This window comes from Phragmites australis, chromosome 22 (genome assembly GCF_958298935.1).
Source record: "Phragmites australis chromosome 22, lpPhrAust1.1, whole genome shotgun sequence".
In the NCBI taxonomy this organism is placed as follows: domain Eukaryota; kingdom Viridiplantae; phylum Streptophyta; class Magnoliopsida; order Poales; family Poaceae; genus Phragmites; species Phragmites australis.
In genome coordinates, this window is record NC_084942.1 from 23,379,143 (window position 1) to 23,522,501 (window position 143,359).

At 44.0% G+C, this 143,359-nt stretch overlaps 10 protein-coding genes and 2 pseudogenes across 12 annotated transcripts; 7 read left to right on the forward strand and 5 right to left on the reverse strand.

The window, feature by feature from the left end:
• Positions 1-20,996: 20,996 nt before the first annotated feature.
• LOC133904822 (uncharacterized) lies at positions 20,997-25,805 on the forward strand. Its single transcript, XM_062346398.1, has 4 exons — positions 20,997-21,827; positions 23,247-23,396; positions 23,519-24,190; positions 24,306-25,805. The coding sequence occupies exons 1-4, from the start codon at positions 21,414-21,416 to the stop codon at positions 25,407-25,409; spliced, it is 2,340 nt and encodes a 779-aa protein (XP_062202382.1). The 5' UTR covers positions 20,997-21,413; the 3' UTR covers positions 25,410-25,805.
• Positions 25,806-29,157: 3,352 nt separating this feature from the next.
• On the forward strand, positions 29,158-34,272 carry LOC133905582 (methyl-CpG-binding domain-containing protein 11-like). The gene is made up of 3 exons (XM_062347406.1): positions 29,158-29,346; positions 32,967-33,108; positions 33,220-34,272. Exons 1-3 carry the CDS (start codon positions 29,254-29,256, stop codon positions 33,822-33,824), a joined length of 840 nt encoding a protein of 279 aa, XP_062203390.1. The 5' UTR covers positions 29,158-29,253; the 3' UTR covers positions 33,825-34,272.
• A 146-nt stretch (positions 34,273-34,418) lies between these two features.
• Positions 34,419-34,865, reverse strand: LOC133904634 (RING-H2 finger protein ATL70-like). The gene has a single exon (XM_062346103.1). The coding sequence runs from the start codon at positions 34,863-34,865 to the stop codon at positions 34,419-34,421; it is 447 nt and encodes a 148-aa protein (XP_062202087.1).
• Positions 34,866-51,905: 17,040 nt separating this feature from the next.
• On the forward strand, positions 51,906-55,927 carry LOC133905084 (5-methyltetrahydropteroyltriglutamate--homocysteine methyltransferase 1-like; annotated as a pseudogene).
• A 524-nt stretch (positions 55,928-56,451) lies between these two features.
• LOC133904635 (22.0 kDa heat shock protein-like) lies at positions 56,452-57,498 on the reverse strand. The gene is made up of 2 exons (XM_062346104.1): positions 57,184-57,498; positions 56,452-56,595 (listed from the first exon to the last, which is right to left on the reverse strand). The coding sequence occupies exons 1-2, from the start codon at positions 57,496-57,498 to the stop codon at positions 56,452-56,454; spliced, it is 459 nt and encodes a 152-aa protein (XP_062202088.1).
• A 3,823-nt stretch (positions 57,499-61,321) lies between these two features.
• Positions 61,322-63,592, forward strand: LOC133904302 (cation/calcium exchanger 1-like). The gene has a single exon (XM_062345770.1). The coding sequence runs from the start codon at positions 61,789-61,791 to the stop codon at positions 63,550-63,552; it is 1,764 nt and encodes a 587-aa protein (XP_062201754.1). The 5' UTR covers positions 61,322-61,788; the 3' UTR covers positions 63,553-63,592.
• Positions 63,593-73,748: 10,156 nt separating this feature from the next.
• Positions 73,749-77,073, reverse strand: LOC133904353 (protein SINE1-like). The gene is made up of 3 exons (XM_062345820.1): positions 76,900-77,073; positions 74,783-76,104; positions 73,749-74,375 (listed from the first exon to the last, which is right to left on the reverse strand). Exons 2-3 carry the CDS (start codon positions 76,094-76,096, stop codon positions 73,884-73,886), a joined length of 1,806 nt encoding a protein of 601 aa, XP_062201804.1. The 5' UTR covers positions 76,097-76,104; positions 76,900-77,073; the 3' UTR covers positions 73,749-73,883.
• Positions 77,074-78,742: 1,669 nt separating this feature from the next.
• LOC133905092 (TATA-box-binding protein 2-like) lies at positions 78,743-82,496 on the forward strand. Its single transcript, XM_062346799.1, has 9 exons — positions 78,743-79,101; positions 79,945-80,032; positions 80,776-80,847; positions 81,128-81,178; positions 81,263-81,307; positions 81,389-81,481; positions 81,594-81,695; positions 81,768-81,841; positions 82,019-82,496. Coding segments are annotated over exons 1-9 (603 nt in total). The 5' UTR covers positions 78,743-79,024; the 3' UTR covers positions 82,020-82,496.
• Positions 82,497-83,762: 1,266 nt separating this feature from the next.
• Positions 83,763-86,711, forward strand: LOC133905118 (GATA transcription factor 5-like). Of its 2 annotated transcripts, none has more exons than XM_062346831.1 (2): positions 83,763-84,018; positions 85,616-86,711. In XM_062346831.1, the coding sequence occupies exons 1-2, from the start codon at positions 83,969-83,971 to the stop codon at positions 86,463-86,465; spliced, it is 900 nt and encodes a 299-aa protein (XP_062202815.1). In that variant the 5' UTR covers positions 83,763-83,968; the 3' UTR covers positions 86,466-86,711. The 2 variants fall into 2 exon arrangements, with proteins under 2 accessions (XP_062202815.1, XP_062202814.1); XM_062346830.1 differs by having other exon boundaries at positions 83,767-84,018; positions 85,611-86,711.
• A 2,084-nt stretch (positions 86,712-88,795) lies between these two features.
• On the reverse strand, positions 88,796-92,808 carry LOC133905210 (cysteine synthase-like). 2 transcript variants are annotated; one of them, XM_062346942.1, is made up of 11 exons: positions 92,678-92,808; positions 92,532-92,585; positions 92,332-92,441; positions 91,980-92,037; positions 90,883-91,146; positions 90,642-90,779; positions 90,470-90,521; positions 89,984-90,063; positions 89,708-89,767; positions 89,521-89,601; positions 88,796-89,145 (listed from the first exon to the last, which is right to left on the reverse strand). In XM_062346942.1, the coding sequence occupies exons 2-11, from the start codon at positions 92,571-92,573 to the stop codon at positions 89,053-89,055; spliced, it is 978 nt and encodes a 325-aa protein (XP_062202926.1). In that variant the 5' UTR covers positions 92,574-92,585; positions 92,678-92,808; the 3' UTR covers positions 88,796-89,052. The 2 variants fall into 2 exon arrangements, with proteins under 2 accessions (XP_062202926.1, XP_062202927.1); XM_062346943.1 differs by having other exon boundaries at positions 92,683-92,757.
• Positions 92,809-129,687: 36,879 nt separating this feature from the next.
• LOC133904223 (thaumatin-like pathogenesis-related protein 4) lies at positions 129,688-130,640 on the forward strand. The gene has a single exon (XM_062345682.1). It carries the CDS (start codon positions 129,761-129,763, stop codon positions 130,277-130,279), a length of 519 nt encoding a protein of 172 aa, XP_062201666.1. The 5' UTR covers positions 129,688-129,760; the 3' UTR covers positions 130,280-130,640.
• A 2,849-nt stretch (positions 130,641-133,489) lies between these two features.
• On the reverse strand, positions 133,490-134,065 carry LOC133904636 (E3 ubiquitin-protein ligase At1g63170-like; annotated as a pseudogene).
• Between the last annotated feature and the right edge of the window lie 9,294 nt (positions 134,066-143,359).

Consider the following 143,359-nt stretch of genomic DNA (forward strand, 5'->3'; position numbering starts at 1 on the left):
TGTCTTGCTTCCTAACCATGCCAAGCTTATGTCAAAAAGATAATTAGAAGCTTAAGACAAAAGTTTCGGTCATACATAACTTCTTCTAAGTTCATATCAAAGTGCAATGATAAGTATTCTTATAAAGAAACAGTGTGAGAATGCATACTTCCTTAATCTTTTACCAATCACTATTACTCAGCTCTTTTCTCATTACTTTGACTTCTTCACATTTAGCATTTTCATCAAAAGATCAAAAGTAGTCAAGAGAGTTCAACAATGACAAGATTTAATTAATGTTTTCATTTGATTTAAAAAATAATGATAAAAACTACACAATTACACATGTAGATATGGAAGTGCGAGAACTCCCATGTAGCATAAGCATTGACTTCAAATGTCACATATATATAAGATATAATGCCCATTACTTTTGTTTCCAATTTTTGAACCACAGAAAAAACAAAAACAAAAATAAAAATAAATACATTACAATGATTTCAGGAACTGCCTCTCTAAATAATCTTCCCAAAAATTTCTTTTTCCAAACAGCAATGCGAAGGAAACAATTTACCTCTAAACAAAAGAAAGAAATTTTCAAAAAAAAATTGCTCCCTTCAACAAAATTATCAATGAAATGAAGGGAGAAAAGGAAATGTGTTTGAATTATCATCATATGTTCTTTTAAATACAAGCATGAATCATGATGAGCATATCCTAAATATGAAAAGTCATGATACAAGGCATATCATAAAAGAACATGCCGATGAATTTAAATGAACAAGCATCTCATACCATAAGTAAGCATGAGTGTATAAAGTAACTCACAAAGTCGGTGAACATGCTATAATGTCCATCAAGTCTCTTGAAGGCTATCATGAGGTTATGAAAACCAGCCAAGTCTTGATTACATCAAGCAAATAATCGAGATCTATCAAGCTTTTGTTCTCTATCCCTCATTTAAAAAAACTATACATTTTTATTCGAAAATTTGTGGAGCACTAGATTATAGCATCCTCTACACCACACTTTTTTTTTCAGAATTTTTCATGACTATTTCGATATGTTTGGAAGGTTGAGAGTATTTTAATAGTTTTTTAGAATTTTTTTTCAGTTTTTCCCTAGCCACGGCTCGGCCAGGCAAGGCGAGTGAGCACGTATGTGTGTTTTTCTAGTCCTCATAAGCTAAGGAGTGAAGGAGAGAACTCCTTTTAAGTTGATATCTCTCTATCTCTAATAGCAATGTGAGACTAAAGATCCTCATTTCACATGTTGGGCTTTTAAGATTAATTATTAGAAATTTATTCATATATAATGGGCCAAGCCTATATATTCTAACATACCAAGCTATCCATGGAAGAAGTAACAGGACATAAATCAGCCCAAACAATAAAGAAAAAAAAAGGGATGCTAAGAAGAAAAAAATGGTTATAGAACATGTCCTTCCCCTATCTAAATTACTTTTTGATAATTTTTGAAAACTTCTGAACCTATTTCAGACATTTACAACAGCCAGTACAGATATGTGATTTTTTATTTTTTATTTTCTAAATAAAAATATTATAAATATATGTGTCTATTTTGAAATATTGTAGATATATGCGTATGTTGCCCGTTGTATGGACGATAAGTTTAAAAATAAAAAATAAGCCTAGTCAGATTTAAAAATATAAAAATAAAAATAATCCAGACATTCGTGTCTCTTGGCGGACCTCCACAAAATGGGCCCAGATTAGATCATCAGGCCCAACTGCCCAACTATAACGATTACTAGGCCAGGCCCATAAAACGTTTATCAGGTCTCGCACTAATACTGGCCGAGCTGAGAAACCCAGATATTCTTGCCCTCTATGTCTCTATTCTTTTTTCTAGAAAAAAAAAGTCATTTGCCTCAAATAAAAAAAGAAAAAAAAGCTCTTCTTGCACTTCATCTCGGAAAAAAAAAGGGTAAACAGCTCAAGAACATTGCCGTATTTCAAATGTTGGTTCGCTCACGTAGACTCAAATATATACTAGTAGTAAATTAATTACTCTTCCTACGGTCATATAGTCTGGTAGAAATGTTCAAGCTAAGTCATCAGGGTTGACAGTCCAGCTCTATTTCTCTTTTTATTTTTTGGGAACTACTGCGTAATTTATTAATTCCGATTTGTAATTCAGGGGCATGAGTTTGAGTTTCTTTTTCTTTTCTTTTTTTGCGAACAGGTATGAGTTTGAGGTAGGTTAGGTTGAGAATCATCGGTTAGGCATGCATTTGAGACGGCGTCTTCGCCGACGATGACGTTCAGTTCAGATGTACAATAGACTCTTGCTTGCATGCGTCGTCGATCTGAGCCTAACACTGTAAGTAGTTAGGTTGGTTTCAGTAGAAAGGGTCCTATGCATGCATGGTGACGGCCGAATAGGCTCCCACCATGTACGTACATGCTGTCTCCCTGTGTTTTCCATTTGTAGGGTTTCTCCAAGACTATAACAAATACAGGTGTAATTTTCACAGGAATATATAAAGGTGTAAATTTAACCCTTTTTTGCCATCATGTACATGCATGTAGCTTAACACACAAGGCACCACAATTAATCCGAGGCACATCTCCAATCCGACGGCAGCAATTCCTAGCCACTCTCTTTGGCCACAAAAGAGTATTGTTTTGGTTATGTGTAATCAATACATTTAAACTTTGACTATCATTATCTTTTTAAACATTTTTATTTAACTTTTTGAATATGATATCACTAGATTTGTCTTGAGAAGTAGTTTCAAAATATTACAAAATTTCTATATTTTATACTAATAATTAGTGGTAAAGGTAGTCTATTGGTGACCGTGTTATTATCTAAAATGACTGATACCGGAGGGAGTAGCTACTAGTGGCTGTACGTATCATCAGCAAGTCAATGGTGGCGATGGAAACAAATGGTGCCATCAATATCAGTATCATTGCTTTGCCCACCACCAAGCCAATGAAAACAACGTACTGGTTCATGCTGCATGGCTCCTCCTTCAACTGTCATTCCCTTTATTTATTTTTCCATTTACATGAAGCAGGAATCGCCATACGGTGGTGAATAATTCATTCCCGGACACTCGTTTACTAGATAGTTAGGAACTCCGAGCCCTTGTTCCGAGTCAAGTAGCAAAGCTAAAGGTTGGGTGAATTATAAAAAATGGAGATTTTAGAAATTTCCTTATGAACGGAATTTTCATGAGTTAGGAGCTGCTCTTTTGTTTCGTTTGCCAGAATGGCTTGTTAGCGCGTTTCTTGATGAGCAACATTATCGTCCTTTGTACCTTTCAACATTTCTTTGACTTCTAGTGCTATTCTTCCTTTGAAAATCCGTTTGATTCTTTTCGAGAGTTTCCATTTTTTTCATGTGGAATTTTTACGAATGCACAAGTTTGGAAGAATTATCTCTCCTATTTAAAATGTTTGCTAATTTTCTATCATCATACGTGGTGCGTGCTTGCGTCTCCCACGTGGACCCGCATCCGTGCCTCCACGTACACTCCCGCCCCACAGCGTCCTATGTTTCGCCACGTGTAAAGCACGAGAAAAAAAAAACTAGTAACTATTTAATTTCCCTTGCTCGATCATGCATGCAGTCTTCAAAATGAAAAACTGAGACCGACGGCATACAGCACGTAAGAGATGATGGAATGGTAGGGCCGGGGGTGCATGCACCTGCACGTATGATAATCTTGTTAATTAGTTGATGACCAAAATGGCACGAATAGAAAAAAAGAGAACGTATATATAAGACCAAAGCCAACCCAAACCGCCCATATTGGTCTGAATCGGCAGCAAGCCCTCGTCGTACTGGAAAAAAGAAGTTAATTTAAACACACAACTCTCATTTAATTGTAGTTAAATTTCTCCAAATGGCGTGGTTATTCGACACATGTCTGCATTCGTGACGAAAGAAAGCTAGCCCTAAAACTTGACTAAGCAAACTGAACCCTCCCTATATACACACGCAAGACGCAAGCATCTCATATCTCATTGTCATTTGACTTTAACAATGTATTTTTTGGAAAGGCGGTTTGACTTCCCATCATACATGAGCACCACTATGAACTGTAGCATATCAAAATCGTATCATATTCTTTGGGTTTTTCACTTGTGCACGAAATTGATCAGCTGCTTGTGGCTGTGTGTGGCTATCCCCTCAATGCAATTGATCATCATGGATTGGGAATGCGATATGGGCGGGGACGTCTTGTCTCGTGTTGTCCCTGCACTTTTCTCTTCTTTCTTCGCTCTTGGCAGCTAGCTAGCTAGTGCACATCATCTTCTGGCTCTCCATCTGGACCACCAGTTCAATTGACCCGGACCAATGCAAGTGGCCGATTCTTCTTTGCTATCGCCGTGCCATTGCTCATACTTATTCGATGAGAACTAAATAATTAATGAATATCATGTTGTTAATCTGACACGATAAGTTTCACAATTATTATGGAATAAATAAAGGATATATCGATATTTCAGATAGTTCATCATATTATATAAAAAAATAATATATGCCTAGATTAATAAAAAGTCTTCTGCATAGCTAGAAAAAATATAATATAGAAATATTACACTCGGAATTTCCAAGTGTAATACGACTTCTCTACTCCGACTATATAAAGAGGAGAGGAGGTACGTCAAGGAAGAGGGCCAAGGCCAGAGGAAGATCTTAAGCCAGTGATCTTTGAGCTAAATCAAATTTCTGGCAAAGAGTCAATAAATAATACAGAGTCAGTCTAATCAAATAGGAGCAAGAGTAATTTATTAAGATTCATGATAGAGTGATATCACGATGGGATTCATGAGACAAGGGCTTTAGTATTTAAAATATAAAAAAGTTCGTCAAGATACTCGTGATTAGATATAGATACATCCCTATTATATTTATTTTTTTTAAGATTAATCAAAACGAAAAATGATATAAAGCAATTATTCTAAAAGAGATCTTAACCTGTATAAAATCCTATACCTCTTCTTCAATATATACAGTTAAAAATATATATCCCTATTTTATATAAATATTTATATAATCAATTTTACCGATCACCGACAGGATTTGAAACTCCATCAAACACTACGTACGAGATAATGACTTCCACTCTAAACACCATCAAACTCTACGTGTTCTCGCAATAATTTCGTGAAGAGTCCCATCGCTTCCATCAAACACTACGTACGAGATGATGATTTCCACTCTAAACACCATCAAATTCCACGTGTTCTCGCAATAATTTCGTGAAGAGTCCCATCGCTTAATCCCTCTATGATCTCCACTCATGATATGTCAAATTCCTGGGTTCCAAACAGAGTCCTAAAAGTACTAGTCAGTTGTCGTTGGAGCTGTATGGCTTATACTTTGGCGGGTGTGGTCCCACGTTTTAACTCTCCGACATCATCAAATGGTCAGCTCTTGTTACATGACCGGCTATAAATCAAATATATATGTGTCGATCAGAAGCTAACCACTTTGATCCATGTGGCGGTGTACAAGCTTAAAGTGGTCGGTCTTTGTTTAAGCGAAGCAAATGCAGGCTATATATGGGCGGTGACACAACTACATAATATATTATCAGGTAGAAAATCATTATTAGTGATAGGTATTAAATTATTACTAGCTATTTCATATTGATAGTCACTAATTATTAATGTTGGTTATGAAACCGATACTAAAAATCATTATCACTGTCGATTCGTGACTCCAACCGAACCAACTAGTAGTGGGCCCTTCGCACTCCTGCGCAGCCACCGCGCCGTCTCACATGCGTCGTCGCTAAGCTGCGCGCCACCTCGCCCCGCCGGACCTGCTCCCCACCGACCTGGTCACCACCGTCACACCCTTCGTGCTCCAGCGCAGCCGCCACATCATCCCATGTGCGCTGCTGCTCGGCCGCATGCCACCTCGCCCCGGCCGGACCTCCTCCCCGTCGGCCCAGTCGCCACAGCTGTCGTGCCCTTTGCGCTCCTACCCAGCCGCCGTGTCATCCCGCATGCGCTGCCTCTCGATCGCGCGCCACCTCACCCCAATCGGACCTTCTCTCCATAGGAAAGCTCCATCGGATCCCGCCACCTCTCTCTCTCCATCCCTCCGGCTTCCCTCCTGCGCCTCCCTCTTCCTCCCCTCAGGCCTCCTCTCTCCGGCACCGTGCCGCTCAATTGGCCCAGCAAGCCGGTCTCGTCGGTGCGTCGCGCCTACGTCGTCACCGAGCCGACCTGGCCAGCCTCCTCCCTTTCTCCCTTCAGCCTACTCTCTCTTCGGCCTCATCCCTCTCTCCCTCTGATCTCTCTCTTTTCTGTGAGCTGCACAAATAGAGAATCCAACCTTATCCTTGACCTCCTTTGTCTCACCCCATGTGGAGCCCCACCGGTCACTGACCTGCGAGTCACTAAAACATAAGAACATTACAGACAATAGACATTCAAAAGCAGCAATTTACTCACCTTAAAATTCAGATTGTCAAACAACTATTAACTTTTACAATTCTAATTATAACGATCCAATTTTTCACATTCACAATCTATTTTTTACAATATCCAGTTAAAATAAATAGGATCCAAGAGAGTAGATTCGTACGGGTGCCACAAAGTTAGACTAGCCACTGTTTTTTATAGCCAACGTACGTCAATACGTCATCATCACGTATATATCCGTCCACATGGAACGTGTAAAGTAGAAGGGACAGATGCTCGTTAGGCGCTCTCGCTATCTATCTATCTATCTATCTATCTATCTATCTATATATATATATATATATATATATATATATATATATATATATATATATGCTTTCTTACACGATCTATCTCACTTGGAGAATGAAAGGCACGCTGCTGGTCTCGGTCTAGCTGTCGTCGGCGTCCTGTATGCCAGCGCCTGCGATTAAAAAACAAAAAACAAAGAAAGAAAAAGAGACATAACGATGCGCATGTCTCTCTCCTGTCACAGTGATGCAATCTAGCCAGGTTTTGGTTTTGGCAGTTCCCCGGCCACTGATTTTGTTTTGTCGATTACAAGGAAGACTCACGCGTGTACAATATACATCGTCCACACTTTTTTAGTGCTTTTAAAAAATCCGGGTAGTAAAAATTTTTCCATCTGATTTTTTTATTAAGATACATATCCAACAAGAAAGCAAGCGCCTTTTATTTTCCCAGAACAGATAGGAGGACACATGTAGATGAGGGCCTGGGTTTATATATCTTCCTTGTTGGAAATGCTCTAGCTAGTGATGGATGCAGTTCTGCAAATTTGCAACATGATTAGCGAAACGACGTAGTAATTGACTTGCAAAATGTTTCATCAGTGCCATAGGTGCCAAATGTTTCATTAGCTTTGAGTAGTAGCATCTCCAACTCCAATGACTGACATATATAAGCCATTGACTCGCAAAAGGAAAAAATCTGACATATATAAGCCATTTGGCAACACTTATCACATGTTTTTTTTCTTCTTACCTACACACAATGTCATTCCTTATCGCACCTGACACCTGTCTATGCTTCGAGTTAGCTTGATGAGCCTTTTTTCTAGAAAAATTGAGCATACAGAAGAATAAACTAGCAACAATTTTTTTAAAAAAAAGAAAAACAAGGAACGTCTGCTTGTAAAGAAATCGAAAAACACTAGTGTGTATATATATATGATAAAATAGCACATCATCATATATTTTTTTTTTGAAAGGGGTAAGAAGTAGAATATCCCCTAATCTCACATGTAGGCCAGAGACGAGCAAGGTCTACTAAGATCATCTCCAGCAGTGGCTGCAAATTCACAGAGGCTGACAGCGGGACCGAAGAGAGAAAGAGAGAGTAGAAGGTAGGAAATGAGGTAGCTGCTGGAGATAAAAAAAAATAAGGAATACTGTAATAGTAATAGGAGATGCTGTAATAGTATTTTTGAAAATAAAAATTTAAGATAGCTGCTGAAGATGACCTAACCGATCAGCCTCATTTTTATTTGAGGTCTAGCACATCATCATATCTTATCCCTTCCAAAGTGCACAAGTCCAATCGGCAAAGACAAAGCTCGGTTCGCACATCATCGTATATATCCCTTGCCAAAGTGCACAAGTCCAATAGGCAAAGACAAATCGGATGCATGATTTAGCAAATATTATGATTTGAATGCTATGTTTCAAACAATTAATGCTCTTAGCTCACTTAATCTCATGCTGCCACGTCATGATTGGCATGGGCTTGGCAATCGGGGCAGCTCGGGCCAACAAAACAAGCGCCCACGATCTGCCCGCACAAACGAACTTAAAAAACTTTGGCCGGCTAAAATTTTTCAAGACATAATTAAAATTTCATCTCCAACTAAACGGAGACTAAATTCACAGCCAAGATCAAAATTTGGCTTCACCTGTTGAGGCCAGTAACCAAACACGCTCTTGATATCTAGTGTAGAAGGTAGGCCACGGTGGTGTGTACGCTAGAGGCAGTGCGCGTTGACCTTTTGTTCTGGCAGTTGACGTGGGCGCCTGAGGAAAATGGGTGGGGTACGCACCTTGTGGGCTTTGAGATTTCAACAACACAGAGAGATTTCAGCCACGGAAAGTGGCACGGTTGTTGTGTCGCTCTAAAGGTGATCAAGTGCGTCAGGTTAAATAGGCTGGCTTGAGGTATGATCATTTCGGCTCAACCTAGGTACAATATGGTATGATGGTTATCAGGCTAGGTCAGCACGTCACGACGGTTTGAGTCGTGTTTGGGTCGGAGCCGTGACACGACACGACTTATTTAATTGTTTCTATTTTTATAATATGTTATATAATATATTTAGATCTAATAATATATAGAATATGTGGTGTAATGGTAGTGTGTTTGACTTCTAAGCAGAAGGTAGTGTGTTTGATTTCGGAGAAAGCAAGTTTTTGTGTTTTTTTTCCCATTTTTGCGGGTTGATGGGCTAAAAAAAAGTCATCGAGCCTACCGTGCCGCGAGCGAACACGACATGACCCGGTCTTAAGTGGGTCATGACGGGGTTGGAATCGTGGCATATGGGTCGGCATGATAGCTAAATGGACCTAAACGGGTCGTGCCTAAACGAGTTGTGCCTCAATAGACCCATGCCATATTGGACCGAGCTATCTATTTGACCACATATGTATCACTCTGTGTGGTCTATGCCTCTATAATATATTTTTAACCTAGAAAAATAGAAGTATCTACGAATAAGGAGAATCAGTTGCCCTCAAACGTGTTAGTGTGTGAAACCTGCATAATAAAAAAGAGAAGCGATTTTCTTTTCACACGAAATGAGATTAGCCTACATTTAGCCAGTGTGACATGCATGCGTGTAAATCTATTCTTGATATATATCTCCACGCACAACTATATAACATATTGCTACAGTGGCATCACATAACCGACATACACGTCGTCTATTCTGAAAAGCACTGGGTTGTCAAATGCAAACATTATTTATTAGTGGTCTACGCAGAAATAAACATCAACACGTAGAATTATTCTTCTTTCTTTTGAGAATCGAAGTTTATTATGTAGAGGAATGACACGATACAAAAGATATCACACACAATACTATAGGGGAGAATGTTAATATGAAGGAGCGCGCTTCTCGAATCCTAGGAGATTTTGCATGCTGCGACAACAAGTTATAATGCACAGGACCGAATGCACGATGGACCACCGTTGGAATTGCTTGTGCCCTGTACCTTTGGAATTTCTCTACCTTGGAATTGCTTCTAGTGTTTTACGCAAACATATTCTCTCGATCTCTAGCTGGGTATATACGCAACCCAAGGGATGAGAATTTTTTCTGCACACTGCACATGGCTGCCATCCTAGCGTGTCTCCCTTCTATGGACCATAGGATCAACCCATGCATTGAGAAAATTGACCTTATACTACCTCATCCACTTTCATTTTATTTATTTCTTTCTTTTTTACATTTCGTAGTTTAACGATCATGTGCTTATTATTAGTTCATTGTTCCAAAATTATAGGTAAGTGTAGGACTGAGATAGACGACTAGAGAATATGAATATAAATTTTATAAATTTCTTGTGAAATAGATGACCTACTTCTTATTCACCCAACGCATCTTAAGAAGAAATCAGTACAAAGAGCAACGCAGTAGAAATTCAGGCTTAACCTAGAAGTTCCGATTCAAAACCAAATTTGAGAATCCAATAAAATGTGTGTCTCATGGTTAGAATCGAACGCTAGGTTACACAGCAAACCAATTCATGACTCAACCCTATAAAAAATTTGCATCTTTATAAGAAACACCAACAACTCAAGTAGATAATCATTGCGTGAAGAAAACCTTCAAGTTGATGGATTAGAGGCAAAGGAATTCAATATCCAATTTTATACTTTTGTATATGAATTTTATACCTCTAAAACTAGAAGATTAACTCTAACAAGGTATAAAAATTCAGCTTAAGCGCGACAACGAAAATCGCAACTGAGATCGAAAACTTGCAAAAAAAAAAACATAGGAACCAATAGAGCAAAACTAGAAGAGGGAAATTAAAGCATATGCAAAAATATAAACTTCATTACTCAAAAAGCTCAGCCCTATTTTAAATAAATTATAAGATTTTTCTCTCAAAACTTATATATTTTATATAGGCTAAGCATTCATCATTCCTCTATTCCAAAACCTTAACACTATGCTCTTAAATGAGTGGCACAAGGGATTTAAATGTTTGATTCAAACTCTCTTATAACTCTAACTCTCTATTTATAGGTTTAATAAATTTGACCTCTAAATTTCCTACCTTGTTACCAAAATACTCCTCTTTTGCATTACACTCGTACCTACCATAAAGGTATTTTGATCTATTTCTTGCTTCATCTATCGAACGGTCGTGACGTCTTTACGACTTAGCTTCGTCTCAACGTAAGCTTCGTGATGATGTCTCATACTCCTTCAATCATCTTATAATTTAGTTTTGAGACCAATCATAAAACTATCTGCATAGTGCTCATAGTTTGACGGGCGGTAATCATATGTAGTTAGGAAAATGGAGGGTTAAGGTGAGGCGTCTAATCTATGTTCTCATGGCCCAGAGCGAGCAATCATTCCTGGGTAAATCGATGTGTCCATCCAAAGCTTGTACTGTTATTAGTTTAATGGCTTGGCTAAGATCACCATCAAGAGTAGTAAAACACAAGCACATAGACACGCTTTGCTTTAAATAATGCCTTGGACTTTTGGATCTTGTATGGCCACGTTTGGAGCCTTGACTGAGAAACCGAGCGCCAATAGTACATACCAATATTATTTAATTACGTGACCTCCCATTTTGTCTTGCTCCATATTCTTCTTGTTCCTTAATACAGAAGTTATGTACACCCAAGTAGCTTTAGTTGTTTGAGTAAATACTAATATAGTTTGTGCGAATTGTAATTGCTCCAACAGTGCTACTCCTATTTTATATGCTTCAAAATAATCTTACTATTTAAAATCTGTTAAGGTTACTTTTCCGTGAAAATACAACACCGACTCTTTCGTCATTACGTTGAGCCTTCACATGACCCGATCCTGTGTAATTGTTTTTAAACCTTGAATCAGATTATTATGACTTTTGCAAACTGAGCATATTTCCAGAAGAAGAATTACCTCGTTGTTAGTTCCTTGTAAAGTAAGCCCTCCAATGGAATCCATGATGAAATATGTGGATGTTGCCGGTCTAGCCAGCTAGCTGGGAATGAAGTGCAAGGTAAAGGAAGCAAAGGCATGAACTATTCCAATTCCCAACCGAAACAAGAAAAATATGTTCTTCTATCTCTGATCTAGCTGCCCTCATATGCATTCCAGCTGGGTTTTACTTAACTAGCAAGCCGATTAGAGATTATCTCCGCTGTTTGTTTTTTTAGAATATCTTGTGGTCATTGGACTGAATTAGCAAGTCATTGAAGATGTCTCAGAGTCGGTCAATAGGTGCGGTTTTGTGGTTTTAGCTGGAATCAAATGCGCATGGGGTAACAATTTCAGTTATTTAATTGGGTCAGGTTCCCGCTCCCCAAATTTACGTTGTCAGTATATTGGCAGCGCATTTGACCTGCTCATTTAACTCAACCAAGTGCAATGCCATTCATGTATATTAATTCTGTGTATTTCTTCTTTTTAATCACTACTATAAAACATTACATATGTAGCACCTTATCAATATCAGTTTAATAGTAATCGACACTAAAAACGTATAAGTGCTAGTTCTTAAACTCCTACGCGCGAAAAATAGCTCAGCAGATAAGAACCGGTACTGTAGTGACATCAGTGTTTGTTCTAGCTATGAACCGGTACTGATAATTGTTAATGTCATAGTTTATTTTAAAAAATTCATAATTTTTTCATACGAAGTTGGATGGGGAAAAACTTTATATGAAAATTATATCTCTTGATGAGATCTACAACTTTGTAGTTGAAATTTTTTTAATTTGAGGTTATTTAAATGCCCAAATAATTATAAAAAAGTTGCAGCAGTTGTCGATGATAGCTCACATTAAAAAATTCTTAACTTTTTCATACGAAGTCGTATGGAGAAAAACTTTATATAAAAATTGTAGCTCTCGATGAGATCTACAATTTTGTAGGTAATTACTTTTTTATTTGAGATCATTTAGATATCCAAATAGCTATTCAAATGTTCGGTCAAAAGATATCAACATGATTTATTTTGCTACTATACTCACGAACGGATGATAGCTGAGATGCTTAGAGGGGACATGCATACGCATATGCTGTGAGGTCTTGAGTTCAAGTCTTTGTTGTCGTATGCGAGCGAATATCACGTGACTTTGTGAATATTGGGCGTAGTCGGGTGGGTAGCCTTTGGTCGGGTGCATCTGATCGCGAAAAAAAATTTGAAACTTTTTTTGATCCGAAAAATGTTGAATTGAGACCGACTATCAGTGTCGGTTCCATAACCAGCACTAATAGTCAGTGACTATCAGTGCCGAGTTATCAATATCGATTTAAAATCCCTAATGGCGATTTAGAATCGGAGCTGATGAGGTATTTTAATGTAGTGATTTCTAAGTAACGAATTTACTCCCATTCAAGAAAAGAATGGCACAAGAGCACGAACCGTCACCTCGACCGAGTGTAACCTTAAGACCACGATGGAGGAGGCGCTAAGAGTGGTGGTAGAAGAGGGCGTCCTTTGCTTCCTCGCCATGCAGTTCTTCCCAATATTATTCCAGAAGGAAGACCTTGCTTCCTCACATCCCATGCCGGCCCCTACACAAGCACTAATAAAATCCATGATAAAAATTGCGGATGCCATATTTTATGCTTTGAGTCACCTCTATATCCCTAAGGGGTGTGTGCCATCCTCCTCATACACACCGAAAAAACACTCTAAACCCTAACCTCTCCGACCTTTGTATGCTATCGTCTACATAAATTTATTTTTTAACATTACATATGAGGTAGTATATTCATGTGTCCTATAACGAATAAATTAATTGCAAGTATGACATTATCAAACACGCTTGAGTGGTCATAACCTAACTAACCCCAACAAAAACAATGAGATAACAGCCACTACACAATGCCATTAAACAAAAGATGCCGTGCATGCATATCGGCGTCGAGGCATACTCGATCAATGACCCAATGACTCAAAATTCACTAAGCATAAGAATAAAGGTGATAATGGATCGGGTCAGGTTTTAGATCTGATGGGGGTGAGTTTAGTATAGAAACCGTCCCACATGGCTAATAAGTCGGGACTCGACCTGATTCAGGTTCGGATCAAAGTGTTTTTTTCACCTGCAGGTGCCCTGTGGGACCCGAAATCTCGAGACCCGTTCCGCAGAGCACTGTGGGCATGGCCCAATCTCATACACAAACGGCCTACAGGCTACGACTAAGGGGAGTAAATTAGGATACTTAGAATCTATTCGGCTCCAAAAACTACATAAAATAAACCTATATCAATTTATATCTAAATGTACTCTAGGTTTACCTAGTATATCTACTCTACCTTTCAAAGGAGATTGCAACCTATCTACGAAGATAAATTGCAAGAATGTAAATACGAAAACATAAACAAGGTAGAGAGAGCAAACTCGACATAAGAGATTTTTATCCCATGATATCAATGGTATGAATACCACCCTTAGTACATGTTGAAGCTCCATAAAAGATATACTCCCGGTTGACACCCAGTCATGACCCTTAAGCTACTAAGGCCTCAAGTAGGTTGAGCCACCAAGGAAAGACCTCGCCATAAGCTTCTCTCCTGGTCACTTCCCATCGTGATCATTTTGGAGCTTAAGCCACCAAGGCAAGGGTCTCCGTATCCCCGTACATATATCTTGCCGCCGCTCCACACTAAGTCGAAGGGTCAACAAGCTTGAGCAACTCTGGCTCAAGTTGCTGGTAAGTCACCAAGACTCTAAGACGTCGGTATACTACTTAGTACAGGTTAGGATCACTCATTGATCAACTCTCTATGCAGCAATCACCTACAACACTCTCTCTAGGCTTATAAGCACTAATCATTCACTAAGCTTGTACTTAATTACCTTGGATGAACACTCATAGCATTTGATGACTTGGATGTCTTCTTAAGTGTATAAGGGCTTCTCTGAACTCCAGTACCTTCAAATGACCGAGTGAAGGGGTATTTATAGCCTCAAACTCACTAACTAGCCATTTTCCTAATAGCTCAGAAAAACTGTTAACATCGGATGATCCGATGATAACAATAGTACTAACATTGGATCATCCGATGAGTACAACCTCAGAAACTAGCCGTTAGAACTCCACTCAAAGCCTCTAGAACATCAGACTATCTAGTGTAACCTTCAAGGCATCACCGAACTATCCGGTGAGTTATCTTGAGCCAACCGAGCCACTTCATTCTTCTCTACATAAAATATTCTGGTGTGATCCTTCGGTGTACACATATACCATCGGACCATCCGTTGAGTTGATCTTCAGTCTTCAACATTTGAATCCTTCTCTTCAGGAAATGCTCCGGTGCAAAACTCTAGTGAGTACATCTCCAGTCACCGGACCTTCCGGTGTGTTGATCTTCAACTGTCTTCTTATGGAAATGCTCCGGTGTGTACTGCTTTATTGAACACCAGATCATCCGGTGAGGCTATCCTCACACTCTGCCGAAAATTCTAAAGTGTGTTCACCGATTCATCACAGGACCTTCCGGTAAGTGTAACTTCCTTGAACTCTATTGATAGAAATACTTTGGTGGGCACTCAGGCCTAACATCGGACTATCTGGTGAGGCTAATAACATCTGGATATAATGTTTCGGTGAGTGCAGACTCCTTTGTACTGGACTATCCGGTGAGGTAAATCTTTCTAGCACTTTTCCAATTTAATCAAATTTTATCCCAACATCGGTGGCTTCTTTATGTATTGCATCAATGAGACATACTAACATATATTCTTGACAAACATGTTACTCCCAATGACTATATTATCATTAATCATCAAAATCACAATCATGGCCTAATAGGTTATTTTCGCTACAATCTCCCCCTTTTTGGTGATTGATGACAACACAAATAAAAAAAATAGCAAATAATAAATGATATTAATTGTAAAGAATACAAAACCTCACCACATTGCTTGAATGCATATTCTTACCACTTAGTCCCCTTTTGTTGTGGCTCCCCTTTCTCCATTACCACTATCTCCCTTGATTAATCCATGCAAGAGCTTCTTCATTGTATGCTTTTGATGCCAAATGTAGATGAGTCTCACTTTTTCAACCTTAGTATCTTGTTTATTATCCACTAGACACGCCTCTTATTTTGGTCGTCAAACTTATCCCCATTTATCAACAATCTCAAAAAAGAGCTATAAACACATGTTAAAGTTGAGGAAGAGCGTTATAGCACATAAGAGAGAGCTTCATAAATCATGATTTAATGAAATAATATCAATTGAAGGGATACTAATTATAGGGATAATATTTCAAAAATATGGTACCAATTGAAATGAAAGCACATGGATTACAATTCATAAAACTTACATAATATGATGTAAACTCCTCCTATATGTGTGCATACATATGATAAGAGAGATATATGCACAACTAGATAATATGTCAAGATGAAAGTTTAAGTCATATTATACATGAATGTAGCTTAAATGAATAAGTGAATTAGCAATTATACCAATTAAAGCCTTTAACTATTACATACCTCCCAGGACTTATTGATCACTCTATGAGACTATAAAAGATATTACTTAAAACACATGCTAGTCTTAAAATCACAACTCATAAGATATACTCATACTAAATATATGCATACAAGTGTTGAATACTTATGAGAGATATGCACTTGTTATTGATAATAATGAGGAGGGTACCTTATAGATTGGTTCTTGACACATAAATGATATCAAATGAGAAATATAGCATGTAAGACACCTACCACTAATAAGCCATGTAGGTTGCTTATGGGTTAGAGAGAAACACAAGTAACCTACCATATGAAAATCTACACTAAGCATTACAATAAATTGAAATATGTATATGCAACTCTAGACAAGACAAATGAGTTAGATGCAAAACAAAATATATAAACAAGAATCTAGCTATCATTACCTCTTTTAACTTTGGATGATAATTTGGGTATATGATGATCTTGATCTTCATCGATACGCCCAATCTTATACACTTAGCTTCTTTGCTTGAACTTAAACTCTATTTTATAAGCCTAAGTCTCCAAATCCCCGTAGCCACCTCAAGCTTCAAGTCTTCTTTGGAACCTAAACCTATTGGATCCCCTTGATATTGGTGATGACTTTCTTGGGCACTCAAATGGATTGGTTCTACCTCCGATCCTTTCTTCCAACTATGTGTAAAACCACCCTGCCATTGTCCTTCTTTTTGAGTTTGTAGTGGTTACTCTTGGTCTTAACCTTATAGTTGGGCTTGGTGTAGAGATTAGAGGTCTTGTTGGACAGATTTGTCATCTTCTTCTTCTCCTTGCATTGGAAGAACTTGTGGCCTTCTTGATGGCATTTGAAGCATGTCATAGTTGACCCCTCCACAAGCTTTTTCACCATGGTAGCACGGTTATCTTTAGGAGGTTGGATACGTTTTTTGCCCTCTAATCTTGCCAAGTCCTTCTTAAGCTTCTTCACATCCTGCTTAAGCTCATTATTCTCTTGTGTAATGAGATCGTTAGGTAGTTCACAATAAGATTCTCAACACAAATCTCATTGGAAAGGGATGAGCTAGATAAATCAATTAAATCATCATAAGAAGTGGAAACATCTACCTTATGATTAAAATTAAATAGAGAGGTAGATTGTTTCAAAGGGATCTTAGTTTGAGATTCAATGCATTCAAATTAGGTTTAAGCTCTTCATGCTCTTTATGTAGCAAATTGTATTTGCTCAATAATTATTCATAATTAAAAACAAATATAGCATGAATGTCATTTAGGATATTTAATTTCTTAACTTCTTTACATTATTTTTAAGGCCCTTTGTTATTCATTAATCAACTTCAAAAGTTCTTTATGAGAAGGAGAATCCTCATCGGATTTATCATCACTTATATCACTATTCATACCTTTGGCTATAATGCACTTATGAGAAGACTTGCGTGATGACTTGTGTGATGATGATCTTAAGGAAGAGCTTCTCTTGGAATGGATGATGGTGAGGTTTTCATTACTTGAGCTTGACTCTTAATCGTCGTTCACCCATCTTCCTATGCTTACGAATGTTTTGGCATTTTCCCTTGTCTCCCTCTTATTTTTGGTCTTCTTTTTCTTTTTAAAACGATCAATAATTATGATCAAGTCTTTCAAGGAGATTGGATGATTAATTTTCGTATTGATTCTCTTGAAGTTCTTCTCTACTTGTGATATGAAAGCTTGGTTATCTTGGAATCAATCTTTTCATCACTTGATGTACTTTTATCATTCTATTTGTTGCTCTCTTCATCTTGATCATCACCATCTTCGCTTGAGCATGACTCTTGCTCTTGCCTCCTTATCTTTGCATTCATGTATTGATATTGAGTTTGCTTACTTGTGAGAGCAAAGTTTTTGGTGTCGGATGAGGTAGAAGCTTTAATCCTATGTTCATGGTCATCTCATGAGTGGTGATCTTGCTGAGAACTTTGCTTGAAGTCATCTTGCTCATGTCATGGTTGTCGTAAATGATAGAGACAGTTAGCTTGTACTTCGAAAGAAGAGTTTGAAGTATTCTTCTCACCACTTGATCATCTTCAATTAACATCAAACTTAGCACATTGATCTCATAGATAAGAATATTCAAACATGAGTACATGTCATTTGCATTTTTATGAGATAATTATTTGATGCCATTGAGTTTAGTTACTACCACATGATATTTCTCATTGCGCATATCTTTTGTGACTTCATGTATTTTAATAAGACTAGTCCAAATATTATGTGCATTGGTGAGAGAATAACAACATTAAATGCATCAATGTTTAAAGATAATAAAAAGATACTCTTTGACAATGAATCTAATTGTCTTTCTTTGTTTGCGAGGCGTTGCCTCATCCCTTCCTTGGTGACTCTCCAAATATCTAAACCTTCAGCTTGCAAATAACAAGTAATTAAAAGTTTTCATCGGAGGAAATTAATGTCATCGAAATATAGAGCGCTATGGGTATCCATCCCAACCCCGGATATCATAACTTACTTGAATGTCGTATCTTTGTGAAAGGTGTGAGCCCTGACTCTAATACCAATTATAGAGATCAGTGACATCTTAAGAGAGGGTTGAATTAGAACATTTAGAATCTATTCAGATCTAAAAACTACACAAAATAAACCTATATCAATTTCTATCTAAATATACTCTAGGTTGATCTAATGTGTCTATTCTACTGTTCATAAAGGATATTATAACCTATTTAGGGAGATAAATTGTAAGAATGTAAATGCCAAAATGTAAACAAGGTTGAGAGAGTAAACTTGGCACAAGATATTTTTATCTCGTGGTATCGATGATACGAATTCCACCCATAGTCCACGTTAGAGCTCCACCAAAGATATACTCCCGGTTGGTACCCAGTCATTGCCCTTGAGCCACTAAGGCCTCAAGTAGGTTGAGCCACCAAGCTACCAAGGCAAGATCTCACCGTAAGCCTCTCTTTCGGTCACTTGCCATCGTGATCACTTCGGAACTTGAGCCACCAAGACAAGGGTCTTCGCATCCCCGTACACGTGTCTTGATATCACTCCATACCAAGTCAGAGGGTTAACAAGCTTGAGCAACTCCGGCTCAAGTTGCCGGCGAGTCAGCAGCACTCTAAGGCGTCAGCGTACCACTTGGTACAAGTTAGGATCACTCCTTGATCCACTCTCTAGGTAGCAATCACCTAACAACACTCTCTCTAGATCTATAGGTGCTAATCACTCATTGCCCTTGGATGAACACTTTTAGCACTTTGATGGCTTAGATGTCTTCTCAAGTGTATAAGAGCTTTTCTGTACTCCAGAACCTTCAAATGACTGAGTGAAGGGGTATTTATAGCCTCAAACCCATTAACTAGCCGTTTTCCAAATGGCTCAGAAAAAATGTAACAACAGATGATCTGGTGACAATAGTAGTACTAACATCGGATCATCCGGTGAGCACAATCTCAGAAACTAGTCGTTGGAACTCCACTCAAAGCCTCTAGAACACTGGACTATCCAGTGTAACCTTCAAACTATCATCAGACTATCAGGTGATTTATCTTGAGCCAACCGAGCCACTTCATTCTTCTGTGCACAAAACACTCCAGTGTGATCCTTCGGTGTACACACATATACCACCGGACCATCCGGTGAGTTGATTTTCAGTCTTCAACATTCGAATCATTCTCTGCAGGAAATGCTTTAGTGCAATACTCCAGTTAGTACATCTTCAATCACCATACCCTATGGTGTGTTGATCTTCAACTGCCTTCTTCTGAAAATGCTCTAGTGTGTACTACTTCATTAAGCACCAAATAATTTGGTGAGGCTATCCTCACACTCTGTCAGAAATGCTCCCGTGTGTTCACGGTTCATCACCGGACCTTCCGGTGAATATAACTTTCTTGAACTCCACTGATAGAAATACTCTGGTGTACACTCAAGCCTAACACCAGATTATCCGGTGAGGCTAACAGCTGAGTGTAGACTTCTCTGCACTGGACTATCCGGTGAGGCAAATCTTCCTGAAACTTTTCCAATTCAATCGAACTTTATCCCAACTTCAGTGGCTTCCTTATGTATTGCATCAATAATACCTACTAATATATATTCTTGATAAACATGTTAGTCTCAATAACTATATGGTCACTAATCACTAAAAGCACAATCATAACCAAAGAGAGTCATTTTTTTTACAATGGCCACACATACACACCGGACCAACACACATGAAACACCCACCCCACACGAACCTTGGCTGTGGCGGCTCCAGCATGCGGCGCTACGATGGCTCTTGCGTCCGGGAAGGTCGGGCACTCGTTGGAGCCCTGCGACAGGAGGCTGGACATGGCGTTGCGCTGCACGAGACGACACGACGTGGGCATGAGACGACGCAAAGCGGAGGGGCGCGATGCGACACGACGAAGCCAACAAGGGACAAAGTGGCGTGGCGCGGGACAAGCTACCACTGGGTCTAGATCTAGATCTAGACATCTCCTCTCTGTGTCTGAGGTCCCCTGTCGGGTCTTGGGTCCCGCTAGGGCTAGGAGCAAAGTTAGTTTTGCACCCGTAAATGTTTCGGGGTCAAATCATGTTTGTCATTTCGAATTTCACGTTGGGTGCATTCTCGCTCCATCCAACCTTGACTAGTTGCCACCATTACATAAGAAGCAACGATAAGATGTTATCCAAAAATTAAAATAGCCAAAACACCCACACAATTAACCGACCCTAACAAACTCAGAATTATCCGGCAACTAAAATCCACAAAAATAAATAAAGAAAAGTAAAACCGAAATTAAAACGACAGCACGGCGAGGACGGCCGGTGGGCCCACCTCCGCGATATCTCCCACCCCAGAAAATTACAAAATAGCAAAATTAATAATTAAAAGAAGTCGCAAGCTTTCCTCCCCTATTTATTTCCTCTCTCCTCCTCACTGTCCCTCCTCGTCGCGTGCATCTCTCCTCGTATATTCCGGTCCCAATCTCCAACCCCCTCCTCAAATCCCGACCCAGCCCGACACAAATCCGCGCCCCTAATCCCGATTCCGCTGCCAGAATCCAACCTCGCGCCGTCCTCTTTCAGCGATTCGAGGATTACTGAGCCGATTTGGGCCCGGAGATCGTGTCTTTCTTGGTGTTCTTGGAGCCAAGCCGTGATTTGTGGTCACAATTGGGGGGTGGAGCACGATCTTTTTTGTGGAAGTTTGGATTTTTGGTTGGAGATTGTTGGGAGGTCTGGTCGCGGGGAGGTTTTTGTCCGGAAAGCCGGGTTTTTTCGCCGGAGGAACGGGTTACTTTGACCGCCGGTGATGGTGGCGAGGATGATGCGGTGGCCGCGGCCGCCGCCAGCGCGGAATTTTCATGTACGGCTGGTGGTGCGGCGGGCGGAGGGGCTGCGGCCACCTCCTGCGCCCCTCTCGCCGGAGGGGTCCCCTGAGGCGGACGCGAAGGTGTTTGTGGAGGTGGGCTGGAAGGGCCCGAAGATGTCGCCGCTGAGCTCGCTGCGGCGCGCTCAGAGACCGCCCCGGAACCAGACGCGGAAGGAGGCGCTAGCGACCGCCGTTGCCGCCCAGGCCGACGCGGAGGATAGCGCCGCCGCCGTCGCTACGCCGGTGGCGGTGGCGTGGGAGGAGGAGTTCGAGAAGGACGCAACGCTCACGGCGACGTCGCACCGCGAGGTTGCCGCGTTCCATCCGTGGGACGTCTCCTTCTCCGTCGTCAGTGTGAGCATCTCTTTATTCGTTAGGTTTTAGTCTCGCCTATGCATATGAGCATATATTTCTCGCCTATACATATTAGCTAGATTGATTTGTCTGTGATGTTGCTCGTGTAAAAAAAGAATTTTTTATGGCTTTGTGTGTTCTTGATTTCATAGGTTCAATGTTTGAGTTGATTGTAACATTGGATCGATTTTTGTCATCGGTGTTACAGTAATTCTTGTTTGGATTTTTAAAGCACTTCATCTTGGTCATATTGATGGCGAAAGTTTTGACTTTTGCTTTGAAAGGGTCAGGCCTCATTGGTTATTTGTTGGTACCAAAGAAAGTGATTTCTTAAAATTCATTTGGGTCTTGTCGTTACCGAAAAAATAAAAAACTTCAAAGGCATCAATCTGATGCTTTTAACAGAAGATGACATCTGGATCGATTTAATCCTTTTATATCGATATATTTTATATAAAACATACCATTTTAGAAGCCTTAACAAAATTATGCCTGTTATCTACATATATTGGAAGTTGCTGCTGGTTCTACCTCTGTTGTCTGTTTCGTTTTTTACGTTGTTACCATGAATAGCCTGGCCTCCTTTTATTTCCTTCTGTGTTGAGGTAACTGGATGTAGTTATTTGTTGTTTCCTAATTGCTTTAGTTTTATTCGTGCAACTTAATTAGAAAAGTGAAATATTTTTGTTAGCTAAATTATGTTGGTTTCTAAACCGAGTTATTTGGATATATGATAGGCTAGCTGTCAAACCGACAAATAATTCTGTTGTTGGTTAGTAGCTAGGCTGGCCTGGCATAAACTAGTTCAATGTAATCACTAATCAGAAAGCCATTAGCCATTTAATTCAATGTGAGCAATATTATCAATTTAGAAGGAGAGATGGCGGATCAGGAAGCACGTATAGTTTATACCCTTTTGCCACTCTGTAAACTCTGGAGAAATCGGCTGTCATGAATTCTTCCGGTTTATTGTCCTTGTCTTGCATTGCTGGTTTGTGCGCCTTAAGATACACAAATACATATTTTTATGGTTACATGGTTACAATTTTGTCGTATTTGTTTGACTTGTTTGCGCTTGGTGGACTTGGCATTTTGCAGTGTTATTTCTCTTGGATACTTTGTCATTGGGATTCACCGTTGTGTCAGTTATTTGCTTTGAGTACAGTGTGTGAATCTTAGTGGAGCTTGTTACCCAATGTCATGCAAAAGAATCGGAGAAGCTATAACTGGGGTCGTTATGGCATCTAGTGTACTTCGTGACAGATATTTAAATTATTATTAACCCGCTAACCAGTTTTACTGTCTTTAAACAAGCACCGCTAAGAATGCATATATCTATGGCATCTTTCTTCTGTTGGTTTATTCGGATTAACTCCTGCAGTTTATTTGGGCCTTCTTGACTTTTTTTAATTGCTGCAGGAATCAAATAAAATGTCAAAGAGCAAACTTATTCTAGGAACTGCTTCGCTAAACCTAGCAGATTACGCATCTGCTGCTGAAGAGGATATCGAGATAATCCTACCATTGTTGGTGCCCAATGGTGCAACAGAGCTGGCCCCATCACTCCATGTATGTTGCTTGTCAAATATCTGGCGTTATATATTGGAATACCAATATTTATTTTGGTTTCTGATTCTTATCAGATAGTAAAACATTGTGTTGACTTTGTAGTGTCATTTTTTTCTTTCCAGCTAACTTTGAGCCTGGCAGAACTAAGAATTCCTCGACAATCACCTGATGCTTCACAGCGTTCTGTTGTTATTACGCCATTGTCACCTTCCTCTGGTGACTCTGTTCCTTCTGGAAAAGATGAGGTTTCTGTCATTAAAGCAGGGCTGAGGAATCTGAAAATTCTAAGAAATCTAGTATCAACACGGAGATTCAGAAAGACTAACCAAGACTATGATGGCAGTGAGGAGAAGTACTATGTTCATAGTGATGGTGCAGAGTTTTCTTGTGATACTGACTCTCTTGATGATGATCTGGATGATAGAGAGCAGGATGATGACTTAGGGGGTTCAACTGTAAGGAAGTCCTTCAGCTATGGCTCACTGCATGCTATGAATGTCGGTGCCCTACTTTATGCACCTAGGTTTGATGGAGATGATGAGGGTTGGGTACATTACAGTCACCGAAATTCCGATGCTAGTTATCATGTTGAGCAAGTGCCCTTGTCCACTGATGAGGAGCGTATTTCCATACCTGTCCAGCGAAAGAGGAGCATACTTCCAGTTCGATGGAGAAAGACAAAATTGCCAAAGGCTAAAGGGGAGCCTTTGTTGAAGCCATATGGAGAAGAGGGAGGTGATGATATTGACTATGATCGGCGGCTGTTGACCTCTTCTGATGGATCTGTTTCAGAGGTACATCTTCTCGATATGTTGAGAGAAGATTTTATATTTTTGTTTCTTTTTTTTTTTGTTCTAATCTCTTTGCTATTGGAGGTTTATTGACAGCATATCATCTTCGCATTTGCAGGGATCAAATGGCTCTACTAATAGTATGATGTCGGTATTCGGTGATGATGATTTTGTTGTGGGGAACTGGGAGTCAAAGGAAGTATTTAGTCGTGATGGCCACTTGAAGCTTTCTACACAGGTGTTCTTTGCGTCAATAGACCAGAGAAGCGAACGAGCTGCGGGGGAGAGTGCCTGCACAGCACTTGTGGCTGTTATTGCAGACTGGTTCCAAGCAAACCAGAACGTGATGCCAATCAGGTCACAGTTCGACAACCTCATCCGAGAAGGCTCTCTAGAATGGAGGAAACTCTGTGAGAATGAGACCTATAGAGAGCGCTTTCCGGACAAGCACTTCGATCTTGAAACAGTCCTTCATGCAAAGATCCGCCCACTCACTGTTGCTCCCAGCAAGTCATTCATTGGGTTCTTCCATCCTGAAGGTACTGAGGATGTAAGCGGATTTGACTTCCTTGATGGTGCTATGTCTTTCGATAACATCTGGGATGAGATAAGCCGAGCTGCGGAGTGCTCCACCGAGAAACCTACTCTATACATTGTCAGTTGGAACGACCACTTTTTCGTCCTCAAGGTTGAAACTGGTGCGTATTACATCATCGATACACTTGGTGAGAGGCTGTCTGAAGGTTGCAACCAGGCATACATCTTGAAGTTTGATGACAACACCATGATTCATAGAGTGCCTACTGAAAAGAAGGAAGCAAATCCTGATTCCAGTGAACGGCTGAAGGATTCTTTGGAGAGCTCCTCAACTGAGCAGGACAGTGGAACTGACTCCGAAGAGTGTGAGCTCGTGTTGAAGGGTATGGACACGTGCAAGGAGTACATCAAAAGCTTCTTGGCTGCCATCCCGATCCGGGAGCTGCAGGCTGACATCAAGAAGGGTCTCATGGCATCAACTCCGCTGCACCACCGCCTCCAGATTGAGTTCCATTACACGGAATCATGCCCTAAAGAAATCACCATGCCTGCTCCACTCCCCTCATCTGAAGTCGCTTTCGAGTTTTGTTGGCCTGAGCCACCACCACCACCTGCCATGGAGGTTGCCGTAACCCATCCACCTGCCATGGAGGTTGCCGTAACCCATGCGGTCGCCGTTATCTAGCTAGCCTTGGCTGCTGAAACCTAGTGCACTGGCTGCTTAGTTTAACATATAGAGAGCTGCGTTTTTCAAGGCGAATTGTGAAATGGACCAGATCGAAGATTTGGCTTCGTTTCTAGTTTGCTCCGTTTGCTGTCTAATTATGACGAACTGACTAGTATAGCTTAACTGTCTTTTGGTGTGTGTGTGTTTCCCCACTTCTTCCAGGCTTTTGGGAGCTTTCATTTTGTAAAGAAAGAAATGGTGTTTGCTCCTGCATATCTTCACCTGTGAAGTGAGTTTGCTGGACTTGTAATCCTTGCAACATTATCACTATGTTAATTATCTCCTGTTCTCCTCAAATACACTTGTCTTCTGGTTCAAGCTTCCATATTCTCAAGAGACATTTGCAATTTGACAGTTTTTCGAGTCTTTGTATCGAAGATGTCCATGTGTGTATGAACCAAACGAGATGAGAAATAGACTGTAGTTGACCTAGACAAGATCACTGATTACATCCATATAAATGGACAAATGATCTGTGAACCAAACAAAATCCTTGGATAACAATTAGTTCTCTGTCTCCATCAGTGAAAAGATTTGTATCAAAAGCTCACCTCTCATTGTCAACCCCTACATTTCCGGCGCCGATCCACCACAAGCATGCACACAATTAAGAACGCGAAAAAAATATCAAACGAATGAAATTATTGGTGAGCAAATATTTTTGGTGAATGTGACAGGTGACCTGCAACACTGCAGAAAAAAATAAACTATCGATCGAAAGATTCATGCGCCGTGTTAATGCGTGTGATGGCAGGTCAAGAGTCCAAAGATGTTTCTGATCTGGCCTAATCGCCAATCAGAGGCGTATGGATGCAAGGGTTTGACATGGAATATAATCTTTCATATTTTCACCTTTAAAAATAATCTTTGGTTTTCCTGGTGTATTTTATTGCAAGTGTGAGTTGGCACCACATCTCTTTTCTGGTCAACATGACTTGTATATGTTCATCAGATGGGACAGAGCTGAGCTGATCAAACATGAAGAGATAATAATGTAATAAGAAAAGCAAGTGACAGTATTGGTTAATTGCTTGGATTATAAATTTAAATTTGTAAAGGATGACCGATGAAAAGGTGAAGATTATGGTCTTGAATCACTTGATTTCTAACCTTGAGAGGTTTTTGTGGTCTTTTGGCTCTCATTCTCAGCAGAAGAAAGGTTCAGAGCTTTACCAACCGAGACGTACCAATTAGATTCTCAATTTGAACCTTGGAGGATGACCAATTAAAAAGGTTATTCTTTTTTTTTTCAAAATATGATAGCAGAGCTCACCTTTCATGGTCTTTGACTTTCACATGATTTCTAACCATGTCAGTAGAACCACACCAGATTCTTGTGGTCTTCTGACCCTCGTTGCTTGCATTTTTTTCCTTTTCTTTTTCAGCAAACGTGCAGCGGTGCAGGAGCTTGCAGAAAGATTCGGAGCTTTACCAACCAACACGCGTAGTACCAATGCACGGCATTGAAATATAAAAGCATTGGGGTCGTACTGCCCTTGCAGAACTGCGAAGCTACGAGAGCCCTTTTTGTTGACCAACAGCTTAGCTCGAAATTATGCTGGTTTTTATTTGGTTTCAGTACCTACTGCACTTTATCATTATTTTGAAAATCTGTGGGAGCTCAGATATTTATCATTACAGAAAAGAACAAGTGGGCTTCTGATTCTGTCCACAAAGCCATTGGTCTGGTCGTCTTAAATTTTTCTCTGCAAGAATGAGTTCAGTTCAGTGGAAGAACACTGAAAAAATACTGTGAGAGAGAGAGAGAGATGGTACAACAGGTAAGAACAACAATGAAAAAGTAATCCATTGAGCAGGATCATCAGGACTAGGACAGCATTTGAGACAAGATTTTTCAGAAAAAAACGAAGATTTTTCAGAAAACATGTAGGCCACTTTTGGTCTGCACGTACATGCACGTACAAATACTGAATGCGACGCAGCACCTGGTTCTGTACTGAGAGAGAGAGAGAGAGAGAGAGAGAGAGAGAGAGAGAGAGAGATGGTACAACAGACACAAGAGCTACCAGCCTCAGGAACACTCTGAAACTTTGTGTACCTTCTCCTGAGACAACAGAAAACTGAAGCCCCTTTATCAAGGACACAAAGGAAAACAACCACTGAACCACTAGCCGTTCATTCGTTCATTTCAGCTTTGCTTTCTTTCTAGCAATATTCAGAGCCACTGGCTCTTTCTCGTACCCATGGCATTGCAGCCTATTGATATAGACAACTAGCACTGCATGCTCATCACTGAGGGTTAGCAGTGATATTTTGGTCCAAATTTTCAGGTAAGTTTGAATCTGGACGCATTCCAAATCTGCAGGTTCAACAGTGTCGCTGTGCTCCAAACGAAACAAGAGCACAATGTAGCAGTCCACTGAAGAAGCAGTTCACTGATTCAGTAGCAACAAGTAATCAGAGATGGTTGGTTACAGAGAAAAAGGCAGTACAGGACAAATCTATTCTAAATATTTGTAGTTTACTATTACACCACTCTACAGTTACAACTCAAACAACTATCAGTTACAATCTGCTAAGTAGACTAGTTATAACTATGCATCTAAAAATATATAATTATAACATAAGAAATTAACTAGTTATGTTTTAGATTGTACTTACAATCGTGTTTCTTATATTGTATATCATTAGATAAGAATTCGTTAGGATTATGTTCATAACACAATTACAACTTAATTTTATTATTTATATCTAGTTGCCATAACACAATTACAACTTAATTTTATTATTTATATCTGGTTGTAACTCACTATTTTATGATTATAACTTTATTATTTTTAAAATTATAACTAGGTGACGCAACTAGCATTCTGGAGTTGACGAAGGGAGGTGTGACACTGCATGATGAGAGAGAGAGATCATATTTTTTTTCCCCATCTGGGTCGATCTTTTCCAGTTCTCGGCCCAGATCAAGCTTTCCAGCCCATCTGAAAAGCTCAAAGTCAAAGCCGGTCAACAGCTCGTTTCCTTGTCTTTTTCCTCTGAATAAAATAAAAAAATGAGATAAACATGGAGCGGGGTACACGACTTACGAGGATCGCGTGCGGGGCGCTGCGGCGCGTCCACGTGTCCCTCGCTCCCATCCCCGCCTCCCCGAGCGTTATCCGTGCCGAGGTCGTCACGTGGCGTCCGCGCGCCCCTCGAGCGCTGCGAAAAACCGTCACGCACCGCGCAGAATGTGACAGGTGGGGCCGGAAACATGCGGACCCCACGTTTCATGTCACAGCTTCGTCACGACGTGCCCCCGCCTCCCGTAGCCGCGGACTCCAACGTGCCCAAGTGCAATCCGGTTTGCAGCCGGCCTCAGTCCCGCCGTTCGCTCCTCCCGCCATAATCCTACACCAAGTCCACGCACCCTCTCTCAGCCGGCAGATCCCGCAGCTGCCTACCGGTGGATGGACCACGTCCACGCACTATCCGCTGCCGCCCACGCCGTCGGCCACCGCTCCCGCCCCAACGTCTCTGTCCGGACCACCGCGTCCACCCCCCAAAACCAAACCGCCTACCGCCTCTCCCCATTCGCTCCCCGCCACCCGGGCCCCGCTTTTCTCGGGCCTACACGTCGGTGAGCATCAAGGTCGAACTCAGCGGGTGCGTGGAGCTCGTGGTGGGGTGTCCCCTCACGGCCTCCCAAAAGGATCCGTTAAAAGATCGCGTCGAGATATAAAAATCCGCAGAAAATCCCCACGCGGCCGTCGTCGTTTCCTCCCTCCCCTCCCCCCACCTCCAAACAGCGAGAGCGAGAGCGAGAGCGGGAACCGGAAACTCGAAGCCAACCCCCATGGCAACGGCAGGCGAGCAGCAGACGGCGGCGGCGGCGGCCGAGGAGGTGGTGTCTGTGGAGATGCCCGCGCCCGAGGGGTGGACGAAGAAGGTGGGGACGTGGAACCTCGCTTGCCTTGCTTTGGTTCGGTTCGGTTCGGTTGGTTTGGTTCTGCTTCGGTTGCGTCGAATTGGGGGCGCGCGGGTGGAATTCGGGGGGATTGGTAGGCTGGGGGTGCGGAATTTGGGTGTTGGGGGCGCGAATTCGTGGCGGATTCTAGGTTGAGGGGTTTGGTGGTTAAGAGCTTCCATTTTGGGGTTCTAGGGTTTGTTAGGTTGAGGTAAGCGGACGCGCGATTCAGCTGGGATTGGTGCTTGCCGTGGGCTCCTGGGGGGAAAGGAGCTCGATTGGATCTGGGAGTAGGTGTGTCGCGAGCTCGGTGAGGAGTGTTCGGGCTGTCTGGTATGATGGAACACGCCGAAACTACCTCGGTGGGTCGTCATGGTTGGTAAATGACGCCATGTGTCGGGTGATTAGAATTCTGTGTCTCAGAGCTCGATTGGGCTCTGCTAGGGCTTGTCGGGTCAGGCCGGGGAAGATTCCCAAATTTGACCGGGACGTGCTGCTCTATAGGATATGTTGATTGGGTTAGTCCTAAGATTCCAGTGCCTTGTTTGGGCCTGCCTTGGATAGGAAATGCTTGAGTTTTCAGCTTCAGATTCAGGCGGTTAACTTTGCTTTGTTTGCTCGCTGTATTTGTTGTGAAGCCGGAACGGGGAATGTTCTGCAGCTCGGAGCTGTTGTAGTTGTGGGTAATAGGGTTTTATCTTACCCATTCCTAATTTGATGTTGATTATTTGATGATAGCTTAGAGATTCCAGGGCTTTGTTTGGGTGTAGCTTTGTCTGGGAAATGCTTGAGTTTGTAGCTTGGATTCAGGCTGTTGGCTTTACTTTGCTTGCTCGTACTAGTGTATCTGTTGGGAGGCCGGAATGGGAAATGTCCTGCAGCTCGGAGCTGTTGCAATTAGGGGTAATAGGGTCTTAGCCTACCCATTGCTAATTCAATGTTGATTATTTGATGATGGTTAGAGATTCCGGTGCATTGTTTGGCTTGAAATGCATCGACCTTTGGTTCAGATTCCGGCGGTTGACTTTACTGGTAGTATTGTATTTGTAGTGAAGCTGCAATGGGGAATGTTCTGCATCTTGGCGCTGTGGTAATTACTGGTAGGGTTTTAGCCTACCCATTTCTAATTCGATATTGATTGTTTAATGATTTGCTCTTTAGTGAATCTGGTCATATCTTGGTTCATAGATTTGATTTTGCCATGATTAGTGCCACAATTTTAAAATGAGATGCCTGTTGAGCTGAGTCTTGCAAGAAATGAAAGCATGATTTAACAGAACAGGGTACTGGTATGAGCTATTAACTGTTTGGAGTGCTTAAAAGTAACTAATCTGCTCAGACATTTTTGTTTTTTTGCCTTTGCCATTCGTAGTATCTCACGAAGTCTCAAGAAGATCTAAGCTTGGAGTTTATGCAGCTATTAGTTCTTTATCAGATGTATTTATGTTGGTTTGAGTATATAGGTTTGCAATTGGATAACAGAAACGTGCCTAAAATGAAATTAATAGTTTGGGAATTGTTTGTACCGTGTAGTCTAACATAATTACTTTCTATTTTAGCTGCACAATAATGATGCTTGATAAGATTTACTGTTGGGTGTTTGCGTAATTGGTGGTTGGAGCGCCTACCTTTTCATGTTATTGATGGCTTGAGTATCTTACTTTTCTATCGAAACGAAGCATTAAATAGCTCAGGCTGTGGATATAGCTTGTGATCTTGCGATTTATTTCTACTTTTAGCTGGGTAAAAGCAACATTTGAATGTTTCATTAAGTTCAGTGTTTGAATCATCTAAAAATAGTTTTGGAGATGGAAAATAGTTGATTGTGAATTGAGGATTTAACCTATAATTCCTTATTTTATCTACATGTATTTGGTTGGTTAGGGTGACATGCTACTTGTTTGTATGTTGCCTATTTTTGTGATTTGGTTGGGCTATTAACTATATATACATTTATCTTGCTCTAGGGCGGTTAGGACACAGTCTATTGGCCACATAGCAACCGGACTTGTGGCATGGTTGCTAAACTAGCGGCTAGGTTGGCTCTTGTTGGTTGTTGCGTCAAATTGTTCTTTGTGTTCAAAAGGGGGGAAATGTCTTTTAGCACCAAAATATGTTGTGCTCAAGTGTCAAGCATTATTTTGTGTATGTTTCCATTTTTGTGTGGTTTTGCAGCTTTCTGTTCTGTTTATAAAAGAAAATATTCTTTCTATATAACGTGATCTTACTTCAAAATTAGCAATGCACTATTTGATAACATTGTATCTGAAGTGGGTACAAGTCTATTACCCTCCTTCGAAAGGGTTATCAAATATCTCACAAATCAATCTATTACCCTCATTCGAAGTTTTCTAAGGCATTCATTTTCTCATCTAAAATGGTCATTCGTTTTCTTTTGTTGATAACCTTTTAGGAAACTTATTTTGCTAACTAGATATTCAATGATTCTGAACCACGTTTATTTACTTTGTGAAATAACTGTTATTGGCTGTTCATTTCATTGTTGATACTGTGCAAAAGCTGTTAGTGTGTGGAAGTTAATCCGGTGGCACTATATCTCTGCCAGCCTATGCACAAAATTTTGCCCTATGTAAATCTATCTGGTTGGTTATTTTTGTTAGTTAACATATGATGAGTTCTGGGTGCATGGAGCAAGCATAGTTCTTAATGTTAAGTCGCAGACATATACAAAAAATATTGCTTGAAAGTTTTTTTCCTTGCCGAACTTGAGCAATGTTCCTTAAAATGGGTGTTTGGCTGATTATGAATCTGATCACATAGCTAAATTGTTGGTCAGGTTTAGTTACCTTTGACAATAATGCCACAATAATGGAATTCTCTTTTTGCCTATTTGGATCACTATCTCTCAATACGGCTCTTTTTGTGATCTTTATGTTCTACCTGCTTTTAAGTCCTGTTATTCCTGTGAGGCAGTAATCAGGACTTGCCTGCAGTAATCATGCTTCCATTCTAGTTCATGTGGCTAAGCCAAGCTAGTAATAGAAAGAGTGAAGTGTGAAGCAAACATTCTGATACTACCTCATTTATGTACCAGTGTAATTATTTTTGGTTGATAGTGATTTGATGGCATCGCTGAATTTCTTTGGTAGGATTTTTGTTAACCATTTAATTTTAGCAGTAATTTGGCAGTTTGCTGTCCTCCGTCTCCTAAGCATTCTTTCTTTTGCGGACACCCCTGTGTCCTAGTCGTTATTCTGCTTCACAATATTTACATTACTGCATTTTCCCAGTTACGTTAATGGCTATGCATCAGGTTCTTTTCTAGTGATTGCCCTGGTTGGTGAAGCTAGCAGTTTTCTCAGTTTGTGGTGCCTCTGATTCTCAATATTTACATCTCATGTGGGTGATAGATGAACAACTCAACATTGGATGGTACCAAGGCTTGTACCGTTCCACACATATTTCCCAGACCACATGTGATATTGGCCTTTCTCTTTTCTTTCTGTTGTTACAAAGAAACATTTCTCTCTTTTCCCCTTTTGCAAGGAGTTACAAAGAGCTGTTAATAGGCATGCGTTTCTTTCATTATTACGTGCATGTTCATTGTATGAACTAACATCCATCCTTTCTTAATGTTACAGTTTACTCCCCAGAGAGGGGGAAGATTTGAGATTGTTTTTGTTTCACCGACTGGAGAGGAAATTAAAAACAAGAGGCAACTAAGCCAGTATCTAAAGGCGCACCCTGGAGGCCCTGCAGCTTCTGAGTTTGATTGGGGAACTGGTAGATATCTTTGACTACCACTCCTTATTTCTTTAAATCTCCCTGCTTGTAGTAGAAATGTGGATCGCTTTAGAAGTCTCGTCTGCTCCTTTTAAAATGCTTTATGAACAGGTGATACTCCAAGGCGGTCTGCTCGCATTAGTGAGAAAGTCAAGGTATTTGATAGCCCAGAAGGTGAAAAGATCCCAAAACGCAGCAGGAACTCAAGTGGTAGAAAGGGCAAGCAGGAGAAAAAGGAGGCCTCTGAAACTGAAGAAGGCAAAGACGCTGAAACTGGTAAGGATGCGGAGGAGACTCCTAGTGAAGAAGCTGGAAAGGGTGCTGATGTGGAGATGAAGCCTGCTGAAGAGGTGAAGGAGGCTCCTACTGAAGACGCAGAGAAGGCTGCAGACGAGGCTGATGCTCCTGCTCCAGCACCAGCGGAAGATACGAAGGAAACTGAGAAACCAGCTGAATCTGATGTAGCTCCTCCTGCGCCAGCAGATGAGAAGAAGGAGGTGGAGAAGAAGGACGATGGTAAGCTAGCTGAGTCTGAGGCTGCTCCTCCAGCAAGCAATCCAACTGAAAACTCGGTCCCTGCTCCCACCGAGCCAGCTGCTGCTGCTGCTCCAGCGTCTGAAACCAAATCAGACAAAGGTGCTAGCCAGGACAGCCAGCCAAACGCCGTCAACAACGGGCAGCTGCCCCCTGGCGCCTCTGCGGTGAAGTGCACCTGAAGCTGGAAGAAAGCCCGAACCCTTCCGGGAAGAAAGCCCGAAACCTTCCCGCGCCATGTATCTCTTAGGAACATTTGCGTTCGCATTGTAATCAGCCGAATCGATCGGTAAGCATGTTAATTAGTCAGTCTGACTGCTGGGTGACATCGGTAAGTAGGGGATCGGTAAGCATTTAGTTATCTGTGGTGTTGGTGTCACTGCGCCTCCGCCATTGCTGGCACAGCATACATGTATCCATCATCGTCTTCCATCTTCCTAACTTTGTAAGCACATTAATCTTAGGTCATGTATACAGAGTCTGTCTGTACCTGTGCTGTGTATTGTGAAACCTGCATAACCAGCTGCATGTGTTATTGTTATCTATGAAGAAATAAGGGTGGTTGGCTATGACTCATCCTGATCATCCACCAGTCGAACAGGATGAGTCTCGTCCGAATCTGATGCCATATGTGACGTGATGTTTCTGGCGAATTTTTGAGGTAGCTCGCGGCTGGAGATGGATGGGTTCATCTTTTTGCATTTGCTCTTCCATTACATATACTCCGATGCTTGTACTTTACAGTTTACACCCCGAAGTTCCCTGAGAATTAATAATCAGGACTGCGCGGGCTCGGATAGCGGCGTCGCGACGGGGCTGGACACCGGCGACGATCGGCAGACGGGGCACGTCGACTGGATCCGCAGCCACCGGTCGATGCAGTGCTGGTGGAAGGCGTGCGCGCACTCGGGCAGCACACGGAGCACGTCCCCGCCGGCGTACTCGCCCAGGCACACCGCGCAGCACGCAGCGGCCGTCTTGCCCGCCTCCGCCTCCTCCTCGCCGTACACCACCTTGGGCAGCGCCTTGAGCGCGGCCTCGTCGAGCCCGGCCTCGACGTCCACGTCCCCCTCAGCTGCCCAGGCGCGCTCCTCCCGCGGGCGCACCGGCGGCGCTGTGGCCGCAGCAGGCGCGGCGTTGCGGGCGCACTTGCGAAGCAGGTAGGCCACTGTAGCGACGGCCAGGAGGCTGACGACGGCGAAGACAACCTCCACATCCACCATATATACCGGCCGGGAAGGAAGAAGCTGGCCGGCGTCGTACGTGAGGGTGAGGCTCGCACGGGGCAAGCTTGCGATGAGCTAGCTAAGCTACCTGGCGATGCTGGACTGGTGAAATCTCATTGCGTGCGTCAAACTACTCTACTTGAAGCAAAGATATACATGAGGCTTTCTAATCTGAGTAGGCATCGGCAGCAGTATAATGTAGTGTGTGAGTTGATGAATGTTTTGCTTCCTGAATCCTGCCTGTGTGGCTGGGGTTGCACGGGACATCAAGCCGAGGTGTCCGGCAAGTAACCGGGTGATGTCAACTGACAGGGACCGATAAAATCCTGACTTTTCCATGCGTAGTTGAACGGACAATGTGTTCACGACAGTTTAATACAGAAATGACAGGGGGACGTATTATATTGTTCATATATTATGTTACAATGCTAAAAATTAGTTCTAGTTGCACTTGACCTGATTGTGACAAACTTCAACAGGGGTCTCAATTCACTTGTCCTTTGGCTCTTCAACAGGGACACGAGACCTTGTCCATGGTGGTCATAATGTCTCCCTTTCTAGCATACCAAGACGAGGTGGAAGTTTCGTTTAATCTAGGCTCCATCGCAGCTGAAGTTTTTCAATTCACCGGACGTACATTCATGTGTACATACTAGTTCGAAACAATTATTGCATATTTGCGACGACTCTGACCCCCAATAGCATATTTGCCATTAAAAAAAGTCTAAGTTTAAAGCTTCCACTCAAACGTATCACGCTACTACACAAACGGTGAAAACAGATAAAATATCACATATATTTTTTTATGGTCCAATACTAACAAAGTAACCAGAAATGTTTGTTAAAACATATGTATCTGTAACATAACCGGCCGTTTCGCTGTAACAGAAGTCACAAACGGTTTTTAATAGAAATTGTATATCAAACACAAATGAATATTAAAAAAAAAAAATATATGATATGTCATAAGACACATTGAACATTAAAAAAATTATCTGTGTTATATTTTTTTTAACCTAGTCACCAATTCGCTTATTCGTTCAGTCAGATCTCACGCACGCTCCTCCTTCGTTGTGGCAGCACTCAGTTCCTCTACTGCGCCAGCACTCCATTCCTCCACCGCCACTGCGGTATTGCAATCCTCTTGTTCCCTAGGGCATATAGTGTTCATGCGTTAGACAACGGGGAACCGGAGAGAAGCAAGAACGTGAGGTCGTAGCTTCTAGTGAGAAGTCAATGACTCAACACAAGGATAATAATCCATCTTGCTGCAGTGAAACCTTCTCTGCATTTCTCCTTATATTCTGCGCACGGTTATTTAATAGTATGCTATTTTTTTTTAGGTATTGAAGTATAGTAGTTTGTGAAAAATCTGTTACTGGTTTTGATCATCACTGTAGGGTAATGTACTTCTTAACAAATTTTTTTCTATTTCCATTTTGTGAGTATATGATAATTATAACTCTCCTGTTTTCTTCAATCTCCACAGTGACTCAACAATTGTATTGGAAAAGGAACTATAGGAGATTTTTTGTTCTTATGTGTACTGCCCTTTTCTTGGTAAGCTCATGCTGTCCTATCATACTTTGCTAGATTGTATTGATACAGATGATACAAAATACTTTTACCCTACTACCATTGCGTTAAGCATGTTCCCAGCATCAACAGTTCTGCAGAGAGCATTTGAATTTGGTCTGCATCCTGTTGCACATACGCATTTGAATTTGGTCTGCATCCTGTTGCACATACGCATTTGAATTTGGTCTGCAGAGAGCATTTTATTCCCGGTCCTTTTCATCCTAGTTGACCATTGACAGGTCTGCATGATTTGTGCAATTTGGCCCAGCCGCTCCTTCCTCCTCTCTCTCTCCTCTTCCAATTCCGCCCAGCCGCTCGCCGCCGCGCGGTTCGACGCCAGCACGGCACGGGCGCCGACCGCGAGGCGTAGCGCGTACTGGTGGGGGTGGAGGCCGGACAGTTTGGAACGCAGGTGTGAGCTGGTTCGAGCTGAGAACAGCCGGGCATTTTTGAGCTTGGAGCACTGCGGCACACCAATCGGCAAGCTCCCCGGCGGTGCCAGCCGGAGCGGTCGGCACGCATCTTCCTGACCCCCCGGCGGCCTCGCCTGTGTATTCTTCGCTCTTATAGACAACGAAAACGACGGGGGACTTGTGCCGGCCGGCCGGCCGGCGTGGAGCAACTGGAACTAATGGGGAATCGTCCCGTCCGGCCATCTAACCACGATGGTGTGCTGACAGCTGACAATGTTTTTTTGCAATCGGGAGCCGATGAGCTCAAGACCACCGCGGGAGACCGCCAAAACGGCATGTTTCTGAAAGAGGGGACAGACAAGACTGAAACAAACGAAACACCATCCAGCTACGATTTCCCATTTTTTTCCTCCCTCCCCAGATTTTATTTGAATATGAAATTTCATTCGGTGATTCTCCACTGTATTTTACGTCTCTTTGAACTCTCTCAGATTTTTTTGGGTCACGATTTGATTGCGAAATGAACTGAAATTTGAAATTCAGGTTACGAGTGATCGGCATTTCAGATATCGTCCACCCCAAGCTCAAAACTCTCTTTTTCTGTTCTCCCTCCACGGGTCCTGGTTGAGTCTGAAACTTTGCAGGATGTTTGTTGGCTGTATTATCCATGCCCGTGAATTTTTTCAGAATTTTTGGTTGCGATTTGGTAGCGAACAAAGTGAAATACGAGGATCATGTCACAGACTCAGTGGTAATCGGAGGGAGGAGGAAGAAATGCAGAGAAAGAACTCAGGGATCGGAGGAGATCAGATAGAGAGGAGGAGCAAGAGATATCTGATGAGGTCCAGATGAACCCCTCGCCGCCGGTTCTTTCTCATTCCATACCGTTTCACCGTCTTCGCGCTCGGTTTATAAACACCAAGTTTTGTTACCGTTTTCTGACAGTAAATTGTAAAACTATAAAACAAACTTAACTCACAAACTCTCGTTACAAGACAGAGTTAATCTCTCTCTCTCACTTACGCTTCTGTCCTGACATTCCCTTCCGCTTCAGCACCGGCTTGCCCCTAAGCCGGTGAAGATGGATAGCGGCGCTGAATGTCACTGAAATCTTCCCAGGTGGCCAGGTTTGCAGGCAGACCTGCCCACTTGACTAGCAGACGTTCGACTGAAGTTTTGCCGCGCTTGATCACTTTGCTGTCGATGAAGTACTCTGGCACCTGTTGAGCCTGCAACACTGAGACAATAGGAGGTAAATTGGGAGAGACAGTAGTACCTGAGCTGATGGCCTTTTTGAGCTAGGATACATGAACCACCAGATGAATCATATTGTCAGGTGGTAATTGGAGCTTATATGCAACTGAACCAATCTTTTGCAGGATGGAATAAGGTCCATAATAGCGAAAAGCTAGCTTCTAGTTGGTCCTGGATGCCACTGAAGATTGGATATACGGCTGGAGTTTGAGATATACTTGATCGCCAACATCAAAGTGTCGTTCGGTGTGATGCTTGTCAGCCTGATTTTTCATTCGAGTTTGTGCTCTGCGTAATTGGTGTTGCAATAACTCCTTCATGATGTCTCGCTCTTTTAACCAGGTGGCTAGATTCGGGACAGAAACTTCAGATAACTGAATGACCCCAAAGACCCTATGTGTCCTGCCAAAGATCACCTGAAAAGGTGTAGTGCCAAGGGAGGTGTGGTAGGAAATATTATACCAAAATCAGCTAGTGGGAGCCAATGAGACCAACTCTTAGGCCAAGAGTGAACTGAACAGCGCAAATAAGCCTCTAAGCATTGGTTGGCACGCTTCGTTTGACCATCTGATTGAGAGTGGTAGCTGGAGCTCATTCGAAGCTGAGTATCTGTTAGTCTGAATAGTTCATGCCACAAAGTTCTTATCAAGATCCGGTCCCTGTGAGTAACTATTGCTTGTGGCAAACCATGAAGTTTGAAAACATTGTTGATATAAGCTTTGGCAATAGTGAGAGCAGTAAAAGGATGACTGAGAGGGATAAAGTGAGCAAATTTAGAAAATTTGTCAACTACCACCAAAATGGTGTCATAGTGGTTTAATTTGGGCAAACCTTCAATAAAGTCCAGTGTGACCATAGACCATGCTCGATCAGGTATTTGCAAAGGTTGTAGTAATCTTGCTGGAGGAGTTCTGTCCACCTTGGCTTGCTGACATGTGGCACATTGCTGCACAAAAGACTTGATATGTTTCTTCATGTTAGCCCAAGCAAAAAGCCTCTTATCTCTATGATATGTTGTAAAAAATCCAGAGTGACCTCTAATTGCACTAGCATGCAGTGTATTGATAATGTGCTGCTGGATATCTGTGTCTGCACCCACCCAAATTCTACCTTTAAACCTAAGAACACCTTCAGATAGACTATAATCAGGGTGAGAAGAGTCAGGTAAAGACAAAGTTTGGACCAATTGCTTGGAAAAAGGATTAGTAAAGTAACTCTGAACTATACCCTGTAGCCATGTAGGTTTGCAAATGGATAAATCAACTAACTCTGATGCAGCAGTTAGAGGTTTTTGAGACAAGGCATTGACTACTTTATTAAACTGACCTTGTTTGTATCGAATGTTGTAGTTGAGACCCATTAGTTTTGTGAGTGCTCATTGTTGAATAGGAGTATGCACTCTCTGTTCAGTCAGGTGAATTAGACTTTTATGGTCTGTTCTGATCACAAATGGATATTGTTGGAGGTATGGACGCCAATGATCAATAGCCAAAAGAATAGCTAAGCATTCCTTTCCATAGGCTGCTAAGCCTTGATTTTGCTAATAGAGAGCCTTACTCAAATAGGCAATAGGATGCCCTTCCTGCATAAGAACAACTCCAATTCCTTTGTCACTTGCATCTATCTCAACTACAAAAGTTTTGGAAAAATCAGGCAAAGCCAGGACAGGAGCATGAACCAACTTATGCTTTAACTCCTGGAATGCAGTGTCTGCTAGTGGTGTCCAGACAAATACAGCTTGTTTCTTGAGCAAATCAGTGAGAGGTTTGCTAATGAGACCATAATGATGCACAAATTTTCTGTAATAACCTGCTAACCCCAGGAAGCTTCTGAGTTTTTTCGCTGATTGTGGGGTGGGCCAATTCTACACAGCATTGATCTTGTCTCCAAATGAGACCCCAGCTGATGAGATGATGTGGCCTAAGTATGAGATCTGTGGTTTTGCAAATGTGCGTTTAGATCTCTTGACCTTTAACCCATGCTGATCTAAGAGCTGAAATACTTGTTTGACATGAACAACATGATTATCAAGGGAGGTGCTATAAATGAGAATGTCATCTATGAACACTAGAACAAATTTTCTGAGAAAAGGAGCCAAAATCTCATTCATGGCGCATTGAAAAGTTGCTGGTTACATAATCCATAGGGCATCACTTTAAATTCAAAGTGGCCATGGTGGGTTTGAAAGGTTGTTTTCATGTCATCCCCTTCTTGCATCCTGAACTGATGATAGCCTGCTCTCAAATCCAGGTTAGTGAACTAACAAACACCTGACAACTCATCAAGCAACTCATCTATTATAGTCAAAAAATATTTGTTCTTAATAGTGATAGAATTTAAATACCTATAGTCTACATAGAATCTCCTTGTACCATCCTTTTTATTGACTAATAGAACTAGTGATGAGAAAGGGCTGACACTGGTCTGTGATCTGGTGTTCTTCACCATGTGGTTCGTAGATGGCCTCAAAGATGACATCCATGGCTTTACTTGTTTTTCAATTTATGTCTTTTGGGCAGGTGTATTGTATCATCTAATGGTCACAGGCTTGGTGCCGGCATCAGTGGTATAGGGTGATCCCAGGGTCTATGGCCTGGTAATGCAGATGGAGTATCAAAGATTGTAGGATACTCTTCAAACACTGCTCTTATCTGCACAGGTAAGTCTTCTGAATTTTCTTGAGTAGAAATGCACAAATGAATCAAGTGTTGCTCTGAATTGCTATGAAGTAACTTCTTAAGATGGGGCATTGACAGAGCTGAACAAGTATCAAGCTTAGGCAGTACACCTTGCAATGAAATGAGTTGACCTTGGTGTGTGAATGACATCCTCTTCTTGTCCCATTCATACACAATTGGGCACTGTTTCTCCAACCAGTCCATTCCCAAAACCATATCAAAGCATCTTAAAGCCAAAATTCTGAGATCTATGCAAAAGGTGTGACCCTTAACCCACCACAAACAAGTAGACAACTGACTGTTGCACTGAAGTGTGCCACCATCAGCTATTCGGACAGAAACTGGAGTTATGGTAGTTCTTGATTTAGACAACCTGTTTGCAATGAGATCATTGAGGAAGCTGTGGGAACTTCCTGAGTCTACCAGGATGAGTACCTCCAAATCATCAATCATCCCACACAATCTAACAATTCTTGGTCCCGTTTGCCCCTTTATTGCAGTATTAGATATGGACATTAGAGTCTCTTCATCAGATTCTTCAATTTTCAGCGGAACTGTGTCTTCCTAAAGCATGTGAAGAAGCTCCTCAACTACATGTAACTGGAATGTGGGTGCGTAACGATGTCCTTGCCCCCGTCACTCCCCACATTTGAAGCAAAGGCCCCTAGCCCGCCAATAAGTGCGCAATGTGGACAGTCGATCTTTTGGTGTCCGTTTCTCTAACACTCTTGCGCCTTCGACACCGCGACAATCACCACCCCCTTCTGTCGCTAGACAAGCTGGCAATGTAGGCATCATAGGAGCTCGAATGCAAGGTCCAGATTCATGATCAAACTTGCCAGAACGGGCACACTGAGCACCATGATTGCCTTCTGTGGAGATGCTAGAGAGTATGTCGCATCCAGGTCCTCGGCCGATGTAACAATATCATGCCATGGATGTCATCTTTGAGGCCATCTACGAACCGCATGGTGAAGAACACCAGATCATAAGATGGGTTGTAAGCCAATACCTGATTCATAAGAGGTTCAAATTGGGCCATATACTCTGACACAGAACCAAGCTGCCTGACTTCAAATAATTGCCTCATGGTCTCTTGGTATTGATCACAGCTGAAACGATCCATGACATGGGAGCACAAATCCGTCCACGAAGAGAAACCCTTCTGAGCTTGCAACCAAATGGCCGCGCTCCCAGTGAAGTGGTACGTGGCCACCCGAACCCAGAGCTCCGGCGAGATCGCATGGACTCCAAAGTAATCCTCTCACCTCTTCTTCCAGAATTGAGGATTCTCCCTCTCGAAACAAGGAAAATCAAGTTTCAGTATGTGATTTCCAAAGCCAGATCCCACACTTTGATGAGAGTACTATGTGTACTTGTCCCTATACACATTGAGAAACGATGAATCGAATTGAATCACGCCCTGTGTACCTTTGACCAGGGTGGGCAATTGAGTCATTACCGACCCATATGTCGGCCCCCGGTGTTCACGTTCGACGCGGTGGCCAGTAGGCTCGTGGATCGCCGGAGTAACTCCCAAGATTGTTGCGGATTGCGCCTAATTGGTGAGATCGGGCGCTTGCTCCTCTTCTGGTTCATGCACAGGTTCCCTCAATCCTATGTGTTGCTGAATCCAATCCACTTGATGTCGTAGATCCTCCACCGTCTTGTGCAGGGTATCCACTCATTCCTCAGTGTACTTCAGCGTGTTCACCGTCTGCTGGATTGTCTCCATCCGCTTCCTTTGTTCCTCCTAGTCTTTGTTGTACTTCTTCAGGAACTCCGCAAACTGGTTCTCCATCGTCCTTGTCTGTTGTTGCTAATGCGTCGTGAACAGCGGCTTGAGGTAGGGGTTCTCGTCGGGATATCTGGATGTCGCCATATCCAAGAACTCCAGTTGTGAGGCAATTCATTGTATGGGTGGTGAGTGCAAGGCTCTGATACTAGAATGTCACAGACTCAGTGGTAATTGGAGGGAGGAGAAAGAAATGCAGAGAAAGAACTCAGGGATCAGAGGAGATCAAATAGAGAGGTGGAGCAAGAGATATCCGACGAGGTCTAGAGGAACCCCTCGCCGCCAGTTCTTTCGTATTCCATACTGTTTCACCGCGTTCGCGCTTGGTTTATAAACACACCGAGTTCTGTTACAGTGTCCTGATAGTAAACTGTAAAATAAACTTAACTCACAAACTCCCGTTACAAGACAGTTAATCTCTCTCTCTCATTTACGCCTCTGTCCTGACAGCCACCCCGAGTTAGATTTTTTTTCAAGTTCTTCCTCCGCCTGTTTCGGTTGAGCCTGATAGTTTGCAGGATGTTTGGAAAAATTGAAGGTGTTGCATTCTCCCAGGATCAAACTTCTGCATACATTGATTTCGAGAAGCTCGAAGATTCAATTTCTGCACAAAGATCCTTGAATGGAAAAACTTTAGGCAGCACAGAATTGTGTGTTGAATTCCATAGGTCCAAGAGTAGAGCGGTGTGTATCGATTATCGTTTACTGGATTACTGAGTCGTAATTTCTCTGCTACAAGTTTGCGAAGGGATTTTTCTTATTACAACTTATTTGTACTGATTTGTGTAGGAATGGTCAGAGGCAAGCAACTTCAGTGGTAGAGTGTCAGGGGCTCAGGGCCACCGGGTGAAAAGAGAGGCACTCGTCCTGCAAAGGTATGCTCTGTTGCTCATTGGCAGGATCTCAGTTAACTCTATAATGTTTCGTGTTTTTTTCTCGATAATAAAGCTTTATTAATTTTTATCGTCATATTAAGATGATATAACTGTTAAAAAGCATGCTCCCAAATTTTACATAACTAATATATACATAGTAAAAAAGGAAATAAAACAGAACAAAACAACCTACTCTAGAATAAAACAGGTTTAAGAAAGTAAATGTAACAGTGCTTCCGCTTCACGGTTCACCGTCGCCGCCGCTGTTGACACCAGCATGCCAAAAGCGCTTGCAGTCTAGTCCATCGCCCATCACGGCAAGAGAAACGGTGGCCCAATTCTAGAATGCCGGGGCAAATCCATGAAGCTGGTCCATGTGCCACTGGATCGGAGCAATTGGCCGCTCGCCGGTGCATGCTACCGCCGAGCTGTTGCCCATCTTTGAGTCTGAAACTTTACGTGGTATTTCTCAATCGAATTACCCATCTTTGCGATCTTTTTCTGAATTTTTCGTCACGATCTGACAAGGAAACGGATTGAAATACGAGGTTAGGGGTGGTCAGTATTTGAGATACCGTCCAGCGTCCACCCCAAGTGTAGATTTATCTTTTTCAGTTCTCCCTACACGGATGAGCCTGAAATTTTGTATGTTGTTCCTCCGCTTCATTACCCATCTCTTTGATTTGTTTCAAAAATTTCTATCACGATTTGATTAGTGAACTAAATGAAATAGGAGATCCGAGGTGGACGGTTTTTGAAATACCGACCACTCCGAGCCCAACGAACTTTACCAATTAGCGCATGAGAAACCGCTTCTTCCTCGAACGTAAAAAATTATGTATAATGGTAATCTATCTTTAGAAGATACCACATTTAGTAAATCCTTAATTGTCAATTATTAAGTCCTAAATCCTGATCCGACATAAATGGTTGTGGTTGTTGTTGTTGAGCTAGGAGGAGCAAGTTCAAGATCAAATAATTTACGAGCAACCTTTGGCAGCTTGTGGTCTCGACGCAATGCGCGATCTTGTTACGAACGGGATGGGACAAGGGCACGTGAAGCCCCTGCCTGCCTGGGCACCTCACCGTCGGTGCACTGCAGGACCGCATGGACGGCAATCATATATTCATATCGCACTCAGTCCCTCTTGCTCCTTTTCCATGCAGCACACAAGCGGTGCCATTTCTTTTCTTTTCTTTTCCTTCTCACCGGAAAGGACTAGTTATTTGGTAGAATTCAAGACTCGACTGTACTTGTACCGACATGTTTGGAACACGTGAATTTAAAAACTTCTTAAAATTCAGTTTCTCCGGATCAAATGGGGCTTGGAATCCTTCAACTTGATGCTTTGGGGAGGGCGCTGAGACAACGACGGTTGTAGCAGGAATGGACAGCTCCTTGTGAAAATTCGGATAAATTCCTTTTCGTGGCGTCCACAAAAAATCTGTATTGGAAACGGGGAGTCCGTCTCATTCAGCCATTCGGCCTTGGCACCACCAAAATAGAAGTTCTTCTTATGGTTGTCAAACCAGACATAGACTGTGAACCGCTAATAGCCTAACATGTAGAGATTGGCTCTGCACTGTACTCGTGCCCTTCGCAAATGGGTGGCCGAAAGCTGTTTTCATCTTTTCACGGAATGCAGATACACTAAGGATCTATTTGATTGTCCGAATATTCTCAGTCTAGCTTGTATGTCTCATCTAATCTAAGTTGAGATAGGCTGGAAAGATATAGTATGATCTGTTTGATTAGATGTATATGCTCAGTCTGGCTGAAAAAATATTATGTGATTATCCGTATGAGTATATATTATATAAGATTAAAATAAAAAATAAATGTTAACATACTATTTATTTTACATAAATACACTCTATAATACTTAATTTATCATATTAAGTCTTAATCTAATTTAAAATATACTAATATGAGTTAATATTCGCTAATTACCTATCATTAGCACTAATCCGCTGCATCTCCCCAGCCTAGCCTGAGAGAAATGGCCGATTCCGGCGTTTCCCGTCGGCCAGGCTGGGGCATGCAATTGCATAGGCAGGTGCAGTCTCCAGCGAAGATGCAGGCAACCAAACGGCGTGCGCTTGCACGCACGGAGCCATATCGGCACGTTGCTCCGCACGTGCAGGCATCCAAACACGCCCTAAGCGCGTCTGGCGCCTGTTGGCCATTTGGACTACCCAACCGACCACGGGTAGCTTGACCTCCAACATCCACGACGTATAGCTGGTGGACATCCCCAAACATGCCACGGAAGATGCAGCGGATTACAAGGAACAACCATATAAAGTTTAAAAATCCAATTCCTCCTGCCGAAATAAGAAATTCCTTGGGTTTCAAAATTCAAGCGAGCCTAAAAGTTGGAGAATTGTTAGTTGCTCACCTATTTTGTTTTTCCTACCTCTAAATACAAACCCGTTATTCATCTAAGCCCGATTTAGGACACGGAAATTTTTTCCTTCCTGGTTTCTGCTGGAGTACACTTCTTCTCACAGACTACGTCCGTACGTAAATATGCTACCATTTCTCAACGAGAGGACGCCTATATCTATGTGCTATGAATAAAACTACAAAATATATCTAGGTTTACTAGACGAAAGCATTGTCCAAAATGGTGCATGTAGGCTGACAGAATAATGCGAAATAATTAGGGGGCATTTTTCAAAAGAAAATGATGCACTGAATTAAAATAATGGTCAAGAGCAGTGCAAGTAGCCTGCCACTATCTCACCAACCCCAACCTCCAATTTTTGTGTTTCCCGTCACGACGTTACCTACTCCATTTTTTTATATATGTTTAGGTGGGTCTAAAATTATTTTAGAATCTGATTATTTTTATGTAAGTATATATATAGGGGTTAGAAAGCGTAAGACTGTGTGTACAGAGCATAGTCACTCAGCTAGATGTTTAAGGTTTAATGTTGTGCTTCAATTGATTTTATAATCTTGTATGTTCAATGTTGATCGTAATTTTCAAATTTATAATATCGTGAGTTTCAATTAATTCAATATGAACAGTTGATAATCATTATAAAAGAAAATATGTCTTAATGTCATTGATAAAATTCAAGCAGAGCTTAGCAACAAGGTACTAATTGCTTTATCCTTGTCTAAAAAATCAAGTACTAGCTTTGATCCTTGTCTAGAAAAAGAGAAAATAGGGATAAAAGCGAAGTGGTTGCAGCACTAGCTAGCAGTTGGAGCAGATGTATTGCACGATAGAGTACTAATTGTCATTGTTGTGATTGATGATCTTATTAGTTGTTTCAATATTTGTTTGAAAAATATCGATATTATTGTTTTTCTTTATTATTCAGATTACTCATATGATACTTAATTAGCAAAAAATAATTAGATTGTGTGGTTTGTGTCAAACTTTGAATCATTATACGGCTTAATCACATTTATTGAGTTGGATATTTTCTCCAAAGTAAACGAGAATGATATAATTGAGACTTTCATAGCTATAAGAAAAACGCAAAGTGAAGAATCTAGAATAGTATTACAATATCCTATTTATGTAAAATCTTATTTCATATTTGAATAATTTATATTGTATTTTTTGCAAAAATTTGAACATATTTGTTGAATTTATGATATTATGATATTTTTAATATATTTGTATTGTGCTTTTAGTAATTTTTTACTTAGATATTGATTTCACAGTCGTATAAAAAATTGAGTTCCTATTTAACACAAAAATTCTAGCTCCGCCACCTTCTCATCCTATTTCTCTAATGCATGATCCTATATACTACTACTACAAAATACGAATTACTAGTAATACTAAAATATATACTTTACTACTACTCCCCCTAGTCCATACATTTAACTACTATTTTCTTTTAGAATATATGTATAGAATCCAAAAAATTTATATGATTATGAAAGTATTTTTTAAGATAAATCTACACGTATGATTTCTATATTTTCAAACTAAATATTTATAAATTATTGGTAGACAAAATTTTAAAAGTTTGATCAAATATTGACTAAAACGTCAAGTATTTATAATTGGCGAGAGTACATGTACTTTGATGCATCATGCATAATCGATCATGCCTAACCACTGAAACAAAGCTTTTCTAAAAAGCATCTTTACTTAGTGGAGACACAATTGGCTTGGCCTGGATCATTATCACGTCCTGCAAATAATTTCCTTTAAAAAAAAAAAAAAGAGTGTGATATGCAGATCTTAGCTAACAATAAGAAAACAGTTTGTGGTACAGATATTTTATAGAGCATCAATCAGGTGCTCGTATGTAGTCCTAGGTTAGCTAAGCAAAAGTTACTGGACAAATTAATACACAAGGGGCTAATTTTTTATACAACAAATATACCTGGCTTTTTCCATAAATTCAGAAACTACTGCTGCACAATTATTGTTTTAGGCATTGGGCAGCCACTTGTAATTTGTTGATAGGTGGACACTGTAAAAAATGGTTCAAAGCAGGCCATGATGATGTGATTATTGGAACGAGCCTAATTTATGGTGATCTTCCACTTAATATGGACAAGTACAAACACCACATAAAATGGGGACCGGATGCATGAACTTGTGAGAGTTCACAAGTGTAAAGAGTTCGGGTCCATCCGCAAAAGAGTAAGGGTCAATTTTTTATATGCTATTGGAAAGTTGTCTAATCCACTTTTGACCAGATTTTAACTTACGGGCTTGTGAAAAGACCATTTTACTCTGGTGGCCCACATTGCAGCAACTTCTTTTTCATTCTCTCATCCTTCACTGCTTAGATGGGGACTCTGCATGACGACGGTTCTAGACGCTGCAGACTTGTCGTGGCTATTGTGATCGAGCCGCCCATACTGGAAGTGGGCACATGGTGCGGGTTCGAAGCCGACCTCATCGTGTCGTAGGTTCGAAGCCTGTGGGCGAGTCTGAATAGGGCAGCCGCATGGCCAGCACAGCGCGAGCTTGGTGGCGGTGAGCAGCGCAGCGTGTCAGCTGGGACAAGTGGTAGGAGGACAACCACGCGATGAAGAGCATGTTGGTGTGAGTCACGTCCGACGAGCCCGACCAAAGGTGGCTGGCGTCGAGCGCCCAGGCGTGGCGGTCCTCAGCAGACGCTGCAGTCCACACCGTCGATGGGCCCGAGGGAGAACAACACACGCTCAAGTAAACACAGATCACAGGGGAACTCACCACGGGTGGGATTGAGCAACGGAGGAGCAAGGAGGTGGTGCGACAATGAGGGGTGGAGATGTGGCCGAACATGGGAAAGAAGATGCGCGGGAGGCTCGATTCGGTGGGAAAATGACGGGATCCACGCGGGAAGGCTCTGGGACGACCTTGAAGTCCCTCCTCCTTGCTCCTTGGGGTCGGTGAGGGCGGATCTGCGCTCAGTGGCTCAAGATTTTCCGGCGGCGGCGCTGAGTAGAGGAGGTGGAGCTCAGTTGCATTGCGCTCTAGTCTTGGACGAGAGAGGAAAATGGAGGGGACTAAGGGGATAAGGTGCTTGGCGCCCTTCACTGGACCGACGAGGATAGTGGTGACTCACCGACCGCACCCTCTAGTGGCTCCGAATGGCGGTGGTGCATGTGGAGTCATAGGGAAGGAGAAGGAGGAGAATAGGGGAGGAGGAGAAGAAGAGGGGTAGGATGGGCATTTCGAAGTTTGACTCATGGATAAATCCAACAGATCTGATGACAGTGGCATTTAGGGGTATATAATTTAAGCTCGGTGGCACTTGAGGGAAATGTGTGTTTTCAGTGGCATATCTAAGGTATGGGATGTATCAATGGCAAATAAGGGAATGTTCCAAAGAGTAATGTTTGCGACAGCCATGTGATTTCACTATTGGCAACTCATCTAGCACATGTTGACTGATTTGAAACAAATGCTAAATGTGCTTCGAAATAGAGTCAAGTTGCCAATTAATTATTTTACTCATTTTTCGCATCTAAATCTAATCTATTCACTACATGCCAAAATAAAACACTATAAACCCCATATGTACCCCTACATACTCACCCACAGCCACCCCTTCCCTCCTGCATGTTCCATCACTCGCCACCTCACAAGCAAGCTCAACCACTTGACATAGCTATCGTCGTCATCCCCTCTCCTTCATCTGCTGCAACCACTGCCATCGCCTTTCATCATTTCTAGGAAGCCTAACTCCTTGCCATTTGCAACACCTCAACCTCTACCACCGCACCAAAGACACGTGCAACACACATGACCACATGTCATGTCCTCAGGGATAGCGGAGACATGTCATTTCATGCCTAATGTTCCTCGTGCTACATCGGTCGTGCCGAATGTGTCTCGGTGCCATCGCCTTAGAGGAAGACTAAAACACCCCTAATAGAGCACACAAGTAGCTCAGTGATCTCACGAGATAAGTAAAATTAGTTAAAAGTGTATCTACCTAGTTTTTAGTTGATCGAAGAATAGCAGGTCCAGAATGGTAATAATTTTAGCAAATAGCAAGCCAGTCAGAGCACACAAAGCTAGGAAAAAGAAAGAAAATGTCAATCCTAATCTCAGGGCAAGAAGAAAACATGCTTGTAGTGTGGTGGTGTGTGCTGCCATTGTGCAGCTCACCCACCCGGGTTTGACGTTGAGCGTCGATGGGTGTTGCACTAGCCTTAAAGCTTGTGTGAAGCCACAACATTGTCCTCTGGCAAATGACATATTCTTCATTTATGTATGTAGGTGTAGATTTGGGTGTGCGTGTGTGAAGTGGACATGAGTTTAGCATATGTTTACATACTTAAATCTGTACTCAGATATGCTAATAACATAGTGGTAAATAAGAGATAGTACAAAATTACAATAGCATACAAACAATTATTAAAAAAAACCCGTACGCCACATCACTAAAATGTAAAAAAAAAAACCGTGCGCCACACCAGAACCAGATGCCCCCTCCCTCCCTCTCAGATCTCTCCCACCAACCAACCCCACACCCCCAAAACCACACCAAGGGGAGGAAAAGGACTTATAAATAAGCCCCTCCAAACCCCTTCCCTTTCCCGTGCTTCTCCCTCTTCATCGTCTCTCTCGTTGCCACCCCTCCTCCACTCCCTCTCCCTGGGTAAGCAAGCGCCAACTCCCACGCCTCTTCTTGCCTCCCTCTATGTTTGGCGGGTGGGTGCCGCGGGATCCGTGCTAATTGCGCCGCTCCGATCTGGTCCCGCGGGCCTAGTAGCGGAGGCCGTCTGCTTGATTGCCTCGTCCCGTGGGCTGATCCGCCCGTGCGCCTCGATCCGGTTTTTTGGTCGGTCGGATTGTTGCGCCGCACGAATGGAGGATCGATCTGAGGTCGCGTCAGTTCAGTGGGTGGGTAGGTTCGATCCAAGGAGGAGGTTGGGCTGGGTGTGTGGATCTAAGAGCGTCTCGATCGAGTGGCTCCGAAGAATTGGTTCTTAGTTTTCAGCTTGTTGCTTCGTTGAGTTTGGATTAGATCTGGTGTTTCTCGGTGCACACTTGAATCGGTTCAACACGCGGTCTCGGTGGCCTTCTGGGGTTTCGGATCTGACTCTGGGGTTTAGTCCATGTTGACTTCGGTGACTATTATGTATCATTTTTTACTTGTTCCGTGTAGCCTCGTTGAGATCTAAGGCATCTTATTATTAAATATGATCTGTCGGCGTAATTTATTTATGCTCGTACCCATGCATCAAGTGTCATTTGACTGCCAGTACTTGTGACTAGATCTGTGACTTTAGCCGTGCCGGCACAGCCGGGCGTGCCTCGTGCTATGTCGTGCCATGCTCACGAGGCATGATCGTCCTTCATGTCGTGCCGTGGGTGGCCTGGAAATGGCACGGTCCAAGTCCCAGCTCTAATTGTGTCTAGATCTCTCTTATTGGAAATTTGTAATATACCATATGCTATGTGTATGGATTGTTATGTGCTGTACTGCTGTCCTAGATCCACCTATAGGTGCTATGAGTCAATGATAGGGACAGTGCCCTCCCACACTTTTAGTTAGGTCTTGTGTACCCGGTTGGTCAGCACCCACCACTGGGTGTGAGGCTTATTGGTGAAGGTTGGTGGTATACCTAACCTACCTACCCACCTACCTACCTACCAGCAAGGTTAAACATTTTTGTTTATTGAAAGTTGAAAATATTAGTTTAGTTTTAGTATTCTTTTGAAACCAGTGGATCTGATGGTAGAATGCGATGCATAGGAACCTGGAGTTCTTGATTCATCTTATTGGTCTAAATGGATAGACTGTAATGTTTGTTGGATTTTAGTAAACCAACATTTAGTGACTCAGCAGCAGTTCGATTAGCAAAATGTAATTGAATGGTTCTCAATCCTTTTTTTTATAAACATGATCTTAACATTATGGTTATCATGCACAATCATCATCTCTGTTGCAATCCCATTGGTTTCCTGTTCATGCAACATTTTTGCGCATCAAGCTAATTGTAATTCTGTTAATTGTATAGAAAGATGGAGTCCCACATTGTTGGATACCCTCGCATGGGCCCCAAGAGGGAGCTAAAGTTTGCCCTCGAGTCTTTCTGGGATGGGAAGAGCACGCTGAGGATTTGGAGAAGGTTGCTACCGACCTCAGGGCCAGCATCTGGAAGCAGATGGCTGATGCTGGGATCAAGTACATTCCCAGCAACACTTTCTTGAACTACGATCAGGTTCTTGACACGACTGCCATGCTTGGCGCTGTCCCAGAACGCTACTCATGGACTGGAGGATAGATTGGGTTCAGCACCTACTTCTCGATGGCTAGGAGCAATTCCACTGTCCCAGCTATGGAGATGACCAAGTGGTTCGACACCAACTAGTAAGTCCAATTGCTTCTACTAATGGTAATTTCCAGTTCAGCTTTTGTATTCAATATTTTTGCTAATGAATTTGTTCTACTTTACAGCCACTTTATTGTCCCTGAACTGGGTCCTAACACCAAGTTCTCCTACTCTTCTCACAAGGCTGTTAATGAATACAAGGAGGCGAAGGCGGTATGATACTTGATAATTCTCCTAATATTAATCCCCTACTTGTATACTTGATTGTGCAAGAGTTGCTAACACATGCCTATTGATACTGACATTTTAGGTAGCCAATAAAGTCATTCATTAGTTTAGCATGCTTCCTTTTATTAGTGTTCAAGCATTTTTTTTAATCCTACAGTTGCTTGATAATTTTGGATTAGTAGAGAAGTTGGGTTGTACATCAAGAAACATGCTTAGCATGATATTTTGGAAGGTTGTTACTGTCAAATCAAATTGGTAATAAATGTGTGAACTAATTAACTTTGAGCTTCATGTTTGAAGTGGGGTGCTAACACTAATTGACAAAAAATGGTATCTTGATGAGAATCTTAATGTCAGACTACCAATGAAGAATGCTTTTAAGCATATTAACATGATGCTAAGTTAATATGATTTATCTGTGCCAAGTTTGTCTCTGTGTCGCTTTTATTGTTTTTGACATGCTCATTTGTAGATTTTTAGCTTGAAAAGGATTCCCAGTATAATGTGTTGTCTTATGCCATAATCAGTGGTATATGGGAGTAGTGACATTACTAGGGTTTCAGTGTGTTGTTGACTCTGAAATAAAAAAATAGGTGACTTTTCTTACAAAGATGATGTCTCCTTGCTTGTATGGCTTATATGTTGTTGATTCTCATGTAGCTTGGCATTGATACCGTGCGAGTACTTGTTGGACCAGTCTCATACTTGTTGCTCTCGAAGCCTACCAAGGGTGTGGAGAAGGGTTTCCCTCTTCTTTCCCTTCTCAGCAGCATCCTCCCTGTCTACAAGTAAGATTATAAACAAGCTTCTAACTACTATTGGCTCTAAATCTTCAGTTGATAGTCTGATATATGGATATATGATTATTGTAGGGAGGTCATTGCTGAGCTGAAGGCAGCTGGGGCTTCATGGATTCAGTTTGATGAGCCCACCCTTGTCCTCGACCTTGATTCTTACCAATTGGCTGCATTCTCTGCAGCATACACAGAACTTGAGGCTGCACTTTCTGGATTGAACGTGCTTATCAAGACTTACTTTGCTGATATTCCTGCAGAATCATACAAGTATGTTATTCACTTCGCTAGTGTACCCTTTCACAACCATTGTTCCCTTCATAGTCACCTTTTGTATGGACATAATGCTCACTGTTCTTTTGCAACTACAGGACCCTAACATCCTTGAGGAGTGTGACTGCTTATGGTTTTGACCTTGTTCGTGGAACACAGACTATTGAGCTTATAAAGACTGCCGGTTTCCCCTCCAGAAAGTACCTCTTTGCTGGTGTTGTGGATGGACGCAACATTTGGGCTGATGATCTTGCTGCATCTCTCAACGCTCTCTAGTCTCTCGAGGCTGTTGTTGGAAAGGGTAAGTATGGTTTCACTATTTCACAAGATTGCATGTAGTTATAACTGGCAGTATGTGATAATGTCTACCATTTATTCAGACAAGCTTGTTGTGTCGACTTCCTTCTCACTCATGCACACCGCTGTCGATCTTGTGAACGAGACTAAGCTTGACAACAAAATTAAGTCTTGGCTTGCTTTTGCTGCCCAGAAGGTTGCTGAGGTGAATGCTCTTGCCAAGGCATTGGCTGGACAAAAGGATGAGGTACGGCTCTTTTGCTCTTATTCTCAGTCCTCTTAACTAGAGCTTGTCATTTCTTTTTGCCATTTGTACAAACTTATGCTGACCTATGCATTACTATATAATGTCATCTACAGGCTTACTTTGCAGCAAATGCTGCTGCTCAGGCCTCGAGAAGATCATCACCCAGGGTGACAAATGAAGAAGTCCAGAAGGTTGTAAGTACCTGGGGCTTAAGGTCTACACATGCTAATCCGATGTTGACATGTACCAACCCCTTTCTATGTATCCTTACAGGCTGCTGCTCTGAAGGGCTCTGACCACCGCCGTGCTACCAATGTTAGTGCTAGATTGGATGCACATCAGAAGAAGCTCAACCTTCCAGTCCTTCCCACGACCACAATTGGTTCATTCCCACAGACGGTGGAGCTCAGGAGAGTGCGCCGCGAGTACAAGGCAAAGAAGTGAATAACAGACATATTAATGCTTCACTAGTCTGTATTGTGGTTGTATCACTTACCAAAAGTTCACATCACAGGATCTCCGAGGAGGAGTACGTCAGTGCCATCAAGGAGGAAATCAGCAAGGTTGTTAAGATCCAAGAAGAGCTAGACATTGATGTGCTTGTGCATGGCGAGCCGGAGGTCAGTAGTATTATTGGTGTCTGATGTCAACTAGTTTTTACTATGTTTAAGAAAAGAAATTATTATTTATTATGATTTGTGATTTTTTTATTCTGCGGTAAGAATCTTTACTCACATCTGAGTAATTTAATTGGCGTATGTTTTACAGAGAAATGATATGGTTGAGTACTTTGGTGAGCAACTCTCTGGTTTTGCATTCACTGCCAATGGTTGGGTTCAATCTTACGGATCATGGTGCGTCAAGCCACCGATTATCTACGATGATGTGAGCCGCCCCAACCCCATGACAGTTTTCTGGTTGAAGACGGCACAGGGCATGACATCTCGCCCAATGAAGGGAATGTTGACTAGTCCAGTCACAATCCTTAACTGGTCCTTTGTCAGGAATGACCAGCCAAGGTTAGTAACTTTCACAGAAGAATGTAGTTTACAGTGTTCAGACATCATCTTGCTCTTCCATTTAGAAGCTGACATATTTCTCCCACCTTCCAGGTTTGAGACTTGCTACCAGATTGCTCTTGCAATCAAGAAGGAGGTTGAGGATCTTGAGGCTGCTGGTATTCAGGTTGGCAATTTTATGTGTATTGGTTTCTCAACTTGTCAAGAGGTTCAGATACAGTAATGGTTGATCATATTGCTCATGTTACTTCGTTATTGTTTGTTGCAGGTCATCCAAATTGATGAGGCTGCTTTGAGAGAAGGCTTGCCACTTCGCAAGGCAGAGCATGCTTTCTACGTGGACTGGGTTGTTCACTCCTTCAGAATCACAAACTGTGGCATCCAGGACACCACCCAGGTAACCTTTTGAACTGTGTTTTGGAGCCTGAGTAGTATCATATCAACATTTTTTTTGACATTCCAACTGACATTCTTTTCTTGACAGATCCACACCCACATGTGCTACTCCAACTTCAACGACATCATCCACTCCATCATTAACATGGATGCTGATGTGATCACCATTGAGAACTCGCGATCCAACGAGAAGCTTCTCTCCGTCTTCCGTGAGGGTGTGAAGTACAGCGCCGGCATTGGCCCTGGTGTCTATGACATCCACTCGCCCAGGATCCCATCCACCGAGGAGATTGCTGACCGCATCAACAAGATGCTTGCGGTGCTCAACACCAACATCCTCTGGGTGAACCCTGACTGCGGCCTCAAGACCCGCAAGTACACGGAGGTCAAGCCTGACCTAACCAACATGGTTTCTGCTGCCAAGCTCATCCGCACCCAGCTTGCCAGTGCCAAGTGAACTATCTCCGCAGTGGCTTTCCTATAATTGCAAGGAGGGTGTCGTCCTAGCCATTTTTTCTGAATAAACTGGATCTCATTTATCTGTTGTGTCTGTTGTTAGGCTAGTTTTCTTTCTTGGGGCGATGATCGCCCCCGCTCTTCCCTTTGTTACTTCCCACGAATTTGGTGGTTCTGAGGCAGTTGTCGGTGTACTTGTATTGTAAAATTGAGTGGATATCTGCAGTGTTTTATCCGCATCGCTGAGGTGTTACGGCTCAATTTGTGGATCTTGCATTGGCAAGAAAATTGTAACCAGGGCAACTCTGCTCTGCTTCTTTTCACACAAGATGCTTTTACTTTTAGCCATTGAAACTTTAGGAGTGTGATTTCTGTGTGCCACACTCTTATACACTGATCCTCTGTTCTGGTCAATATGTTAACAACTCATGAGTGTGTGCAATTGCAAGTTCACATCAACACATAATTACAGGCAACACTTGACAAGTTCATTTCATTGGGCCACCTATTTGAACAGCACGCTAGCTAGCTCCTCAGGGCGCGCCACACGGCCACGATGATCCACATGAGCACGGCCGCCGCCGCAGCAATGTTCACCAGCAGCTGCCTCGCCGGCCCTGGTGCTGGCGCCGGCACTGTCCTTGTCGTCGGAGCCTCACCATCCACCACCTTCCCGCCCACTTCATCAATCTTTTCCCTCCCTTTCCTTTCTGGCTTCTTCTTTTCCTCTGGTGGTGGCGGTGGCGGTGGAGGTCGTGGCGGTGGTGGTGGTGGTGTCATCGGAGCTTCACCATCCGTCACCTTCCTGCCCACTTCACCACAAATCTTTTCCCTCCCTTTCCTTTCCGGCTTCTTCTTTTCCTCCGGTGGTGGAGGCGGCGGCGGCGGCGGCGGCGGCGGTGGAGGCGGTGGCGGTGGTGGCGACGGTGGAGGTGGAGGTCGCGGTGGCCGTGGTGGTGGAGGCCGCGGTGGTCGTGGAGGCGGCGGTGGAGGTGGTGGTGGAGGCGGCGGCGGCGGTGGCGGTGGAGGCGGCGGCGGAGGTGGTGGCGGTGGTGGTGGTGGTGGAGGTGGAGGTGGAGGTGGAGGTGGTGGTGGAGGCGGCGGCGGTGGTGGTGGAGGTGGTGACGGTGGCGGTGGAGGTGGTGGTGGAGGCGGCGGCGGCAGTGGTGGAGGCGGCGGTGGAGGCGGCGGCGGCGGCGGTGGCGGCGGCGGTGACGGTGACGTCTTGAGGTCAGGCGATGGCGGCAGCGGCGATACCACGGTGTTCGCAGCTTTGATGGGGAGTGTGATGATGAGCTTCTCACCCTCGAACCTGGCGCGGACGGCGTCGGTATCGCAGTTGTCCGGGAGGCGGATGTCCTTCTTGAACCGCGCCCACCTTCCTCCCCACTCCAGGCGCTCGCCGATGGCGCGGAGCACGCCGTATTTGTCCACCTGCACCCTCACCTGGTCCTTCCTGAACCCCGGGAGCGAGATCTCCACCACGTCCTGGTCATCGGCGGCCTGCTTCCACTCCACGGCCGGGTCGAAGTCGTCGAAGGCTCGCTTGTCAGTTCGCCGCCGTGGCTCCATGGCCACCGGTCTCCGGAACAAGGCACTCACTTTTGCGGTGCCGTGAGCATGTATAGAAGATGGAGAGCGACCTTAACGTGTTTATATGCAGTATTCTCAAAGAGGAATTGGCCCCGTGTTGGACGCATCATGCATGCTCCATGGATGAAGGAGGAAGGATCGCTTGATGGAGACGCAGAGCACAGCAGCTGACATGGAGTGAATTTTGTGCGTTGGGTCACCTCCTTGCTTGGGCAAGGACATGGTTCCTTTCTTGCCTGCACTGATCAGTTTCCTTTTGCTAAGTAGCCACACACATCTAGCTACTGTAGTGGAGTGCTAAATAAAAACGAAGGCAAGATCGATTAAAACATGTGTGGCTTGCATTGCCGGTTTCTTATGTCCATGTCCTAGCTCCAAAATTAAGGTCACTTTGGGTATGGCTCCAGCTAAATAAAGTGATTTAAGCCACAATTTGAGTATTTGTAAACTAAAATGAAAATAAGATAGCTCATCCAAACATGCTTAGTGTACTCTTAGCTCTAGTTTTATGAATTTTGGAGCTAGTGATATATGAATCCAAGAATTTTTAGAGCTGAAACTCCGACAAAAAGACTCTAAGCGAGTACTCCCTCCGGTCACAAAACATTAGTATCTCGGTTTGCGTGTAACAAAATCATCTAAACTTTGACCAAGGATCATTATTTCCTATATATTTTGTATGAACATTTTAAAATAACACTGATAGATTTGATTCGAAATATAGTGCTGAAAATTAAATATTGACTTAAAGAGTAGGTATACCTTGTTGTTGTGTAAGACCTTGGTAGATTCAAAATTCGCCGTACTTCCTTTTAGTACCTGGCTACGCAAGTGCTTGTGCTCGATGTTGAGTGAAGCAAAATAAATTCTTTTTGCAACGTTTTTTTTTTTTTGCCGATGATCGTTCTTTTCTTAACTCAAACATTAGCAGAGCAATGTAATATTGCTTTTTTAAGGGAAATGTAATATTACTTTTTCTAAGGGAAATGTAATATTTATTTTTTAAGGGAAATATAATATTGCTTTTTTTTAAGGGAAATGTAATATTTCTAGTTTACGGGCGTGCACCAGTTGAGTTTGCAGCCCAAGTAAAACTGATGTAATGCGATCCAAGCCAACGGGCTTAGGCCCGTACAACAATAGCGGCCCAAAGAGTAAAGAGAGCACAAGTAAAGCATTGACACTTAACTGGGCCTTGTCTAAAAGATTTTTTTATTCATATATATTTTATTTTCGAAATTTGCAAAAATGTACATCTATTTTGAAAATTGATAGAAATGTACTCCATAGGTTACGTGATGGGTTTTTATCGCCCGGGACGACATGAGTACATTTCTGTCCATTTTCAAAATAGGTGTACATTTTTGCAAATTTCGGAAATAAAAAATATATAAATAAAAAAGCTCTTGTATAAAATGATTCCTTTCTTTTACTATATTCTTTTGCAATTGATAAGATTTTTTTCACCAGCTATGCACTCGAAACTTTCAGAGTTCATTATTGGCTGTGTGGCCTGAACTCAAGAGGGACACAAGTCTATCAGTTGGACGACATACTATACTAGGGAGACTTTCAGTAAAAGTCACGGCATGTTAGTGGTAAATAAAGCACTAAATCATTATTAGAGAGGAGTAGCTTGCAAGGGAAATTACCAACCCAATTTCTGAAGAAAAAAAGTTACACGTTGCCGTTGCCTGCAAACCAGGCAAGAACAAATATAGATGGAGCTAGCAAAAATCCATGTCTCTCCCGACGCAACCTCAAACGGAAAGAGAAAGACCCAGCGATCTGCGTCAGTAGAATGCCTGACAACATGCTTGAGAACGTTGTTGAAGTATGCAGTGCAGAAGAGGTGTGCAGAACCAAAGAGGATGTTCCCTGCGTCACCTTTCTGGCCTCATTGGAGCCAACCGCTTGCAGATGATCCTGAACTGGCTAAGGCAAGAGCAATCGTGAAGAATCTTTGCAGATTTTGTTAATCTATTATATTATTATTTGAGTGTTAAAAGGAGACACCACATTCACTCTTAAGATTACAAAATTACCACGTTAATCAGAAAAAAGAAAATAATATACACCACTTATTGTTATGAACATCTAACGGTCTATATTAGATCAAAGAGTCAATATCAAATATGATTAGTCAATAGCTACATTAGGAATTAAAAATTATGAAAATTTAGCAATTCGAGTTTCATACAATTTGGAAAGTAAAATATCTAAATAAAGAGTTCGAATAAAATAAAATAATAATAATTGAAATTGGGGTTGTAATAGGAAAAAGAAGGATCCATATCAAATATAGTCTTAGAAAAAATTCAAATTATTATATAAATAAAATACCTAAATAAAGAGTCCATGTAAAATACAATTAATTAATAGGTAAATTTCATAAAAATGATGATTTTTTCAAAATTCTTACTAAAGTAATAGATTAAGAAGTACTATGTAGATCAAGATTGTCGTATCAAATAGGCAGCAGGCAAGTTAAATCTATTCTGATTTGATTGGACTGGCTATGTACGATTTTGACAAATGATGAAAACGTATACAAATTGAACCAATATATATATATATATATATATATATATATATATATATATATATATATATATATATATATATATATATATATACGATTCAGGTACAAGTTTAAAGCATAAAAAAATTTCTTCCTCTAATGTAATTTTTATACTTATTCTAATTTTATGTGTTTTGTAACTAAATGACACTTAACTCATAAAAAACTATAGATACTATTTTTTAATCAAATGTTATCATGACAAAATAGTATGGTGAGACTAGCTATGCTCTAGTATTATTTATATTCTTAAAATGATTGTGCTAGTACAATTTGTTGATATGTTCACACACACACCTAAATCACCTCCCCCAGAGATATCGTTCCTTGGATGATTGCACACTTGCATATGACCTTAGGAACGTGAATGTCTTCATATATTCAGATGACCTGCACACCTGCAGTTTACCTAAAAGTAGGACTCGTGATCAGATCACGAGTGCCGACCATTGATGCCCTTTTGAAAGGCACGGCCCACCATTGATTCCTCTTGGAAAGGTTCTAGCTCCTTCTTCTTCTGGTTTGAGCTCAAATCATCATGTTCCACAAGAACTTCGGAATGAATAGAGAACAGGGGGAAGGTGATGACACCATATGATGCCGTAGCTGCAGGGTGAAGTACCTTCAGAGAGGATGTCCTAATCGATGGTGCCAATTTACTTTACCCTGGGTCACAGACATGTCACAGTGCAATCGCAGTGGATAGATTGGTCATGGTCGATCGTGTCCTGTCCTGATGCTGCACACCCATTCATATCCCGACTGTGATTGTGTTCTTGCGCTCTGCATGATTGCATCCTCGTCCTGGGTCTTCTGAACTATAGTAGCCATCTCCCGTTGCCTTGACATGACTCAGGTGTGACGGAGAGTCGATCAGTGAGGCGAGAGCCAGGACTGCTACTGCTGTGTCCTTGCCTTACCTGACGATCAATGGTACGACCCGATGATGCTGACTCTGAGTTGGTAGCTATGGCGCGACATCTGAGCTGCATGCAGTCTGGTTACTGACAAGCTTGCAGCTGCGGGGGCGTGTCGTCCATGCATTGGCCAGGAATTGGTTCATCATGTAAGAGAGATGAGAGATGAGAGGAGTAGCAAGCATCCATGTCCATCCATCTATCGCAACTTTTCTTTACTCTTTAAGATGACCCTGGTTCTTAGCAGTGTTCAAGTCGTATTATACCATCTCCTGCAGACTGCAGTGTTGCTGATGAAAGCAACCTTTCTTCGTTTCTGCCCAAACTGATGAATCCAAGAGCAGTAGCTATGCATATTGTACACATGGTGAGTTGACACAGCAACACGATAATAAGAAAGCAATAATGCAGCCCAGATTAGCACCGGCAGGGAGAAAAGAAATCGAAAGGAAATCAGGAGAGGAGCAGAAGCATCAAGCTCAAGCTGATTCAGCACCTCAACTCGAGGAAGGGGACCTCATGAGCTGCCACTCGTCCTCCTCCTGTCCCCCACACATTTTCCTGCCAAATTCCACACGAACTCTGCAAGCAAATCAAAACTCCCTCTCTCTCTCTCCCTCCCTCTCTTTCTCTCAACCAAGACCAAGAGCACACACACAGGAGCACTAGGACAGGACAAGTTGTTGCCGCAGATAGTTGCATCCATCATCCATCATCCATGCCACCATAGCTCATCATCACCAGAGACTTGCTAGCTCTCTGTGTCCTCCCATGGCGTTCTTGCACAAGCTCCACAAGTGCAGGCGCAATGCCGTTGCCGCCGTCGCGAGCGTCTGCTTCCTGGTGCTCGTCCTCGTCTTCTCCGTCTTCCTTGCCGCGCGGCACGTCCACGACGTTGCGGGAATCTTTGGCGCTTCTGGGATTGAGGCTTCCTCCCTGCGCCAAAAAGAAGAGCAGGGGAGCTGCCAGGAGCTGCAGTCGCTGCCGGACGACGGCGCGAGGTGCCGGTACCTGGTGTCGCACACGCCGTGCGCGCCGCAGGGCTACGTCGACTACCTGCGGCTCTTCTACTGCGGCTTCGGGCGGGCGCCGTGGTTGGGCGGGGCCGCACTCGCGCTGTGGCTGCTCGTTCTCTTCTACCTCCTCGGCGACACGGCGTCCGAGTACTTCTGCGCGTCGCTCGAGGGGCTCTCCACCGCGCTGCGATTGCCGCCTGCAATCGCGGGGGTCACGCTCCTGTCCCTCGGGAACGGGGCGCCGGACGTGCTCTCCAGCGTCGTGGCGTTCGCTGCTTCCGGTGGAGGTGGCGAGGACGCCGGGGACGTGGGGCTAAGCAGCGTGCTCGGCGGCGCGCTGTTCGTGTCCACGGTCGTCGCCGGCGTGGTTTCCATAGCCGCTGGAAACCGAGGAGCCGTGGCGATCGAGCGGCGCGGGTTCGTGCGAGACGTGTGCTTCCTACTGGTGGCGCTGGGTTACCTCCTCGCCGTGCTGCTCACCGGCACCGTCACCGTCTGGGCCGCCGCGTCCTTTCTCTCCCTGTACGCCGCGTACGTCCTCCTCGTCTGGACTTCTCACTGCTGCGCCGCCGCCAGCGACGACGACGACAAGCTGGAGGGCAGCAAGCCCGAGCCCTCCGACCTCGCCGCCCCTCTCCTCCTCGACGGCGACGAGCCGGTGCCGCCTCCTCTCCCCGTGTCCTCCAAGCCCACTGCAGCGCCACCGCCAAGAACCTTCTCCCGCTGCGTCCTGGACGCGCTCCAGTCGCCGCTCTACCTCCCGCGCCGCCTCACGATCCCGGACATCGCCGCGCGCCGGTGGTCCAAGCCCTACGCCGTCGCGTCCGCGCTCCTCTCCCCTCTCCTCCTCGCCGCCATCTCCTCCCCATCCAGCCCCGCCGTCCTCCTCCTCGGCGCTCTGGCCGGCACGCTCCTCGCGGCCGCCGCGGCCCACGCCACAGCCACCTCCGCGCCGCCCAACAGCCGGTGCGCCCGACTCCCGTGGCTCGCCGGCGGGTTCCTGATGTCCGTGCTGTGGTCGTACATGCTGGCGCGCGAGCTCGTCGCGCTGCTCGTGACCATCGGCTACGTGGCCGGCGTGGGGGGCAGCGTGCTGGGCGCGACGGTGCTCGCGTGGGGCAACTCGCTGGGGGACCTGGTGGCCGACGTGGCAATGGCCATGCACGGCGGGCCCGGTGGGGCCCAGACGGCGGTGTCGGGGTGCTACGCGGGCCCGGCCTTCAACACGGTGGTGGGCCTCGGCCTGTCGCTGACGCTGGCGGCTGGGGCCCGCTACCCGGAGCCGTACGCGATCCCGGTGGACGCGTCCGTGTATGAGGTGGTGGGATTCCTTGCGGCGGGGCTGGTGTGGGCAATGGTGGTGCTGCCCATGAGGGGGATGAGACTGGACAGGGTGCTGGGGGTGGGCTTGCTGCTCATCTACCTCGGCTTCCTCTGCATTAGGTTAGGGACTCTGAGTTTCAGGTCACACTTGTTTCTTCCTCTGCAATCTTCATTAGGTAGGACTCTATTATATTAAGAGGCATTTGATGGTGGTAATTGCAATTGGATCATTAATACTTAGTTATATATATACAAACATATATATAGATCATAGGGCCATGTCATCTCTCTTTAATTTGTCTTTCAAATTTAAATGGACATACACATAACAAATTACTAGCATTGTTGGCGTGGGCAGCTTGTGTTATTGACATCGCTGTAGTTTGTTCGATCACTAATATATTCAAATCATGGTTCACACTGCACAGATGCATATTGGATTTTTCTTTTAAAAAAATAAAGACACGAGATCTGCCTATTTCATTGCAAAAGAATCGAAGAAGTAAAATAAGTAAGTACAAAGTGCCAAAACGAAAAGAAGGAAAGGAAGCAAAGCAAGAGGCCGGCGATCGAATGTCATTTTTTGATAAAGGAAAATTGAACTAGCCCGGATCAAACAACATCGGAGCTTTCAGTTTCCTGAAAAAGACCAAGAGAACATATACGAGTTGAGAGTACTCAACTTCAGCTGCTGGACAAGCATGCAGATTGTTTGGAAAGAGGCCATTGTGTTGACTTGCATGCATCTACCTAGCTTGTAGTCCATTGGAAGCTGTTAGAGATTGAGACTATTGCCCTTGGAACTCTCTTCTGTGAGCATATCGATCATTCGAGAGAAGAACTGAAGAACACATGCATGACTGCGTCCGCATCTGAAACACACATGCATGATTACGATCGTCGTGTTTTCTTGTTGCTACGTGCGTATGTATGCATGTTTTGTCTGCAATGCGCATGCAGTTTGGTTCCTGCTTCATGCCGAGCTGGCTGGTCCCTTGTCTCTGATCGATGTGCAGTGTGAAATTAAGGAACGCGTGCATTGTGCATATGATAAACGTTCTGCAGATCAATGGAGACAGAGAGACCCCCATGGGCCATGGACACGGCCGTGGCATGCACCATGAGTCATACTTCATACGGGGCGGCATACATAGATGCAAACTGAAACCCTTTCAGTTTTCTTAGAAAGGCCATGCCAGTATACACGAGGTGAGGGTACTACTGAACTTGTGAGGCTCCAAAACCAAAAGCATTTTTGCTTGGAAATGAGCAGCAGAGCAGACTGTTTGTTGTGGTAATTAATTTGGTCGTTTGGAAGTAGTTCAGGCTGGCCATCTTCTAGGGTTGCTCGCTGTATCCACTACACCACGACACAGTATCATCGATAGAGCATCGGTCGGCAAAGGGGCCAGCAACAACACTCTATTGGCCGGTAAAAAGTTGACAGAAAAAAATGAGCCGTTGTAAGCCCCGTCAGTAAAAGTCTTGCCAACCGATGATCTGATGCCGTTGCGTAGAATTGCCGACCGACCGGTTTTTTCCCGACCGATAATAGTTTTGCCGACCGATATATATGCCAACAGGTCGTTTGTCCTTATGCATCAAACATGCTAAAAAAATCATACTGATAAATTGTTTCATAAATTTTAACAAATCTCTACTACTTAAAAAGCACCTAGTGCTACCTTCACACGATCTGCCTCCACGTCCTGCAGACTAGCCTTAAATTTTACAGAAATTACCCACCTTATACCACTTGATAAATACTCGATTTCCTTCACCCGTTCGGCCCGCACCCCGTCTCCCTGACCCACCAACGCTGTGTCCCCTCTCATCGTCTGGGCCATCACCACGCTCTCTTTTGGGCTGCCGTGCAAGGAGATCTACATCGGCGGGCACCACGGGGGGCGGCAAGGACGAGAACGCCCAATAACCTATACTATTTGCTGTAAATGTTGTGCTCCTGTTGCAACGCACGTATATTGAACTTTGAACTAGTATTCAGAAATTTTATTACGGTACAATTAATCTTGACGTTCAATCATTCTTACATCCACACATCTATGGAACCTACATGACATCTTCATGCGTAACCCTTCATTCGTAACCGTAGATGACATCATATCTTGTTTCTTAACCCTTCAAGAAATAGACCAGTTTTACTCAGCAAAACCTTGAGCTTGCAAGCTTGGTCCTCGCAAAACTACCTGAACAAAGGTAATTTGTAGGATAAAGATAGGTAATTAAAGAGGAGTAAATAGACGTCTTAATAAATTTTTTTTGAAACTGATGATATTCTCTTATTTAATCACAGAACTCACCTTAAAATCTTAGCGAAAGCAAAAACATTAGAAGAACTATTTAAAAAGGAAAGTTTCGAGACAACATGATGACACTTATGATATATGATCTATAAGTTTTATTCAAGACCATTCCATATGTCTTTGTGCACAAAAACTTACAACTTTAAATTAACACAAGCTATCTAGAGAAGAAAACCCAAAGTTGATGATGGAATAGTGGTAAGAGAATTCAATACCTACTTGTATACATGCGTGTGAATTTTATTCCTCTAACAACAAAGAGAATGACTTCATAAGGTGCTGAAATTTCAGCCCAAAAACCAAAATGAAAAATCGCATACAAAAGGAAAAAAAATTCAACAAAACACAGAGCCAATAGAATGAGACTAGAAGTAGATGAACTCGAACACGGGATAAAACTTGCATTTCATTTTAACAAGAGATCAACCTTATTTTATAACATCTCTCTTAAATGGCTCGGTAAAACCTTTGGTGAGAACTCTCTGGACACCGGAATGTCTGGTGTATGCATCTCCACCAGACTAGCCCTCTACAACATCTCTGAAAAAAAAGTCCGATGAGCACAAGCCTACAACACCAAAACATCTAGCGATTTGCGCCAAAAACTTCTTCTCTGTAAGAAATGGTCTGACACTTATGTTGCCCTCACACTGGAATCTGGTGTACATATGAACTTCAACCTACAACACCAAAACATCTAGCGATTTGCGCCAAAAACTTCTTCTCTGTAAGAAATGGTCTGACACTTATGTTGCCCTCACACTGGAATCTGGTGTACATATGAACTTCAACCTTCAAAATAAAATGGTCCGACGTTCACTTCCAGCTCATCGCCGAAACATCCGATGAGATCAAAATATCTCACATCAGATAATCCGGTAAGAACATATTCTCTGGACTCACGCCAAATCCATTCTACACTCCAACTTTAGTTAGCTATATACAAATACATGCAAATACAAGCTTAAGCCAAAGTTCAACTTAAATCCAACTTTGTCAATGATTTAACACCTGTAAACCAATACACTTATCTACTTGGTTTCTCACAATCGTGCACTGAGCTGCAGATGTTACATTATTCTGATTGGCGATGATAAAGAACATCAAGCAAGATTGTTGTCTTTTACAATCAATTTCTAGATTAATAGTTTTAGTGTACAGTGTACAGTGTCTTGACAAGACTGAAGTCTTTCCTCTATAGTAGCAACCAGTGCACGCCAGACTTAGGGCATATTCAGTTCGCGTCTAAGTTTGTCACACTTAGGGTTTGTCACGTTATAGATTTTTAGATAACTGCTTAGTTGACTGCTACAGCAGTATGTCACACTTTATTAGTCCTTGTCTCACATATCATACACTCAGTTTTTTAACTAACTTTACCACACTTACAGCTAAAAATTTGCTAGCCACACATTTTGTGGCAACTCATACTTGACTAATATTAAGTATGACAACTTATGCTCGAACCAAACATACTCTTATTTAACCTCACATTCCTCCACTGAGACATAGCATATGTAATATGGTCACACACTAAAACACTTGAAAGTTCAGTGAAACCATGCATGAACCAAATATAAATTCCACTGAATCATTAAATTCTCTAAAAATGCAAGCCATACCAGCTTGGAGATCGAAATATCGAATAGGGTAGGTGTGACATTCCATCGAGCATTATTGTACCAGCTACACCTGCATTATTGCACTCCAGATTGATGCATTATTGCATGCTTACTCTAGGATAGGAGTGTAGGACTGCGGAGCAGGGTTCACGAAACCGGTAAAAACTGTGCAGTATGCTCAGCTAAAACTTTCTGCCTCGTTGGGTGCGCCCTGAAACCATGTAGGAATTTCCCTTCCTCGAGGAAAACGACTCGTTGGTTAACTCTAATCCAGATTTCTCTCTCTAGTAGTCTCACTTTTAGCAGATGAGTCAACTTATATATCTTGAGCTAGACAATTAGCCAATTCAGAACAACTTATATCATCTCAAGGAACCAAATTGCGTTTGCCAATCGCGACACGCGTGATTGCGAGACGTTTGTTTTCTAGCTGCTACATGCATATTATATACATGCGATGCGTGTGGGTCACTTCAGCGTCAGGAGGTTGGTTTTGCAGATATGAACCCAGTGGTTTGAACTTTCCTGTGACGAGACGGATCACGCGCTCTTCTATACTTTTACTATCATCTCAGCAGTGAACGGATGCACAGCTGATTTCTAAATAGCAGCTGGTTTGATTTCTAAGTAGCACCGTGAAACATTGTATCAACTCTCTTTGTAGAAATACGCCCTCGACATCGTATGGTACGGGTATCGCTGACGAATGGGTATTAGATTGACGATATCAGAAATCGCATCACACCCAACTCCCTGCTTGATTACATCCGACTCTGGCACGTCCTAAGGGAGGTTGTGTTGAATTTGTCCCCTGACACCATCACTTAATGGCTGATAGCGTTTGGTCTTTACTCAACCAGATCGGCATACCTCGGCCAATTTGAAGGAAGCGCTAAAGTGGACTACTCTATGATGGTTTGGGATTGTGGGCACCACCGAGAATAAAATTATTTGCTTAGCTCTTGATCAACTGTCGGATCTACACGACAGATCGTCTTCTGCAATGTGGATGACCCAACTCGTATTTTTGCCCCATATGCATCCAAAATTTAGAGACCATGGATCACTTTTTCATAGAGTGCCTCGTTGCTCAACTTTGGCGTCCAATAGCTTCTTGATCCAACCAGCTGGCCATCTCACCACAGGTTACCCCGCAGGCCTTCTCTTAATGGTGGGGACATTGCATTTCCTCTACACCACCAGCCCTTCGATAGAGACTCTAGAGCCTCATGCTCCTTACCTTTTAGTATCTATGAAAATAACGAGAATACTTACCTCTCCATCAATGCCTTAAACCCTCTCACCTTTTGTTTCTACTAATAAATGAAAAGCAGCTCTTCTGCTGTTTTGGCAAAAAATGAACCTAGTGTTTTAATTGGATAATTGATTTAATGCATTCTTGTTTCAACGCAAGCACCAGTGGTCTAGTGGTAGAATAGTACCCTGCCACGGTACAGCCCCGGTTCGATTCCCGGCTGGTGCAGATTTTTGTCCTTCTTTTTTACCATTTTATTCATTCAGTTCACCTCTGCAACTGAAACTCCCGCCGTGCTGTGTCTCTGAAGCACCCGCAACCGCAAGTTGCAGGCGGCTGTCCGTCGTCTTGCTCCTTCAATCAGATCCCTCGCCGTAGGCCGGGCCCAAACTAGCTTAGTCCGGTCTAGCCGTGCCCTGCTCTAGGGGTACCATGCAATGCATCCGGTTTCATACTAGTTCTGGTCCCGAATCCAACAACCTGCATTATTGCCCGTCCACTTCTTCTTCTTCTTTCTGAAAGAGAACAGCTGAAACTCTGAAACACTTTTTGATTCATGGGATCCTTTAATACTAGACCGATCGGCGCACTACGCTGCGCCAACTCATGTTTTGCATGAAAAATAATTGTTGAAGCTAAGGTACAAATGCATATTGGAAGGTAATATTCTGAAATTGTGCTACTTAGGTTATATCTGATTTAGATAAAATTCAGGTAGCACTAAGTTTGAGATTACACATAGGTAGAATATAAGTTTGATTACACACTTTTTTCACGGTACGTTTTTCTTTGTGAGTAACAGATGCACTGTATAAGAAAAAAAAGAACAAATGATGAGAATATTATTAAGTATGTATGGAGGTATTGCGTGTAAAATTTGTTTAGAGTTTATGGTTACTTTGGTGTGGTTTCAGAATCTGATGAAACTGGATCTTCTGGATGACCTGCTCGCTTGATTGGTGCACTTGTGTTTATTGGAGACTTGTAATTGAGAAAAACATAGAGAGGGATATTGGTGTTTATTATATTATCAAGAATCTATGTAAATATATGTGCTGTTAGGGAAGGAACTTACTGATGCCATTGTTGCGAAACGTCCAGTGAAGGAAAAGGTGTTTTGGCATTGTTTTCTTGCTCTATAGTCTTCTGTAGTACAATGATTGTATTACTAATTTTGGCTTTTATCATGCTTGAAGTTTGGTATCTTTTGAGATGAAGATATAGCGCACGTCTAGGCCAACACAGCAAATGCACTGGTGCACTAATCTTCACCGTATCTGAATTCATGAGCCCTCATGTGGATCGAGTGGGTGTACCATTTGGGGATTTACTTGAAGAAGTCCACCAACGGGGTTACGCTGTTGATGACCTAGGATGCCAGTGGTTATGATGGTGTTGGCGAAGGCAACGATGATGCAGGGCCGAATGCAAAAAATGACGGAGAGAACCTTAGGTGGTAGCTGTATCAGTGATCAAAGAGAGTTAGCCCAAGGCCGCGAACGGAGTATAGAGAATCAAGGGGGGCGGTGGCTTAATCTTACCGAGTTTTAGATCAGCACCGTCGAATGTGGAGTGAATATTTTAATTGAAGCCATCTTCCTCGATATGATGCTATGATATAAGTTAAGGAAAAATTATCCACTACAAATTTTTGCAGTTTCATAGAAAATCACTTCAGTAAAAACCAAGCAGGTTCTTTACAGATGGTGTGCTGTAAATACATGTACATATACATGGGAAAATATTGCCATATCTAAATAATATGAACATACAAGAAAACAGCAATAATTTTTAGATTGGAATGTTCTGAAGTGTGCCTTGTACACGTAATGAGGATCATGTATAAACTATTAAAAATAAGAAAGCCTAAGCTTTCATCAGTGTTGGTAAACATTAACTCAAGAACGTTCCTTTTTGAAAAATGATTCAACATAATTTTATCAGGGTTGACAGTGGCACTCTAGGAGGTAATATGTGAATGATAAAACACAATATTAAAAATCTGGGAGCAGCTATTAATGATTCAAGTAGGTCAGATGGAACACCTGATATCTAAGGGATCAAGCAACACAGCAAAAAAAAAAAAAAAAAAAAAAAAATCCCTTTTTGGTTAATCCGGTTGGAGAAGTTTGGCCAGATTCACGGTAGGGAATACAGGCATCCGCTCTTTGATTTCTGGATAAGAAAAAGCTGGCAAAATTAAAAGGGGAAAAAATGAGAGAAAGAGTGACCAAATCCAAGGCTAAAGGCAGCAGCGCGAGCACTGCAGCGCAGGTCTTTAGCAGAGCAGTTGGACCTGCGCAGGCATCTCTGCCGTGCTCCTCAGACCGGTGAGTTCCCGTGCGGATGGCGCATGATGGAGGAGTTCTTAGGGATGGGAGGTGGCCTTGCGGGGTTGTTCTCACGAGGAAGAATCAAAGAGAGGTGGGGTGTTGTAGCTCTCGCGTAGAGTTCGCACCTGAGATTTCGAGGAAGAGAGCACTGGGAGATAGAGGAGGGGGGAAGGACGCGGATGGGAGCACAGAGGGGGAGTCCTACCCTAATTGGGTCGATGGAGGGCAGCTGCTTCGCGAGGTGGCTTGGCGGGGTGGATGGGTGGGGCTCGCTGGGAGAGGTGGAGTTTGGAGAGGGCAGCGGCACGGGAAGAGTGGGGGGGGGGTGCGGTGGTTCACCGGTGGCGGCAAAGAGGAGGGAGGATGGGGTGTAGGGGCGAACGGGGAGAAGGTGTGGAAGCCGGGGGGAGTGTATGTGGCCAGTGGGTTTTCGTGGATTTCGTCGCTGGTGAAGGTTAGGGGACACGTGGAGGGAATCGACGCTGACGTTCGGATCTAACGGCTGGTAGCGTGTGAACAGTAGCTATAGTGTTTAGGGGCTGGAAAGTCGTCGATTCTTGGCTCGATAATATATGTTAATATAGATGCATTTGTGCTCTTTTTATCTCTTGCACCATTTCATCAACCGCTGTCGTAAATACAAATATAGAAATAAATAAAGCAGCTCACCATCTTGGGTGCCGTACGAGCAGCTGTTAATTTCTTCCTCGATCTGTGCTCTACATCTTGCGTAGCCTCTGTTTGTTTCCTTTGTCTTGCAGGCGTGGCGTGTCCCATGCTGATGCTGTAGCCCAGATCGATGAGATATATCGATCGGCATGGGCAGGCGTCGTCATCTTATCAACTAGCTACTCTGCTCCATTACAAAAAAGTTTACTCCTCAAAGAATTACGATATCTAGTATGAAAATCTTTCACATTTCACTGCCAATGGAATCAGAAATTTCACAAGTTCCATTTCAGGAGAGATTTGCGAAGCCGCAACGATTAGATGTTTAATCAAACAGATCTGACGATGCATGCAGCTACATGTATCGTATTGTGATTGAAGGATCTTTGACGAGGTCATGCGTATCAGTTTGGCAAAGCTGCAAGCATGTACACCAGCATAATGACAACTCAACCGTCGTCTTGCAGCGACCAGGCAAGCTTCGATCGGTCATTATCGTTCGTCGTACGATCGACAGGATCATGGTAAACAATTAATCGACAACTACTGTAGCACTACTGCTAGCACGTACAGGTTAATCATGGCGTTCGGGTGCGGATGTTGTGGGAACACGCGAGGGCGATCTTCACCTTCTGCATCGGAAATAAATTTTATAGGATAAAGTTCTATAAAAGGTATTTTTTTTTTATGAAATGTCTCTCTTTTCGCTCTCTTTTTCAACCCAGCTGTTAAATTAGAGGATATATGATTAGATTAAGATTTTATGAAGATTTTTCGTAAAAAGATTGTATAAAATTTGCTTCCTTCTATATCTATTATTGCCTCTGGAGCAGCAGCTCATCAGCCGATCTTCATGTCGTCGAGATCAAGCGGATTGCAGGTGATTTTATTTCCTTTTTATTAGCAACAGCGACTTCAATTCGCTCCGAGTTTTCAGCTATTAATTAATCTCCCTCACCTGTCCAAAACCACGAGAGAGAGAGAGAGAGAGAGAGAGAGAGAGAGAGAGAGAGAGTTGAAGGTTGCAAAGATCCCAAAAGTTCTATTGCTGGCCCATTCATCCCCAGCGAGTTATATTGCTGGCCCAAAAGTACCCCCTAAAAAAAAGGTAACTAAGAGCAGATTTTCCGCTAAAAAAAATAAAAACTAGGAGCAGCATTAGGAAGGGAAGTAACCTAGAAATTGACAGTTCTCCCTCTCTCAAAAACAAATCCCGAAACTGACAGAAGAAGACTGCAAACCATACACTTGCAGATGTGTTTTTGTAAGATTTCATGGAAATGACGCAACAAAAACCCTGAACTAATCTACAATCTTTTCTTGAAACTTGATTCTTTGGCATATATTCACAGCTGTGCTGGATCATAATGCATTAGAAAGGAAACTGACAGTTTCTCTCTCAAAAAAAAAAAAAGGAAAGAAAAGAAAATAGGAAACTGACAGAAGAAGAATGGAAAACATACACTTGCAGTCGTGTTTTTGTAAGATTTCATGGAAAAGATGCAACAAAGCCTGCAATGATAGTATGAATATATTTTTCTTGAAACTTGATTCTTTTGCATATATTCAGAGTTGATCTTGAATCATAATAGCTCAACGAGCTTGAATCATAACGGAGCTAACAATGTCCCATCATCCGGGGCATGGTATCTTTGTTTATACTGAATCTGGTTGACCTAAAGCGATGCACACAGAATAGCTTTTGTGTGAACTGCATCTATTCGATTGGTGCCGCCAACGCCAAGGTTAGATCTAGAGCAACAACCCCAAGAAAACGCTAATTACTTGCCATGCTGGGAATAGAAGGAAGAGTGAGAGCCTAAAAGTGCCAAATGGAAAAGATTAGCATGAACAAGTTACAACTTATTGATGTGTTAGATTGACAACTGCCTAACTTTTGCATAGGACTTTTAATTTCAGAAGACAACAGCAATGGGAAGAAAATGTTACTATCGTACATACAAACAAATAATAATGGGTGATAAATAGTTGCATATTCGTGGCAACCGAATACTTAATTTATACACCATTTAGAATGACGCAGCATGTATACCAGAATATTCCTTCTGCCAAATGAACATAGTTGAACAAGATTCAGCAATCAGCATGCATATTTGCTAGATTAGAGCTTTCACACCGAAGATGCATATCTTTTTAAAACCACATTCAGAAACACAGATAAGTATATCGACAGCATTCCAACTGATTACCACTGCTTTTCAACAGCTGTTTCACTTGTAAGTTGTAACAAAGGATTTACACCATTCTCATGTATACTGCTACATTTCTATAAAAGGTTTGACATCATACACCATTCACAGATGTTATGTAGGTACAATATAGCGCTCATTGGGAGCCTGCTTCCACCAAGCTAACAGGAACGCAATCATCACCACAACACAGACAAAAGCAAAGAATGGACTGCCAGAACAGTTTGCTTTTCTTTTGTTCCTTCCAGTCATCTTCTCATGCTCAGCTTGATGTTCTTCACATGGAGTTCGTGCACTATCAGAATGGCCACTATTGGTTGGGAACTTCAGGTCTTCAGTCAACAAGTCTGTATTCTGCACAAGCCATTGGTTGCCCTGCTGAATTGAGTTACAGTACCCTTTTCTTTCCTCAAATTCACCATTCTTCTGAAACAAAAGATGATTCGTACAGTGTCCCAAACAACACTGTGTCTGCCTAAAAGCTGGGCTTTCAGGTAATTGGCGGCCATCTCTTTCTGAATCTCTGCAGGAGGTGAAAGAGTGGAGCTGCTTCCTTGGAGTTGACTGCATCCTAATATCACCTGATAAAGATTGTCGCCTGGATATCTGGAGTTCACAGAGAAAAAAAAAAGGAAATGTAAATTCACTTTTATCTACAAAACGTGTAATTTTGTGGAACTTCATTCTGCAGCACAAAGTAAAGTCTAAACTGAACAATGAACATCACTGGAGACAAATCTTCAATTACCATAACCAACCCACGGGAAGGTACATAGAGGATATTTGTTGCATAGATGAAAAATATCAGTTCTCACCAAAAAAAAGATGAGAAATATCAGTTGCTTCTGCACCAAAATTCGAAGTGAATGCTTTTTGGTATCATTCAGGGAATAGCGTAAGTATAAATAATGTTCCAAAGGACAATAAGTAGTAACTCTACCACACCATGATGTGCTAAGTATATGTCGAAGATAGTAAAATTGCTCAAGTTTAAATGACAATCTGTCACATACCTGAGAGAATTGATTAGTTGCTAAACACGTAGGACATGGGTCACCAATTCTTGTCAACACACCTGAGCACCTCCTACCTGACTTAACCAGATCAACAGAATTAGACTGTCCTCTGAATCCCAAAGCATCATGACTATCAGGTGCAGCTGTGTGAGAAAACTCATCGTTGGACATTCCATGTGAAGAGTCAGATCCATTACTCCAAAGTCGCCGCCTTGCACGTGCACTTCCTAGAATACCCACGCATTGTCCCACTGATGGCTGAGAATCAAAGCCAGTAAACGATCGGACATACTGCAAATCACAAGGAGATCCACTAGAACCACTGTCTCTGAAATCCACATCATCAACTGGAGAATTTGATCCCTTCCTGCTATGCCTCCCACTACTGTTTGCCAACGGACTAAATTTTTTGTGGTTTCCACATTCTTCCTGCATCCCAAGTAGCTTAGCAGTCTCAGTTGCCTGAAAAGCTGCAGTGCAGATATCTGGAATGAAGTCATCTTGGCATTGCTCCAAAGCATGGATAATGCTACTGATCTCAGAAGATATACTCCTCACATTCAAACTTTTCATGATGGAATGTATCATTTGAATGGATGACATAATCATCTGAGAATTGCTTGCTTTAGTACTATCGTCCAATATGTGTAATCCTGATCTTATCAATGATCGCCCATATGGCTCAAGTGTCAAAGGATTATGTTTTGACAGAGCAACCACCAAGCTTAAGTGCACAACAGTCTGACAGTGAGCCTCCTCTAGAGCCCCTGAGACCTTCAAGCAGACATCATTAACCAACTCATTAGATGCGAATTCCCAATTGTTGGACTGGACAAGAGCAGTGATACAAAGAGCAGAACAAGAAGAGATATTCTCGTTAGTGCTCATCAAGCAATCTGATAAGGGACGACAAAGGGAGTCAATGATCCCACTTTTCTCTTCTTCTCTACCCAAAGGATCAATGGCATAGCGGGATAATGTGCAAACCACCTTGGAGCAACAAACACAGTGCAAGGACCTTGGAACTGATGCCATAATACTAATTACCATTGAAACAATCTGTCCGATGTGCGGTACAATATTGTGGCCATGGACTTCTGCTGCAGTCTCAAATATGCATAAGATCTCCTCCACAGAATACGAGCTTGGCTTGCCAGGGGCGCAGACACGGGAAAGAAATGGAGGAAGTGTGTTTGAGTCAAGATCTTTCACATATAGTTTCAAACCTCTGAAGGTAGCCTTGTTGTTAATGGGATCCATCACAAAATCTTTCAGTTCTGCATATTCTCCCACACCAAGACTTGTAGCCATTGCATACACTGGATATATTCAAGAAACAAAAGAAGACCCGTTAGTGAAAATAAATTCGCTATCCAGTTTTGGAGCAATTAAAATCTCATATGATGGTTTCTTCAGTTAAAACATACCAAAAGGAAAACATAATTTATTCAAAGTTTTCCAGTTGATTTGCCGCCCAGTCACATTTTACCCAAAGCATACTTATATAACAAGAATAGAGCACAGAATGCCACAGAATACCTAGCACTATTCATAAGACAAACACAGTGAATTTAGACATTAACTCATTCATGGTCCCAGATGTTTGTCTTACTAGCCCCTGAAATCAAGCATAAGTACAGAGCAATAAGACGCTAAACTTTTCAAAAGAAATTTTTTAGTGTAGTGTTCAAAGAAATGGTATGGGAATCATCCTGCACAAAATGGAAGCCAAAATCTTCGCTTAATAACTTGCCAATCCTCAGCGGGCGAACTAAGAGCGGGGCATGGCTGAACCCTAAACCCTCAGTTAGACCCCCCCCCCCCCCCTTTTTTAAAAAGAGATCAATCGACCTTGAGCGCGCGCGCGCTGAGCGAAAGAAAAACAAGAAGATTCTTGCTAGGAAAGAAGAACAAGAAAAAGAAGCGCCTAATCGAACCGAACGAGAACCATGGACGGGTGGATGGATTGGATTCGTACTCCACCGTGTAGCAAAGGAATCACGCTACTAACCGGTGGAAGGAGAGAGAGGGGGGGGGGGGGCTAGGATTTAGTTTCTATATCAGTCCAAAGAAGAATGAAAAAAAATCCACCCGAGGAAGTTAGGGTTCCTTACCAACAAGAGGAACCGATCCCAAGTCCGGATGGATCCCCACTCCACGCCAATCCAACACTGGCAAAGGGTGGGAGGAAAAGGAGGAGGACGCCGGAGACGACGACGACCGACGAGTTGCTGCGGTGGGGCGCTTCGGTGGCTGGAGGCGGGTTTGACGGCGCAGCGCGGGCGAGGAAGAAGGCGACGCTTTGAGTTTGAGGGCCTCTTCCGGCCCGAGCACGGCCCGATATGGTGAGGCCCGAGATCCGATTTTTTAAATCCGAAAATTCCTTTTAAAAAATCCGAAAATTACAAATATATACGTCCGTTTTAAAAATTTACAAATCTATACGACATGTGGCCCATCCAACGGACAATAAATTTAAAAATAAAAATATTATGTTCCTATGCTCTCAAAATTTAAAACACAATTGAAATAGTTATGAAAAATTCTAAAAAATTATGGTGTAGAGGATGATATAATCTAGCTCTAGATTTTTTTTAACTCAAACAATCTAGTCTATCCAATGGGCGACATGAGTATAGATTTGCAAAATTTAAAAATAGATGCATATATTTGCAATTTTCGGATTTAAGAAATATAAAAAAAATCCCAAGATCCGAGATAATAAATTTTTTTCAGCATTTCATTTTTCTATTTTTGAACAAAATATATTACTCTTAGTGGTTAGGTTTCTCCGAGGATAGTCCAAAAAAACTAGTTAAGTTACCATTTTTTGCTTGTGCTGATCCATTCGACGTGGAGCAAATAAGCAAAAGAGTTCTTCCACAATGAAAAATTTCCCCCTCCATGCAAAAAATACAAAGGATATATATTTTTTAATTGTGAACGGCCAAATTTTACTTCTGAAGAAACTGGCAAGAAAAACTAAGAGGCAAACCGGAGTGGAATTGCTATCCTCAAGTGTTCTTCAATCAAATCTTGTCAGGGCAACAAACCCAAAAGAAGCTTAATTTCTCTCCTTGTGTGTGGAATTTTTTAAATCGTAGGTCAGTTCTAAAATGGTGGTGCCGCGCGCCGTTTTCAATAAATTTTAATGATGGAAGAAGGAAGAAAGAAACACACCAAAACAAAAAAAAAATATATAATGAAGGAAAAGGTAAAAGGGGAATAAGTGATTTCTAGATATTCTAGTCCCTTAAATGAATTCTAGATAATTTTATCCTCTGAAAATAAGAAGACATGAAATTCAACGTTACGTTCATTAGAGAAATAAGTCTCGGTTGAGATGGTTAGTAGATAGTTGAACCTTTACTCATTAGGGATCAAATTTCAGATTAGTGGATGATTAGTGGAGGTTGTCAGTGGATATCGTGTGAGTGGCTATGTGTAGGGGTGAGAGTATATATGTATATCTATAAATTATACTGGTATTTCATAAAAAACATTATGCTCATCAGGATTTCAAAACTTTGTCCCTTCAAAAATGGCACTGTAGTAATATTTGAAAACCCCCCAGACCCACACGATTTCCTTTCCACCCCAGAGTTCTAAATCACAACGACTTAGAAGGTCATATATGCAAATAAAACCTTTGTCAAGGACTCGCACGCAATAATTCTAGAAACACGCAATTCCCGAAGTGGACCTTCCAGAACCGACCATTCGCTCCCAAGTCCCTCAACTCCAAGCCACCCTCGCCCACGAGTCCATGACGGCTAAAAAAAGCGGCCCTTCCTCTGTATACCGGACCCCACAGAACAGTTGACCCCACACGCCAGTGAGCTAACAGGAACTCAGCCACGTCACCAAGCCCCTGCCACGTCAATATCCCATGCGCCCCGACCGGCCACAGCAGGTCACCGCCGGCCGTCTATAAATGCCCTCCTCCGCCGCCACCGCCTGCTCCCCGTCCTCATATATACGGCGGCGCACGCCTACACCTACCCTGCTCTGCCGGCCCGGCCAACCCCGCGACGAAGACGCGAACCCTAGCCAGCCTCCACTTCCAAATCCTCCTCTCCTCTCGATCTCTATAAAAGACCGCAAATTTCGAATCTTTTTCCCCGCGGGATCGCCACCGGCTCCCGTTCCCGCGCAAATCGGCCCCGGATTTGAGCGGATTCGACTCCTTTGTTGTCCGTTTGGTTGGATTGGAAGTTCTGTTGGGGATTTAGGGGGTGGATGGCGGAGGCGGCGTTGGAGGGGAGCCAGCCGGTGGATCTGTCCAAGCACCCCTCCGGCATCGTCCCCACGCTCCAGTAAGTGCTGGGTGCCCCGAAAGGTTCCATTTTGGGTTGGGGATGGAGGGGTCCGAGGTTTCCAAGGGTGTTTGGTTTGGGTTGGTGTCTAAGATCTAGCTGATTCGTTGGCTCCTGTCGGTGTCTTTTGAGATCCTATGTGTGGTGGATGGAGTGAATCTGATGAAGGTTTGAGTCCGTGTAGGAGGCGGATTAGGACTAGATCTAAGGTGATATTGAAAGGACGAAGTACAGATCCTCTTCTGTAGTGAAGGCTCATGATAATACTTCAACCTGTCCTAGTTCCCTCCAAAAAGAAAAAGATTGCTTCAACTATGCTAACCACAACTACATGAATTAACTAACATTGAGCTGGATTTAATGTTGAAAGCATGAAATTGATGCTATTGGGGCATTAAGGATACAGATGGATCTTAAAATATGGATGAATGTAAAACTATGTGTAAATTGGTGCTGTTGTTGTTGAGCTTCAAAACGGTACTTACATCAACTTACCGCTCAGTTCGACTCGAATGCTAAGTAGCTAGCGGTGAGCTCGCTTAGTGCTCTATATTTGCATGGTTTTGTTAGGCTGCGTCACGAAATGAATTATGCACTAACTTGGTGCACTTTATTTGCAATGCTTTGATAGGCTTTTGCGAACTGAACAGAGTTGAACATGCGTTGGTTGTATCAGTGTCAACTAGCTGGGGGTTTCTCAAAGGGGGGAAAAAGCCTACTGTGTTGTAATATTGCTTTTGCTGTTTTGGCGCGAGTCTTTTTTCTGTTGTTGGTTCGAATACTTGGGACATAAATGTTGATGTTCCTTGGTGTATTCTGCTCTGTTATTTGGTTTGACGACAGGAATATTGTGTCTACGGTCAACTTGGATTGTAAATTGGACCTGAAAGCAATAGCTCTTCAAGCACGCAATGCGGAATATAACCCCAAGGTGGGATCTTTGTCTAAATACATTCCACATTTTTTCTTTCTATTTTGCATGTAGTGCTATATTGCCAAGGTTCTGTAAGTACCAAGCAATCTCTTGTGCTATATTTCCAAAACTGATTCATGTTTGTTGATCTGTGCCAAGGTTTGTGATTAATCAATGGATCAATGGATCATAGTTCTATATCTCCGGTGTGGTGTGATTAACATGTAGTCTGGACAGTAGCATTTTTTTAAAGTTTTTCTTTTTCTGTGTGTTTAGTGTTTACTAGTTAGCCCATGTTTGTGGTTCCTGCTTTGCGGATGATGAATAACCTGGAATGAAGATTAGGTTGTTTCAAATGTGATGGTTGTGTATCCACATGTTTAACTACTATCTCCTTAAAATTCATCCTTATCCACTTTTAAGAAAATACAGTACACCCCTCTAATAAAATAATTTTTATCCCTCAGTTTTCAACAAGTATTGGGTTATCATGGTACCTATCGATACTTCAAAAGTTCAAGCTGTTCAAACAATTTAGATGAATCTGTTTAAGATTGCACTTTACGTAGCTAATACACAACATGATCCCTTCTACTGTGTCAACCACATCTAGTGAAAATGGAGTACTTGATATTAGCTCATATGTAACATTCAGTTCTGCTATACAGCAACTTCCTTGTCATGCTTTCTGTTGATACGCTACATGTGATTTTGTTCAGCGATGTACTTTATGTTTGCTTTGCTAACTCTTTTTTGAACAGCGTTTTGCTGCAGTTATCATGCGGATAAGAGAACCAAAAACTACAGCATTGATATTTGCATCAGGAAAAATGGTAAGATTAACTTTTTTTTGTACAGCTGATGTTGTGCTTGTTTTTTTAGCTATATTAGTTATGTCTTTGAGTCTGTACTGTAAAGTATGACTATGAGATTGTTGGTAGTTATTGATGTTTTTTTTTTTTTTTTGCTGTTGAAATTCAGTTGGAACACCTGACAGATACCGAAGGATTATTTAATAGTGATCCCTTTGACTGTTTAATTAATGAGCTACTGTGCACGCATTCTCCTAATTGTGCACTAATGCAAAGAATACACTTGGCTGTGAATAATCAGGTCTGCACTGGAGCGAAAAGTGAACAACAATCTAAACTTGCTGCTAGGAAGGTATTTTCGAGTTCTTTTCTGTTCATGTAAATAAGAACAATTCCTTGCGGGGTTTCTGAATGGTAATTGTTTCGCTGTTTTCAGTATGCTCGCATCATCCAGAAGCTTGGTTTTCCTGCAAAATTCAAGGTACCTATTATGTTCTTGTGTCTTGTGCGTGGTTCCATGCTTTGATAATTGTCACTGAACTTGTTGTCTCCATGCTGTCAGGACTTCAAGATTCAGAATATTGTTGGGTCTTGTGATGTCAAATTCCCAATCAGGCTTGAGGGTCTTGCATATTCTCATGGTGCTTTCTCAAGTGTAAGTTGTATTCTGTGGTTTCTTTGGTACAATTCTGTCACCTACATTTCCTTCTTTCATGAATTTTCCTGCCTGTGTTTTCAAACTGATGTTTTGCTCGGCTGTCCCTCAGTATGAGCCAGAGCTCTTCCCCGGCCTAATCTATCGAATGAAGCAACCGAAGATTGTCCTTCTGATTTTTGTTTCAGGCAAGATTGTCCTGACTGGAGCAAAGGTTAGCAGCCGTTTCCCGTGGGTTTATCTGTATGTATTGTGCTAGAGTGTACTAAAGCTGTTCTATTTCCAGGTGAGGGATGAGACATACACTGCCTTTGAAAACATATATCCTGTGCTCACAGAGTTCAGAAAAGTCCAACAGTGGTATGTGGCATCTCAGTACATGTTTAACGGGCATATTGAGTAAATAGGAATTGTCCTTGTCTGTTCTGCCTAATGCTTGTGATTCTCTTTGTCTTTTGGTTTGTGGTGGTTTTTGTTTTGGATTGGATGGGAGATCACAGTTTCAGAGAACTTATGGCTGTCACTTGCTGTATGCAGATAGCTTATTGGAAGTAAGAAAATATGGGGGATCTTATTGCTCTCTGCCAGCTCCAAGTGTACATATAATCTGGACTCTGGAGAAGCTTATGCTGTCTAACTTCCAAGTCTTGATCATGACTCATGTTTAACTCATGGATATATCCGAGTAACTTTGATGGACAGTTGAGGCTTGTGATGCTGTGGAACGCCAATAAGACTGAAAGCAGATTTTGCTCCCGGCTTTTCGTTAGTCTTTTCTGAGTGTTTCTGATGATGAAAAGGCAATGTAGTGTATGTGCTCCTTGACATTTTACAGTACCAAAAGAAAGAGACATTCTGATGGACTATTGGCTATTGCTAATTGTTGCGTACACAACAACTAATGTTCAAAAAAACAGGATAGTTGTTTTCCCCTTATATTTGCCCCCTTTTGTTGGTATTCTTGGCCTTTATAGGCAAGGAAGGACATTGTCAGTGCTCTGGCTGTGCAACCCTAGTCCATGGTGTGACTGAGAAGTTATCCCTTTTTCATGCAGCAATTTTCTACTGGTGTTCTCAAACAATAATCCAGTAACATACATATTTTAGCTGCTGAAGCTCTCTCAGATAATCAATCTGCTCGTAATATCTTTTTTTTTTCTGAAATATGTCGTGTCGTGCACTTTTTTTCGACTGGAAGTAATTTGTGAAAACAATAGAACACCATTCTTGTAGAAAGCCTGGATAAAATGCACTGGTACCAGGAAACAAGAAAGAACGAGACTTTGCTCTCAAAAAGTCACGATGACAGCATGACAAAATATTTCCCTCATGCAATCCTTCCCTGCAGTACCAAAATATCTCTTTTTATCAAAATATGTGTTTGCTAGTTTACCCTGTCACCATTATTTTTTACAAAAGTATAAGTACATATTTTTGCTAGTAATCTATACAGTTTCGAATCAAAATTTTAGGGCAAGGCCATGTTGCAAATATGAAATAAATGGGAGCCAGTAGGAGGAAGGTTGCAGTTTGATTTTTTTTGAACAGAGATTGCAGTTGCAGTAGAATTTACAACACGCGTTGCTGCGTTGTCAGAACCTCTTGGAAAGGATTTACACGGAGGGGTAGCTCACACATGACACATGTGGCCTCTGCTTTGCTTCGCTTTCGTTTGCGTCAGCCTTGGACCAGATGAGATGAAATGAAATGCATCCAAGCAAAGCAGGAAAAAAAGGGTGGGAGGGCAGTTTGAAAATTGAAAGCAGGTCACACACTATTGAGTATTCGGTTCAAATCCATACGTCGGGCACAAAAATAAATGAAGTGCAGGAATGAAGGGGAAAAAGAGGGCAGATTTGCTGTAGATTCTTTTTCACATCAATATCCGCATTACAATATTGCAGATGTCCTCAAAATTAATATTGCAGATATCCTCAGAATTGATCTTGCAGATGTCCTCAGCGCTTGATATTGATAGTTATATCAAGAATTGCCTAAACTTTTTATTTGAATGGAACGGGTTCACAATTTTATATTTAATTTCGTAGATAAGTAGTGGTCCAATAGGGTACTTGAACACTAATGAAATATTTTCTAGCATATAATCGTTTTAAAAAAAGGATAAATACCACACATAACAAAAATCTGTTTCTTCCAAGATAAACTTAACAAAAAAAAAGAAACAAAACAAAAACCAAACTTCCATGTAACTGACCCAAAAAAGCATGAAACACGAAACCTCAGGGTGAAGCAAGAGTGAGAAAAAGAAAACAAAAACAATTTCATTTCCATTTGTAGCCTACAAGAAAAAAACTCTCCCTTTTCCTTCGGCCCCATAAAAACCTCCGCTCCCAAACAAAAAGCTCGCGAAATCCCCTCACCAACTCCTCCTCCGCCTACCACGGGCAGCGCCGCCCTGCCGGCGCTAGCCCCATTCCTCTTGCTCCCGCCTCCGCCGCGTTCCGGGCATGGACGTGCACCCGGCGAATGCGACCGCCAACTCCCTGGGAGACTTGTTCCCGCACGAGACCGCCTTGGTCAGTTTCTTCCTGGGCTGGCTCCCATTCCGCTTCCCGTACTCTCTTTTTTTTTGTTGATTTTTTTCTAGGACTTTTCTAGGTTTTGCTTGGCCAAGAACCGGGGCCTTGGGTGCTTTTTTTTTTAAATTTTTGTGCCAAGAAAGAATTGAACAGGGGGTGTTCTTCTTTCTTCGTTCTTGCGCTCTTGGAGTCTGTGAGAGTACCGGGTGCAGCTGTTCAAGAACCGTGGGTTTAGGCGTAACCTGTTCAGGAATTATGGGTTTTAGGTGGTCTATTGTGTAATTTCTCGAGATTGTTGTTCGCGGAATTTGTGCGTGTTCTTCTCCCCGTGAGAGGAACTTTGTTTTGCTTGTTTGGGAAAGGAACTGTCGCTTCGTTCTTCAGGCTTTTTACTGTTTGTTCTTCTATTTTGGAGTAATTTCCCTGCCCCTTTTCGTTTCTGTTACAAAATTACTTTGGTTCCGAGAGAAGGAAATTACTGAGCAATTCAATTGCCCTTGTTCAGAAGAGCTTTTAGCCCCCCCCCCCCCCCCCGCCTTTAAAAAAAAAAGATTATTTCAAAGGGGGAAATATTCCACAAGAGCCTATGGTTGATGTGACGTTCGTTCGAATTCTCGCAATTAACTGATGGAAAAATGTATCCATTCTAAGTTGTGAGGTCATGCAAAAGAGAACAATGTGTGCCCTTGTGACCCTTAATGTTGATGTGCATATGTTCCTTCCCTCCTGTCATGGTCATTGCGTAAGTGCATCCATTGTTTAATACCCTTTAGCCGCTGTGATATGATGCGTCTGCGAGATTGTGACGGTGATATTTTGGTTATGTGTCAATTTGAGTGGAAACTTTAGCACTAGAGACATTGACAAGAGGCACTCGGCTTCTCACCCTTTCTTTGAGAATTATTCAGTTTTCAGTTGGAATTCTAAGGTTCTACTAGTAGAATTCAAGAAAGAAACTTTTTTTAATTAAATAAACGGTTTGAGATTTTCATTTAGTTCATTGCATTTCGAGCATTTACTGCAATTCACCATACTTTGTGTTGTGCCAACTGTGGTGCTTAATTAGATTGTAGTAACTGAGAGAAACTGCCATAGTGATTTCTGTTCCTTGGCACAACCACAATTGTAAATGCAGAACTTTTCTGTTTAAAAGGTTCGTTTTGGCAAATTTATGTGCTTAGTCTCTGAATTTTCTCCATTTCTGAATCCTCAAGTTTATACCAGGGAAATTCTCATGCAAAAACCTCACTCATGAATGATATCGGCTCTAGTATTTGGTCCATGTTAGTCTTTTCATCAGAAAATCCATTGGAGAAATTGATTACTCAGTCCTTTAGCTCTTGTTTGTCTGGAAGTCTTATGATAACAATAATCACTAGTTGAGTAATTTACACTTGTTCATAAGCCCTAGAAATTCTGCCCATTTTATTATTGGTCCTATCAGTTTTTTACTTGCAATAATGTGGAACTAGAACTTTGTAAATTGAAGTTACTTTTAAGTTATGGAATGACCATTATGTATAGATAGTTATTTTGGCTGTTGCATTCTTACTAACAATTTCCATGCCATGGTCCTCGTTACTTTGCAGGAAAGTGATGACAGCAGCCTAGAGTGGCTCTCTGTCTATGTAGAGGACTGTTTTTCTAGCTCTACATCCTACCCACATCCTGTCTTCGCAAAAACAGCGCCTACAATGGCTGGGAAAACGAAGTTACTGCCACCTTCATCTTCCAATGCCAAAAGAAAGAAAAGGAGCCTGGCCTCTGTTATGAGCGATGACGATGAGCAACAGTATATCATCCCATTGTTTGTTGAGCCACCTCTACTCCTAATTGATCAGAAACATTGGATGGCAGAGAGTGAGCTGATCCTCCCCAAGAAAGACAAAGACCAAGAACTTTGCCAACAACAGGAGTTAAAACAGGAGGAAGAGAAGTGCGAGAAGGGTGCAGTGATACAGTTCCAGCGAGAGCGGCTGGTGAAGAGATGTAGCAATTGTTTGTCTTACGAAACACCACGATGGAGGCATGGTCCATCAGGACTTATGATGCTGTGCAATGTGTGTGGCCTGAGGCTAAAGCCAGAGAATGGGTTCACCACCATTTCCAAGAAGCAATGTGGCCAAGGAACCAACAAGGAACAAAGGCTAGGGAAACAGCGAGATAAGAAGATCAAGAAGACTGCAAACCCCATCGAGGAGCTGCCACTGGAGCAGCCAGCGAAGAGGTGCACCCATTGCATGTCCTCCAAGACCCCGCAGTGGAGGGCCGGTCCTTTGGGGCCTAAGACTCTATGCAATGCGTGCGGTGTGAGGTTCAAGTCTGGCAGGCTGCTGCCGGAATATAGACCCGTCAACAGTCCAACTTTTGTGAGTGACATGCACTCCAATTCTCACAAGAAGGTCTTGCAGCTGAGGCAGTCCGTTGCAGACAAGGGGAACTGAGATGATGGTCAAGAACAATCATCTCCTGAATCTGCTGCCGCATTGGAGCTTAGAGGCTCTGAGATCGTAGTCTAGTTGATGCCGAGAAAATGAGAGCAGAAGCTGTTTAGGTCTCGGTGGAACTCTTAGTTAGCTCTAGCAGTGTTTTATTTCAGAGACCGAATTGCTAGGTGTTTGAGATGTTAAATTCAATACCGTTTGGTGGTTGCTCCAATACTATCCTGAACTATGCTATGTTTCATGGCCTGAATGTGTTTGCAAGATCGAGGCTGGACTGCCTCTTAAACTGCCTTTTTCTTTTCTTTTCCTTTTTGCATCAGATTCATTCCAGATACATGATCTTTGCAGTAGACTGGATCGGTTGGGGTTGTGACAAAAGTGTTCCATCCTGATATTTGGCATTCCCTTTTCTCAGGGAATGTATACTATTTCCTGTTCCTGTGCTAGATTCAGGTCAATCACCTGAACCATGCAGGGAGATGCATAGCCAATTTTTGGTGCCTTGTGATCTTGTTCCAAATGTCAATAGCCGATCAGATGCAGGGTTCACGTTACCGACCGGAGGCGGTAACCAAAAAACCGTGGTTACCGGTCAAAAATTCAAAAAAATTCGGAGAAAATTCATTCGGCAAATTTTGAATTTTTGTGAAAAAATCGTGATTTTTCCCTCTCGGTAACCGGTCGGTTTGGACCGGTTACCGAGCGGTTTGCTCGATAAATCGAGCGGTTTGGACGGTTACCGAGAGGTCGAAAACCGACCTGTTGAAACTGTCGGTTACCGAATTAATTCGGTCGGTAACCGAGTTCAAACCGTCGGTTACCGAAGCTCGACCACCGGAATCGTGCCGTCCTTCCACGGATTCGGTCGGGATGTCGCCGGCGTCACTCTAGGAGCTCCTGCATTCGCGGTGGGGAAAGTGAAATGCTGCCAGAGGCCCAGGACGCTCCAATCCGACGCCAGCTTATCCCTTCGCCGTGGGCTGCAAATGGGCCAAAGTCTACTGTTCATCGGTCCAGAACGGAAACGAGCCCATTACAAATATATCCAAAGTTTGCCCATCAATTTGGATATCCAAACGATATTTGTTTCAAGTTTCGTTTTCACAGATACTCTTGAAATTACCTCTAGTTTTTTACCAGATTTTTTTTGGATTTTTTTTTATTTTTTTAAAATTCGGTTTGAATTTTTTGAATTCAAATTCGGTAACCGAACGATTTTTGAAACCGAGCCGCAGCGGGAAGGTCGGTAACCGCGATTTTTGGGCGGTTACCATCGCATTTTTGAACCCTGATCAGATGCAGTCCTTTTGCTTGAACCAATGCCCCGCAAGGTTCAGGTTCAGAACAATTTTGTGTTGTTGGTGAGATCTGGCCGGGGGAGGGCGGATCCGGCGGGGAGTGAGCAGATCCAGCCGGGAGAAGCAGGGAGAAATATTAACTAGTACTCCATAGATGCTATGTACATGTGAACAATATACATGAAACCTCTTATAACACAGATATTACACAGACTCAATATATATCTCTAACAATATCATGATGTAGTCTTGGAGGTTCTGTCCTCTTCACTAATGGAAAGAAAGACCTTAGACTGCCTTTATCATGTTCTCTACTTCTCTCATCATGATAAAAAGTGCCCCTTTTTTCCCTTTGCTTTTTCGGTCATTGGCAACAATGTCCATCAGAAATCAGACACAAATTGAAGGCACTCACTCGGTCATTGAACCAACAATGGCTCTTTGTTGTGCTGCTTCTTCTCTGTTCTCATGCACTACTGATTGAAGGCAGTACTAGTGCTTGTGCTGAAGAAGCTCTCCCTTTTCTGATGCAGGGTTTCTTTCAGAAACCCATCCATGTTGACACTGGGACATGAATGCTAGTCCTACAGGGCGGTAATGGTGTCATCTGACTTTGGTCAAATCTGTGTGGCTACATACAAGAACATGGTTGTACAGAAAGGGCTGGAGGGCAGCCTGCAGTGCTTATGCTGATATGGTGTACTCTGTTCTGGCATTGCCTAGCCTACTGTGCTGCCAGTACAGTGACTGCAACACATGGACATAGCCTGCCTGCATTACACCTTTTTGACTCTGCTGGGTTCTCTTGTCCTGCCAAACCCAGTTACCTGCGGCAGCAGCAGCATTCCAGCAAGGACTAAGCACATCAATGTTCATCAGTACCGTGTGCTTGCCTCTGTGTGTGTCACTGGCAATTTTTAACTAGTTGAACAATTGGGCATGTTTGGAACACATGTTTATTTCCTTCAGGATTTTCATAAGAAATAGTTCAATTTCCACAACAGCGAACAGGAAAGTTCAAGCAAAGATCCAGACATGAAATGCACTGTAATACTTTATTTCACACTGGCTGATGCGATGTATTCATAACACAGAGATTGTCAAACTGTAAACAGCACAACTGCGCAAGGGCTAAAACGATGTATTCTCCGATGCACACGACCACAATGAACTCGACATTGGCAGATAGGCACATGTTGAAATTAAGAGAAGAGGAAACACCCAAGCTTTACTTCTTTGAACCCCGAGAAATGGAGATTGTCTTCGAGAATAGCTGCCGGATGCGCGCTCTAGGACTCAACCACCATGATCTCAGCTCCTTTCTTGATGGATTGGAAGAGCACCGACGAAAGGTAGCGCTCACCAAAGCTTGGGAATATAACCTGCGTAGAGGAAAGGATGTGAAGATTTTATCTTTTACAGGACTAGGATGCCATTAATAGGATGCACATAGCGAACCATTAATCAATTAGATAACATGTAAACCGCTGCCAATAAAAAGCTATATTCATTTACTACCTTACAGGAGTATGTTAAATTTCCATTTCATTTCTGCCATACAAGAACTGAGAAGTACAGATATTGCATTAACAAAACCAGTGAGTTTGGTCTCCCTATAGGGCACTGAGGTTCCAATGTAGGGTAGACATATTCATTTGTGATTGACTAAATATCAGATGAATTTCCACAAACGACCCATGCAACTGATATAAATCTAAAAGAGCTAGAAATTCACGGGAAGGAAGTGAAACTCTTACAACAAATAGCTTTCCGGCATTTTCAGGCCTCTGAGCAAGCCTAACTGCTGCAGCCGCAGCTGCACCAGAAGATATTCCAACCTACAAAAGTTACATCATCAATGGCCGAGGCTCACAAAAAAAACAATTGGATTGCTAGTTCTTAATAATAGAAAAGTTATAGGTAAATGTCAGACAAAAGACTTACCAACAACCCTTCTTTCAAAGCAAGAGTCTTTGCCGTCTCAATAGCTTCATCGCTTGAAACCTGGGAAACAATTGAAAGCACCAAAAGGTTACACCAGGGTAAACGAAGACGAATGCAAAGACAAGCGTGATTACATGAGAAATGTGGATCAACAACAAACTTCTGTTAACGAGGGAAAACCGGAAAAGTGAAACTGCAATCGAAGTGAGCAAAAAATAGCGTGCTTGTTCATATATGTCCTTTCTACAGCCAACTTAATACAGGAGGAAAATATACCTGTAAAGTTTCATCAATTAGGTCAACATTCAAGACCCCAGGGATAAAACCAGCTCCAATTCCTTGAATCTTGTGTGGCCCTGCATTATGGGCACTGAATCTCATGAGTCGGAAACAAGCAGCATCAGGAATTTGTCGGTGCAAAATGTTCACAAGGTTAAGAGGTATCTTTCTTTGTATTGTTGACCACAAAAAAGCCTCATTACGAGGTCACATTAACAATTATCAACCATATGATAATTCTTATTTCAAAACACATCCAGATAACATCTGTTAAATCTCTCTCATCGACACTATATTTCACATGAACAAGTTCTAAGTGATCAAATCATAAAAGGGTAACTCTTATGGATTTTTTTAGATGTTGGTTACTGTGGAACATCAAAGTGCAGTAAGAAAATTATATTGCTGTACACTAATCACTCAAAATGACCATAAACTCTGTACTTAAAAACAAAAGGAATATATGCCAGATGCAAACTTTACCAGGCTTTCCACCATTTAAAACAGCACTCTCAACTGGCTCCACACCATAGAGCTAACATAAGATAAACAAATAAAATCAGATACTTCATTTCATAAAGGAAAAAATGAATAAAGGTTAATAATCGAAGTGGCAGCTAAAACTGCAGTGCAAACAGGGCTTTATAGTGCTTACCTTGACATTGGGATTTTGCTCTTTGAGGTATCGCCCAGCTCCAGTTATGGTACCTCCTGTACCGATACCAGACACAAGGCCATCAACGTTTCCTGCTGTAGCTTTCCAGATTTCAGGCCCAGTTGTCTCATAATGAATCTGCATAACATATTTCAGTATGAGAACTCAGAAATCAAATTATCAAAATGGGCAACAACATGTTCTCCAAAAGTCTAAATATAAATGCTAAGTTATGCTGCACCTTTGGGTTAGCAGGATTTTCAAATTGTTGAAGGATGAATGAGTTGGGTGTCTTTGCTGCTAGCTCTTCCGCCTTTGATACAGCTCCTTTCATTCCCAAGAGTGGGTCAGTAAGGACTAGCTCAGCACCAAAAGCCTTCAATATGATTCTTCTCTCCATGCTCATGGAGGCAGGCATCGTGAGAACAAGCCTGTAACCCTTTGCAGCAGCCATGAAGGCCAATCCAATGCCTGTGTTGCCACTAGTTGGTTCAATCAGTACACTCTGCCAACAGTTGACATGGAAAGCAAAATATTAGTAGAATTCAATCTAAACATTCAGAAATATATGATGAATCTAGCTTCCGTAGCAGTTTGAAGAAAACATTCACCATAATAATGGGATTCCCTTGCCATTAGGGGGGCTCAGTTAAACCACTTCTTCTTTTTTTGAAAAAAGTTAAACCACTTCTAAAACTAGCCAGAAACTTTGGTAGGTCATACTAGTAGAACTAATCAAGCCAAACAATTGGTTTCGGTTTACTGCCACCTCAACTCAAAGTGCTTCTTCTAAGATGAACTCAACAATACCAGGTTAGGCCCAAGCATCAACCATTGGATCATTTCCACTCCAAACTATGCCTATATAGTTCTTCATTTAAGACTAGGAGAGGTATGCTATTGTAGGACGGGACAAGAACTATCACGTAACTATAATCATGCAGCTGAATGCAGAAGAGAGTCACATTTCTTTGCCTTCCTCTAAGAAAATCTGTAAGGCTTGTTTCTTATACTCAAATATATACTTATCAAAGCACCATGTTACTGATGTCCGCACTACTCTATCAAACGATCGAAGATTAGTCACTCCCGTGTTTATTGAGCTTTCACCACATGCACGAATCGGAGCAAAATCTTAACTTAAGCATCTGCTCCAAGGCAGTACTGCGCACAAATGAAGAATACATTAATCCCATAGTCAACTTCACAAAAATAATAACCACCTGATACAGATCATGCAGACCAACACAGTAGTACACTCTCTTAAGCAAATTGGAACCATGAGACAAAAAGGCCGGAACAGCAAATGGAATGCTCAAGAAGGTTCGGTCACCCGACCTTGCCTGGCGTGATCAGCCCATTCTCCTCTGCGTCAGTGATCATGCTGTAGCCAATCCTGCACAAATACAACAACACAAAGCACAAGTTTTCAGCTCAAGATCCCAAAGTTTACTAGGAAGAACAAAGCCTTAGAACCACCAGAAAAGGCACCTAATTTGACCAAACATATACTGAAATAAGAAGGAAAACTATAGATTTTACTCAAATAAACCACTGATCCAAACTAACAACCAAGAACCTTCAGTCCAGACTCCCAGAGCAATCAGAAAGAACCAATCTTTCGCACATAATCCACCCTCAAGTTACAATAAAAGACGAGAACAGAGAGCAACTTCTTAGCATCGCTCACCTATCCTTGACGCTGGAGCAGGGCTCCATGGACTCGAGCTTGGCCGCGACGCGCCCCACGCACCCATCGGTCACCTTGTTGAGGTACACCAGCGGCGTGTTCCCGATCAACTGCGCATCACAAAAAAATTATTTTTTATCGGCCAGATGCAAAACATCTCCCAAAAGAGTGGCGCAAATCGAGAGGAAATGGGTGCTCACCTCCGTGACATCCTTAGCGATCGCCGGCGACGCCTCTGCCATTGGGTCAAGCAGCTGAAAAATGCAAGGAAAAAGGTAAAAATTTACCCCAACTAGAAAACACAACTGATTTCTCGAGCCTATTGGCGAGAACAGCGAGAGAAAACCTAACGATTTGGCGCAGAAATCCTTTCGCGAAATGGCGGCTCTTGCGGTTGGAAGCCACTGGATAGGAGGCGCCTGCCCTTTATACAGATGAGGCTGGTGGAGCCGACGCGGTTACTCTCACGTAATTCAGTTGGTCGCATGCATCAGCGGCGACGTACCTTATGTTAGAGGATCTCTCTAGAGTGGGCTTAGGCGGGTAGGAAAGCCCGGTCCACGGTGAGCCGTGCCACTGTAAGTGGGTCCGTCAAGATATCCTCGATGGCTGGTGCGCGTGGTCTTGGCACGACTTTGTTTTTTTATCGGGTCTTGGCACGACTTGGTGAGGAGGCGAACGGCGTTCGTTGAATCTGGACGGTGTTCGTTGAATCTGGATGGTGTTCGTTGAATCTGGACGGTACCGCAAAGAAATAAGGGTAGTGTTTTGAAACAACTCGTTTATAGATGATGCAATAGAAAACGGTGGGTGATCATTTGATTCTACAATTGATAATGTGTTTAGTGGAGATCTTTTGAATATTAGTGGTTCAAATCGATATCACGGTACATTGAATATTTTTGCAAATGGTTTTTTAATTTTTAGTTGCTTAGAAGAAAGCAAAACATCAATCACCTTTGCTCATTATCGGAAGATATCGAGATTCACATAGTGCATCTTCTTCGATCACGGTGAGGGTGGCAAAGTTAGGGTTCGAGGTTTACCCGAGGTCCCAACATTAGAGGGAAAAAGGGGATGTGGCAAATTGGCTATGCGACAATGGTGCCATGGACTGTTAGATTATAGGGCGGCAACAAGAGGTGAGGCGTGTGGCCGAGCTAACAAGGGAAAGAGAGGGCAATATGAGTTGGAGATAACACATCCAAATACAGGACGTGGCTATAAGCCGCAAGAGACGAGGAGGAAGGAGGCCAACTATAAAGTTGAGGCGCAAGGTGGCAGGGAGGGGATGGATGGGTGATGGCGGTGGATAGCAGCAAGAGGTGAGGATATTGGGATCGGCTACCTAGCCTCATTGGTGTCAAATAAGGCTGTCAAAAAAAACTCGAGGTCTTTGCTTGTCAAGAGCTCGATTCAAGATCGTCTTGACTGGAGATGGAGCCGAGCTTAGTCTGCTGTGAAGCTCGCGAGCACTAACGAGCCGAGTTTGAGCCATTCGTTAAGGCTCGTTTATTTCGTTGCCCGCCATGTGCCACATGCCCTCCTCAGCATATATACATTTACATGCGTTTATGTATGCATATATATGTGTGTATGTGTGTACAAATATATGTATATATACACACACATATGTATGTATGATGTGCATGTGTGCACATATGTACGTATACATACATGTGCATATATGTATATATATTTGCGTATGTATGTGCATATATACACACATACGGATGTGTATGTGTGTATGTATGTATATACGTATGTGTATGCATACATATGTATATACGTATGTACCATTTACACTTTGTCTGAGGTCAATCTGCATTGTTCTTTCACGATCATATGGTCCATATGAATTCAGATGACTAGCGTAACCACAGCTCGAGAAAATGACGCACTTTAGATACATAAGGTAAGATAAGATTTATAGTTACCGCAAAGAAAAAAGAGATATATATATAGAGTGACGACCCTAGTATTTGGCTCCTAGTTTCTTAGCAGATGATTGTTGTTATTGACGTCGCCATCCGGTGCACGCGGGCGGCGAAGGCAACGGGCCAGATCAGATCTTCCACGAGGGATCTGGCCCGCCACACCCGCCACCACGTACGCCGCCAACTCAGCTTACCACCTTATCCTATCCATGCGTAAGTTCCTTTTTTTCTTCCTATGGCATCTTTAGCGTATGTTAACAAGTTCATTTTGCCAGCAAGCAACCTAAAGGGACTCATCTCATTTTTCCTCCTCTAGTCCCCCTCTTCTTCTTCCTTCTCCACATTATCTCCCTCACCTTCTCCATCTTCTCTTGCAAAAAATAGAGGGGGTTGAAGGGGGGCTCCATGACGCAGCGAGCAGTAGGGGGGGGGGGGGGCTCGAGCCCCCTGCTGCACCGTTGAATCCACCCCTACCTGCTAAAGTTTTGTCTACCCCATGCCACAGATCGCAGATTTGCCTCCCGGCTTCTACGATATCAGGCCGCCGTGCAAGTGGGCGCATTGGTGTGTGTGAGGGATAGAAGTTTTTGTGCGTGTATGTCAAAAGCTCGCCGTGCAAGTGGAAGTGTCGCCGAACAAATACGTCATGAGTGATATTATAGTTTAATTTCAGATGAAATCTGAAAAAAGAGTAGAATATTATCCACTATTTTTTTCTCTTAGTTTCTTTATTTATTTTTATTAATAAAATGAGTCTCATATCCGTAACCGGTAACGAGATAGGAAGGCTAGATGGCGAGAATAGATAATAAAAGTGAATAAATTATTAAGGGTTTTTATTAAAAGAGGAAAATAGAGTAAGAGATAACGTGAGAACCAATTCGTGTTTTATATAATAGAGAAAAGATAATGGGATAAAATAACAAACTCGCGCGCACGATTCCCGTGTCTCGTGCATTCGTGTAGATCACTGCATGAGAAATCAAACTCGGAAGCGATCGATAATGGAAAGATCTTCCCTCCCGGGTAGTGACACAAGCATGACAATTTGCATGGTCGAAGTCGAACAAATGAGTGAACCACCGGAGCCTGGCAGGGCGCATCCGGATCCGTCGGGTTGTTTATCCCGGTCCTGGTACGGCAGATCACTGACTGAGACATCGATCAGGATTGATATATCATGCCCATATATATGCATCCTCGTAAAATTCAGACAAACACTTGCTGTTCATTGTTCAGTGCCAGGTAAATTATATGTTAGATATGTATCGAATAATTGTATATAATTGGTTACATATAGAATTTAGTGTTGTATTAGCGGTATATGGCGGAATCTTAGTAAGACTTTAGATAGAATCCTAGTAGGATTGCTGTAACTAGATCTTCTCGTAAATATGAGAGGAGAGCCGCTGTTTGTAACTATGACGGTATAGTGACAGGTTTGTAGGGGGGCAGCGAGTCTGTCGGAACCTTAGGAAGCGGCTGGTGCTGCTAGTTGAGGAGGAGCGCCCGTAGTCATGCTCCGGAGATGTAGGCTTCGGTTGAACCTCGTTAACAAATATCTTGTCTCTGGTGTCGTCTGTGATCGTGTGCATTATCTCAGTAGATCAATCTGTTGCTTCCGCTAATGGTTAAATTCCTAACAAGCGGTATCAGAGCCAGGTTAGATTGGATCTAGAGATGTTGCGTGGAAGATCACGTAGAGGCGTGAGGAATATGCTCTACAAGGCGTCATGCAACGCACAGACAGTGCGGGACGGATATGGCCTAAGGTGGAGCATGACAACGGCCGGTGCGCACAGGCGATGAGCAAAGGTCGTGGCAGGTTGACGCAGGAGAGCGTCGGCGGCTGCTAGGTTTTATAGCCAGATGTCATCATCGGGGGCGCCATGGATGTCGTCACAGAGGAGTCATCGCGGGAGTGCGACGCGAGCGCGATGTAGCTGCGTGATGTGCACGAGCGTGCATGCGCGTGGCGGGAGCGCTCGGTGCAGTGGGCGACGCGAAAAGGCCTCGGTAGGCACACGGCGGCTTGTGTGTGTTTCGGTAGAAATTGTAATGAACAGTAGAAGTAGATTGAGACAGTAGATCGAGTAGAGAATGAAAATCATATATTGATTCATGAGATGTTTACATATATATACATGATGAAGGAGTGCTATTGGAGAGACATGACTCTTCACCAAAGTACATGTCCCTTTGGTAAAGACGCCTATTGCTAATTGATCACTAACTGTAATCAAATTTTAACACTCCCCCTTGATCAATTATCTGTAATATAAACTTCTTGTTGAAAACTCCTCTAAAATCCTGTGGAAAAATATAAGGAGAAAATAGTATGTTGATATGCTATTAAAACTCCTTTAAAACTCAATGAAAAAATGTAAGGAGAAAATGATATGGCACATATTGGTTATTATCTCATTGTAAACTCATATGAGAAACCTTGATAGGAAAAACTCATTTTGGTGAGCTTAGAGAACAATAATTATGATCTATGGATCATATTAAAACCTCCGAAAATCACTTAAGAAAATAGGAGGAATAATAGTGATATGCTGTTAAAACTCCTTTAAAACTCAGTGGGAAAATAAGAAGAAAATGGTACAATATATATTGATTATTGTCTCTTTGTAAACTCATATGAGAAAACCTTTAAAAGGAAAAACCCATAAGCGAGTTTAGAGAACAACAATATATATGTCTTTGATATCTCCTTTAAAAACCTTGAATGGGAAAATGGGAGATATGACATATGATTTTGTGTAGATATTACCTCATTAAAAACCTTATATGAGAAATTGTATAGAAAAAACTCATAAAGGAAAAGAGTGCAATATCTACACAAAATCTTGCAAATCTCGTAGTCGTCGCATACCAATTCCGTGAATGCATTTTGGAATGCGGAAGTTGGTAAGGACTTAGCGAATAGATATACGAGATTATCACATGATTTAGTTTTCAAGATTTCTATCTCCCTATTACGCGGATAGAACATTTTAGGAGTAATATGTTTGGTTATACTACTCTTTATGTAACCTGTTTGCATTTGAGCAAATGCATGCAGAATTATCTTCATAGATAATTATTGATGATTCAATGGAATCAATACCACATGATAGTTGTATGTGGTTTATAATTTTGCAAGGTCATACATATGTATGTAATGTTTCAGAATGATAGGTGGAAGTAGCCTCTGGAATATGTTTTGATGACTCCAATGAGAAGGCTATATCACCATGAAATCAGTCTATGATCTGGCGTTATGGGGATCTGTTATATAGCCAGTATCTGGATATCCACTATAGTCACATCTTGATTTTCTGATAGAGAAATCTAGATGTTTGATGTCATAAAGATATCTTTGGATATCATCTTTGACTCCTACCTAATGGTGTTGTTGGAGTTGCGCTATTTAAGCTAGCAAGTTATCTGCAAATGCAATATCAGGCCTGTTACGATCTGTAAGATACATGAGCGCTTTGATAACACTAAGATATAGAACTTTAGGTTCAATATCTTTTCATTATCAAACCAATGTATGAATGGATCTTGATTCATATCTAGGGATTGAATGACCATAAGTATTTTGATGGATATGATTGTCCAATATCATTTGGATATTGGTGGACTGATGGATAAATATTCCTGAAGGAATATGCTCAAGTTGTAGACTTAAGCAAAATTTGGTTTTAACCAAATCATTCATCTCAATTTCCATCATAAGATGATTACATACTTTGTCGTGTGTGGTTTGGAGATGATACAAAATCCAATTGAGATTTCATTATGAACACACATATGTAATCGTTGGAGTAACCCTTCTGTGGAAGGAACTCATTTAGTCAGTTGTACCACAATTAACTTAAATGCTTGAAGTCATGGAGTGACTTTAAGCTGTACACAATATATATTGCGATTTGTATGTAGATTTAGAATACGAAGTCCATTAGAGACTTATATGTTCGAATCTATCCAATTCATTTGATCTGCCAATGAAATTGAATATGAGAACATAATTTCCACACATAACATGGGGTATGTAGCATTGTAATTGATGCCAGGCCTCTGCGCGAACCCTTGTGCTACTAGCCTCGCTATTTCACCACCTTATGGAATAAAAATCCATTTTGCTTCCATAGGGAAGATATTGGAGGTGTAGGTATTACTTTTGTGAATACCTCTCTTTTGTGAGCGAGTGCAATTCTACCTCAATTGCTTCCTTCTATTTGGTCCAGTCCGAGTGCTTGAGCACCCTGCCATGGCCATGGACTTTGGCCTGGATCCGATTGAAGATCTTCTGCAATTTTCGAGGAGAAATATTTGTCGATAATTTGTAGTCTTTGATATTAATTGATTCTATGGAATCAATATAGTTTGTGAAAATATTATCCCATTTAACTCCGTGTATTTCCCAAAATAATGGAGTTAGGGTGTTCCCATAACCCAGCGCCTGAATTTGTGTACATATTTGTGCTGGGCATTTGGATGTTGAACATCCATAGGTGTTTGGATAGTGAATATCCATAAGATGTCTATCAACTTGATGTTGATTTACATCTACTGTCATGGAGGATGGATTCCTCTGTTTTCACGGTAGCTTACAAGAAGCTTTATCCTTTGTGACCGTACTTCTCCCCCTCTTATTTTGATTTGGGAGTTGAGTGATTTTGTTTGGTACCTCCACTCTTTTCGGTACATTCCTAGTAGGAATATAGGATTTGGTGACACATTTGTTGTTAGTAAATGCACCTGGCAGGTTATTTGCAATATGTTGCAAATACAAGTTATTCCGAATAAAGATTTAGATCTCAGGTACATGGATATGAGGAATGAATGTGAATGTGTGTGACATTCTCTTATGATTCCTGGCATTCTTTGTGGTATTAATCCCCCCTAATGCCTAGAATTTTCCTCAAAATATTATGAGCATACGAGCAATGAATATGCCTCTTGTGAGGGACTCGATGTATTTTATGATTGACGGATAATCATACCTCATATGGATCCCCAATACACTTTGATGTATGCTGTATGGTGGTGATATCAGTACGTGCAGAACGTAACTGATTCGCAGATGGGAAATACTTGGCTGAGGCCAAATATCCACGTATTAACTGCAACAGAGGGAGCCGTATGATTGCAGTTGAATGAATTTGGTTTAATGATGCGGTGTGTAAATCCGCATGTCACCAACAAGATGTTGGTAAATTGTAATTCTATGTTTGGTCATGCAAATGATTTGATTCTCTTGATGAGATATTCAGCTAGACCATTGTGAATGTGCACATATGGTACTTAATGCAGTAGTGCCCAAAATCAAACAATAATTGCATGCACGTTAAGGAACGGTATTATCCATGTGAATGGATTTCATCCTACGTCCAGGATAATTTGCTCTAATTTTGAGTATCTGAGCAATGAGTTTGGCATAAATGTGGTGCCTTATGTATAAGGGACACATTCGAGACTATTTTGTAGATACATCAATCAGCATTATAGAGTACCTAGATGGTCCATAAAATTGCTGAATAGAGCCACATGTATGTTCTTGAATACGTTCAAGAAAATGGGTGACACATTATGAATAATAAGGTAAGAGGACCTTAAAATTAATATTCCCAGTGACACATGCGGTGTACACTAATATGAAGATTTTGGAAATAATATGACCAATAGAATTGTTAATAATTTTTCTCATCATCTCTAAGGTAGAGTGACCAAGTCAATCATGCCAAGTCTTGATTTGATCAAGATAGAAAAATTATTTTGTACGCAATATGTGGTACGGGTTTGATGTATGTATAGTACAATCCATATGGTATATAGGGAAGCTTGCCATATTCGTTGACTAAGAGGAGAAATTCCTCTTTTGTTGTCATCATGGGTTTCAATATGGAAACCATTCTAACGGATATCTCTATAACTTATAAGGTACGGGTTGAATCGAGATACTATAGAGCATCAACGATTATGACTTGTGTACCCATAGGAAGAGTAATTATAGCACAACCAGAGCCAACAATCACTACATCACGTCTAGCAATTGTCAAAATATTTCCTTATCTCTTAGTAAGAGTTTGGAAATATTTTGGTTTCCCTAAGTACAGAATTTGTGGTGTAACTATCCACAAGGCACATTTCCTTTATTGGATTGACTCCCATAGAATTCTATATATAGAATTGAAGAATTTGATATGAAATTCTTATCAGATATATAGAATACATACATACTTTATTGTAGTATCATAGTACTGATACAATATTGTATTACAACATTTAATGGGATGTAGATAACATTGTATCTAATGAATTGGGAGACTAGATAAGGTCTCCAAACATGTCATGTGAAGCAAATTCGACAAACATGTTTTTCGTGCTTATGAGATCTTCTGGTTGTAGAAGAATATAGTTGTTACTTGGTTCTCGTAGAATTTATGATAAACAACTAGCCTCCTTGGTGGAGTCAGTTTGAAGATTGAAGTGTGCTTCAAATCTTTTCCCTTGAGCAGGTCGGTTATATCCCACAGATTGTAAATACAGATCAACTAAATATCTTGGGGTGCAGCATTTTTTAGTGGAATGCTTGTAGCATCCATATTTGCGACAAACAGTAGATTTGTCAAGTTGTGAAATGCTTTGACCTTGATCCGGTGCACAGAGCTTCTGCTTCTTGTTGCGTTTGCGTTTACCATTGAAGTTCTTTGGATGGTGTCTAAAAGAGCCATCAAACTTGTTGTTATTCTGGACATTAGCATGTACTTTAAGTAAAGGAGTAGCGCAAAATGTATGCTAATGATGATTCCTTAGAAGGAGGTCATCATGCTTTTCGGCCTGAAGTAATTCATAGATTAAGTTAGAATAAACTTGGTATTCTTGCACGATATTGTTGCTGTAAGATCCTATCAGCGGGAAGCATAGTAGATAAAGTTTTATCTAGCTTTCCGCATTTGTAGGTTCTTTTTCGCAAAAACGCAATTTTGAGCAGATTTTATAAACAACATGATTGTAATCTCCGACGGACTTAAAGTCTTGGAGTCAGAGATGTGTCAAATCATGACTTGCATCGGGCAAAATGACTGCCTACTGCTGTTCATATCTAGTTTTGAGAGCTAGCCATAGAATGCTCAGATTTTCTTCCATCAGCTACTCGGATTTGAGATCTGGATGGATATGATGCCTTGTGTATAATGCACCATATATAACATGATCTGGTAGCGGTAGACCTACCTCTTGGGGAAGTTGGAGTGCCACTACTATTCCGCGGGACTCAAGACTGACCTTGATGTCCATTGCCCATGTTGGATAATAGTGACCGTTGAGTTCGAGTTTATCGAACTCTTTGCCGGTCATTGTATCGTATATGGATTTTGAACCATAGATTTGATTAATTTACTGTAGGTAAATTAAAAATCATCATGGTAATGTTGTAATAATAATGCAAAATTTTGTAAATTCAAGTTGAGACTTGAATTACATAGTGTAGACCTCAAATCATGTAGCTAACACGTTGAAGATAATCACCAAATGTGGTGTAGATCTCGTAGTAGTAGGAGGCATAATCTGACATTTATCAGTAGATGCCTATGTTCCTATTACCTTGTGTTATGCAAATCTTGTGTTAACACTTTAAAGGTAATCACCAAAATGGTGAAGATCTTTATTTAAATCATATTCAAATTGGGTACGCACGTTGAGGATAGTCACTATGTGCTAAACATAGTGTAGATCCCACAGTAGTAGATAGGTACTACCTTGTGCATGGCTAATATGAGATATGAATTAAGGTAATCACTTGAAAAGGTGTAGACCTTGGTTCCAAATTTGATATTGGGTACGCACTTTAAGGATAGTCACTATATGTTGATATAGTGTAGATCCCGCAGTAGTACTAAAGTACTACCTAGTGTATGACCAATATGCAAAGGTTTGGAACATTGTGTTATATCAAGTGGAAGAGGTAATCACTTAATTTGCATTAATAATTTTTTTTTGCAAGAAATAGAATTTCAATTGCAAAAACAAAGTTGTAAACATAATTGTATGTCATAGGGAATGCACAAGGGAAAACACATGGGACATAACAAATTTCGAAATAAAACAGAGTCTGGAACATATATTTACAACATAAAATAGTACTAAACATAATTATAGTTAAAGACAAGGTCTAAAAACATAAATTGACAGTACTTGTATGTTGGACGTGGCTATAATTTTAAAGAAACCCGAGGGGTTTATTAAAAAATGGCCAGTCCACTGGAGTTTTCGGCTTGTGGACTGAAATAACTTGGGCCCCGGCCTATCTGGCCTTTTGGCCCAAGGCCCGGTTGGGCACTCCCTCACCCCGCCTCATATAAGAGAGAAGGAGGTGGTTAGGGTTGCCCTAATCCACCCGCCGCCTCCTCTCTGTTGCAGCTACCGCCTCAAAGGCTGCCGCCGCATGGGCCACCGCCTGGGTGGAGGCCGAGTCACTGGAGAGGGGGGGGGGAGCCGAGCTGGGAAGGTGGGCACGCTACGGTCTCCTTCCTGAGCGCCGTTTGGGCGCTGGCACGCCGTGCGCCACCGGAGAACCGCTGATCGTCGTAGGGTGCCGCACTGGAGAGGTGGTCGCCACCAAGAGTGGTGCGGCCGGATGGATGGGCGGTGAGGTTGCCACCCGAGTAGGTGCGGCAAGAGTCCGCCTGAGGGCGGTTGGGGCGAAGTGCGAATGGCGAGCAGGCCGCCGGAGTGCGGAGGGGCACGTCGGGCGCCATCGATAGGTGGAGGTGCGCCACCGCCGCCGTTGATAGGTGGAGGTGCGCCACCGCCGGATGGCGAAGAGCCGCTAGGCGGGCGAGGAGCCGCCAGGTGCATGAGCCTCCGTCCGCCTTGAGGGGCAGTATGTCGTAGACGGGTGGAGGCCGATCGTCGCTAGAGAGCGGAGGTGCACAGCCCAAGGGATGCGACGCCGGATGGCGAAGGAGAATACCCTAGGGACCGAACAGAGGTCGGTCTTTAGTGGTGGATGGGGAGCTCCTGGAGCCGCCGGTGCTACCATGGTGGTAGCAACCGTTTTGGATGCGCCAGGCTCGCCATCGCCAGGCCACGGTGGTGGCCCGGAAGAGCGCCATCGCCATCTGGGGCACGCAGAGGCGTCGACCGTGACGACGGTGAGGAACGCGACACAGAGGACGTCGTTGATGATGGAGAGAGGACCAAAGACAGTACTAGAAATGCAATCAAGCGAGAGTACTTGAAGAACCGTGGGTGCGGTCGGCATGGGGATTGAAGGTACATTGTGATCCGTCTTTCTCCTCTGTGATCGCGGAATTCTTCGGTGTTCTTCGTCGTCGGTTGTTTCCTCTGTGCGTGGCCATGTACTCTTCTAGAGAAGCCTTCTGGAGAGGCCTTCGTGCCTCTCTGTGCTTGTTGTTGGAGGGCGCTGTCGGCCGAGGACTGTACGACCATCGCTGAGTGCTTGTTGCCGCTGGATGCGTCGCTGCTTGGATGATGAAGGCCTTCGTGCCTCTATTCTTCTGTTGTTGCGATGTCTCAGTGGAGAACATGCGTGCTGATAACGTGTTTTGGTAGAAATTGTAATGAACAGTAGAAGTAGATTGAGACAGTAGAAGTAGATTGAGACAGTATATTTTGATTCATGAGATGTTTACATATATATACATGATGAAGGGGTGTTATTGTAGAGACATGACTCTTCACCAAAGGACATGTCCCTTTGGTAAAGACACCTATTGCTAATTGATCACTAACTGTAATCAAATTCTAACAGTGTGGCCTGCATGGGAGGGCTCGATGTGGACTCGCAGCTCGATGGTGTGCGTTCTGGTGTGAGCACAGATGGAGTCGAACGTATGAGAGTCTCTCGGACACGTGCTGAGGGCGTACGCTGGAGTCGGACTCGGATCAGCAGGCTTGGCGTGGCCAAGTGCCGAGGGAGGCAGTCCGTGAGGAGCTCATTGGCGGTGTCCATGCAGAGCCGAGGAGTCCAGGGCATGGGGCTCACGACCTGTGGTGGTCAGGCGGGCTGCATGGGAGCCTACGTGGGCTGCGGCCCAGAGGCGCGGGGGCGTGCAGGTCGTTTCGGCCAGGTGGCCCAAGGCTCGGATGGCTGCAGCGGGCCATGGGGGCGTAGTAGCGATAGAGCAGGCCGAGAGTAGGCCACATGCATGGCGGCCTGGTGTGGGCTGTGGCTCGGGCGGACGGGCCAATGAGAGATGAGTTTTTTATTTTTATATTTTTTCAGATAAAAATCTAAATAAATAGACTTCTCGTGGTAATATTTGCAAAAATAGATGCCTGCAGCCCTTTCAGAGGGCGGTAAGGAGTGGCCTGCCGTGGCAGGCCACTCCTTACCGCCCTCTTAGAGGGCGGGTCGGGCGTAACCGCCCGCTGAGAGGGCGGACACCCGCTGAGAGGGCGGGTAGGTGCCAACCGCCCTCCCAGGGGCAGGTGGGTTGGGCCAGGTGTGGTTTTTTTATTGTACATTTGTATTGCTCAATATTAAAAATAGTGCACATTCATTTGGTGAAAAATATTTGAAATTGATATGTTGCAAATTTTAGATCAAAATGGTAAAAAAGTGGCGGATCGTTGTAAATTTGTCGATATTTTGGACTAGTTTATGTATTGTTGGGAGGATGCAAAATCAATTTTTGTGAACAAATTATAGATGTGAAGCACTCGCAGCATATTATGCAGCAATGAGGTTACAAACAACGATAAACATTACATGAGACATACGGTGGAAAATATTACATGGGACTGTAACTACGAAGACACGACGACAAAAAAAGGTGACATGTATGGTTCGCATAAAGACCTACATAATAGTGCGCCGCTCCTAATCATAACATGCCTTAAGGAGTGAAAACATGCCGGGTTACATTAGATGCTCTCTACTGAGTGCACCTAGGATATTTGCCCTTTCGCAGGGCATCGGGACTTGCCGCCTTAGCGCGACGGGCCCTCTCCCGCTTCCTTGCCCTCTCAGCTTTGCGGGCCTGAGCTGCGGTATGGTCCTGCGTTGCCTTCCTCATGCGCTCTTCTTCCTGCCGCTTCAGGGGTAGTTTCTCTTGCTGTTGCTCGTACTCCCGGCGTGCGTAAGCTTCCCTCCCCCACCGTATGGTCATGTTGACCCACCGCTTTTGGTATTCATTTTGCTCAATATCGAGCCATTCAATGAAGTCATAGATAGGTGGAGGAGACTGGACAAATAAAACAAGATGAGAGATTAGTAAAACAGTGCGTGAAATCAGGAAAGATGTGGCTGATTATTGTCGCTATACCGGTGGGTACTCATACGGTCCATGTTGAGGCTTGTCGTATTGGTTGTTGGCACACATGAAGAAGCGTAGGCCATAGGTGTAGGAGATGTCCTGGGACTCACGAAGCCTACAACGGTCGCCACAGAAGCACATCGGTGGTTCGACCCCCTGGAGGATGAAAATCCCCCAATATTTCTTGGGTGGGCTTGGTGGAGCTGAGGAAGACATTGCAGTTGAGAGAACTGAGAAATGAGTGGTGCATCCATGCATGAAGGTGGGGTTATTTATGGTGGCGGAGGGCAGGAGCATTGGATTCCCTCTTCGTGCACGCGTAGTGGCTCCCAGCAAAAGTGGGTAGTGACTCCTTCTTCGTGCACGTGTCGCACAACGCCCGATACATCGCAGCAAGGACAATAGAGGCCCAACTCAACTGTGGGACCTCATCGGGCTCCGCATCCACTATCCACCTCGCGTACGGAACAAGGGTCCTCGACACCAAGTGGCCTTGGCCGCTAGTGAATATAAGCCAGCCAAATAGCCAAAGCAGGTAGGCCTCCAAGTGCCTCGAGACCGAGTTCAAGCCGGCCTCCGGGTGCATGTATGCAGGCTACAAGTAATGCAAATGATGATGAGTAAAATATCTGGAAAATCGTAAAGTAAATGGGAAGTTAAATTGGAAGGTACCTGGAACTGTAGGATCCACTTCTTCGTGGGCCCTCGTGGATCCGACAGGAACTCAGGCACGTAGGGGGGTGCGTCGTCAGTCCGCTGAACAGGGGAGAAGCGCTGATACATGACGTTCATCCAGTCAGCGTCCATGTCGACGACTCCAACGGCAGCTCCAGCGCAAGGTAAGCCTAACAGGTAGGCTACGTCCTGCAACGTCGGAGTCATCTTGCCGTAGAGGAGGTGGAAAGTATGGGTCTCAGGCCTCCATCGGTCAACCAGGGCAGCTATCAGCGAGCGGTCAAAATAGAATCGTCTCGTTGCTGTCTCAGGGTTCTCCATCGCTCGGGCCTCCACCAAACGACAAAGCGATAGGAGTCCCAATGCTGCCAACCTGCACCATTGGGAATAGAAATAAATCAGGGCATGCAATACATAAATAAATCGGCACATGCGTATCTAATTAGCGACATACCGGTGCTTCCAACAATCGTCGATCGTAAGTAGCTCTCCAGGGCCACGTGGTCGGAATGCCCCTAACTCCGTCTGGTGAACGGCGGACAAGAAGCTGTGGTGCCTCTTGTCCACTGCAGGGTCAAGAAGCTCGGGGGTCGGGGGGTGCGTCATATCTGCATTAAAACCAAATTTACATGAATATATTACAAAATGTAGACACGAAGAATATACATTGAATCGAAATATACATTGCAACTACATATATATGAATAATATGTACAGTCTGTAACATGAAAATAACCACATAGTTACGTGAACAGAACATCATATTACATACACGTACAAAAAGTTACATGAATAAATTGCAACATGTAGGTACAAATGTAAGGTCCAAATGCAACGTAGGTAACTAAGGCTAAGACCGTACAAATATAACAACAAGATACGCTACATACATTCACACTAAACACGCACTCTTGTACATGCCGCTCACGTCTTCCACCCCTACGACCCTTATCCCGGCATAGGACATTGAACCTGTGCTCCGCAGTCCCCTCTTGATTAGAGCGGTGCATGTGTTCCTTCTTTGTGGCCTTCTCCATGTACTGACATAGCATCCATCCATAAGCATACGATTATCTTCCATTGCCTTCGAAGCAGCTGCGTAGCGATTAATAAAATATCTGCAAGTTCCATGCATAATACCTTCTACAATTTCAACAAGTGGGAGGGACCTCATACCCCGCATGACCCAGTTGTAGACCTCAGCAAGATTAGTTGTCATTATCCCATACCTTGCCCCACCACTGTCAAAGCCCATTTTTCTTTTGGCTCATTTTGTATCCACTGCGAAAAGTTCCTGATAGCTAACCCTGACCTCCTTACTATCTCAGGAGTATCTGTTGGGAGTGGTCCAAGAATAATTGGTTCATCACCTGTAGCTGCTATCTCAGCTGTCTGTTTCATAGTTAGTTCGTCTAGTCTTGCCCATAGGGCATTGAACTTTCTCTGCTGGTTCTGACTGCACAATTTCTTGAAAAGCTTCATCAAATCCTTGTTTTTGAACTGTCTGTAAAAGTTCGCACCCATATGCCGTATGCACCACCTGCTCTTCAAGTCGGGCCACTTTGCTGTAACACACTGTCGAACACTCCCATATTGCATATCCAGCAATGTCTGCAACAACCCCGCATGTCTATCATGAATCAAACAAACATCTGGCCGATCTAGAACAATAGCATGCTTCACCCGCTCAAGGAACCAATACCAGCTATCCCCGTTCTCACTCTCCACGAAGGCAAATCCCAGTGGCAGGACTTGGTTGTTCCCGTCGACCCCAATTGCAGACAATATCTGTCATTTATACTTCCCAGTGAGGAATGTCCCGTCTATGCAAATGATGGGTCGACAGTGCCTAAATACTTTGATGGTTGCCGCAAATGCAAAGAAAGCACGCTGCAATACTCGTTTCCCGCTGTACTCCACATCAGTCGAGGGGTAATGCTTGATGTCATAGTAACTTCCAGGGTTTCTTGCACATATTATGGCTAATTGACGCGGTAGATTGTGATATGAATCTTCATATGTCCCAAACCTCAGCTCAATAGCCTTCTGTTTCACCCTCCATGCCTTCGTGTAGTTTATTGTATACTGGAACCTTTGCTCAATAGCACAACCTTTGCTCAATAGCACAGATTATTGATCGTGGCTCATACTTCAGGTTGTCCACAATCTTCCCATACATAACATTGGCAACAAAAGCAGATGACAGGTTTCGGTGGGAGAACTCTATTTCCTCAATGTGACAATTATGCTCCCTGACTATTAAGCACTGCCAGTATCAACCCACTTCCCCCTGAATGCGTGCACCCGCCAAGGACAATCAGGCACCAAACACTTCACGTCGTACTCCTTTTTACTCGACTTCATAACCTTGAACTGCATCCGAAGAGATAGCGACCGGAATTTAACTGCATCAATAACAGACTCCTTAGTAGGGTACATAGCACCCTGAGAGACACCTCGTTCTCATGATACTCCCACGATGTCCGATCAGCCTCACTAATCACTAGCTTCGAAAATTCCTGATTCCTCCACTCTGCAGGAACAAGAGCATTTCCCTCCTCGTCGGATGAATCCTCATCGGCAATGGCTTCCTCCAGCTCTTGATCCTCCAACTCCATCTCTTCAATTATGCTAGGGATGTGCTCCCCCTCATCGGCTACACCCCTCGGTTGCATCTTAGGCATATCCCCAATATCTTGCCTGGCCCCAACATTTACTGGGTCTGATTCATCTGCCACTGTCTGACTTGTTCCCACTACTGCTTCCGCAGAGTTTATCTCTGTTGGATCCTTCTGGTACGCCTCAACTAACAAAACCAGATGGAGCCCACGGTCACATGATATATCTACATACTGCCTCCAAGTAGATATTGCATTGATCGGGACGAGCTCGCCAAAGTAACCCTGATTAGCATGGCTTAGCACAGCTCTCAGCTTAAGATCATGTTGCTGGGGATCCAGTTGAAAATGACGCATCAGCCACTTGCATACGCCCAGTATGGTCCTCTCATTGGCTCCACTAAGACCCTTAACGACATGCCGAAATCCAGAGAGATCTACACCGTTAGGACCATAACTAATTTGACCTTCACCATAATATATCTGAAAATATAATTTATCTGCCATCCCTGGAAACATCCGAAAATATATCCAATGTTAAGACCGGAAAACTATATTTGTGATTATCGAAACTCTAACAAAATTATTACCGACACCGATTATCGCCTAACAGTAGGTTCTTCAATATTGCCCCTAAGCAAATGAACCTAATTAAACTAATTAACCATCCGTCTACTTAATTAAATTTCTAATTACCTACAATTATTACTTACATCATTATTCTGTACAATCTAGATATTCGAAAGTACCATACTATAAATACTACTATACATCTAATGGCTATCCTACCATATCATAATTAATATTGACAATATACTACAAAATACAGTATTTTCTAAACCCTAGGTCATATCTAATATAGCTATTGTTATACTGCTAAACCCTAGATCTAGTGGTACTTTACTTACTAATAAAAATATGAGTATAAAAAAATTATCAGAAAACGCCCTTTAAAATCCGCCGATCGAAAACAGCAAGGCTTCGCCGCGCTGCCTCCCTCTCCTCTCCTCTCCTCTCCTCTCCCTTTCTCTTTTTTCGGAATAAAATGAGGATTTTCCCTCAATTTTTGCTCTAACCTCTCCGAGGGCGGTACGGATGGCGGGTGGCGGAGATTGCCCCTACCCGCCCTCTGAGAGGGTGGTTAGCCCCACCCGCCCTTTCAGAGGGCGGTAAGGGGTGGCCTGCCACCGTGGCAATCCTTACCGCCCTTTGAAAGGGCTACAACCCTTTCAGAGGGCGGCATACGCCTATTTTTGCAAATGTTGCTGCGATGAGTCTATTTATTTAAAATTTTAATCAAAAAAATATTAAAAAAAAACTCAATGAGATGCTGGCGTTGGCTGGTGTTGCCAGGAGGTTTCGGCCTGGTGCACACATAGAGCCAAGTGGGCCGGCAGAGTTTGGCCAGGTGGGCAGTCGGTGGAGCAGGAGTCCACGAGCAAGTCCTTCCAGGCGGTGTCAAGCTGGAGCGGCTGACCGAAGGCACGATGGGCACTGAGCAGACTGAAGGAAAGGAATAGAAAAGGAAGTGTTTTTATTTCTATTTTGTGGAGGTGTTCTGTTCAGTGTGGGGCCAGTAGGATAGTGACTAGAGAGGTAGGCCGTGGCCTGGTTGGCGTGTGGATTGGCTCGGCTGTGTGCAGGTTGAGGCCAAGTGGGCGCTGGAGGACGAGAGATTCCATGACAGGCAGGCTCAATGATGAATCCGGGTAGATAATTCGTGGCGAGGGTGAATAGTTTGGTGTTCGGCGAGGTGAGACTGAGATTTTGGTTAGGCGTCGGATGGATTGGCATACATGTGACAAGGTGTGTCATGTGGGCTCATGCATGAGGTGCACATGTGTTGGAGTGCGACAGGAGGTCGTAGACATGAGGTGCGCAAGTGTTGGAGCGTGACAGGAGGTCACGGACGCTAATGAATATCGCAACAGGTGAAAGAGGAGAGGGAGTTGACCGGTTGGTCATACCTCAGGCCGATGTTGTGGTGCTCGGTGATGAGCATGGGCTGTTGACGGTGTTTGGTCGTGATGCACATGACAACTAATAAGAGTTCAACGGTGGTGGCCGAATAATTTGTGGGCACATGGCAGATAGTCCAAGGAAGGCAGACGGATAGTTCACTTGGAGGGTGAACATACCGTGGTGCAGGACGGATAGGCTGGTGGCGACAGGCCAGCCATACCGCGGGTAGCAGAGATGAAGAGACTGACAACAATGACATAGGAACGTGAGAGCCGGTGGTGGTTATTCTCTGTCGCGTGGCAACACATGGCACGATGTAGGGATCGGTGACGTCCTAAGAGGGGGGGGGGGTGAATTAGGATACTTAAAAACCTAACCGGCTCCAAAAGCTTCACAAGATAAACCTATACCAAATTCTATCTAAACGTGCTCTAGCTTTATCTAGTGTGTATACTCTATCGCTCAAAAGAGTTTTCCAACCTATAGCCAATCCTAGCAAACTACTCTAGGAAGATAAATGAACAAAGGTAGATTGCAAGTATGTAAATGCGAAAATATAAATAATGTAGAGAGAGCAAACTCGGCACAAGAGATTTTATCCCGTGGTATCGATGGCGTAAACGCCACCCCTAGTCCACGTTGGAGCTCCACCATGGATATGCTTCCGGACGGCACTCGGTCATGGCTCTTGAGCCACCAAGGTCTCAAGTCGGATGAGCCACCAAGCCACCAAGGTAAAGCCTCACCACAAGCCTCTCTTCTGGTCACTTGCCGCCGTGATTACTTCGGAGCTTGAGCCACCAAGGCAAGGGTTTTTACGTCCCCGTACACGTGTCTTGCCACTGCTCCACACCAAGTTGGAGGGTCAACAAGCTTGAGCAACTCCGGCTCAAGTTACCGGCGAGTCAACAAGACTCCAAGGCGCCAGCGTACCACTTGGTACAAGCTAGGATCACTCCTTGATCCACTCTCTAGGTAGCAATCACCTAGAAACACTCTCTCTAGGCCTATAAGCACTAATTACTCCCTAATCTATGTGCTAATTGCCTTGGATGATCACTTTTAGCTCTTTGGTGGCTTGGATGTCTTCTCAAGTGTCTATGGTCTTCTCTGGACTCCAGCACATTCAAATGACTGAGTGGAGGGGTATAAATAGCCTTAAATCCGCCAACTAGCCGTTGCCCCAACGGCTCACGGAAACTGTTAACACCGGATGATCCGGTGACAATAGTGGTACAAGCACCGGACCATCCGGTGTGTACACCAGTAGAAGCTAGCCATTGGACTCCCACTCAAAGTCAGTGTGAACACCGGACACTCTGGTGTATACTCTATCTCCATCATCGGACTATTCGATGAGTTAACTTGAGCCTGACCGAGCCACTTCAACTCTCCACACAAAATACTCCGGTGGATCCTCCGGTGATCACCGGACCATCTAGTGACTTGATCTTCGTTCTTTAACACCAGAATCCTTCTCTGCAGGAAATGTTCCAGTGCAATACTCCGGTGAGTACAACTCGTACACTGGACCATCCGGTGAGCTCATCTTCCTCTGCATTCTTTTGGAAATGCTCCGGTGCTTCTTGCTCATTGAACACCGGACCATCTGATGAGGTGATCCTTACTCCCTGTCAGAAATACTCCGGTGAGCACACTTCCTAAGCACCGGATCATCCAGTGGGGTCTTCTGCTTTCTCTTTGCACTGTTCATTATCCGGTGTGTTGAACTTGCTTAACACTGGACTATCCGGTGAGGTCAACTGCTTCTGGACACAAAGCTCCGTTGAGTACTGCCTTCAGTACATCGGACCATCTGGTGAGAACAAATCTCCTAAGACTTCTCCAATTCAACCACACTTTGTCCCGACTATGGTGATTTCTTTATGTATTGCATCCATGAGACCTACTAAAGTATATACTTGACAAACATGTTAGTCCCATTGACTATATTGTCATTAATCACCAAAATCACAATCATGGCCTAATAGGGCCATTTTCGCTACACGCGAGCTCAGGATGCAGGACGGCATTGGAGAGAGCTTGCGTGCTTCCAAATCAGCAAAGGCGCGGATCGATTCGAATTGTATGTACATGTTTCTGAAGTGTGGATCGAGGGGCGTGAAGAAGCTTCAAGGGCTGAATTGGAAGGAAGTAGAGATTATGGAGATCTTTACTTGCAACTGGAGTAATCTGGTTGGTCTGGGACTGCAAGAGGCTACGGTGTAAGACGTCGGAGAATCGTAACCTAAACAGTCAGGTGAAAGAGCAATGCTAATGTGGCAATTTCTATGTGTGACTCGGAAAGCGACAGTGAAGTTAGCAGTATCATGAATGCAGTCAATTAGGAACGTGGATGTTGGATTCAGTTGGCTCTTATCATGTGATGCCCAACAGGGAGCAGTTCTTTTCATGAAATCTGGTGATTCTGGTTTTATCTACTTATGTTATGACGTGGGCTACCGTGTTGTTGGAGTAAGATACTATCAAAATCAAGGTATATAATGGAGTTGCGTGCTTCAGGGAGCCAAGCATGTGTCAAAGCTAAAGAGGAATCTGATTTTGCTCAAGAAGATTGTGTTGATAGAAGAGAAATGTACTCAGTTGCAGGTGTAGTCATGGATTTTGAAGTTGCAGGGATAGCAGAGTCTCTGTAAGGTGGTGAGTCTGAGTAAAACTCATCGGGCAGCTCTCGTTGAGCGGCAAAGGCGACAACTCAAGTCCGGTATACATGGAGGTTTGTGCATGACGGCTTCAAGGTGGAAAATTATTCGTCAAGGTGGAGTTTGTTGGATATGTGTCGAATAATTGTACGAAATTAGTTACGTATAGGACTTGGTGTTGTATTAGCGGTATATGACGGAATTCTAGTAGGACTTTAGGTGGAATTCTAGTAGGATTGTTGTAACTAGGTCTCCTCATAAATATGAGATGAGGGCCGCTGTTTGTAACCATGATGACATAGCGACAGGTTCGCGGGGGGGGGGGGGGGGGTGCAGCGAGTCTGCCGGAACCCTGGGAAGCGGCCGTTGTTGCTAGTTGGGGAGAAACATCTGTAGTCATGCCCCAGGGATGTAGGCTTCGGCTGAATCTCGTTAACAAATATCGTGCCTCTAGTGTCGTCTGTGATCGTGTATATTATCTTGGTAAATCAATCTGTTGCTTCCACTAATGGTTAATTTTCTAACATTATATATGAAGAGTTATAACAAATTATTGATGTACATGTGTTGTTGTCGATGATTCAATCGGTTGTTGGATAAGCTAGCAAGATGTGCCCTCTGGAAGCAACTGAGGAGCCATATTTTCCCTCTTAAGGGAAAAAAAAAGAGCCATTGCAGCAGCTAGTGTCATACATGGACCGGAGCGCATGAATATTAGGGGTGTGATTGATTACTCGTATCAATCTTTTTCTTATGGATCGTATATGCAGCCTAAAAGGAAGCAAACTGAGTAGAGTCATATTTGTTAAAAAGAAGAGTATTTAGTTGGTTGTATCTGTTTAGATAGGCTGAGCTGAGTTTCTGTTTGGTTGACCGAATCTGAGTACGCATGAGCGGATGTAAGAGTTGAGGCCGTATGAGTGGATGTAAGTACTGAGATTGTGATTGATTGTTCGTATAAAAATGATTTTGTGACACTGACACGTGAGCTCGCTTGCATGAGCGGATGTATGAGCCTGCATTCGTCGAGCCAGGCTACGGATGTACATTCTATCGGACCAGATTAAAACAATATATGGAAACAACTAAACACGTTTCTCCCTGAGATTATACCTATCCGCCAAATCAGATTACTCTCGTACGGACAACCAACTAGACCCTAGATTAATTGGAAGGATTATACGGTTCCAATGATTTAGTTGCACAAGGAATATGATCAGCTGGCAGCATGCGGTCTGCTCAAATGCAAAATAATAATAATAATAATAAATAAAAAATAAAAAATCAAAGCTGTATATATATGCTCCTCGTTTGACAACTCTAAAGCTAACTGGTGAGCTAGCTAGCTAGGTAGAAGCACGTCGCGAAATATATGTCTTAATTTGTAGACATGATGCATGTGCAGATGAAGATATGCCCGTCTGCTACCGGTGTTTTGACTGGTTATAAACCGACGATCATGTTTACCTTCTTGGAACTACCGGTATGCATATACATATTTCCCTCGTTTTTGTTCAAGTCCCGATTTCTTTTAAGGAAGAGGTTAAAGAACTCCGGACAAAACGATTTGCAGCTCGATCCGATACATAGAGTGCAGCTTAGAACAACAAAGCTCTATTTTTTTTTTATTTCAGGCGATCGCTGGCAGGTCGTCGGCGACGAGCGCCGGAGGAGGCCGGCCGACGAGGCAGCCCTGAAAGCACGATCCCGTTCAGGGGGGCACTGCTGCTCCTGGCTATGGGCTCCAGAAAACGCTCATACTTGACGTCCCCAAATCTAATCTAAGCCGTACCATTTTGATCCAAGGAACAAGATTACCTCGACCCGGACGGTAAATGAAACACCGTCCACCCCTCTGCCGGCGCGCAGCCTCCCAGTTCGCCGCCGCCGTCGAGATTGGCGTCGCCCGAGACCACACCTAGTGTGTGAAAGCTTCACGCTTTCACTGGGCGCCCTTGCCGGCGCCTCTGCTCCCCGCGTTGCGCACTGCAGCGGGCGCCGCCTTCTCCGCGCCCTCCCCGTTGGTTGGCAGCACCGCAGCTGCGATGCCCAGCACGTCCCTAAGCGTCACTCACCTTCTCCTCCACGGCCTGCTGCGCCGCTACCTGGGGACGGCCTCGCCGGTGGTGACCGCGCGCGTGGTGTGGCCTCCTCCGCAACCATGTCCCTGTTCGGCACCGCAAGGTGAGCGCTCAGCGGAAGGCCTTTGTGTTCTGCATATGCTTTCTATTTGTTGCGGTCGGTGGATGGACAATCTTGCGAATTTCGAGCTGCCATGAGTTAGTTTTATGATGAAATTTTGCGTATCTCAAGTCCACACTCAGCGGAAAAGCCTTTCAGTCTGCATGCAATGCGAGCAGGTGAGGTGATGGACTGAGGTATGCATGCTTTCTATTTGTTGCGGTCGCTGCCCGTGTCGCCGGTGACGAGTGCCGAAGGAGGCCGGCGACGAGGCAGCCCTGAGGACGGGGACCTGCTGCTCCTGGCTACGGGCCGCAGAAAGTGTGGGCTCATGTGTTCGGGACTTCACTGGGGAGGGGGGCGCTGCTAATTCGCGTACGCGAGCCGGTAAACTCGTGTCCCTTTTGACAGCTCCTTTTTTCTTTTTTGAAACTTTTTTTTCCTTAACATCTTTTTATTTTTGAAAACTTTTCTGTAACTTTTTGAGAAAAAATTTACCTCAAACTTTTGAGAAAAAATTTAGGTCAAAAACTTTTAAGAAAAAAAGTTAACGAGAAATTTTTTTGAGAAAAAACTAACGAGAAAAGTTTCGTATCAGGATACTAGTGGGTTATGTGGATGTCTCGCTCGGACGCGCGATTTGGACTGCTAATGCGCACCCACGGAACAGGATTTTTGTTCACTCTAGCCAGAAAAGGCTCGTACCTGAGGGCGTCAGGTCGAATCCTGACCGCACTATTCAGATCCAACGGTCCAACGGACCTCGGCCCCGAACCTGGGTTGTGCCGGGCTTCCTAGCCAGCGCGTTCTCCTGGGTCGACAGAGATTAAACTGTTGTGTAAAAGTTAAAAGCTTTGACTGCATGTTTTCTAGAACATCATACATTTATGAACGGAGATAGTACGAAACAGAGAAACCTAGCCAGCAGGTCGCCCGATAGTAGAAATTGATCGATCGATGGCTGTCGGTGGATGAACACCGCAAGCGGGGATCCTGAGGGACCCCTTTGAGATTCGGCCAGGGGCTGGTCCTGGATCTACCTCGTACGTGGGGTTAATGCGTGTGTATGGGACTTAGGCGGGACGAATGATCGTCGGCTAGTAGGAGTAAATGCACCAAGGATTTAGACAGATTCAGGCCGCACGGAGGCGTAATACCCTACTCTTATGTGTCTAATGTGTTATTAATGCTCTTGAAATGCTTTTCTCTGGATCTCTAGCGTTACAAGCTCTGTGTTACCAGGAGCTGCTGTTCTAAGTCCTCCCCCCTTTTTCTTCGAAGTGCTCCCCCCTTTTATCTACGGGGGAGGCCCTCCAGGGAGTGCCCAGAACGAGAGCACAAGTTTCCGTAAATAATAAATAGAAAATAACCATCATGGGTCTACAGTTAAAGTTACAGAGGGTTAAAAATGCGTCCATCGGACGGTCCCGTCGATCTTCACGTCCCAACTCTAGCAGGCGTAGGGGCGCCCACCAGCCAGCCTCTGAGTGCTTTCTCATGCCCGTCTGGTCAGAGTAGGTCTGACACGGTTTGATGCAACAGGGCGATATACGATAAGCTTCAAGCCCATCAAAAATATCTTCAAGCCTTCTTTCTTTATAGGCCCCGCAAGGGGACATGCGATGGGACCCGCCGCATTAATTGTGCCAACGCCTTCCTGTCAGGCGGTGACAGGGACTGACGTATTTAGTACGACAGACGTGGGGGAGAGTGGTTGGATGTGACCGTCCGTGCTCCCCCTTAAATGCAGCATCGGGGCTCCCACGGATCGACACCTCATCGTGAAGTCCCTGCAGGGTCCACCAGCATGGGGCTTCTCGGGTCCTCGGGGAACTCTGGGCACTCGGGGACCAACTGCACTTGGCCCCGAGCGCCCACTCCCGGACCTGGCTCTTCTTCGGGTCCTCGGGGAACTCTAGGTGCTCGGGGGCCAGCTGTTCCCAGCCCCGAGCACCCCCTCCCGGATCTTGCTTCCTTCGGGTCCTCGGGGAACTCTGGGTACCCGGAGACCAACTGTTCTTGGCCCCGAGCACCCCCTTCCGGATCTGGCTCTTCTTCGGGTCCTCAGGGAACTCTGGGTGCTCGGGGGCCAGCTGTTCCCGGCCCCGAGCACCCCCTCCCGGGTCTTGCTTCCTTCGGGTCCTCGGGGAACTCTGGGTACTCGGGGACCACCTGTTCTTGGCCCCGAGCACCTCCTCCTGGGTCTGTCTTCCGTCGAGTCATCGGGGAACTATGGGTACTCGGGGACTAACTGTACTTGGCCCCGAGCGCCCACTCCCGGACATGGACCTTCTCGGGTACTCGGGGACCAACTGTTCTCGGCCCGGAGCACCCCCTCCCCGATCTGTCTTCCTTCGGGTCCTCGGGGAACTCTGGGTACTCGAGGACCACCTGTTTTTGGCCCCGAGCGCCCACTCCCGGACATGACCCTTCTCGGGTCCTTGGGGCACTCGGGGTACTCGGGGACCAACTGTTCTCGGCCCCAAGCACCCCCTCCCGGGTCTGTCTTCCTTCGGGTCCTCGGGGCACTCTAGGTACTCAGGGACCAACTGTTCTTGGCCCCGAGCACCCCCTCCCGGACCTGGCTTCCGAGGGAAGGCGCCACGTGGCACTACGCTGTCCTGGCCTCGGGACTCAGGGACCCCCCGATCCCATATCGCCGACAATGGCCATATAATTTTAATTTTGCAAAGCATATTCTAGCTAGGTTTTTTCTTTGAAGAAATTATTCCAGCTGGATTGGCTACATCACTACATGCGTGGAGCATATACCAGAGTGCAGGGAGCACATATATTGTCTAGAATCCATGTGATAGGCACATACATACACACTGATGGAAAATGTTTTGGGCCGATATGATACGAGGAAAAATGGTTGTGATGCATGCATGTGCGGTGACCAGCTCATTATTGCCAAACAAGACCTATTCCTCAGGTGTGACCGGTTCCAACGGCTGCAACGTCTCAACGTCATCAACGGCCGCAGCTTCAACCGTGTCCATGATCTCCTAGTCCTTAGCCTGAATTTTTTTAATAATATTGTTCTGTTGGAAAATTTCAGAAATATTACATAAATTCAAAAAATTACAAAAATAACCTATTATCGCTCATCCAAAGAGTGAAAAATTGAAATTTCGCTTTTCCAAAGTGCGAAATTCAAGTTTATGCATGCAAAAAAAAAAAATTAGTGAGTTGCCCAAACGGCAACACGGAGTGATTCATTTTTTCCTTACTTTTTTGTTTATGTAATTTTGTCGACATTTCTTTTTTATTTGATGTAAAATTGTGTGAGTAATTTTTTTATAAAGTAACGTTGGGAGGATATAAAATCTAATTTGTCGACCAATTGTAGTTGTGAAGCACAATTATCATATAATTCGGCACGGATGTTACATACGCTGATAAATATTACACGGGATATGGGGTTTTTCGTCGCTGCGTGAATCAACCATAACCATAAAGAGATAACGACAACAAACATTGGTATATACGGTACACTTAAAGACTAACCTAATAGTGTGCTGCTGCTAAACCTAACATGCCTTAGGGAATAAAAATAGGTCGGGTTATAATGAATGCTCTACTTAGTGCACCTAGGATATTTGCCCTTCATGAGGGCATCGGGGCCTGCTATCTTAGCGCGATAGGTCCTCTCCCGCTTCATTTACCTCTCAGCTTTGCGTGCTTCAGCCACGGCACGCTCTTTCGCTGCCTTCCTCGTACGCTCCTCCTCTTGACACTTCAGCCGTAGTTCCTCCTGTTGTTGCTCGTACTCCCAGCGTTCGTAAGCTTACCTCCTCCACCTTATGCTCATGTCGACCCACCGCTTCTGGTCCTCAGTTTGCTCCATGTCCAGCCATCCTATGAAGTCACAGATAAGTGGAGGAGACTAGAGAGATGAAACAAGAGGGAAGATTAGTAAGACAGTGCATGAAATCGTATAAAAACTACCACATGAGTGATCTATGTCGCTATACCGGTGAGTAGTCATACGGTCCATATCGAGGCGGATCGTACTGGTAGTTGGCACACATGAAGAAGCGTCTACCATAAGTGTAGGAGATGTCCTAGGGCTCATGAAGCCTACAAGGTTCTCCATAGAGGTGAGCTTGGGGGGGGGGGGATCGAAGTCGCCAAATGTTTCTTGGGTGGGCTTGGTGGAGTTGAGGAAGACATTGCAGTTGAGAGAGGTGAGGAAGGAGTGGTGTACCCATGGTTCAGGCTGGGGTTATTTATGGTGGCTGTGGGCCAGTGCATGAACTGAGTGCATGGACATGGCTGGGGGCTGGAGCATGAGAGTATTGTGCACAAGGACAAATGACCTGTGATTCCCTATGAAAGTTGGAAAAGTTGTGCTATTGATTCTTAGCAGAGATTCCCTTTGAAAGCTGTTATTTGGTGTGGTCATGTCATTCTGCAAAAGTTCAGCAAGGAGTTATTGTTGCCTCTGCATGAAAGACAGGGAATCCTATGAAAGCATTAGACGTAGAAAAGATGTATTGGCATAATGATAAATCCCGACCATTTCATTGATGAAAGTAAAGTATATCACATATAAGGCTCATCGTAAGTATTTGTTTCCTGTATGCGGTTACAATACATAAGACAACATGCACCGACTCGTACCCTATCCCTAGATAATATATGACAAGTTACAATGGCATGTAGTACTCCATCACTAAATGAAGCATGCCTTATGAAAAAACAGATTGATGGGTGCAAGGAAAACCAACATAGTATGTTAATATAAGACACTAACCATCACAATGATTACACATGAAGTTCATAAATAGTTAATAACATAGTACGATAATATAAGACACTAACCACATACCCATTGAACTGAACTAATCAAATGGAAAGCTAAACAAAATAAATATTCCTGCAACAGTCTGAACAAAATACATTGCCTAAGCATACAAGTAAAAAAGACTATGCATGACCCCTATCCTGGGCCCTGCCTCTGGCACGCTTTGGCCTGCGTGCTGACGCTGGGACGACTGCCTCCTCCTCCTCTCGAGGATGGTCGTATGCGGACGGTGTGTACCAATCAGGCTCACGGCACTCGCGTCTAGGCAACTGGAAACCGTAGATGTCTTACATCTCCTGCTGAGTGGGCGGAGGTGCATTGTATAACGGGGACATGCCCATCACTTCGGAGGCCCCTCCGTAGTCAAGCCATGGGTTCCCGCTGAAGTGCGGTGAACTCCCGGAAACCTATGTGTTAGTCTCAATGCGGACCATACTTGCATCACATCGTGCACAAATAAGTGAGTATTGCCATATAATGTGTACTAAGTCAGAGATTATGGAATAAATAGTCATGACATACCTAGCATAGGAAAGAACACAGGTGTGGCCCAACCAGAGTCTCCTGCCTGGTCAAGGCACAGAGGCAGAGAACTAGCGTACACAAGCGCTACCCAACCAAAGCCTCCTGCCTGGTCAGGGCGCGGAGGCAGAGAACTAGTGTACACAGGCGTGGCGCAACCAGAGCCTCCTGCCTAGTCAGGGCGTGGAGGCTGAGAACTAGCATACACAGTCGAGGCCCAACCAGAGCCTCCTTCCTAGTCATAGTGCTAAGGCTGAGGAGTAGTGTAGAATGGCTCTGGGCCTGGGGTGTAGCTACGTCGTGGGGGCCTCTGCGTGGTACGGGCTGCCGATGGATCACGTACAATGGTGTCGGGCTATCGGCACGATGTGCACTCTACGATACATCGGCCCTTGGTGGCCAAACAGGAGAACGCTCTGATGATGTCGTCCATCGCCATACCATAGGTGCCATGTTCACGCAACCTAGTAGCCATACTCACTGCCTCCGTGTGAATCTTGCTCCCCAAGTCGGACTGCCATAGACGACAAATTGTTAGCCCTAGTATGTATGTGAATGTAAGAATCAATAAAAATTTGAACATTCCACATACTACAAGGTGCAGCAATGCTCCTACGTGTCCTAGGTAAAGGGCAGCAGTGCTAGTCGAGTGTCGGTGTGGTTTACCTTCCTCCTTCCTTCTCCTTCCTCTTCCTCCTCCTTCCTCCTCCTTCCTCCTCCTTCCTCGCCTTCTACCTTCTCTTTCATCTCCTCCTTCTTCCTTCTCTTCTTCTTCCCTCTTCTTTCCTCTTCTTCCTCTACTGTCCCAAGTCGGCCGAATGCATACTGGTGGCGGGCGGGTGCGACCGACGGCCGGATTAAAGGCGAGGCGCGCGCACACGGGCCAACAATGGGCAGTTTTCGCTCTCCCAAAGAGCAAAAACTTGGATTTTCGTACAACAGTCCACCGCAAATTTGTTTTCATGCTACAGTCCCCCCAAAAAGGTATTTTCGCTCACTGGTGGAGCGAAATCTCGAGTTTTCGCTCATCCAAAGAGCGAAAACCACTATTTTTGCTATTTTGATAATAGAAAATATTTTCACACTTTGTAAGAGCGAAAATTTAATTTTTCGTTGTTTGGTTGAAAGAGCGAAAATATAATTTTCGCTCTTTGAAAGAGCGAAAAATAGATTTCGCTCTTTGGATGAGCGACAGTGGGTTATTTTTGTAATTTCTCAAATTTGTTTAAAATTTCCGTACAAAACAATATTATTAAAAAATTATTCTCCTTAGCCTAGTCGTTAGGATCCGCAATTGTGTGCTGTTAGCTCGAGCATCTAGAACGCTCCTGTACTTCATCTATTTAAGGCCATGAGCCATGAATACAATGAAGGCGTTGGAGAAAACACACTTAACTACTGATTAGGAGCCATTGGCTTATATAGAGTACAGGGAGGTGTGATCGGTTGGAAACCAGATCAAGTACATGCCAAATTACAACTGCCTAACAGATGGCAAGCTAATCTCCTAAACATATAAACTATCTCCTATGATTGGCCCTAGTCTTCGGAGGGGTTGGTGGCAGCATGCGGGACATGCACGTATCGTGCATGGTCCTGTTTGGCTAACACCCCCTGGCAGTTGGAACGGGAGCGTGGCAAATGTTCAAACTGGAACCAAATTCCCGGAAGACAGCTGTAGGGAGACCCATGGTGAAGACATCGGCGTACTGTGAGCTTGTGGGCACATGGAGCACACTCTCGCCGAGAGCTACACGCTCATGCACGAAGTGCAAATTGATCTTGACATGTTTCGTCCACTAATGTTGGACGGGGTTAGTCTAGAGATAAACTGCACTAATGTTATCGCAAAAGACAACAATGGCGTGCTGAAGAGGGCGATGTAGTTCGGCGAGTAGTTGACGAAGCCAGCAGGACTCGGCGATGGCGTTGGCAACAGAATGATACTCTGCCTTGGCACTGGAGAGAGAGACCGTTTGTTGCTGCTTGGACGACCATGAAATAACGTTATCACCGAGGAAAACACCATATCCCGAAGTAGACTTGCAGGTGTCAGGACACCCAGCCTAGTTAGCGTCTGTGTAGGCGGTGAGTGAAGTTGGTGAAGTCCGATGTAGTTGTAAGCCATGGTCGATGGTGCCCTTGAGGTAGCGAAGGATGCGTTTCAGAAGATTGGCATGAGGCTCCCGCGGGTCGTGCATGTGAAGGCACGCTTGCTAAATGGCGTAGGCAATGTCCGGACGAGTGAACATCAGGTACTGGAGGGCACCGATGATGCTCTTGTAATAAGTGGCATTAGCCACTGCGTTGCCGATCGCAGGGAGCTTAGCGCTGGTGTCAACTAGAGTATTGCAGAGGTTGCAGTTAGTCATACCAGCACGAGCAAGGATGTCCTCGATGTACTGGCACTACGAGAGGAAGAAGCCGGAGGTGGTGCACTATACGGAGACGCTGAGGAAGAAATGCAAGTCACTGAGGTCCTTTAGTGAAAATTGTGGTCAAGCGAACTAATCACATGTCGTACAAGAGGCAGTGACGATGTAGTGAGCACAATGCCATAGATGTACATCATGAGGTAGACGGTGTCGTTTCCATGCCGGTAGATGAACAACGAAGTATCTTCCTTGGACGCCGTGAAGCCCAGCAAGGCAAGGTAGGTCGCAAAGCAACTGAACCAAGCTCGTGGAGCTTGCTTGAGGCCGTAGAGGGACCGGTTGAGGCGACATACATGCGTGTTGTGTGTCGTGTTGACAAAACCGGACGGTTGTTGACAGCAGACGGTCTCCGTGAGCGTGCCGTTGAGGAAGGCGTTGTTGACGTCGATTTGATGCACCGGCCAACCATTAGCCAGTGTGATGGTGAGGACGATGCGTACGGTGGCCGGTTTGACAACCGGGCTAAACATCTCACCGAAGTCAACATTGGGGCATTGAGAGAAGCCCCGGAGTACCCATCGTGCCTTGTATCGATCCAAGGAGCCATCGGGCTTCAACTTGTGTTGAAAAATTCACTTTCCTGAAACAACGTTAGTACCTGGAGGTTTTGGAACAAGTAACCATGTGTTGTTAGTTTGCAAGGCATCAAACCCGCGCTGCATGGTGAGACACCAATTCTCTTTGTTAAGCGTGGCGCGGTAGGTGCATGGAATCGGTGAGGGGACGTCCACGTGGAGGTTCAGCCAGTCCACAGGAAGTCAAAAACCACGCTTATCACATGTGGTCATCGTGTGATCATTGACCACCGGGGTGATGTCCTGAGCCGCAGGTGGTGGTGGTGCTATTACGGCATCTGGCAAAGTTGCAGGCATCAGCGCAGAGGTTTGCGCAATCTGCTGATAGGTCACAGGCGCCAGCGCAGAGGTCTACACGACTTGCTGGGTAATCGCAGGTGCCGGCGTAGGGGGCTGTGCAGCATGGTGAGGAGCCGCAGGCACCAGCGTAGTGGACTGCGCGTCCTGCAGGTGAGGTGGGGTGCGGTGTCCGGGTGGGACAGGAGCACCGATGCATGCTTGAGTGGAATAAACAAGAGAGAGGATGCGGGTGCCCTGGGACATGCGATACGTGGTAAAGCGGCAGCTGGTGCATGTGCAACATATGACAAGAAATCGAAGTCCACAAGGACCAGGGGATTAGGCTGCTCGGAAAAAGGCAATGAAAATTCACCAAAAGTGAAATGGCGGGATATGATGATGTGGTTTGTGGTGAGATCAAGGCAACGATACCCCCTGTGGTTAGCCGAATATCCCAGAAAAATACAAGCCGCAGAACATGGTGTGAGCCTATGAGCGGCAGGAGGGGGATGCAGGCGTGCTTGTCCACTGGGCACTCAGTCCTAGTGGAGGTGCATATGTCGGTGCACCGGGTCACTACGTGCCTTGGCCCAACATGGTGGGACGATGCCGATGAAGGTGCTAAGAGGACGTGGGCCAAGCATGCTCGGGTTGGACCGGGGCCCTTGTCCAGGCCACATTTGGATGGACCCAGCCCACCGGTTCTGGAGTGATGGCCACGGAGCGGAGCCCTGGCTATTGTTGTTTTAGCCACTGCCCCCTTTGGAGGAGCCATCGCCGCCATTGCCGCGACCGTTGTTGCGGCGATGGTAGTTGTTGGAGTGGTTGCCGCCGCAATTGGTGGAGCCATTGTTGGAGGAGGGACCGCAAAACTGGTTGCTGCTCGATGTGTTGGAGGAAGATCTGCCTGTGGAGTTTTTGTTGGACTGGCCAGCTGAAGATGCGATGAGAGCCGATAGGTTGGAGGAGCCGCTCGATGCATCTGTCCCGGATGTGAGTTCCTCAAGTAGGAGAGCGGAATGGGTCTCCAAGAACATCGGCATAGGACGCTGCATAGAGATCAATGTGCACATGTGCGCGAAGCGGGGGCTTAGTCCACGCAGAGTGTTGAGGACGAGGCTCCTGTCCAGGATTGGCGTGCCCACAACAGTCAGTTCATCGGTAAGAGACTTCTGCTTACGGCAGTAGTCCGCCACTGACATGGATCCCTGCATGAGGCTGTGGAACTCCTGCTTGAGGTAGATGGCGTGCGTGTCGATGTTGTCGCGGTAGAGGCCCTCGATGCATGACCAATGTGTAGGTAGTGGCCGAGGTGTCCATCACCATGGCGAGGAGGTTCGGGATGACGACTGCATACAGCTAGGAGTGGATGAGGGCGTTAAGATGAAGCCACTGTGCATCAAGGGAAGAGGAGGAAGACTTGTGAATGTGGTTGTCGAGGGCGAACTTTTCCAGGGCAATCTCAAACAGGTCGCGCCATTGGGCATAGTTGTCAGCCTGTAGATTGAGAGTGATGGGGACGAGGAGCTTGACACTTGAGACACTGACAGCCTATGTCCAGAGCGTGACCTTGGTGTTGAGCTCGGCCTTGGCAAGGGCTGCCTCAAGCTTAGCCTGTGCCGCGGTGGCCGTGGCGATGGTGTCATTAACGGGACCTGTCATGGCTGGAGGAGAAGAGGAGGTTAGGGAAGGAGATCATGATCGTATGCTAACTGATACCATGAAGGCATTGGAGAAAACACACTTAACAATTGATTAGGAGCCATTGGCTTATATGGAGTACATGGAGGTGTGATCGGTTGGAAAGCAGATCAAGTACATGCCAAATTACAGCTGCCTAACAGATGGCAAGCTAATTTCCTAAACATAGAAACTATCTCTTGTGATTGGCCGTAGTCTCCAGAGGGGTTGGTGGCGGTGTGCAGGACATGCATGTATCGTGCATGTTCCTGTTTGGCTAACATACAATACACAAGCTTAAGCAATACTTCTCTACATGGTATTAACGACCTCAGTATCATGTGCCTCCTTTGTTCCCCATTACGCCATGGCTGATGGTGCCCCCTCTGACTCCGGAGCCTCGGCTCCTCCGCCACCACCTCTGGCTCCCACAACCACGCCTATTGCCGTTCCCATGTCCTAGGCAATTCAAAGCATAAACATCAAATCCTTGATTCCATTCACCCTTGACGTACAGGCAAACAACTTTACCAAATGGAGCAACCCCTTCCTTGTTGTCCTCAGTCGGTTCTATCTTCGTGAGCACATCTATGAGTCCGACCCTCGCCATGATGATCCCGAGTGGGTCAAGGAGGACCTTATGGTTCTCATGTGGCTCTATGCCACCATCTCCGACGAGCTGCTGGACATGGTTATGGTGCCCAACGCGTATGCGTACTAGATATCGTGCCATCTCAAAGGCATCTTCATCGGCAACAAGCCAAGCTGGGCTTTGCACCTTGAGGCACGGTTTCACGGGCATTGCCAAGGGGATCTCTCCATCGCAACCTATTGTCACAAGATTCAATCTCTTGCCAATGCTCTGGTCGATTGTGAGCAGCCTGTATCTGAATGGGCCCTCGTTCACTAGCTCTTTCGCGATCTTAACTCCAAGTTTGGCGTCCTCAAAATGATGTTGCCGGTGCTTCCCTCCTTTCTGACCTTCATGCAGGCCCGGGACATACTCACCATGGAAGAACCATCGCAGCTAGCTAGCCATAGAATCTACGCTCCTTGCCGCCGACACTACCTCTGGTGACTCCTCTTTGGCATGTCGCGACTCCAGTGACTGTGGTGGTGGAGGATCTGACCGTGGGTGTGGTCGCGGGCCACGGGGATGTGGTCGTGGACGACGTGGGCGTTTTGACAGCTCCGGCAACAACCATGCCTAACAACAATCTCCAGGCAGTTCGAACCATCCGTGGGGTTTCCCATTCTGGAACGAGCCTCCATGGCGTGCCCCATGGACTGGGAGCTCCGGCCCCAGCATGCCATGGCCTGACAATCCCGGTGCTGGGGTACTCGGTGATCGTTCGTCATCCTCCGACACTGGTCACGCCTACATCGCCAATGTTCCGTTCGTTCCCCTGCCGACCACGAATAGTTCACCATCTTGGGACATCAACGGCCTCATCCAGGTGCTCCAGGACATGTTGCTTGGCCAACTACCTGCTCAAGGTGACTGGTTTCTGGATTCTAGCGCCAGCTCCCACATGACCAATGATCATGATAGCCTTTCCTCTTACAATCTTCCTTCTTTCAATTCTTCTGCGCACATCACTATTGAGAACAGTGCACCCCTTCCCATTCTTGGTTCTGGCTCCTCTATATTGCATACACCTAACAAGTCCTTCTCTCTACACAATGTTCTTCACATTCCAGACCTTGTTACCAACCTTATTTTGGTTCGTAAGTTGACTCATGACAATTCTTGCTCTATTGAGTTTGATCCTTTGGCTTCTTTATGAAGGATCTCAGAACCAAGAAAATAATCCTACGGTCTAACAGCCGTGGCACACTCTATCCATTCAAGTCGGCCGCCATCACCACTGCTCCTGCTCTGCATGCCTTCGTCACCCAGCCATCCTCGGATGCCTTGTGGCACCAACATCTATGACATCCTGGCCGTCGCTCTTTATTACATTTCCTTTCCAAATTTCGCATTCCATGTACAAATAATGTCCGACATGCCTCTCTGTGTCATGCTTGTCAATTAGGTCGCCATGTGCGGCTTCTTTTTTTAAATTCCACAACAATTACTTATTTTCCCTTCCAATTGCTTCACTATGATTTATGGACATCACCAATTGCCATTTGCTCTGGCTATAAGTATTACCTTGTGCTTCTCGATGATTACATGCATTACTCCAGAGTTTCCCACTACGCTCGAAGTCTGAAACTTTTCAGACCTTGTCCACTTTCTACAATTATGTACTCAACCAATTCCATCTCTCTATTCAATGCTTCCAGTGCGATAACGGGCACAAATTTGATAACTCTGTTCTCCACGCCTTTGTTTCTTCCAAGGGCATTACCCTACGCCTTTCCTGCCCAAATACAACCCCAAAAAATGGAAAGGCAGAGCGTGTTATCAGAACTACGAATGATATTCTTCGCACGCTCCTCTTCCATGCCCATATGCCTCCCACCTTTTGGGTTGAAGCCCTACACATTGCCACATATTTACTTAATCGTCATCCCTGTTCTCCGCTAAATTTCCTCACACCCTACCTTGCCTTGTTCAGAGAACAGCCCAAATAGGGTGCTTGTGCTATCCCAACCTCACCCCAACCACACCTCATAAACTCGCTCCGAAATCTACAGCTTGTGCCTTTCTTGGATACCACAACAAGGGATATCGTTGCTTCAATCTTTCAACACGGAAGATTATTATCTCACGCCATGTTGTATTGTATGAGCACACATTCCCTTTTTCCACACCATCGCCCTCAGCTTTACATGGATCCCCTCCAACCATAGCTGATCCAGCGCTATCATCTTTGGATCTGGTGCTGATCCGCAGACCAACTACCTCGCCACGATTGTCCCTAGCTGATTTGGTCCTCCCCAGTCTGTGTGCGCCATGTCGCGTTCCCCCTCCGCACTCCCCTGCACCCGATGGCCCACAAGATTCGGTCATGTGCTCTCCGTCCACCCACCATGCACCATCTGTCTCGCCGGTCTCCTCGCTTACGACGGCCACCACTCCCTGCTCCACGCACCCATCCGCTGTCCACCCCGGCTCTGCGTCCCCCGCCTCAGCAATAGCCTCAGCGCTCCCATCTCCTCCCCACCACATGGTCATCCAATGCAAACGCGCGCTCCCCATCAACCATCTCCCCAATTCCTACCGTTCAGCTCTCAAGGATCCGAATTGCTACCAAGCTATGCTTGAGGAATTCACCACGCTTCAGTCCAACAACAATTGGTCACTCTTTCCACCCCTTCCGACGTTAATATCGTTTCCGGCAAATGGATCTTTCAGCACAAGTTTAATTTAGATGGCTTCCTTTCTCGTTACAAAGCTCATTAGGTAGTACGTGACTGAGAGGGGCTGTCAAACAAGACCTATTCCTCGGGTGTGCCCGGCTGCAACGTCCCAACGTCATCAACGACCACAGCTTCAACCGTGTCCACGATCTCCTATCCTTAGCCTAGTCGTTAGGATCCACAACTGTGTGCTGTTAGCTCAAGCGTCTAGAACCCTCCACTCCGTCTATTTAAGTCCACGAGCCATGAATATAATACAAAAGCTTGAGCAATACTTCTCTTGGCACTTGGCTTTCCACATATTTTCCACATAATTAAATTCTGGCCTCAAGAATTGTACTGGTTTTCCACAGATTTTTGCATTCGGACCCCTCGTTCTGAACTGCCCCAACTGACTTGTAAGGGGCATGACTTTTCTAACCCCTCGTTCTGAGACAGCTCAGTGCGCATGCTCCCTCCCACGCTACACAGCTCAGTGCGTAGGCGTACAACAAGTAGCTAGCATCAATGGCGTTCCCGGCCGCCTCCTCGGTCCACCTCGTCCTCCTCGCCGCCTTCACTGCTGGCGCCAGCGCGGCCACCTTCACCATCGTAAACAACTGCGGCTTCACGGTGTGGCCGGCGGCCATCCCGGTCGGCGGCGGCTTGCAGCTCAACCCGGGCCAGACGTGGACACTCAACGTGCCTGCCGGCACCAGCTCCTGCAGGATCTGGGGCCGCACCGGATGCTCGTTCAACGGCGGCAGCGGGAGCTGCCAGACCGGAGACTGCGCGGGCGCGCTCTCCTGCACCCTCTCCGGGAAGCCCCCCACGACGCTGGCCGAGTTCTCCATCGGCGGCGCCACCGACTTCTACGACATCTCGGTGATCGACGGCTACAACCTGGCCATGGACTTCTCCTGCAGCAACGGCGACGCCCTCCGGTGCAGGGACTCCGGTTGCCCGGACGCGTACCACCAGCCCGGCGACAGGAAGACCCATTCCTGCAGTGGCAACAACAATTACCAGGTGATCTTTTGCCCATGAGGCAATTAATGGTCCAACGCACACCATGACATGCATGTATTGTCACATACGTACTCTAGCTAGCCGCTGTACGTACGTACGAGTGGGAAATCATGTTGGTGAATAAGACGATATATATATCGTCAAGTCGTGCATGCAGCTGCAGGTGTTACGCATATGTACCTTCAAAATTTGGACGATGCCTTTCTCAAATACATATATAATATTTCTAGACAAACACAAAATATGTAACAGGCTCTGTTCTTGCCTTGTTGATGGAGATCCAGGACGACTCATGAGCACGTAATGACAAGCAAGGCCAGCAAAACGAAAAATAATGCACCCTTGATACTATATATATATAGACACACGCTAGTACACTCGAATGGTTAATTGTTGTACACACGACAATCAATACATATAATAAAATTAAGGCCAGTTGTACATGTATGCGCGTGCACAGACTAGACAATCGTCGTCGCTTTTGGCTGATGATCTTGTCTCACTCACGGCGCCGGCGGGCCTCGTGGTCTGCGGCGTACGGCGTCGCAGCAGGTTCTTCAGCACATCACTTTGTGTTCTTGGAATGCAAAAGGAATACCTCTACTCAGCTGATGTCAAGCCTTGGTGGTAGCAGCATCCTACCTATGGTATGGTGTCAGCGATCGATCGATAGAGCCAGAAATAGCATTGTGATGCTTCTACATAAGACCACGTTACATTTTTGTTAGAACGAAACAGGAACACAGCACCTGCCATATATGCTTGAATGCTTCTACATATACTTCAATATATAATCCTGGAAAGACTTAATACAATGATTCAAGATACATAAAATTCCAGGAAAAACAATCAGCTCAGTGATGATCTTTGCCAAAGCCATGCTCCTCGTTACAGGCACAACAAAGCTAGAAATTTACAGTTCAGCAACAAGTCATCGATTTGTTCCATCCTGACATGCCACGGAATAAACATCAAGTCCTCACCCCCTCTCCGACATCACAATAAAAACATCGCATATACCGGTCAGCAAGCACCGGAGATTCAAAATGTTTCAGCAAGTCCAAAATTCAGAACAACGGCTTGTAGTTGTAGCAACGGCTTCAAGTTGCTTTCCTCATCGATTGAAGCTGAATCCTCATACTTGTGCCTCCTGGAATGGTTAGTGATCTGCATTACTTGCGGGAACTAGGATTTATGACTTTTATGCTGATCCTCATTCCTAGGACTACTAGCATACCTTGCATGTGCAGAAGATCCGCGATCTTGGTGAACTTTGGGCTGGAATTCCCTGCTAACAGAAATCAATAGTAGAAATGGTCAGTGTTGCAGTTGAGACAAGATACGGGTGACGGATTGAAGGATGAGAATATAGTAAATATATTTCCAGGGGAAAAATTCTTTCGCTTCAGCAATCTAGTGGTTCCGCAATTTGGTTTTCTGGTAGGCTTACTGCATAACCTTGCATTCCGGGAGCGTGCAGTGGCAAATTACCGATGCCACTGACACTATACAAGCCCATTGAGTAGCCGCAGGAAGGCATATTACGCATAAAGTACATGTTGTAAGGATCAGCTCCCCTAGGGAGTCCTCCAAGTCCAAAGGACGAGTTATAACAAGATGGCTCAAATGTAATGTGGCAATCATATTCAGCAAAGTTTGTGTTGTCATTTCCAGTTGTACCAGCCGTCTTTTGCTTCTTTTTTTGACTTAGTCCTAATCACTTTTCGCTCAAGTGCCCCTGAAACTGCTGTTATTCCATCAGGTGGTGACTGGCTCTGATATATTGGTTCTGTAACTAGAGGGCTGGTGAACTAGTTGGTTTCTTGTGCCAGTCCTCAGGCAGCCGATCCGGGTTCGAGCCCTAGCGGTGCTCTCTCAGCCCTCTGTTCCTGTGAGGGTGTGGACCTCCATAATGAAAAAAAATATATTGGTTCTGTAACAGATTTCATGGCCACAGTGGCTATGGTCTTCTTCACCGATGTTTTTGCAGATTCTCCGGTTTTACCCTGGAGGTCTGAATGTGTCAATTTCTCATGAAGGCATGCTGGAATTCTACATGCAGTTATCAAGTGACTGCCTTCAGTAGTAACCAATGGCATATTATCCATATGTTGCTTCATGTCCCCTTTCAACGCAGCGGAAGCAGTAAAGCTGTGAGGATTGGCATCTAAACTGCTACTAGTGGAGCTTGTAAGCTTCTCTGTACCACTTGAAAAGCCACCACCCCTTGATGACAACATGCTCGCGATTGTACTTCGAAGGGTTTGATTGGGAATAAGGTTATCTGCAAGTATTTCGACACCACAAACACACTTCGATTGGGCAATAATGTAATCCCGAATGCCTGAGGACAGAAAGACAAATGGGTTGGGGTTATTTTTCATAAAACTACGAAATTAAAGTACCTTCAATATGATCAAATTTGAGCTACTAACAACTAAATTCTGAACACAAACATATTGCAGTGACTATAATTTTTTTTTTAAGTGCACACATGCAATCCATTTACAAACTTTGCACCACTTACATTTATCACAGAAACTATCATAGCAGCACTTGCTTGTCAACATTGCATCTGGCCATCTGCCATAACCTTCTTGCACAGTGGGCAGTGGAGTTCTGCTGGCAGACTATCACCGACACTAGACATGCCCTGGATAAGTTCTCTTGGGATGACATCAGCAAAGCTTGATACTATGGAAATCAGTGAGCAGGTTCTTCTGGAGTCATATTTTCTGTCACCATAATGCGGGCAACAATGAATAAAGTGCTCTGGGACTCCACATTTGTGGCAGACATAGCCAGGTGGAGGTGGCTTGCTCTCTGACGGGCAATGCTGAATGAAATGCCAGGGAATATGAAAAATGCGGCAGATATAGCCAGGTGGGGGTACCTCCCCTTCCAATGGACGAATACCTTCAAATAAATATTCGAACTCAGAGAAAGTGTGTAAGTTTCTTAGATATAATGCAAAATGAACATAGTAAGAAAAATATGAACAAAATCTTAATTACTTATAGTTACAATTCTCTCAGTTCAATCATCATCATTTGGTATGAATATTATCTAACTATACTATACCATCCTACCAACACTAAAGAGTACAGAAGGAGAGCATTGCACATAAATCCGGCTAGTGTAATTGGTTTGCAAGTGATTAATCATAATATTTGTAGAGTAAATGGCGATGCAATGTCAACATAGAAGCGAATAATATACGCATTAGAGCATCTCCAAAAGAGACGCTATCGCACCCTCTATCGTCAAAATGGCGTCCACAGCGCAAAAAACATGCTCCAACAAACACGCTATTGCTCACGCTATTTTGCCGGCCACGCTATCCTCTCCCTCCCGCACGCCAGATCTAGCGGGTTTCTTCCCGCACGCCATCCTCCAACCGTCGCTCGGCCGCGCGCTTCCCGCCACCATCCGGACGCCCGTCTATCTCCCCGCAGACCATGTGGACGATGCACTGGGGGGCATACCCGGCGATCCAGAAGCGGAGCGGCATGGAGGGGCTCTCGTTGAGGCTGAGCACGAGCACGACGGCGGAAACGAGGATGAAGACGAGGTTCAGAGAAGGTCGAGGGCCAGCACGGGGCAGGAGTAGGCCCAGCCGGCCTGCCGCTCCTCCAGCTGCTCCGCCGCGGCCTCCCGCACCAGCAGCGACGGCTCCCGCATCGTCCAGGTCGGCCGGCACCCGCTCCTTCGTAGCAGCCGCGCTGCACCCCTGAGCGACGGAGAAGCGGAAGTGAGGGAGCACTGTGCGTCCGTTTGACGGCCGCTCCGGCGAGCCCGTGACATCTCCTGATGATTCTGAACTTGTAATGGCATGTAAAGTATCCACTTTTCTTCTGAATAAAATGCAAAGAGAGAGAGATGGCCGTTGAAAATATAGCCGTTGAAAAATAGCCGTTAGAAAAATATCTATTGAATAAATAGCTGTTAGAAATATAGCCGTTGGAAAAATATCCGTTAGAAATATAGCTATTGAAAAAATAGCCGTTGAAAAAATAACCGTTAGAAAAATATCCGTTGAAAAAATAGTCGTTACAAAAATATAGTCGTTACGAATATATTGTTAGTTATAGAATACTATTAAAAAATAAGAGAGAGAATATGGAGGGTGAAATATGGATGTGCTGTTGGAGTGGTGGAGTAATATGGATGGAGAATCTTTATAGATGGCAATCTATATAAAGATATAAAGGATGAAATATGGATGTGCTGCTGAAGATGCTCTTAGTACATTACCATAATGGCTGCCCAAACTTCCACCAGCATATCCACCTCCACATGGAAGCAAAATCAATCAGAATTAATCAGGTATACATTTTTTTTTTTTTTTGAGAAAGGTGGGGCACAATTGTTTTATTAAGAAAAGGTACGGTCAAACCGCATACAAGCCAAGATCAGGCAACAACAGCGAAAAAGAAGCGAGGGAGGGAGTTCAGCGAGTCTATTCTAAAATATAACACAAATAGAGTCTCTCCAGTGTAGGACTGGACCGTGGTCCAAAGCAGGTATATACATGAGAAAATATTAATTCAACTTTTTCAGACACTGCCGCAAAAGGGATATCTATATATAAAGTGCTACTGTATCCTTATGTTATAGTATAATATTTTGCATCTAGGATTCAACACTCAACCTAACTAACAATCCGATCTAACCCAACTAACCAACCCAATCCACTTCTCTCTCCCCGTCATACTGTAGCACATGAACAATCCACTTCCTCGCCGGTTACTGTAGTAGCTAGCCCAACCCACTCTCTGCAGTACCGTAGTAGCTGGCACACTCCCTAAATGTACTGTAGCAGGTAAACCAATTCACTCTTCAGTGGTACTGTAGCAGATGTGCAACGTACTCCAAACGGTTACTGTAGCAGCTAGACAAACCCACTCCCTCGCCGGTTACTTTAGCAGATGGCTCAACCCACTCCCTCGCCAGTTATTGTAGCATCCGAGTAGGTCTTCGGTAACTGACATGTTGTAATATTGTTACAACGTGGAACTACCAAAATTTTACCATAATTTGGAAGTTTAAAAGTTATATTAAGAATTTGTTCTAAGTTTGATTCAGTAGTTGTATCTTTCATACTTCAGTAGTTTTGAAAGGAGTACTATGAAAGAAAGTAATTACGACCTACTATGATTTGGATGTCCCCAAAATTATATTAAGTGTTGGAATTTTCTATGACTTAGATTTGGTAGTTCTTTGATAATATTCAGTTATCCTTCAGTAGTCCTCTTCTTTCTTCAGTAGAATGTATAAACTACTGAAGAAATTTTTTACAACTTGAATGCCTAAAAATTATACTAACTTGGATCAATAGTTATTCAGTAGTCCTATATTTTTCTTCAATAATACTTCCAAGTCCTTCGGTAGTCCTTTTGTAGTACTTGTTTTTTTCTTCAGTATTTTTTCATTCCTTCACTAGTTCCATGTCTTAACAACTTCTACTAACTTGGATTCAGTAATCCTTCAGTAGTCCTGCTTTCTTATTTAATAATTGACTACTGACTGATTTTACCACGATTTGGAAGTTCAAAAGATTTACTTTTAGTAGTTCATCCCTTCTTTCGGTAGTTCATCCATCCTTTCGGTAGTTCATCCCTTCTTTCGGTAGTCTATTCTACGCCTAGGCATAATTGCAATCACCATTGTGCCACCCCAAGTTACGACTAAGAAAATAGTTAGTTACGACAGCACAAATAGTTGAGTTACGATCACATGACAAAAAGTACATAATTACGACTAGATTAGGTACCGAGTTACGACCATATATATTTATAGTAACTGACCTATTTTATGAAACACAACTATATTGGTTTTGAGATCATAATTGGGGGTGTGCGCAGAGGTGAACAAGTTACGATCACATGACAAAAAGTACATAATTATGACTAGAGAAGATACCGAGTTACGATCATATATATTTGTAGTAACTGACCTATCTCGTGAATCACAACTATACTGCTTTTAGGATCATAACTGGAGGTGTGCGCAGAGGTGAACTATGTTACGCCTAGGCACATAATAGATATACAATACAACATACACACACATAGCGAGTCTATTATGCACCTAGGTGCACTATAGTTTACCACTGCGCACACCCCCAATTACAACTCAAAAAACTGTCAGTTACAATCGCACGTCTAGAAGTAAATAATTGCAACATGTTCCTCAGGTTCCTCAGGTTGTACATCATTAGATAAGGAATTTGTTAGGAGTTACGTTCATCCATAACGCAATTACAACTCAATTTTTTTATTTACGTCTGGTTGTAACTCTCTGTCTCGCGGATTGTAACTCTACTATTCTTTGGATTGTATCTGGGAGTGGCGCAACAATAACTAGAGTTGAGCCTAGGCACATTATATATATATATATATATGAAGCTTTTTTTACTTCCAGATGTACATACTCCTCCTCTAATAGGTGTTCAGAAAGGAGTATCTACATCTTAAAAATTAGTATATGCATCTCGAAAAAAGTATATACTTCACTTAAAAAAATATACACATCCCAAAAAATAGTATATACTTCATTTATAATGGGATCACCTACGGATAGAGGCGGGGGTATATATTCCCAGAAGTACAGACTAGTTATATATATTTGTATATACATATATATAGGAAATATATTTGGTACTCATGGGAGTAAGTACTCACACATACGTATCTCATAACACATAGAGAGTATCTCATGTGATAAATGGTATGTACATGAAGTATGTGAGTATATAACATCATCCAAATGGTACATATACTTTTTTAGCTGGTTTGCACATATTTTTGAGTATATTACATTTTATGTACAAATATAAAGGTATTATCAAAATCTATTTAAATTGATGAACTTTTTTTCAATTTTTTCATGTAGTTCACATTGGAGTATCTTAGAAAGAGTATATAAGTATACTCATATTGATAAAAAAGTATATCCAGTTCATTTATGCGGTATATCATAATAGGGAGTATGTACTCCCTGGAGTACTAACTAGTTTTCCTATATATATATGTATATGTATATATATATATACTGTATGTATGCGTACCTGCAAAATGCGCACGGGTCTAGCACGCGCGCCCGACCGAGCAGCCAACCAGGCACTGACGCACGCACCAGCCTCACGGACTGAGCGCATGCCACCCGCGAACCGAGCGCGCTCGCACCCACCGACCCCGCGGTCCTACTGGAGAACGAGCAACGATTTGCAACCAATTGCAACTTCTTGCATAGATTAGTTACAAGTACGATCATAGCTTGATTGCAACTACAGGCATAGAGCGTGTCCCCACCTTTGAGCGGCGATTATAACTAGTTGCAACTACGTGCATAGATGAGTTACAATATTTAGTATAGAGTGATTGTAACTTTTAGTTGCAACTACAGACGTAGTGGTTACAATTATATGCAACCAATTGCAACTTCTTGCATAGAGGAGTTACAACTACAATCATAGGGTGTTTGCAACTACATGTTGCAACTACGGGTATAGAAAGAGTTCCCACCTTTTAGAAGCAATTAGTTACAACTACAGATATATAGTAGTTACAAGTATATGCATAGCGAGATTGCAAGTTGCCAGCCTGACTATTTAAAACATGGCTGACGTGGATGTTGGTTTGAAGCGGTCGGAGGCGCGAGAGGAAGGCCGACTCAATCGGTGACGCGCGGGAGGGAGGTAGGCTCGGTCGAGGGTGCGCGTGGGGAGGGATATATATATATATATATATATATATCCCTCCTCCGCCACCCCAGTTGCCATGCCGCAACGACCCTACCGCCCTTGCGTCCGCCGCCCTGGCCACCGCGCCACTACTAGGCCGCGCCGCCCTTAGCCCTCCTTCACCGCGCCGCCCTCAGCATCCGTCGTGCCGCCCCCGCCCCGGTCACCACACCACGCCTGCCACCACGCCCCTCGCACCACCTCCTCCGCCGCTATTGAACACTACTAACAGCTACTGATATTACTGCATAACTACTAAACAAAAACTACTAACACTACTGAACAACTACTGAACAAAAATTATTATGACTTGGAACTACTGGATAACTGCTGACACTACTGAACAAAAATTACTGTGACCTGAAACTACTGGACAACTACTGACAACTACTGACACTACTGAATAACTAGTGATACTACTGGAAAAAAAATTGTTGTGACTTGTAACTACTGACACTATTGAACAACTAATAAATAACTACTGAACAACTACTGGACAATTACCGAACAACTACTGAGCGACACCTACTGGAAAACTACTGACACCTACTTGGGGGCATGTGGTGCGTGCGCGTGGGTGCGGGGTGCGGGGGCGCGGCTGGTGCAGCCACATGGCGTGCCTTGGCGCACGGCTATGGGGCGCGACTGGGGTAGCCACGTGGCTCGCCCTGGCTGGCGCGGGGAGGGGTGGACTAAGCCAGGTTGTGCTGGTGCGGGCGGGGTTTAGAATAGCTATTCTAGAATAGCACTACCGGTCCTTAGGATCCCAAGCAGGTACTACCACCAACCCATAATACATAACCGCATCTGTCATACCCACACCATCATCATACCACCTCCTGCTCAGAATCCCTACGTTCTATGTTGCTAAAAAGATTACCAGACCAGTTCATATTGCATAGACCATTAAACAGATTAACATATAAATCACCCAACTTGACAGCACAACTAAGCAATTCTACCCACGACACCCAAACTACAACACAGGCGACAAGGATAATCATGGAAGAATCTAGTAAACCCTAGTCATGGGATTCATATTGACAAACATGCAATAGAAATAAAAGACACACTTTCCTATAATGGGGTCAATGTAATTAAGGACACTTACCTTCTCTGAAGTGCTCCTCAGTGTTGTCGAAATCTTGATCTTGAAGTCCCTCGAGCTGTTCCGGAACGTTATCAACTAATCGCGGCAACTACCGACAAACAACACAAAGAAAATACTAAGAACAGTATACCAAACAGTAGCAAGGCACTATAAAAAGCCTACTAATAGAATGTACTCATTACTACGATCGCGTGAGCGTAAGAATCGTCTAAAACGGAGTTATAACGAAAAAGTTACAAGGGTTTTAACTGCAGGGGTCTTTTTGTAAAAGAACATGGACTATTTGGTCAAAATAGAAAAGTCGAGGGGCTTATTTGTAAAACTTTAGGGGCCTATATTTAAATAAATAAAACTACATGAGGCTAAATGTAAAAACGGCAACTGATAAGGGCATTTTTGTGAAAATTGAAAAGTTTAGAAACCTAAATGCAAAATTACCTAATTAAAAGAATTAACAGAATAATTTTTAATTATAAAACCCTATTTATTTCGTCATGCTGATGTCAGCACACTGACTGGGCTCGGGAGTGCTGACGTGGGCGACACGTGTTGACACGTGACGCTGACGTGTACCACATAATCCCGTCATCAAAGTGGACACATGGTTCAATCTTATTGGCTAGCGAAGAGGTACGCTACCGTCTAATCTCAGTCGTGCATCTAAGATCAGACGGCTAGGAGGGCTTCCTACCTCGGCTTCGATGGAACAGCGGCGACGACGAGTCGGGCACAGTGGCATGGCCTTGGGGAGTTGCCGGAATCGAGCTTCGGCGGCCGGTCTTCGACGACAAGCAGTGGAACACCGAGAGGAGGCAACGGCGAACTCGTTTGAGGGGCGAGTTTGCATCGGGGCGGTCTCCAATGGCTCAGGGCGGTCTCCAGGCGGTCCAGGCCATGTCGCTCGCCCAGCTACCTACTCAAGGCGACTGGTTTTGGGTGGTTTCTGGATTCTGGCGCCAGCTCCCACATGACTAACGATCATGGTAATCTTTCATCTTACAATCTTCTTTCAATTCTTCTGCGCGCATCACTGTTGGGAACGGTGCATCCCTTTCTATTCTTGATTCCGGCTCCTCTATATTGCACACACCTAACAAGTCCTCTCTACACAATGTTCTTCACATTCCAGACCTGCGTCACTCACTTCTCCTCCACGGCTTGCTGCGCCGCTATTGGGGACGACCTCGCAAGCATGTAAATTTACGAGAGTAGAGTCATTCCTCAAAAAATGAAAAAAAAATCAGTAGAGTCGCGATCAGTGGCTGGACAATCTTGCGGATTTCAACCTGCCATGAGTCAGTTTTATGATGAAATTTTGTGTATCTCTCTCTAGTCCACTCCAGCACAAGGATCGATTTGAATGAAAAACCTGACACTATGCTGTCGCTTCACATAACAATCTTGAGGACGTGAAACTCTGGTGTCTCGCGAGCGAATTGGACTCTTCAGAGTTCAGTCTGACAAGCAGCATTCTGAACAAATTTCTAACTGGATATATCTTTCAGTATGCGATCTGAAAATATGGTGGTCGCTGTCTGTCTGAAACTTTGACCAGCAGCAGCACCCACTACTGGTCCAGATTTTCTATTCTTTGTTTCTACCTCCACAGATTGTGTTTGAGCATGAAATTTTGTATGGTGATTCTCAATTGTATTGCCCACCTATGAGATTTTCTCAGATATTTTACAGCTCACATGTCACCGTCTTTCTTTTCACAAATTTTTACAGTGAACCTGTTACGCCATATTCTACGTCCATGTTCTTTTTGAAAGCTCACAGTGAGAGAATTCACTGTGTGTTCTGATTGTCCCGTCAAGACGATGAAAGATCGAGGACGCACGAACGCTCCCTGCAGCCGCGACCAACGCCTCAGCGACGTCGCCTTCCCTCCACGCATTGCGCTCCGCGGCCGGACGGCACCTTCCCCGCGCCACGCGGCATGGACGCACGGTGAACCGCGGCATCACCCTGCAGGCGTTTCACGGACAAAGCGTCAACATGGATCTTAGAAACGCTCAGCGGAAAGCCTTTCAGTCTGCATGCAACGCGAGCAGGTGAGGTGATCGACGAGGTATGCATGCTTTCTATTTGTCGCCGTCGCTGCCCGTGTCGCCGGCGACGAGTGCCGAAGGAGCCGGCCGACGAGGCAGCCCTGATGCAGACGTGGTCGTGAATGACGCGGGCGTTCCGACGGCTCCGGCAACAACCGTGCCCAACAGCAATCTCCGGGCACTCCGAACCAGCCGTGGGGTTTCCATTCTGGAACGGGCCTCTATGGCGTGCCCCATGGACTGGGAGCTCCGGCCCCGGCATGCTGTGGCCTGGCAATCCCGGTGCTGGGTACTCAGTGCTCGTCCGCCGCCCTCCGACGCTGGTCACACCTACTCCGCCAACGCTCCATTCGTTCCCCTGCCGACCACGAATAGTTCACCATCCTGGGACATCAACGGCCTCATCCAGGCGCTCCAGGACATGTCGCTCAGCCAGCTGCCTGCTTAAGGCGACTGGTTTCTGGATTCTGGCGCCAGCTCCCACATGACTAAAGAACATGGTAATCTTTCCTCTTACAATCTTCTTTTAATTCTTCTGCACGCATCACTGTTGGGAACGGTGCATTCCTTCCCATTCTTATTTTCGGCTCCTCTATATATGAATTTTATGTCTCTAGTACTAAAAAGAATAACTTTCTAAGTTGTAAAAATTTCAGCACAACAACCGAAACAAAAACACAACCGAAAAGAAAGAAATTTGCAACAAAGCAAGAGAGCTAATAGACGGAGACTAGAAGAAGATGAACACAAGCATAGAAAGAAATAATCTCTTCATTTCTCACGAAGGACAACCCTCTTTTCGGTAGATTACAAGATATTTTCTCACAAAAAGCTCTCACCTATTACAAAAGCTAACCTCTCCTCTCTTCTTTCCTCTAAAACCCTAGTATATAAACTCAAGTGGCTGGCCCACACCTCTCACACAGTTCTACCCCTCCATTTATAGGCCTAGAGAGGTTGCTTAACGCTTAAACTTCCTTGTTCCCAAAATACCATTCACTTTCAATGGTCTTCTACCTATCACCGGGGCATTTTGGTCTATTTTTCGCTCCATCCATCGGACGACCGTGGCGCCTTTATGACTTAGCTTCGCCTCGATGCAAGCCTCGCGATGATACCACATGCACTCCATCCTCCCACGGTTTTGAGGGCAAACTGTGAAACCGTCTCGCACGCTTCTCAAAGCATGACTCACTACCACTTACATACACCTTATGCAAGTATCCCGATATCGACACGTGTACTCTATCTTATGATCTTGACCGTCGGCAAGTCTCTTCCGCTCCCGATCTCTCGGGTCACCTTGTCACTTGCACCGGCATATGCACGTCGTCTTTATCCATCTTCTCATACTTTACTTGACCTTCATATGCACAGCTAGGATCACCCTCGACTCCGCCTGTCCTCCTTGATCGTCCGGCACCAAGCATCTCGCTTGGCCCCGATCATCCGCCGTTGGCCACCAAGTTGCATCCATCATCTGTACAACATTAGATAAGCAAACACATATCTCCACCTCCATTATAGATTAGTCCATAATCTAAAATCCTCAGTTAAAGCATATCTCAAAAAAATCGTGAACGCCGGATGTTCCGGCGTTGTCAGCTTCTGAACGTCAGACCTTCCGGTGTGTACTTCTTCTCTGGATCAGCTATCTTGCAACCTCTGTGCAAGAAATGCTCTGGCGAAGCACCCGACGTTCATCCCTTTGAGCGTCGGACCATCCGATGAGTACAAGTTCACCAAAGCCAGTTCGTAACGTTTCTGCAAGAAAAGCTCCAGCGTTCACTTCACTCCATCGCCGGCTCCATCACCGGATCATCCAGTGTATTCTTCTATTTTTGCCTCTAGGATGAAATACTCCGGCGTGTACATTTCCCATCGTCAGACCATCCGACGTGTATATTCTTATCAGAATCCATTTTGCAATCTCTTTGCAAGAAATAGTCCATCATACACCTCACTTAAGGGATGGCAACGGTTCTGCCCCCGCTGGGTTTTGCTAGAACGGACCCGACCCGAAACTCGATTATTCAAACCCGACCCGGCTTCGAAATCAATACTGAGCGCAAACCCACCCCCGTCCCCGACCCCGACGGGGACCCGAAACCCGACGGGCCAACCCGAAACCCGACCAGTCGCAGCCAACCACTCCCCGTGTCGCCGTGCGTGTCGTCACCGTGAACCCTGAC

Excerpts from the sequence above, each read along its gene's own strand:
- LOC133905118 (XM_062346830.1), top strand. The coding sequence starts at position 83,950 with ATGGACGTGCACCCGGCGAATGCGACCGCCAACTCCCTGGGAGACTTG. Across the intron at positions 84,019-85,610 it reads TCCCGCACGAGACCGCCTTG|GAAAGTGATGACAGCAGCCT; the intron begins GTCAGTTTCTTC and ends GTTACTTTGCAG.
- LOC133904353 (XM_062345820.1), bottom strand. The coding sequence starts at position 76,096 with ATGGCTACAAGTCTTGGTGTGGGAGAATATGCAGAACTGAAAGATTTT. Across the intron at positions 74,376-74,782 it reads CAACTAATCAATTCTCTCAG|ATATCCAGGCGACAATCTTT; the intron begins GTATGTGACAGA and ends TGTGAACTCCAG.
- LOC133905210 (XM_062346942.1), bottom strand. The coding sequence starts at position 92,573 with ATGGCAGAGGCGTCGCCGGCGATCGCTAAGGATGTCACGGAG. Across the intron at positions 92,442-92,531 it reads TCGCTAAGGATGTCACGGAG|TTGATCGGGAACACGCCGCT; the intron begins GTGAGCACCCAT and ends TGTGATGCGCAG. Across the intron at positions 89,146-89,520 it reads ATGCCGGAAAGCTATTTGTT|GTTATATTCCCAAGCTTTGG; the intron begins GTAAGAGTTTCA and ends TCCTCTACGCAG.
- LOC133904635 (XM_062346104.1), bottom strand. The coding sequence starts at position 57,498 with ATGGAGCCACGGCGGCGAACTGACAAGCGAGCCTTCGACGACTTCGAC. Across the intron at positions 56,596-57,183 it reads TCAAAGCTGCGAACACCGTG|GTGGTGGATGGTGAGGCTCC; the intron begins GTATCGCCGCTG and ends GTGGGCGGGAAG.
- LOC133904302 (XM_062345770.1), top strand. The coding sequence starts at position 61,789 with ATGGCGTTCTTGCACAAGCTCCACAAGTGCAGGCGCAATGCCGTTGCC.
- LOC133904822 (XM_062346398.1), top strand. The coding sequence starts at position 21,414 with ATGGTGGCGAGGATGATGCGGTGGCCGCGGCCGCCGCCAGCGCGGAAT. Across the intron at positions 21,828-23,246 it reads TCTCCTTCTCCGTCGTCAGT|GAATCAAATAAAATGTCAAA; the intron begins GTGAGCATCTCT and ends TAATTGCTGCAG. Across the intron at positions 23,397-23,518 it reads AGCTGGCCCCATCACTCCAT|CTAACTTTGAGCCTGGCAGA; the intron begins GTATGTTGCTTG and ends TTTTCTTTCCAG.
- LOC133905582 (XM_062347406.1), top strand. The coding sequence starts at position 29,254 with ATGGCAACGGCAGGCGAGCAGCAGACGGCGGCGGCGGCGGCCGAGGAG. Across the intron at positions 29,347-32,966 it reads CCGAGGGGTGGACGAAGAAG|TTTACTCCCCAGAGAGGGGG; the intron begins GTGGGGACGTGG and ends TTAATGTTACAG. Across the intron at positions 33,109-33,219 it reads TGAGTTTGATTGGGGAACTG|GTGATACTCCAAGGCGGTCT; the intron begins GTAGATATCTTT and ends CTTTATGAACAG.
- LOC133904223 (XM_062345682.1), top strand. The coding sequence starts at position 129,761 with ATGGCGTTCCCGGCCGCCTCCTCGGTCCACCTCGTCCTCCTCGCCGCC.
- LOC133904634 (XM_062346103.1), bottom strand. The coding sequence starts at position 34,865 with ATGGTGGATGTGGAGGTTGTCTTCGCCGTCGTCAGCCTCCTGGCCGTC.
- LOC133905092 (XM_062346799.1), top strand. The coding sequence starts at position 79,025 with ATGGCGGAGGCGGCGTTGGAGGGGAGCCAGCCGGTGGATCTGTCCAAG. Across the intron at positions 81,482-81,593 it reads CTCATGGTGCTTTCTCAAGT|TATGAGCCAGAGCTCTTCCC; the intron begins GTAAGTTGTATT and ends GCTGTCCCTCAG. Across the intron at positions 81,696-81,767 it reads TTGTCCTGACTGGAGCAAAG|GTGAGGGATGAGACATACAC; the intron begins GTTAGCAGCCGT and ends TTCTATTTCCAG.